Here is a 123,428-nt window from a genome sequence, read left to right as displayed (position 1 = left end):
ATACACTCAAAATATGACTTCACACTTCCAACGACTTTCAACCCCATTCTCGATCATCATTTTAAAGAACTTCACTGATCTGCTTAAATACAGCTGCAGGTGAAGGGACATCTAGGACCACACCTAGCACAGCAGCCAGTGAAACACAGAGCATGCAGCAGGTAAGTCTATTTAATAATCTTTATTTTACTTTACACTTAAAAGCTCACAAAACAATGATTTATTTACACAATTCAAATGTTTGAATAATTGTTTACTCTATTAAACACCACTGATCTTGTTAAAAGAAAAAAAAATGATTTAGTATGTATTTAATGTGTGTTGTATGTATTTGCCTTCAGGTGAAGGAGCAACAGACACAACCCACCCTGATTCTGCACTACAGCCTGCAGACACTTTCTCCCCTACAACAAGTTCTGATATCCATGAGTCGGTTAGTGGAGAACCGATTGATCCTGCTGACTGGCCAACCCTGTCTGACCGAGTCAGTAGAGGACCATATTATACCAATCCAGATTTCACCTTTCCCAAACAACAGGATGGACGAAGTTGCCATCACAACTCTTTTTACCTATTTTACCTGTTTATTTTTAGTTTGTTGATATTCATTACTTACTGCACTTTTGCACTCATAGCACACTTGTATGCCTACATTTTATAGTATTTCAAATTCTAGTTTGATAAAGGTCTGTTCTTTCTAATTTATTTTTTAAATCGTATTTGTATTTATATGGCAGCGACAGCGCAGAATGTATAAACGAGAGGCACATAAAGCCAGATAGCAAATCTTAGTATCGCCTAGGGCAGAATGGGGTAGAGCCGGCCCTGGTAGCGCAGCATATAGCCAGATGCTCCACCTCCTTCCTGTAGGCTGACTCATCAGTGTTGTTGATGAGGCCAACTAGTTGTGTTATCTGTATAATGGTTAAAACACTGTTGATAATGAAGTTGAAGGAGTGCGGTAAGGATTCACCTTACAGCACCATTGGATTAAAGTGTTAAGGGTAGGGTCACCTTCTGTGGGAAGGTCATCTTACAATCAGACATTTTAAGGCTCAATCCTGCCTCCTGCAGTCCATGGTACGTCCATTGGGCAGACACCCCATAAGCAATATTATGCCCTACGCATAGTATGCAACTGAAGAGAGTGAATAGTTAGTTAGTTCTGATGGCCACCTTGCAGAGTGGATGAACTCACACAATGATAAATGACCATGTTAAAGTGTTTTGAATGGTTCGGAAAAAAATAAAGATGTTATACAAGTACAATTTCAGTATCATTACATGTCATTTAGCTGACGCTTTTATCCAAAGCGACATACAATAAGTGCATTTCCACATAGAGATACAAACTCAGAAGAACAAGTACAAAGAAAGTACGGTGTGGTGTTTCGGATTTCGGAAGGTTGAAGACCAGTCGAGCTGCTGCATTCTGGATGAGCTGCAGTGGACGTATGGCGACACTGGGAGACCTGCCAGCAGAGAGTTACAGTGGTCAAGGCGGGAGATGACAAGCGCCTGAATCAGTACCTGTGCCGCCTTCTGAGTGAGAAGGGGTCGTATTCTCCTGATGTTGTAGAGCGTGTATCTACAGGATCATGTCGTCGCTGCGATGTTGGCAGTCAGGGAGAGTTGGGAGTCAAGTGTCACGCCGAGGTTCCTGCCACTCTGAGTGGGCGTTAACACGGAGTTGCCGAAGTTAACGGTCAGGTCCTGAGTGGGCAAGGTTTTTCCAGGGAAGAAAAGTAGTTCGGTCTTGTCGGGGTTGATCTTGAGGTGATGAGCGCACATCCACTGGGAGATGTCAGTCAGACATGCAGAGATCTGTGCCGCCAGGATCAGAAATCTAACCTAAAAAATGTGCTGCACTCCACAGAAATATGTCCTGTTCCCCATGCTATACACACTGTTGACCTTCCACTGTGCTGCTTAACAAAAGGAGAATACCTTCCTCAACATGGTTGCCAGCCCAACAGTCATCGGTATGACTGTTGGTCTGGCATTTGCATGAAATATTCTCGCCATACTTTCTAGTTGATTGGCCTTGTATGAGCCATACATCGGGTTTTGATTATTCTTTTGTACTATTCTTTCCTTCTACATTGTTTGTATGTGTGCGTGTGGTGTGACGTCATTTGTATCCACGACACCGTAAGGGGGTGTGGTGTGTATATTAGTGTGTGTCTGTTCAACAATGCACTGTACTATTTTCAGGTGGAAATACAAATTATAAAAGAGCGCTATGTCTTAACGTCATTAGCAGATATTTTTTGTGATTTATTGGATTTTTTGTAAATGGAAAATGGAGTTGAATGACACCAGCCAAGTCGAGAAAAGACAAATAACACTTACACCCAAAGCCTTTGAGCAAAATGGGAAACGCTCCAAGTAGAACGCCAAGTAAAAATAAGAAAGATTAAAGGTGCAATAAGAGAAATTAAAACCCTAATGCGAAGGGCGGATAATGCTGAAAAAATACGGTCATGCCTTGATAATGTATCAAGCTTGTTTAAAGTAGCAAGTCATCTTCATGGTGTTGTGGCTTCTATGCTCCCACCTGAAGAACAAGAAAAACAAAACGCTTGGTTTGTCAGTATTGAAGAACATACAATTGCTTTTGTAGAGGAGACCAATAAATGGCGGCTTGAGGTGCCAGACGCATCAGAAGAGTATGTTGTCGCACCATGTTTAGGATCTGTTCCCAACAATAAGGCAGGTATTGTGGAAAATGTAGTAGATCACATTAGACCGATTGATAGTGTTTCTAACGTATCAGTGAAGTCAAAGAGGCGCAGTTCAGTAGTAAGGAAATCTATGTCCACTACTTCATCAGCCAGATTTAGGGCTGAGGCTGAGATAGCTGCTCTTATGGCTCGTCAAAGAATGCTGAGTCAGAAACATGCCCTGGAAGAACAGCAGGAACTATTGAGAAAGAGAAAGGAGGAGCTGGACCTGGACACGGAGCTATCGGCATCTATGGCTAAAGTGAGTGTGTTCAAGGCTTCAGAAGGATCCTGTGTGTCTAATGTTTCCGTAAAATCAGATGGGATGAACTCTTATTTGGAAAGAGGAGAAGAAACACAGTTAAGACCTGATGCTGTCAAATTCGTGCCTGAGTTCAACACCCAACCATGGGATACAGAGGCTGGAGGTGAAGCTTTGCTTTCAGGTTATTCTGCTGTGAGGCCTAAGACACACAACAGAATGGAGCCGCCTGCTGCTGTTACCCGGCCCGGTCGGTCTGCTTTGCTTTCTCTGGCCACTGCTGCGACTGGTGTTGGTATGTCCACTCTTTCAGGAGGTGCTTCTTATCCACCAGTTACTCACATTCAATCTGGAGCTGCACCCGTGACAGTGAATAATTCTGATCAGCATTTTCTCACAGTTTTGGAAAGACAAAATCAAATTACATCTTTATTGGTTGAACAACAGTCACTTTTTCTCTTACCTAAGCGAGACCTACAGGTTTTTGATGGAGATCCTATGGAGTATCAAACCTTCATAAGAGGATTTGAACACAACATTGAAGCTAGAACACAATGTCAAAAGGACTGTTTGTGTCACCTCGAGCAGTATACGAGAGGTCAGCCCAGGGATTTGGTCCGTAGCTGTCAACATCTGCCTCTGTCTCGTGGATACACTAAGGCAAGGTCACTACTTCAAGAACATTTTGGCGATCCATTCAAAGTAGCCTCCGCTTATATGGATAAGGTGCTTTCATGGCCAATGGTAAAGCTGAATATATCGAGGCTTTGCAGGCGTATAGTCTAATGTTACAGGAATGTTGGACTTCCATCGGGACTGCCGCAAAAGATCTGGATGTACCTACGAATATGCAAAGCATTGTGGAAAAGCTGCCTTATAAGTTGCGGGATCATTGGAGAAGTGTGGCCGGTGATATTCAGGAGAAGTTTCACCGTAGAGCTACATTTTTCGGACATTGTGGAGTTTGTTGAGAGGCAAGTCAAGATAGCAAGTGACCCTCTTTTTGGAAATATACAAGATACACCTGTGACAGGAAGAAAGGAATTAAAAATAGTCAAGTTGCACTCTCAAACTGGTTCAAAGGCTAGAGGCAGTTTTGCCACTACCATAACACCTGCTGAGAAGAAAGAAGAGAAGAACTCGCTTGTGAAAGTTTGTTTGTTCTGTGGAGCTGGTCATTCGTTGGATGTTTGTCTTTCTTTAGATAAAAAGACACAAGATGAAAATTTGTCTTTTTTGAAGGAGAACCGTATGTGCTTTGGATGTCTGTGCGTTGGGCACATGAGTAAAGATTGCAGAAAACGTCTAATATGTAGAGTATGCAATTATAGACACCCCACGTTGTTGCATCCGGGGAGTACTGCCTCGTTTTGTACAGAGCGGATCATGAACCGGCTCAATCTTACAGGGAAGAAGCTCGGAATACTCCTTAGAACTATGGGGCAGGAGAAGGTGGTGGAAAGTTACAAGTTGTCAGACTTGGAAGAACTTCGTGGGCGGTGAACGTGAATTGAGGCATGCCTTTGAAAATCTGAATCATGACCTTATAAATGATGTACTGTTGCAAAAGGGTGTTAAATGGGTTTTCAATCCCCCAGCAGCATCACACCATGGAGGCGTTTGGGAAAAATTAATTCGGTCAGTTCGTAGAGTGCTGAACTCTGTCTTTAAAACTCAGACCCTTGATGAAGAAAGCTTGGCAACGGTATTTTGTGAGGCTGAAGCGATTGTTAACAGTCGTCCAATAACAAAAGCATCTACAGATCCCCAAGATTTGGAGGCATTGACTCCTAATCATCTGCTTCTGCTTAAATCACGGCCGTTATTGCCTCCAGGAGTGTTCAGGGAGGAGGATGTTTATTCCCGTCGTCGCTGGAGACAGGTTCAGTACCTGTCGGACTTGTTTTGGAAGCGCTGGGTAAAGGAGTACCTTCCTGGACTTCAGGAGCGCCAGAAGTGGAATTCCGTTTCAGGAGATCTGGTGGTGCTAGTGGATGATATGGCTCCTCGCAATACTTGGATTACAGGAGGAATTGTGGATACTATTCCGGACAAAAATGGATTGGTGCGACGTGTACAGATAAAAACTAAAACCAGTTATCTGAACCGACCAATAACTAAAGTCTGCCTTCTGCAAGAAGCAGAGGGGCAGTGAAGATCTTTTGGATACCTCGTACATGAACATCGACATCAAAGGACTTGAAGAGGACTGAATGTTCACTTTGCATTTTGATTGATGTCTGTCTCCCACTAGGTGAATTGGCTGGTCAATTATTACTATGAAATAATTTGGGGCCGGAATGTAGGAGCCATACATCGGGTTTTGATTATTCTTTTGTATTATTCTTTCCTTCTACATTGTTTGTATGTGTGCGTGTGGTGTGACGTCATTTGTATCCACGACACCGTAAGGGGGTGTGGTGTGTATTTTAGTGTGTGTCTGTTCACCTGTGGTGGCGGGTTGTTTGGAGCATGGCTGCAGGGTGAGAATGGGGAAAAACGTTCTTTTGACAGTCATCGTCATCGTCACTGTCATCTTCACCGGGTACCATCACTAGGAGTTATTATTTTTAATAACTCCATAGTTTTGCAGCATACTGTAGACATTAAACACATCCTCCCCGTCATGTAATGTTGTCTGTGAGTGGATACTCCTTTTGATGGACACTTCCCTTTCACCAATGAAAAGCAGCGTTTTTTCTGCTCTTTTGAGACCAGTACAACCTCGTCAAATGTAATGTTTAGGACACGTGTAAAAGATGTAGGCCTAAATAATACAAAAAAGTAAATGGATTGATCGGTAGATTCACCAGATGTTGGTAACAACCCAAGTAATACATACATTTCTTCATGTTTTCAATATGTGTCATTTCACATTATTACACATAACTTTATTTCTGAACTTCTTTGTTTTGGTTTCTGTTTGTATGTATTACTTGGGTTGTTACCAACATCGCCAACATCGGGTGAAAATTTCATGTCAAAAGCTCCTTTGGAAATATATTTACTGAGAAAAATTGTGACGTGTTCAATACTTATTTCACCCACTGTATGTGTGTGTGTAAAAGTGAATATATATAAAATATAATAAAGAGGGCTGTTTTACATGGTCATTCTTCCACTTAGTAGTGTTCCAACAGTAGTGTTGAGATTAAAATATATATATTTATTAGGGCTGTCAAATGATTAAAAATTATAATCAAATTAATCAGGATTTTCAGTGGATTAATCATTAATCATTATTTGCAATTACACCTTAATCCTAACCATTTTTTCTTTCTGAAATGCATACTAAAGATAAATAACAGGACACAGATACATAATTATCATTATTATTATCATCATTATTATTTTTTACATAAATACATGTTATTGATATTTGACTTGGTTTAATTCATTCCAGAAAATAATCAAATCACTGTTATTTGATAAGTTACAGACTGATTTCCCTGCATGGCTCTAGAAGACAGGTAGGGACTCTTGACCTGCCGGTACACGTTGATCGAACCATTTGAATCAGTTAGAACGCACACAAACACCCAGGAGTTATAGACTGATTTCCCTGCATGGCTCTAGAAGGGTCTTGAGCCTCTGCAGTTTATCCCACTCTGCTGCGGTCGGCAAAACAAGTTTGTGCTGCTGATGGTCAAGGGCTGCGATGACCAGACATGTCAACCCTCCCGATGTTTCCAGGAGACTCCCGAATTTCAAAGCCCCTCCCGAAAATCTCCCGGACCGACCTTACTCCCGAATTTCTCCCGATTTCCACCCGAACAACAATATTGCTGCACCACCCGTCACTGGGCGCGCCGTTTCAGACCGAACAATAATAAAAGTTACACCTTGAAGTCAAGTGCGGCATTTAGAACGGAGACTGGCGCTGCAAAGAAAACCGCTAGTTGCTCTCACTGGAGCGGTTTGCAGCCGAGTGTGAAGTGGTTGGGATGAGGATTAGCACCTCCAAATCTGAGGCCATGGTTCTCAGCAGGAAACCAATGGATTGCCTACTCCGGGTAGGGAATGTGTCCTTACACCAAGTGAAGGAGTTCAAGTACTTTGGGATCTTGTTCATGAGTGAGGGGAAGATGGAGTGTGAGTTTGACCGGAGAATCGGAGCAACAGGAGCGGTATTGCACTTGCTTTACCGCACCATTATAACGGAAAGAGAGCTGAGCCGGAAGGCAAAGCTCTCGACATAACGGTAAATCTTCACTACCCACAAACTACCCTCATCTATGGTCATGAAGGATGGGTCATGACCTTTCGAAACTCGATCACAGGTACAAGCGGCCGAAATGGGATTCCTCAGGACGAAGCTCAGCCATTTGTGAGGAACTCGGAGTAGAGCCACTGCTCCTTTGCGTTGAAAGGAGCCAGTTGAGGTGGTATGGGCATCTGGTAAGGATGCCCACGGACGCCTCCCTATGGAGGTGTTCCAGGCACGTCCAGCTGGGAAGAGGCCTCGTGGAAGACCCAGGACTAGGTGGAGAGATTATGTCTCTGCACTGGCCTGGGAACGCCTTGGGATCTCCCAGTTAGAGCTGGTAGATGTGGGCCAGGAAAGGGAAGTTTGGGGTCCCCTGCTGGAGCTGTTACCCCCGCGACCCGACCCCGGATAAGCGGTTGAAGGTGGATGGATATCAAGCACATTGTGACCGATTGTGCAATAAATTATATAATCTCACATTTTTGTAGATTGTGTTTATTTTATAGGGGCGACACATGGCGCACACCCATGTCGAAGTGTCCCTGAGCAAGAACCCTAACTGCAGAAAATAATTTCCCCACAGGGGTTAAGAGGATACTTCTTCATTAAATTATTGCAGATTCATACATTTAAAATCTGCAAACCTGTGTAGCCAAGGATATTCTGAGATTCTTCATACCATCTCGTCGTTTTCCATTTAAGGTAGTCAGCAGATTACCTATCCTGAATAACTGATACGATCAACAATCAGGCTGCTGACAACATTCAGGCAAATTATACGTAAAACGATAGTCAAGAAAACAAACACTAACTTTATGCTGTACTTTTTTGTATTATTTAGGCCTACATCTTTTACACGTGTCCTAAACATTACATTTGACGAGGTTGTACTGATCTCAAAAGAGCAGAAAAAACGCTGCTTTCCATTGGTGAAAGGGAAGTGTCCATCAAAAGGAGTATCCACTCACAGACAACATTACATGACGGGGAGGATGTGTTGAATGTCTACAGTATGCTGCAAAACTGTTGATATTTTCACGGCGAAAGCGTTTTGGGGAGATTTGGGCAGCGAGTCGCTCGTTTCCTCCGTTGCTGCAGACGGGTAAGGACTCTTGACCTGCCGGTACACGTTGATCGAACCATTTGAATCAGTTAGAACGCACACAAACACCCAGGAAACGAGTAGTTTCTAAACTGACATAGACTGTAAGCAGCATTTTGGAAATCCTTTTCGGGGGTGTTTGTCGAAGCCGGCAGTTTTTCGGGTACCTCTGTCAAAAAGAATGTGCTAGAAGGTGAAGTTAAGTCAGGGATGTTGTTAGCAAGTACAGGCCAGTGAGGCTAAGAGCACTTTGCGAACCGGGGGAGGGGAGGGGTATAGAGCCGAGATGAGGATTTTCTCCCACCTCGAGGAAAACGAAAGTGTTTTCGCGCACATTATATGACTGAACAAGTGTGTATTTCTGGGCGAATTAACGCTTCGATTTGATACTTTTGTGGGCTGAAGTCGATTAATGTGTCGCTTTCACCGACAGTAAAATGCATCATCTAGCGAAGTACTGCGTTTCTGTACCACTATCAAGCAGACAAAATAACTAAAGGTACTTCCGGTTTTACGTGATGAAAATAAAAGTAGGCCCATCTACTCGAATATATGGCGAGAATATTTCATGCAAATGCCAGTGTTTATATATCTTTCCCTACTATACATTTTACTGGCAGCGTGATAACATGCAGTCTACGAGCAGTTTACATAAATGACCACAAGACAAAGTAGGCATCAGTAGTCAAGAGACTACTTTGGACCCCAAGGAGCGTGATTCAAAGCATCTCATTTGGCTTTGGTTATTGCAAATTTGTCTTACATGTTATGTTGTACATCTGCTACCATGATTATCTTATTCTATTTTACCGCAATTTAATTTTGCATTTTACTCTACCCTCTTACAATAATATTTAAATGTATTATGTATATTGTTTTATGTTGTCTTAATGTATTTCAAGTATTGTGCACACTTTAAATGGTACAAGCGGCCGAAATGGGATTCCTCAGGACGAAGCTCAGCCATTTGTGAGGAACTCGGAGTAGAGCCACTGCTCCTTTGCGTTGAAAGGAGCCAGTTGAGGTGGTATGGGCATCTGGTAAGGATGCCCACGGACGCCTCCCTATGGAGGTGTTCCAGGCACGTCCAGCTGGGAAGAGGCCTCGTGGAAGACCCAGGACTAGGTGGAGAGATTATGTCTCTGCACTGGCCTGGGAACGCCTTGGGATCTCCCAGTTAGAGCTGGTAGATGTGGGCCAGGAAAGGGAAGTTTGGGGTCCCCTGCTGGAGCTGTTACCCCCGCGACCCGACCCCGGATAAGCGGTTGAAGGTGGATGGATATCAAGCACATTGTGACCGATTGTGCAATAAATTATATAATCTCACATTTTTGTAGATTGTGTTTATTTTATAGGGGCGACACATGGCGCACACCCATGTCGAAGTGTCCCTGAGCAAGAACCCTAACTGCAGAAAATAATTTCCCCACAGGGGTTAAGAGGATACTTCTTCATTAAATTATTGCAGATTCATACATTTAAAATCTGCAAACCTGTGTAGCCAAGGATATTCTGAGATTCTTCATACCATCTCGTTGTTTTCCATTTAAGGTAGTCAGCAGATTACCTATCCTGAATAACTGATACGATCAACAATCAGGCTGCTGACAACATTCAGGCAAATTATACGTAAAACGATAGTCAAGAAAACAAACACTAACTTTATGCTGTACTTTTTTGTATTATTTAGGCCTACATCTTTTACACGTGTCCTAAACATTACATTTGACGAGGTTGTACTGATCTCAAAAGAGCAGAAAAAACGCTGCTTTCCATTGGTGAAAGGGAAGTGTCCATCAAAAGGAGTATCCACTCACAGACAACATTACATGACGGGGAGGATGTGTTGAATGTCTACAGTATGCTGCAAAACTGTTGATATTTTCACGGCGAAAGCGTTTTGGGGAGATTTGGGCAGCGAGTCGCTCGTTTCCTCCGTTGCTGCAGACGGGTAAGGACTCTTGACCTGCCGGTACACGTTGATCGAACCATTTGAATCAGTTAGAACGCACACAAACACCCAGGAAACGAGTAGTTTCTAAACTGACATAGACTGTAAGCAGCATTTTGGAAATCCTTTTCGGGGGTGTTTGTCGAAGCCGGCAGTTTTTCGGGTACCTCTGTCAAAAAGAATGTGCTAGAAGGTGAAGTTAAGTCAGGGATGTTGTTAGCAAGTACAGGCCAGTGAGGCTAAGAGCACTTTGCGAACCGGGGGAGGGGAGGGGTATAGAGCCGAGATGAGGATTTTCTCCCACCTCGAGGAAAACGAAAGTGTTTTCGCGCACATTATATGACTGAACAAGTGTGTATTTCTGGGCGAATTAACGCTTCGATTTGATACTTTTGTGGGCTGAAGTCGATTAATGTGTCGCTTTCACCGACAGTAAAATGCATCATCTAGCGAAGTACTGCGTTTCTGTACCACTATCAAGCAGACAAAATAACTAAAGGTACTTCCGGTTTTACGTGATGAAAATAAAAGTAGGCCCATCTACTCGAATATATGGCGAGAATATTTCATGCAAATGCCAGTGTTTATATATCTTTCCCTACTATACATTTTACTGGCAGCGTGATAACATGCAGTCTACGAGCAGTTTACATAAATGACCACAAGACAAAGTAGGCATCAGTAGTCAAGAGACTACTTTGGACCCCAAGGAGCGTGATTCAAAGCATCTCATTTGGCTTTGGTTATTGCAAATTTGTCTTACATGTTATGTTGTACATCTGCTACCATGATTATCTTATTCTATTTTACCGCAATTTAATTTTGCATTTTACTCTACCCTCTTACAATAATATTTAAATGTATTATGTATATTGTTTTATGTTGTCTTAATGTATTTCAAGTATTGTGCACACTTTAAATGGCAATGGTGTCGAAAGCTACTTCTCAAATGAAGTTAGCGGACATAATTACAAGTTTTCATCTTAAATTCTATTTACAAATCGCCGTGCTTCCGGTTTGCGCGTGTCGTATTTTGACGGGCTTGATGCTCTGTGTTCAGTACAGCCAGTGCTGAACTGTTATGATGTGTCAATAAGTTAAAAGGTGGACGGACCAATGATGAGAGCCCCCCCCCCGGTACCTGAGCGGGATATTAGAGGTACGTTGAGCCATGTAGATCACGCTGATGACAGAGAACCTGAGGCTGGATAGATGCGCCGTTTAAAGCCGCTCGCTATCTTCTCCACCGCTCAGTCAGTCACTCTGAGAAATAGTTATTATCTCTGTCGTGGACATGATGTCCGCCCGCTGCCGTTCTCCCGATCAATGTGCCGCTTTCCCCTCGACCTTTCATTGATAGCCGACGCTAGAACTCCCTTCAAAATTTCGCCACTCGTGTCTGAAATCACCGTGTAAAAACAAATGACAAAACTGTTTCTCAGTGAGACGGTATGACCCCCTCACCCTCATATGCATCAAACACACAGCCGCCAACCTGCGGTGTATCTAAACAACCAGTTGCAACAGTACCGATGAGTATTGTGACATACTCCAGTCCACGGTTGAGTCAGCAGCTGTTTCTGAAGCTTACGATGCTTCGGAAACCATTGCACGTTAAAACCGTCAAACGTCCAGTTAGCAGGCTATAGAGCTAGCAAGCTAACTAGCTGCTTTTATTCCTAGTAACACTGCTAGCAAATGGAGCCACTGGCCGGCAAAATGCTGTCGACAGATGCATGTGCCCGGACAGAACATCCTTAGTTTAATTAATCACTGTGGATTTTTTCTCCCTGGAGCTGGAGACATTCCCTCGACATCGTCATCGCAGAGTTTGACAGGACTATAATATCCCCACTACTGTACTGTACTTAGGGGTTCTCCTCCAAAGCAAAGCAAGATGGACTCTCATTCGGCTCGTCCGTCTTGTCAGAGCCCAGATGGGCATCTTTGCACGATATGAAAATGTGTGGATGGAACGTGAGAGCACGTTAGGAAAGGCGAACGCGTTGTTTGATCGCATAGCTCGACCATTTGTAACGTTAGTGTGCGCGAGAAGCTCGCTACCCCCCGCTCGGGCATCAGCAGTACCTGAGAACAGTAGAGAGGCTAAACCTGTTCGCTGCTTCACTTAGGCGCTGTGCCGAGGGATCCACTGGTCCCATGGCTTCGGCCTACATGCTGTGGCTTTGGCCACAAGGGCGGATCGACTGCACGATGGAAGTGATCGGTAATCAGATCAGACAAAATGTCCCACCATACTTTGAGGCTGACGCGGTCTGGTGCTATGCGGCGTCAATCCCCATTGCTCTGTTAAAGTTGCTTTGCACACGTTTGTCCCGCAGCCGAGCTCATGTTGCTGGAGGATTGTCGCAGCAGAGATGACAGTGTAACGCATGACTTCTAGCGGTGTCTTGTATTTTATAGGTCATCGTCATTGCATGACAACGGCTGTGGCAGATTCATCTTCATCAATCATACAGCATTTCCATATCTTTTTCCTCTGTAAGTATCCTTGTTTTCACTTAACATTCATAAATACACACACATGCATCCTGCAGGAGGATGTCCAGATGAACACATGGAATCATTAATTCATTGAATGCTAATTTAATTAGTGGCATGGATGCAGAACAAGTGCAAACATGCCCAGGACAAACCAATAATGGAAATGACACATGGATGTTAATTAATATGTAATTCCACTAGTGATTTTCTGTACAAAACATTATAACGTGCAGTTTATGTGAAGAGTTACCATGCATGTTGTTATAGGCAGTCCTCTTGGTTTTGTTAGGCCAATAGACTTTTCTGGAATTAGTTACATTTCATTTAGCAGAATAACTTCTAATGACGACAAAAGCTTCAGGCTATTTATAAGACACTGAAGTGCAAGGATCAGCTACTCTGCCCTTAAAGCAAATGCAAATACTACACCGTAGTGTTATTGGTCATTTTTTTCACCATGATACCTAGGTTCTCAAAATTAACTATGTACCCATTTAATCTGAAATGTGGTAGAAAGACAGAATTAAGGGCATTAAGGTCTATAGGATAGCTGGTAACTTAGCTGTGGTCTGCAACTAGCCTACCACTTTCTGTTGTGACTTTGTACTCTTTATCTCAATGAAACTAGCCGATGAAAGCTCTAAGAGAGCACAGAGTCCGTTATAGATCCTGTGCTGAGCAGTAACACAGAGGACCATGTTGACCACTGGTTAAACGCAATGAGCATTGAAGCCATCTGTTTGTACCATTCCTGTTTCCATTTAGAGCCCGACACAATTTTTTAAACTGATACAGATATTAGCAACGAAATATGATCAAATATGTCGTGTATTTTTGTGTCTGTGTTTATCACCAGCCGGCGGTGTTTTTAGGTAGACCTTGCCAGTAAACAGTTGGACCCCATTTTGCCTTACTTATTAAAGGTGTTGGAAACATTTCTTAGAAACTTTGGTCCATTTTGACATGATTACATGTCATATGTCATGCAAATCTCCTGTTCCACCACATCCCAAAAGTACTATTGGATTGAGATCGGGTGCCTGTGGAGGCCATTGGAGTACAGTGAACTCAATATCATGTTCAAGAAGCCAGTTTGAGATGATTTGTGACATGGTGCATTATCCTGCTGGAAGTAGCTTTGAGAACATGTGTACACTATGATCATAAAGGGAGAGAGGTGGTCTGCCACACTGCTCCGGTAGGCCAAGTGTACAGAGAAAATATCCCCCACACTATTACACCACGACCAGCAGCCTGAACTGTCGATACAAGGCAGGTGGGAACCTTGTCTTCATTTCGTTTACGCCAAATACCCTATCATCTGAATGTTGCATCTGAAATCAGGACTCATCGCATCAGGCAACGTTTTTCCAATCTTCTATTGTCCAATTTTGGTTAGCCAGTGTGAATTGTACCACACCACACGCTTCTGGTTCTTAGCTGTAAGGAGTGGCAACTGTTCCTGTAGCCCATCTTCTTCCAGGTTTCACGTGGTGTACGTTTAGAAATGTTATTTATTAATCCTTGGGTGTAACCAGTGGTTATATGATTTGCTGTTACCTTTCTATCATCTCAAACCATTTGGGCCATTCTCCGATGACCTCTCACATCAACAAGACATTTTGGATATTTTCTCTTCTGACCATTGTTTGTCAATTTGAGAGATTCCAGTAGATCAGCAGTTACTGACATACTCAGACCAGCCCATCTGGCACCAAGAACCATGCCATGTTTTAAAGTCACTTAAATCCCCTTTCGTCCCCATTCGGATGCTTGGTTTGAACTTCAGCGAGTTGACTTGACCACGTTTACATGCCTAAATGCATTGAGTTGCGGCCATGTGTCTGATTAGCAATTTGTGTTAAAAGGCAATTTAACATGCTTACCTAATAAAGTGTCCATTAGCAACTGCATGTTGTTGTCATGTTAATATGGACTGATATCTCTGAGGAATGATATATATATATATATGTGTATGTATGTACTGTATCTATGTATTGTACTGTCAAAAGTTTCCAGGGACAGATTTTTCCGTTCATAATTTATTTGATTAAGTCTAGAAGCCAGAGCTCTACTCTCATTGCTAATTCTAATTCTCTCTTTGATAACAATGACCACACTTAAAAGGTAATTTATTAAATTGTTAAGTTTATCACAGATATGTTTCTAATAATCGTAAAAACATGCTTTAATATTCAGGGTATTTTTGAGGAAATTTAGCCTGCTGTGATTAGTTGTTTTTGTATATATTCCCTTTACAAAGCTATTTGAAGTTATTGAATTTTCTGGTCTGGTCATCTACATCACCACTAGTTACAGTTCGTAACAGTAATAATTTGTCAGTTGCTATATCTGCGTCCATTATATAATAAATAACTATTATGCATGTCTGTAGACATGGCCTGATGATGTACCTATCTGTTGTAGGTGCGGTAGTACCATGAAGGGTGGAGGTAGGGGAAAGGAGCCACCTGTTGCAGGGGAGATCACTGGCAAGCGGCCAAAACGCAAATGCCTGCAGTGGCACCCACTTCTCTCCAAAAAGGCTCTAGATTTCTCTGAGGAGGAGGAAGAGGAGGATGAAGAGGAGCTGGAGAAGGTAAGGGTAGTTTAATCAGCTTTGTCCACGCAATGAACCAAATATTTGTCCCTTTCACACATTGAAGGGACCAAAAACAATGAGATGGTTTGCGAACTTGTTCCCAGCAGCCAGTGGTGTGCAGCCAGGACCAGGAGTCCCAGGTGCAGTGTGGAAGCACAGCAGTGGAAGTGGAGGAGGACTCGAGTGAACAGCGGGCCCGGCGGCCCATGAATGCCTTTCTCCTCTTCTGCAAACGCCACCGCTCCCTGGTGCGGCAGGAACACCCGCGCTTGGATAACCGAGGGGCCACGAAGATCCTGGCTGACTGGTGGGCTCTGCTGGAGCCCAAAGAGAAGCAGAAATACACTGACATGGCCAAGGAGGTGACTATTTCAAACCCTCCTTCAAATTGCACCAAAGACACTCGTTAGTTTCGAGCTATTTTTGTGGTAATTTGTACAAAGTGAAACATTGCTTAGTGCAGAAGAGCTAATCCAGCTTTATATCACAGTGAGCTACACAGCTAACTGTAGCACTGCGCATAAGGAAGTGTATGTCTTTACTGCTAGTCCACCCTTGCAGCACCGAGCTAACTTGCATTAACGCCATTTATGTTTCTGAGCTTTTGATTCATAAGTAGATGCTTGCTTCCTGATAACGGTCTCGCCCAGCATCGTTGATCAACTTGAGTAACAGGATCTTGATTTTTTTCAGGGATTTACTCAGTTAGCACTGAAAGAACCAACTTTCTGAGTCTGTCACATTATTTTGGTACAGCATAATATTAAAGTGGGGTTGAATACAACTTGAGTACACATTTGAATGATATTTTATATTGCACTTCACTTCTGAAGCTGTTTTTTTGATACACATGTATTGTTATGCAGTCAATCAAATATTATATTAGCTCTACTGCAGCTACAAAATTAAAATTCATACATCAATAATAATTTAATTGCGTAATATGTAATAATGTTGCAACTAAAGAACCAAATTTAGCTAGTAAAATAACATTTTCCACCACTGGTATCAACCAGAAGATCTTGTTGTCCCATTTCCTTTTGAGGTAGGGTCAGAAGCACTTGTTTTTGCTCAAGATGCTACAATGCAAAGCATCCCATTCAGTGTTTCCCTTAGGTTTACTACTTCAGGGGGGGGCAGGTGTTGTAGTCGAGTGAACTACTGAGCAAATGGTCCGGCTGAGGCGGGGGTAGTACAGTGGGTTTGGCTGACCAGGAGGGGGGGAGAATTTAAAACACTACACCTGTTGGTTTAAACTAAACCAAGATCAGTGGTCCAGATTCTAATCTCCCATTTCAGACAGTAGTGGGTATGTTTCCCGTGTGCCTGTCAGTCAAAGCTGATCAAACCACACCCACATGGGCCCGGTGATGTTGATTTTCGGAGTTTCTTTATTATTGTCATGCATATTTCCTGTAATAGTGATATAACTTTTTATACTCAATGCGATGAATTCAGAGGTTTTAAGGTGTCACTTGTAACTAAATTGTCTTTTTCAGTACAAGGATGCTTTCATGAAGGCAAACCCGGGCTACAAGTGGTGTCCCACCACCAGCAAACCAGTTAAGGGCCCTTCCTGTCAGCCAGTCACCCCCCGCAAAAAAGTTTGGTCTTTCTCTTCCAACTCAACAAAGGATTCCTCCACTGCCAAAAAAGTGCCCAAAACAGTAGACAGTATGCCACAGTTAAACTTTGCCATGGCAGGTGTGTATACTAAAACATTGTGTGTTTGGTGACTATGACAAAATGCTGGGTTGTTTTTTTAACTATTGTCATTTTCAGATCCTACCAAGATGGGAGGCCTTAGCATGCTGCTGTTAGCTGGAGAACATGCCCTCACAAACAGAGAGGTGGGTCACTCAATGGGTGCATCCTTGTCATGAACTAGTTCTATTAGATTAATTACTGATGTTGGTTTCATTTGTGTTCTCAACAATATATATATGTTTTTCATTTGTATTAACTAATATTGTATTGTTAACCTCTCTAGATCCCTTCCAGCAATAAAGCTAGTTTACCTGACACAGCCAGCGAAGGGAACGCCCTTCCAGGGGATGAGGGAGAGGTGTGTTCTGTGACCTTACGTTTTACACTAGATAGTGGAGGTCGTGTTGTCTCTGGTCAGTACCCGGCTTTAGTGCAGGATAAAAAGCATCATACTGTACATTGCAGGTTGCAATAGCTTAGAGATTGAGTGCAGTCACTCAGGTACTGCACTAATGTGCAACTGTGGTATAGTTATATTATACTTGGGTGTTGCCATTTTATGTTTATTTTATGCTACTTACTGAAAAAATAAAATCAACCATTACATTCTAATAGAATAAGCCACTCAGCAGTATATATAGAAGTACATTCAAATGATGCTGACATGTATCCATAAGATAGTTAATCTAATTATATGTTATTCTCTGTCCTTTTACTTTTGTTACTTTCAAATCAAAGGATTTAAGCTGCAATTTTAGTGTAAAAAAGTTTGTGCTTTTCCCAGTTAGAGCTATGGTGGGAATGGGGATTAGCTAAACTTGGAGAACTGACTTGCTCTCCTTATCTCAACCTACAGATGCTGTCTGGAACTACACCAAACACAGTGCCTGAGCTCACTCAGAGCAGGGTAAAGTGTGCCTCATCCCCACTGGCAGAGGTTAGACTTAATGTCTATTCATGAATGATGCACTAGTTGTCATACCTTTTTTTGTTGTATAGCCTCTGTAGTTAATTTGGTTCATTGCAGTAACAACTTTTAAACAAACAGACAGACAAAGTCCTTTATTCCAACTTACAGAGATTTGTCAGATTTAGTGTGAGTTCCTCCAGTCACTGCAAACAAAAAGTTAAGGCCAACCCACTATGTTTCTTCACGGTGGAACCTAAATCTTGCAGATCGGCATAGCCATCTTCAGGCCAACACTAGTTTGTGTTTAAAAGATGAGAAAGTTAGTCATACAGCAGTTTACCAAAGATTAACTTCTGAGGATCAGACCCAAACCTGGCTACTGACCAGTCGGCTCACTGGGAAGGTGAAATGACCATTCATAAAGGATACTGATATGCAATGCAGTCAGAACCAATACTTAGCCATTGGTATTGGTAATATCTCAGCTTTATGTAAACAACTGAACAAATAGAGGGGATTTGTTTTTTTCAGTAGATGCTTTAAGTCTCTTACTGCACCCCTCAGACCACATAAACATGAAGAGATGAATACAAAATACACTCCTTTTATTAGAAAAAGAATGTACCGTCTCATCAGACTTAAACTTCTTCCCTGTCTCTGCTTTGTCATCATTCATCACCCGTAGAATGTGCATACATAGTCGTGATTTCCACTTAAATCTTTGATCTTATATCCTTACCTATGTAATAACAATTATTACTAGTATAATAATTATGATTTTGGTTTTATCATCTTATTTTGTTTCATTTATGGAATATATAATTTGTATATTATATATTTCACCTCGTTAAATGCTTTCTGCTGCAGCTTTATAACACTATTTTCCAGCTGGTGTCGCTGTTTCCTCTCATATATCACTCAGTATTGTTTAAAGCCAGAGTGCACAGAGCCCGTTGATGACTAGCTGAATGGAAGGGGTCAGCCAGGATCACCAATGTAAGGCTCAGTGAGGCCAGGTCACTTAAAGATACCATGCCCTGGGTCTAGTCTGTCCTACAACAGTAAATACTGCTGAATACTAATGTCTAAGCAGAGCAGTGTGAACTCATGCAAACCTTCTACTGACTTCACAGTCATCTCTCTCTGTGGCACCTGAAGGAAAACCATGCAGTCAGTCTGCTCTCTTCCAGCTTGCTGAGGTAAAGCATTCAACAGCTTGCACACAGTTCATCTAAATTTACAAAATATAGTTTTATTTAATAACTGGAGAGAGTGGTAAACCTTGAAAACCCCCATTTTACCCGATAACGCCAGGTCTCCTTCACGTTAGAGATTGAGAATATTGTAAAAATTGTTTTCTCGTATAAAAGTCTGTTAGCTAAAAGCAAACAATGGCGATTTGTTACTCTTCGTGATGAAGTCCTCACTGACGTGTGACTTGTGCCATGCTTATTTTCACACATTTGATCTTTTCATTCGCATTGTCAAAAGTAACTTTTTTGCTTCAAAAGTAGCTGTATGATAGGCATTCAAACAACTCTTTCCTGTTGTTGATTTTACGATGCAGACAGATTAATTGCCATTAATCTGATGCTGTGTCATGTGTCAGTCAATATCTGCTTCGAAAATATCAAAGTCTAGGGCACACTGCAAAGCAAGCGACTGATCGATACATTATTCAGTCATGGCTACATTGATAGAAATAATGTAGCAACATATTATTATGAGTAAGTCCAATTTACCTCTGTATTGCTTTGTTAACCATTGAGTTCTTTTGTTGTGTCTGTAAAGATGTGCTTAGCGTCTGAAGCTGGACAGATGGACACTACAGTGTCTCAGCAGCCTGAGGCCTGCCCCTCTGCAGCCTCTCTCCAGCAAACCACAGTCAAATCAGTGAACAAGGAGGAGACACAAGACAGAGACGACTGTCCCCCTTCCTCTTGCACATCGGACCCCTCACCTTCGCTCTCCTCCGTCACTTCTACCTCCACTAATGCCATTCCCCCACAACTCTGCAGCCAAAACGCCCGTGTCAAAATTAAAAGCAAGATAAAAGAGGTGGCCAAGTCAAACAACACCGACGAGATCCCCTGCTCAGCAAAGAAGATTTTCAAGAAGAGTACCCAGGCAGAGTCCAGTGTGGACAGTGTCTTCAGCACGATCGAGGCAGTGGCCAAAGGGGCCTGGAAGGACACAGAGGAGAAGCCCAAGAAGAAGATTCCAAGCAGTCCTAGTAGTGGCAACTCTGGTGTGCCCAAAAAGAAGAGTAAGCCCAAAGTCAAGGTCCTTGTCCAAGACAAAGAGGAGGAGATGGAGGAGGATAGAGGGCAGGGTGGGCAGCACAGTGCCTCCGAGGTGGAAATGACTGATGAGACGATCGATGGCCGTCTCAAGACGGAGACAAACGTGGCAGGCATGGGAAGCACAGACACGCAAGGCATTATGGCAGAGCCCCATCTCTCCCCCTGCAGCCCCTCCTCTTCTAAGCTCAAAGAGGAAGACAAGGGGAAAGAGAGGTCAAGTGAAGGGGCCCTCGACTCCAACACAGAGAGCCACGGCTCCAGGAAGTCAGAGCGCAGCTGTAAAGGCGCTCTGTATAAGACGCTTGTTTCAGAGGGAATGCTGACCTCACTGAGAGCCAACATCGACAGAGGTATCGACTTTAAAACTATGGCTAACTGAGATTTCATGAGTGCTCTTTTTCTTTTTGTCTGAAGCGTTGTATGTGTCATGTGTGCAGGTAAAAGAGGTGCTCTGCGTGCATCTGATCATGATGCCAACTGGAGCGATGACAGCTGGACAGTTTCTCAGATAGGAACTAATAATCCCAAGAAGCTGAAGAAGTCCAAGTCCAAAGAAGAATGTTCACAAGGGTGAGTTGTGTCTTATTACTATTGTGTATCTTTCCGTCGATGATTTAGTACAGTTATCTTCATTTCATACCTGGTTTTGAACACAATACACAATATTGGACATCCACATAACAGTTCTCAATTTTTGATTTATGGATGATGTTTACAAACCATACATATGTATTTTAGCATGTTCCCTTTTCTTTTGTACAGGACTTATTCCTTCATGATATTAAAGAGAAATTCTGGTATTTTTGAGCCTGGGTCTTATTCTCATAATTGTGCAATTTTAATTGCAGGTCAGAACTTTGCACTCAACAACTTTGTTCTATAGTCATTGTGTAGAAATATATAAGCAAAGCAACATACATTAGGGCAAACATCCCACAACTCCTAAAGCTTTTCAGACAACCATTGTCACAGTAATTAGTTGGACCCTCAATTGAGTGGAGGTGTTAACAAAAATTGCTTAATCATATTTTGTCTAACAATCTTCAATTTGGTATTGATTTATACTGTATAAAACAGGATTTGGGAACGGCAGCTTGTTTTTAGCCCCATAGTTGCCCAGTTACTACACGACCCAGGTTATAAAGCAGTTATATACTATAAGGTGATCCGTTTGTGAGCGATTAGTTCCATCTCGATTGACACTAACAGTATATTGTTGTTAACAGTGTCCGTCTTAATAGGGTTTCCGGAGGCTGCTATATCCGTTTTGGGGGAAAGTTTAGTTTAATCATCCTTTAATTCAAGTTGTGTGAAGAAAACATAATGTACATATGGAACTCAAAAATGCTAATGGGTGTGAACAAGCTAGGTCTGATGCTCCTGCTGTTTTAAGATTCTTCACTAATCTCAGTGCTGTTTGAAGGTTTGGTTATATGCTCAAAGATACAACATTTTGACTTGGAACTTCACATGTCAGCCTAGGGAAACTGGAAGAGGAGTTTGAAAGAAAGTTCAACAGCCTGCCACAGTACAGCCCCATGACATTTGATAAGAAGGGGACGGCTGTCACAAAGAAGAAGAAGCCTGACGGCTCCATCACCGAAGAGGAAGTCACTAAGGCCGGGAAAGGTATGAAGAAAAGCCAGATACCTGTCTTTAATATCCTCTCATCCCATCCATGTCCCCCTTTGCCCTGTTGGTAGAGTGTGGCTTTCTCTTTGTTTAAGACTCCATAACACAGTATTTCCATGCTCCTTTTTTCCTTTTTTTGTTTTTTTTTGCTATATCAGGGTCATCTCCATCTCAGAAAAAGACTTCATTCCACAAGATTGTTAGGAAGCAAAAACTCAAAAGGGAGAGACCATGTGCAGTCGACACAGGTGATGTTTGTGAAGCAGGGTATTAAAAGTTTCCTCAAACTGTTACCCACTACCATTGTATATGGAGAAGTGTTTAGTGTATTTCTTTTAAAGTTTCTTTTTCAAAAACACTACTACACAAAAATAACCTTATTAAAAGCATAACAAGCTGTTATCCGTTAATTATTAATTTCACCGATTTCACATTACACTGTGGTTTTTATTAAAAAATGAATAAATCTGTAAGAAATATTTATTGATATTATCTTTTGAGGCCTATGCCCGCCCACCAATAGACTTTGAAATGGTAAAATCCAGATAATACTAATACTTAAAGAAGAAGTTCAGAAGACTGAAACTCATTGGATTTCTATTTGTACCTCCTGTATATGTTCCCATAGTAGTGGTGCCGAGTGACTCCACGCTAGATTCAGCTTCAAAAGCCAAACCATGTGCCCCCGTAGCCATAATGTGCCCGGACGTCCAGGGCAGCACAAGTATGGAGACGCTAGTGGGTAGCCAGAAGAGGAAAGCCAGGAAGACCAAGATCACACATTTGGTGCGCACAGCTGATGGCAGTGTTTCTCCAGTGGAGGGTGAGTGATGAACCCTCGACTGGTCGAGAGCAGTGGGATGCCTCCATCTAATGTGTGAAGGCTTGTTTTTTAACCAGAACCAGAGCCGCTGTTTGTTACAGTGATATGTAACTTGGGGATTTACGTTAAACATTTTCCATGATAATCAAATCTATCATCAAATGTATGCAGCTATTGTTAGTAGCTTTATTCTTTTAGGAGCTGTACTTCCTGTTTTAGAGAAAGTGGAACAGTTACTGTCACTAGAGAGGACGTACTGAATACTTCTTCAAAATTTAGCTAAATGTCCAGTTGCTGCTTCCTGCTGCTGCCAGGCTGCACAACCAACTGTGCACCCAGTAAACCACAGGACATTAAATCACTGAAAACACCACCAAAGTTCACTAAAACACTGTGCAATAAAGATGACAATATGCAATAACCACTGTGGTATGTGTTTGTTTGTGCGTTGTCACAGAGGATAAAACTCGGGATCTGAACCAGGAAGAGGATAAGAAGCCATTACCCCAACAGAATTTATGCAATGAAAAAGGTAGCCCCAGTAATCCGAGAGTGAAGGAGGAGGAAGACGAGGAGGCTGAGAGGAGCACCGCACCACAAGAGCTACCTGCTTTCTTCAGCCTGGCTGCCCTTGCTGAGGTAGCAGCCATGGAAAACGTTCACAGGTACAGACACAGCTTGGCCAACTCACAACCACGTGGAGTAGATTATAAAATATACCAATATAGTGTCTCCCCTAAGGACTTTGTGGGGGTGAACCGGCCGTCAGGGGGGTAGTAGTTGGGCAAACGGACTGGCCGACAAGAGAGGAGGGGTAATATAAAATATAAATGTGACACTTTTAATCCCATTGTTAGGACATTCTCAGCTGTAATATAGCCAGCCAGTCATGTCTCACCGCTTTTCAGCAAGACGTTCTGTGTCATTTCATAACCAACACCCTGTCACAGTGCAGCCTTTTCATTGTCACTCCCTAAGCTGTTTCGTGCACAATGTTACTACTTCAATTGAGCATGGCTGACAACCTAAAGCCTTAAACCCTAAACAAATATCCTTAAATGGAAATTGGTAAGATTTGATCATAAGCATAATGGAGTGCCTCCAAACAGGTCAACAATAGATATTTGACTTGGAATAGCAGAACAATCTTCAAAGAAATTAAATTGTTTAACCTAGAAAAACTCAAGTGTTTCACAAGGTCATGTGTCAGTCCTCGTCATGCCATTCTCACATAGACTAAACGTGTTCTCGTCTTAAATGAAAAAAAGTGCCAACGGTAGCTTTGTTCAGATTTCCTACATGGTTTAGTAAAACAAAACAAACTAAACTCTTCATGTTTCAGAGGCCAGAGAGGCTTGGCTGAGAATCCGAAGAAGGAGCTGGGCCAGACTCCAGTGCTCATCTCCTGCGCTGATCAGTGAAACTTCTGCTGCTGTCATGAGAAGCAACAACCAGGACATTTGCAGTGAAGCTTTGCTACCTACACTGAAGGGAGACCCAATCAGGAAGCATTGGACCGACTCCACCTTACCTTTTGTGGTGAATTTGCTTGAGCTGGGGTTGATGATGGGGGAGGGGGCAATCTCAGTGTTTCCCCAGAGCGCCTTCCTTTGGTTTGAGTGAGGATGCCTTTCTTTTTTCCTCCCCCCCCCCTAGTTACCCTGTTTGGGCCTGTGGAAGAAACACGCTGTATCGCAGTGCATGGCTTCCTGTGTAGAGATGGTTGTCATGGAATTATTGTACACAGTTGTGTCAAATAGAGACCATTTTAGTCTTGCGATTTAAGAAATTATAGAGTTTTAGGTTTGCAAAAAACACTGCATTGGTTTTCTAGACAAACAGCTTTCAGTCACCTTTTTACCTCACGCACACGCCTACTGAAGATCTCCCTCCACCCCGGTTAGAAGACCTCTGTATTTGAATAGTGCTAATCCCTCGCATTCCTTCCAGCTTTGACCCAAAATGACTTCAACCAGGGTAAACGATCATGATGAATAGCCTTTTATCAACAACCCCTTGGTGAGTGTGTCTCTGTGGAGAACCAAGAATTCATGGCTGAGTATTTGATATATAAGTTATGATGCTACTCTAAGACAGTATGTGGTAGCTACAAATAATCATGTTAGACTGGATATGTCAGAGTAGACTTGTGCATACTTAGCACCTGAGCTTGAGTTGGCAAGAGCTGACCCTCTATTAGTAGGTTCAGTGTCCTGTCAGACTAAGGAGACAATAGGTCGGCTTCAAAACTTCTCTGTGATGAAAAGTGGTGTGAAAGTGATTCAAATATAGCCTTAACCCGCCCATCCCGACATAGAACCAGCTTCTTGCTCAACGTCATCACAGTCCTAAAGTCAGTGTAAACATTTTAAATGGTGAAATGCAGTTTTGTCAGTACTTGATCTTATTGCAATTTGCGTAGCAATTAGAAAGGTTAATTCCTTGTGTTATTTCATGGAATAGGTGTTTTTTAATGACATAAACACTGCACTAACTTGTAGCTGAAGTTTGAGTTGCTCTCTGAAAGGTAATAGAATGCCTTGTCTCCAACAGTGACTGTTCCTCCACCATAGTGTCTTGAACATCCTCAGGGCCTGGATAAAGCCAGTCTCTGGCAACAACATGAAAACATGTTTGTTCATCCTAGTGGAATATTTGTGTCATGAATTATGTCTCATCAAATGAGCAATTCAAAAAACAAAATGCAGAAGAAAAAAAATCTGATTTTGTGCACGGACAATATTAATTGAATGTGTTGAAATCAGTGGGCTAAGCTATGGTTGCTCACAGAGCTAATGGAGACAAGGCATTTGATAACAAATTCCCCTTTTTTGTCCCATTGGCCTTTTGAGATTGAATTCCAGAGTAATGGTCTACTCAGAGGTCATATGTAATCAATGTTTTTATTGTTTATATTTATTTTATTTAGTTGCAACTCTGTGTTCTTCATTTTTGGCTTTGTTTTGCTAATGTTTGGTCCAAGTCATTCCACATGTTTATTTACAGTGACCCATCTGTGGGAGTGAGCAAAATAAGGAAGGATGCAGTTGCCCTGCTTAGGTCTTCCTAATAAGTTGGAAGAGCTGCCACATGCACGGAGGATAAGTGAGTGCTGATAGCCCTCGCCTCCTTCTGTTCTTCTGTGTAGACCAATACTTAATTTAACATTTGAAATTCACATTTCTAACTTTTATAGCTTTCTTTTCTTTTTAACAGTCTTCTCTTAATGTGTCTGCATTTTTAATGCTCTTTTTACTAGGTCCTCTTTATGCTTTTCCTACAGTCAGGTTTACTGGATTAAGAATGTTGTCAAAAAAGATCAAGCTCACAGACGATGAATGCTTCTACACTTACATGCTAAGCAAACAGGCACTGAGAAGACATGCAGAGTCTATACAGTGAGCTTGTCTCCTCACCTCTGGAGGGGTGTATTCCACTGCGACTGCCTCACCGTTTCTTGGCTATATGTTAAGAAGTGTTCAGAGTCCTCCTAGACTCTTAACGGGACTGACGGATAACAAATTAATGGGTCTTGGAGAACTTGCGTTTTGAAGGGGGAAAATGTTTCCCTTATCAAGGCATTGTTACATGGTAATAATGTTTTGCTAATGTAGGCCCATGTGTGCAAATGGTACAGTACATGCAACACATCTATACTCTGCACATTTTTCCTTATCATCTCACAAACTGCAAAATGTTTCCCAGGTAAACGTCATGCTTTACAATAATCCTAATAATAAATGGTATATTTATTTTTTCAAATACAAGAAAAAGCAACATTAAGGATGATCCCAGCGGTGAAAGACAAAGAAATGGTCTTCCCCACAAGATAGAGATATATTTGCGTATAGTAAGTGAGTTTAATGACATTTGCCAAAGAAAAGGGGAAGTTATATTCAAATGAAAATCTTGTTCAAAAAAAAAAAAAGGAAGAAAGCTGGCAAACCAGTTCCACCTCATTTCCTTGGTGTGTAAATCTTCAGGTAACAATATCGGCACAATTCATCCTGTGTGTCCAGTGGGATTCCCTCCCCTGGATGTTTGAGCTCAGAGTTAGAATGATGTGCAACAAAAAGGCACCACTCAATGCCTCTTTTAATATTCAGTATTTGCACCTTATGTCCCAAACCAAAATGACCATGGTCTTTGAAGAAAATATATAATTTTTACTCACTCAATGAAAATTATGCATCTTAACTCTTTTATGAGAGAATCCAGTCAATAACAAATCCGTCAAACAGCCATAAGATACTGTCATCACCCATCCCTCCCTTTTTCTATCTAGAAAAGGCTTCTATAAAGTGAAATTCCTATATTAGTTACCTAAATGATTATAATACCCTTTGTGCTAGTACTGTCTTCTTGAATGTAATCATTTTGTACCTGTATTTTTCTAATTCAGTCTTGATTGTACTGTATGTATGCTATGATGGTATACTCTTCCTTAGGTGCATAGTTCCTTTCGGCCGTCAGTTCTCATGACAGGATAGCTGCTGTGCTGCGAACTCAATAGAAACGTGTGGAGGTTTTAAGTCCAAAGGACTACCTGTACTGTGTGAGCATCCATGACACTGATGACAAAGATATTCTTGCATTTAGAGTGGTGGGATAAACATTTCCCCTGGTTAGCTACTTCTGTTTTTTTCCCCTTCGCAGTAGAAGTGATAGTCTGATCACAACAGTTTTTAGAACGATGACGCTCTTGCACTCAGAACAATTGAATGCTTGAGTTTCAACTTATTTATTACTGTTCCTTTTTTATAGATTTAGGTGAATAAAAACATATTATAAAATTATACAACTGAATATGCATCCATTTATACATGAACATGTATAAGACAACCTACCCTTTACTAGAATGTAGATCACGGCTTCCTTTTTGTTTCTAATTTTTGTGACGAGGTTCCGCCTGATCTTTACAGTCTCTTTCCTCTGACAGTTTGTAAAACCTGTGCTTAATCTAATTCATGATACTGATGACCATCATGAAAGCTGTGTTGTTTTGATTGTTATCGCCCAGTGGTTAAATGCAGCCTTGCCTTATCGGAAACCCCTGCTTAGTGAGGGATCCCTCAGCCACCTTACCGCCACCCCACAACTCTTATGTCATAACACTGTTTGCGGATGCAACTATTATTCCTTTTACACTTTCTGCTGACGCAACTACTTCTTCTTGATCACCTATTAAAATAACATGTGTTGCATCTGTGTAAAAAGCTGTGTTCTTCATGCTGCTTTGTTGAGTGTTGGTTCTTCTCCCTTGTGGCCTCAATGGACGTAGGCTGTGGTGGAGTTTGAGCCATTGCATTCACACCAACTACAACGTTGGTTTAAAAAGAAATTTGAGTAAATATAGTTACATTGATATTGCAGAATGTCAAAAGTTGCATTGTTTCTTTTATTATATTTGCTGAAAATCTTGCAGAACCCAAACTTACATCTTACACTCCAACAACTCACTATATCCCATAGGTGGGATGACGAAACCACAGCCTGTTGGCTCTTTTTAAATGGCCATGGGAATTCAATTTTTTTTTATGAACTTGACTATGGCAATAACAAATTACATTGTACTAGTTTCAATACAGATGTCTACTAAATCTTTAACATATTTGAACAGAAACAAATATTTACAATTTGTGAGTGTTCGGTTTGTTACTTGATCATATTAGACAAATTCTTATCTTACATTTACATTGCAATCTTAAAGCTAGGTTTGGTAATCTTAAGAATTCAGAAATGTTAAATAAAAAGGAGTCTGCATGTTCTCCCTGTGTCTGTGTGGGTTCACTCCGGGTACTCTGGCTTCCTCCCACAATCCAAAGTCATGCTCTGGGGATTAGGTTGATTGGGAACTTGCCCGTAGGTGTATGGATGTGAGTGTGAATGGTTGTTGGTCTCCGTGTTGCCCTGCGATTGGCTGGCGACAATCCAGGGTGTACCCTGTCTCTTGCCCAAAGTTGGCTGGGATGGACTCCACCCCCCCCCCCCCCCCCGCAACCCTGAGTACAGGATAAGCAGCTTGAAGATGGATGGATTGGAATAGAGAGTCCATTAGCAGCCCGCATAGTCAGAAAGGAGGAGGCATCTCTTAAATGGATGCCTTGATCCCCATAGCAAAAAAGCTTTGAGCAATAGGCAGGGGACCATAATGCCTTTCATTTTTACTTGGACAATGGGACTGTCTCCAGATAACTGAGCCTGTTTAATGTGGGTGTGACCATTTCCAGCTGGGCGGCTCTCCACAGCTGGAATTTCTAGTTTAAAAGGTTTCTGTTGATTGCTGTCGCTCTGTCTTGCCCTGCATTGGTGTTGACTGTGCCCTATTTTGTTACAGAAATTGCACCTTGAGGGTGGGTTTCTTCTCCAATTTCCATGTTGTCTTGTGTTACTGTACTCACCCCTCGTAGGTTGTTGGTTATGGTAGTCATTTTCCAAGTCTTGCTGGGGATTGGAAGGAGGACTGTTATACTGACGACATGGTACCCACTGTCCTTGTGGACTGTTTCCGTAGTGTTCCTTTCTCCGGCCCCAGCTGGAAGGAGTTGTAGCGTGAGGTTCATATGAGGTTCTCGGTTGGTTGGCCTTTTCGGGACGAGTTTTTGTTCTCGGATGTCCTGGATCAGCTCCGGGGATAGCGACGTAAATTGTTCTCGGAACTCTGCTACCAACTCTTTCCACAGGTCACTTTTCATCTTTTCTAAAATCTGAGCAGAGATCTGGCCGTGAAGCGGTAAAAGGCTGAATCAGGCGGTTAGTTTAATGTACCGCATATGTCTGAACAGATAATTCTTCACCATACACTTCTACACGTATTAATACTTCATGTTTCACATCAGCAAATGTCAGGTCTTCCTGCAACAGCATTTTGTGCATAACTCACGTATGAGTGTAACATGATGGGTTGCAGGAATGTACTGAATGGAAAACATAATTTCTAGGGTGGCTTTCCACCCAGACAGACTGACTGACTGCAGAGAACTTACCCCTAAATTTGTTCCTACCTGGCACCCCAGTGAATGAGGAATACATAAAAACCAGTGTGATAGCTGGATTTACCGGGGCAGCTGCTGCAATGTTTTCATTTAAGTTTTGCATGATGAAGGCAACACACACACCCACCAAAGTAAATGGACAGGGCTCAATTGGGTAATTAAGACCCGAGGACAATTTGCTTACCAAGCGTATTAAAAGCCAAATGGATGAGGTTTCTAAAAGCATTAAAAAAAAATCCCACTGGTCGCAACTCTGTCGAGGTCCTCATGTGCACCTCTACTCCGTGCTGCTCCGACTGCCGTCGCAGTTTCGCACCAGGCTCCTTAAAAAAGTTGCCGAGTGGCACACCTGCCGTCAATTTCTGGCATGCAGCTGTTGACCCTAATCCGATGCCGTGACACGCACTTATTAAAAGGTAGATAAAAACTGAAAAAGCATAAGCAATACATTGTTCACTGCACACTGACAAACAAAAACATGCAAACAATACAACTGGAAGTCAAAGCATGCAGATACAACTAAAAATGACCATAATCAAACAACGTGGTGTCTAACGGTTACATTTACACAGAATCCACACCTCAAATAAATGCCCCCGGAGCAAAACTATTTGCGGTAGCCAACAAATAATGTGATTGAGAGTGCATTTCATCGCAAATGAGGCAGAGACACGATCTAGAGTACAAAATGTAATTTTCATTCAATTCAATTCACCGTTTAAAAAAGTAGTAAAAAACCTCACTCTGGGACGAGCAACGGGGGAACCAATCAGGGATGAGACTTACAATGATGGACTGTCCAAAGAAAAGGGGACTCAAGGAGCACCACACGTGAAACTAAAAGCAAAGCAAACTCAACAACCTGCAAAACCATAGGGGGGGAACACTACCTGGGACACCAATCCACCAGACTCAGCACCTGAATGGGGGGAGATGAGAGCAACAGGGTAAAAATAAAATAAAACTAAACCAAGACTAATACAGAAAGAAAACAATTAAATTTAAACAAAAACTACAAATAAAACAGACAAACGGCTTAACCAAAGCTTAACGAACTCACAAAAGAAAATAAATTTGACAAACAGACAAAATAACAAATAAGCACGGCCTGTCTCTTGTACAGTTAAAACATGTCTTGACCGAGTTAGGAGGCCCACAGCGAAGCAGGCAAAAATGAGCAATGTGGGGAGGCCAAAACAAAGCCAAAGACAAAGCCAACCCAGACAAGGAGAACTTAGCTAAAGGCAAAGCTGCAGTGGTCTTTGGCAGGTTAACTGGTGTAGTGCTGCTGCTGCTGCTGCTCAATGATCCTTTGCCTGGTCAGGCCGCTTGGGACAATCAGCGTGGGTCGGAGGGACCGACGCTACCACGAGAGTTACCAGCGGCGGACATTGAGTGCATGAGGTCGAGAGCAGCATGCAGCCACACCACACAGAGCAGCGTGAAAGCCGCCGGGATGTTTCGTAACCCCATTCTCTGGAAGAAGAACGGCAGACAGGTGCTCCGCCTTTATACAGCATTGTCATGCAGCGATTAGCTGTGATCCAGATCCAGCTGAAGTTATTAAGACCAATCACTGAATACTGCCACCCATGAGTCAGGACTCCCGAGTCTATTCTCGCGGGAACGCAAGTCTTAGGGACATTGAGAAAGGGCCACAGCTCGTATCTGAAGGAAAGAGTGTAATATGGAAAGAAACCATTAGAAATTGGCAACAGCAGTGGGATAGGGAAAATAAAGGAAGACATTTGTATACTATTCAAAATAAACTTGGGGTTGTGAAGAAAAGGGGAGGAAATAGAAGAGAAGAAATTGTTATGAGCAGATTAAGGATAGGTCACAGTAATTTGAACAGTACACTTCATATTATAAGGAAGCACCCAACAGGTTTTCGTGGTTTTTGTCCGGTTGCAGAAACAATAGAGCATGTGTTAATGAATTGTAAACAATATGAAGAACATAGGAAAAAGATGATGGAAGAATTAGGAAAAATTGGAATATAAGGGACAGGAGTGAAGGAAATACTAGAGAGTGAGGAGAATGAACAATGTAGAGAAACTATTTTCAAATTTTTATTATGAACAGGTCTGGTGAAAAGAATATGAAATAAGGATGTGATATAACAGAGAAATAAATCCGGAAGATGGCGGTAGTGCAACAAAAAAGGATGCAAGCTGCCGATAAACACTAAAGAAGAAGAAGAAGAAGAAGAAGCAGAAGCAGCAGCAGCAGCAGCCGCCGCCGCCGTCGTCAGAACAGTAACCGGGTACCCCACGTGACTTTACTGTCACATGACAACGCCCTCTTAAAGCTATTTTGGTGACGCTAAGAAAATGGCAGCGTTCTTGCAGTGGAGAAAATTCGTGTTCTTTGACAAAGACATGGTGAAGGACCCTCTGGATAATGGGAAAAACTTCGTGCTTCCTAATGGCATATCGGCATGTGACTCCGGCCGGGGTCACATTGTTCTCGGAGATATCTTTCTGACGAACCACTGCTTAGCTAGGTTAGCTCAGCTAATGCTAGTCCAGGTTAGCGCAGCTGATGCTAGTCACGAATCAGCTACTGAAAGCAAACGGCACATTGTTTTGTTTTTTAACTGAATAACTTAACAGTACCAAAGCAATCAATCTACACAGTACTGCTAGGCTTTGTTCCGTTTGCCGGTACTGGTAATGATGCCATTACCGTTCAGTGGACTTGCTGTCAGCCAAGCAAACGGGTACTCTGGCTCTCTTCCACAGGACATGTTCTTTCTTTCTTCACGTCTTACAATGTATGCACAGCGTTTGTATTTTTAGCTTCAAAATTACTATATATGTATATAAACTGTGTGCTGATTTAGAATTTTAAAAAGTATAACTGGGAAGGGTCATGAACTGCCCTACATGTCATCTCTTCCTACATCCATACATAAATGTCCTTAACTTCTACAATGTCACATATGGATGGCAAGATCTATCTGTTGACCCGCTCCCTGCAGTTGACATCTTTTCAGGCCTACAAGTTGCGGGTAACGCATCTCTACCAACTGAGGCAGCACAGCATCCTTGTGTCAGTGGGGCAGGATGAACAAGGAATAAACCCTCTAGTGAGCGCTTTTTCACAGAAACTTAAAACCCAAACAATTTGAACGGACCACCTCAAAACGGAATCTAATTGTTTTTCAGGTAAAGGTCTGGAACCTTGAAAAAAGAGACAGTGGGAATCCTCTGTGCACTAGGATTTTCCCCGCGATCCCTGGTAACAAACCGACAGAAGTATCTTGCCTAGGTGTACATGAAAACCTCAACTTTATGGCTATCGGTAAGACACAAAGACAGGGTCTACTCTCAGCCTTTTGACCCAGTAATTGCTGCTCAACCTCCCAATTAATAATGGTTTGTATAATGGTGTTGTTACTTAACAGGCTTCACAGATGGCAGCGTGGTTTTAACTAAAGGTGACATCACTAGAGATCGTCACAGTAAAACTCTGACTCTGCATGAGGGAACCAGTCCAGTCACGGGCCTCGCTTTCCGCCAGGTGGCAAAGGTCACCCATTTGTTTGTTGCCACTCTGGAAACGGTTCATGTAAGTGTGATCATCCTCAAAAAATGTGACATGTTCCATGACTCTGCTCTAGAGGCGCTCTAACCTCCTGTCCTCCCTATGCCAGTGCTATACCCTGTCTATCAAGGATTACCCAAAAGTCGAGCTGGATACACATGGCTGTGCGCTGCGCTGCTCCTCCCTAGCAGATCCCTCCCAAGACTCCCAGTTTATCGTGGCCGGTGAGGAATGCGTGTACCTGTACCAGCCTGATGAACGAGGGCCCTGCTTTGCCTTTGATGGACACAAGCTGTTGGCACACTGGCACCGTGGATATCTGTTTTTACTCAACAGGGATGCCAAGTCGTCCAACAAGTAAGGACAACACAAAACAAATTCCATGATGGAGTACTGGAAATCCGTCATCCTCACCAATTTGACAACACGTGTGCAGCATTTAAAATAAATCCATAAAACAAGCAGATTGTTTTATTTATTTATTTTAATATGAATACGCGCAGAGAGCAGTGGAGAAGTGTAAACATATGTTTTAGCCACCTTACACAATGAGAGCCAGGACCAAACTGAGCTTTAATAGCTTCAGACAGTAACAAGTGCAGTGACAACAGTAGAAATATTACATCTAATTAAAGATGCATTATAGTAACTTTACAGAAAGCTCAACAAAGGAAATCTGCAGCAGAAGTTGTGTTTCAAACATTTCCCTTGTTGAAATGTATTTTTGTAATGTGACTGTAGACTGCTCACCGCTTTAGTCGCGTGCCGAAGGGTTAGGACAGGGTTAGGACGGATTAGAACAGATAGTAATAGTTATGAAGTGAAGTTGGTTAACTAATATTATCACATTATTTTTCTCTTGCATGATGAATACATTGCAGTTTCTCTTCAATCATTATTCGAAGTTCAGCAATACAAACACTTATTTTGCGATTAACAGCATCATATTTTAGAAATAGTTGCACTTTGGAATAAAACAAACGGTGTCTGTCCTCATTTGATATATAGGAATACACTCATTGATTGCTCTTCTACTCAGGGCAGAATTTGGTAGCAGCTCTCCATCAGACAAACAGCTTCTCACCATCTATGACCTGGACAACAAGTTCATCGCGTACAGCGCCTCCTTTGATGACGTTGTGGACGTGGTGGCAGAGTGGGGGTCCTTTTACATCCTAACCAGAGATGGAAGAATGTCTGTTCTTCAAGAGAAAGATACACAAACCAAACTGGAGGTGGGTGCAGAGTGGAGGGCACCTCCTGCACGAGGCAGTTCCTGACATGCACAATCAGGACCTGATTGAGTCCTTTCGTATACTAAATCCAATCACTAGAGCTGTTATCAGGAATCTTCCTTGTTTCTCTCTTAAGATGCTCTTTAAGAAGAACTTGTTTGTGATGGCTATAAACCTTGCTAAGAGCCAACACCTGGACAGCGATGGGCTATCGGAGATCTTCAGACAGTACGGTGATCACCTTTACCTGAAGGGAGACCATGATGGTGCCATCCAGCAGTACATTCGGTAATGGTTGTCTTTTTCCAAACTGTTATGTACAATGAATGTTAAATTTATCTTGACAAGTGGGTCAGAAATCTACATGGCTAAAGTTTATTTTTACTTGCACACAAATCTTCGGATCGCTCACAAATTGTTTTAGCCAAAATTAACTTCCATGTCCTCTATTGAAATAAATTAACCTAACTACTGTTTCCAGGATAATTTAGCCTAATCCATATTGTCTTTCCTATCTCTTGAATGTGTAACTCTTCAGAGGTGAAGGAAGGCTTTCTCATTACTCACTCACAAAAAAACAAAGTGTTTTATTCCTCTTTACGACTTGCTATATGTTCTAGTCTAACGTGCCATTGAACTTGCCGTTGAGCTGTATTGTTGATCCCAGCATGTGCCGTATCAGACTCTTCTTTGAGCCTTAAGTCTACTATTGTACCATTTGGACACGTAAGAGACAGAAAATGAGTCACAGTGTCAATGTCACTTGGCACGTAATTTGTTGAAACATCCCTTTCTCACAGGACGATTGGGAAACTGGAGCCATCATATGTTATCAGGAAATTCTTGGATGCACAGAGGATTCACAACCTGACTGCATATCTGCAGGCCCTGCACAGACAGTCCCTAGCCAACGCAGACCACACTACACTGCTGCTCAACTGTTACACCAAGCTAAAGGACAGCTCCAAGCTGGAGGAGTTCATTAAGGTGACCAACGAGTATTAGTAAGAGAAAGAAACTGCTCAATAAAAGTTTTCACTTTTTTATTTTACACGTATATATGTTTGTGTATATATATATATATATATATATATATATATATATATAAGTGTGTGTGTGTATGTATGTATGTGTATATATACATAGATACATGTGTGTGTGTGTGTGTGTAATATATATATGTGTGTGTATATATCCCCTTTATATATCAGAGAATACATGGCCATTCAATATAACTTAGTTATATTGAGCCTATAATAATTTCTGCCGTATTATAACACCATTGTTTGTATTTGAACAGAGCAATGAAAGTGAGGTCCACTTTGATGTTGAGATTGCCATCAAGGTTCTTCGACAGGCCGGCTACCACAGCCACGCTGTGTTCTTGGCGGAGAAACACATGCACCATGAATGGTACATGAAGATTCAGCTGGAAGACCTAAAGGTAAATAGACATGCAAATAGCAGCCAATATAAGTGTCACAGCACTACTTTTGTTGTACCTTGGTCCAATGTGATTCCATACGATCATTGTTGTCTGTGTGAAACCTGCCAGGCAGCAGGCTGAAACACCAACAAGTGTTGAGCAACACAGCTGGACAGTACTGTCTATAGCAGTGGTTGCCAAACTGGGGGATGTGCATTGGAACTACAGGAGGGGGAGGTGTAACTTAATCACCAACACACACACAGGTGAAAAACAGAATTATAAAAAATAATATTTTAAAGAAACCGCACAGCTGACCTCATTGAAAGTAAAATGAAAGCGGAAGACATCACACACGCACACACACAGGGAGAAAAAGATTAGTGGTTAATAAAATCCTAACGACTTCAGACCTGCGAGGAGACCCAGGCTGAGCTCCTGACTTGTTTCCCCTTGCATTTTAAAGTAAAGGGTCAGCCCCAAAGTTAGCAACAGCTCAAGCATGTTTAAGGTTGACTGTCCTTTTTTAGGTGGATCTTAGCTTGGCAATAGCTTGTTCTTCTCAAGCTACGCATCTGAGTTTAGTGTAGCACCTTTTTCTAAGTTAATATTTATTTAGACTTTTAGCAATTATTGGTCACAATACTTATTGTCGGTTAACAGTTCAATATTGTCCCTTCGTTAAGGCGACTCTCAATACATCTGGACAAACTTCGTTCTTACAATGACACACTCAATGAAAGCTTTGTGACCAGCTCAATGAAATCTGCGGAAATGGCAGTAAAAAACAATCCACCGTGGTAAATGAAGCCATTTAAATAACCTTCTGTTCAAATGAAAAATGCCTTTAACCGCACATTCATAATGTTTGGGTAGCATGCGCAACTTTTTCAGAACAATTAATCCCAGTTGTGAGAGTTGATACATGGTTCCAGAAAACTGCCATCATTTGGATGAGCAGCTAATTAAATACAAAAAGGGCCATCAACAAAATAGTGTCTCTTCCTATTTTATTTTTATCATTAATTTCAACAACATTCAAATAAAATGCTTTACATAGTCCAAATTTCAACCCAGCGCACCGGGTGTACTGTGCAACTAAATTTGATTGAAATGGGTTTATTGTAACAAGTGGTTGCAGGCACCCCTCACTCATCATAGTCATTACCTAGGGCTTCAACGCCCACATTTTTATCCTTTCAGAACATTTGTATCTCTTTCTCTCATGTCTTAATGGGAACAATAATCACTTTAATAGATACATAAAGCCAGTAATATTATTCAACATATCAACATTTTACGCATCTTCAGAGTTTTGCTCTCATTCCCCCCTAAACCCAGAACTATCAGGAAGGACTGCGTTACATTGGACGTCTGACTTTTGAACAAGCTGAGAGCAACATGAAGCGTTACGGCAAAACACTGATGCACCATGTCCCTGAAGGTACTACGCTGCTCTTGAAGGGATTATGCACCAACTACCAACCCAGCACAGATGCTGCTGAAAGAGACAGCCTGGATAAGGGTCGGGCCAACAAGGTCAGTCTGCGGGACTTCTGTTTTCTTTGTGTTCATTGTGCTGTGTGGTTCCTCAAATGACCAGACTGATCCTACAAGGTCGCAAATGTTCTTATAACTGCCTTTCCATGTTTGATTGTTTTAAGGCCAACTCTGAGGAATTCATCCCAATTTTTGCCAACAACCCTCGAGAGCTGAAAGCCTTCCTGGAACACATGATGGACGTGGACTCCCGCTGTCCCCAGGGAGTGTACGACACATTGCTGGAGCTCCGCCTACAAGACTGGGCACACGAACAGGACCCTGTGGTCAGTGCCTACCATGCAAACTAGCAATTAATAAATGTATATAAATAAATAATCGGAAGATTTAGCTTATCAATGGAAACCACATATGAACTAGTCTTTCTTATGCATATGTTTGGAAGAGGAAAAAGGTCCTGCAGGGGGAAGCGCTGTCCCTATTGAGAAGTGACAGCACGGTGTTTGATAAGGCCCTGGTCCTCTGCCAGATGCACAACTTCAAAGAAGGCGTCCTCTACCTTTATGAGAAGGGTAAACTGTAAGTGACAGAGATAAATATGTATGAATGTACCTATATATAAATATCTATTGACATGCTCTGCATACACTGTGCAGGTACCAGCAGATTATGCACTACCACATGCAGAATGAGGAGTATGGGAAAGTGGTTGAGGCCTGTCAGCACTATGGGGATCAAGAGGGTTGCCTATGGGAGCAGGCATTGGGATACTTTGCCAGGAAAGAAGAGGACTGCAAGGCCTATATCAGCGAGGTCCTACATCACATTGACCAAAACAACCTGATGCCTCCTTTACTCGGTGAGCTTCTTGGTGCTTTACGTAATGCTGCATGGGTTTCGAGATTTTGACTTTTGAGTATCAGGAGCATGTTGTTTTAAAAGAAGCCCATGATTACAGCCATGCTCTTTCTGCTGCCACAGTGGTGCAAACACTGGCACACAACTCCTCAGCCACTCTCTCAGTCATCAAGGACTACCTCATCAACAAGCTGCAGAGGGAGAGCCAGCAGATTGAGGACGATGAGCGCAAAATCTGCCAGTACCGCGAAGAAACGGCCCACCTTCGCTCTGAGATCGAGGAGCTCAAAACCAGGTGGGCCATGTGAAAGATGGGAATTTTCATAGACTTACCTTTTTAGACCAGTATATATTTAGTGGGGTGTAGGGGTAAATGCAGAATATTTTATTTCAAGAACTTTATTGAGAACTTCACATATTACAGTGCAAAGTATTAGCTTTTTATGTAAAAGTAAGTAGAAAATTATCAATAAATATTGTGTTTATTTAAAAAGTGATTGCAATGTTCTTCATTCTATTTGATAAAGGATAGTTAGAAGCAACAGTGTTATTTTTTTGTTAGAATTTTGTGGGGCGTGACAGAAAAAGTTGAGAACCACTGCTTTAGATGGCTGGTGAATATTATCATTCCCAAATATTTCATTTCTACCTGTTTCTGCTGTCATGCTCATTCCTTCTGTAGCTACTTGTGCTGACCTGCAGAGGTCCTAGATTTCCCAATATGACTGTAAATCTTTGGATTTTTGCACAGTGCCAAGATATTCCAGAAGACCAAGTGTAACATATGCAACAGCCCTCTGGAGCTGCCGTCTGTTCATTTCCTGTGCAGCCATTCCTTCCACCAACACTGCTTCGAAAACTATGCAGAGAGTGAGGCTGAGTGCCCAACTTGTACTCCCGGGAACCGCAAAGTCATGGACATGCTGCGTGCCCAGGACCAGAAACGTGACCTGCACGACCACTTCAACAGACAGGTGACCATACTTTAGCTTTGCCTGGAAGGAACTCAACCAAAAACAATAGAAGATGGAGTTAATGCAAGTTCTTGTGTCTGATTTCAGTTACGCAGCTCCAATGATGGTTTCTCAGTCGTGGCTGACTATTTTGGTCGAGGAGTTTTCAATAAACTGACTCTAATCACCGACCCACCTGGCAGCAAAACTGGGAGCCTGGAAGTGAATCTGCAGAGAGAAATTCTCATCCACACCAAGAGTAACTGCTGAAAAGCATTCTTCCTACATGAGCAGACACACAAGGAAGGCCTCTCCGCCTTCACGCTGACATGCCACTTTGTTTAGCAGCCAATGCAGCTGTCATGGAACGGTCATGCGCTGTGTTACTTGTCATGAATCACTGGGAATGTATAAATGTCCTTAAGCTAAAACTAGTAATACAGTGTCTTATGCATTGCTGAATTACACCATCTTTGAGTGTGTCTGCTCATACTAATTATTCACATATATTTCCATGTAAAACTCAACCAGTTTAACTGTCTCACATTGAATAAATGACTGGATGTCTGCGACATCAAAGTTGAAGAATTCTGGGTCAGAATGAACAAAATCATGTTGGGATATGGGTTATATGCTGAACTATCTTTGAAGTCATAATTCTGCACCTGTTTCAGAGTACTCGTTTAAAAACATATTCTATTGTGAAAAACTAAGCTTTTTAGAAATCTGCAATTAGTTACTCAAATCAAGGGAGTAAATAAACTTAATAGTAACTAAATTCAAGTTGATTTGAAGGAGGCATGCTTTCACTTTACTTGTCATTAAATGTACGCCCACTCTCTGCACGTGGCCCAATCGGCATTAGCCAATGAACGTGAACCAATCCCGGTGCAGTGCGTGGAGAGAGATGGGCGGGTCAGGATTGGCGGTGGTGCGCCATTGCCGGTTCTTGCCTCAGACATCAAGAAAGAGGAAGTGCATTACCGGTGACAATGTATTTTCAGTTTCAAAATAAGAGCACATCAATTGTCTGCCACTGCCAGTACAGTGAAAACTTAATTACCTTTAGGATCAATTATATTTTGAATGCATTACATGCGTTAAAACCATATTTTATCTTATTTTGAATTAGGGACCGATACAAAATATTTAGGATTATGCTTCGTTGCGTTTTGCATTTTAATGCTAACCGGAAACAGTATGTTTGGTTGTTATTAGAGTGAAAAGATTTCGTCCCAGCAGCGGCATTAGTTGATCCAATGAGGTGACGCCGCGTTCCGTGCCCGGAAGCTGAGAGCGAGCCGGTGATAAGGGGAACAGAAAACATAAAACGTGTGAGTCAAAGAGCCTCTGAACCAAAGACAGATAAGGAAAGCTGACCTAAGAATCCCCACGGAATAGCATAGTCGACACCTGCATTTGTGTTCGGGATAAGGTGAGTTGAGTTGCTTCCTCAGCACGGTGCGTCAATCATGCGTTCGTTGAATGGTTTTTCGACAGTGAGCTAACGTTAGCTAACAGTAGCTGTCAATTTCCCCTGCTGATTCTAGTTCCGCTGGCTTTGATCCGAAAGGTCCAAACCTGGTCCACGTTGTCCAGATGGCTTTAAGTTGAACCGTTTATGATACTACTCTATGCAATACATATTGTATTCAACTTTTCTGTAAGGGAATAAGTTAGCTAACTTAATTGATATCAACCGCTCCCCTTACATGTATCCATTTCACCCAAATAACGCTGATTTTGAGTTAGTTTTATTAAAGCGAGGTTCGCATTAATTTCGCATTCATGCGTCACTGCCTCACTTGTGTAACACACACGTTTCCTGATGTGTCGCGCTGAAACACACACACACACTTGTCTGGTATTCGTGGCATTGTGAATTTCTTGCCTGAGTTTTTATTTCCACCATTGGAAATTAAATCCATACTTTACTGTATTAAACACCTAACCGGAAAAAAAGGCTAAATAGTACATTCCGGACAATGATAAGTGTATATGTACAGGAAATCTCTGACTACTCGTGTACTACTAATTTGATGAATGTGAAATATTTTTACTGTACATATTTGGAGATTTCATCAAAGTAAAAGCCCTATAATTGCAAGTTCAAAAATAAAATGTCTCCATATTTGAGCTACAATTAAAAACAGATTTCCCAACAGTTCCAGACAAAGACCAATGTACCTGTGTCAAGGACCTCTCTGACTACTAGCAGGCTGAATATGAAGCTTTTACTGTACATATTTGCAGATTTCATCAAAGTTAAAGTTTTTTTGCATGTTCAAAAATACTATTTCTCCACATTTGGACTGCAATAAAAATAGATTCCTCAATAGTTCCAGACAAGGACCAATGAATTTGTGTTGAGGACCTCTGACTACTCAATCAAATATGGAGAAATTATCTTTTTGAACTTGCAATTATTTGGCTTTTACTTTGCAAAAATCTCTAAAAATGTACAGTAAAAAAGATTGCATTTATTGCACAAGAGTAGTCGGACTGGTCCCGAACACACATACTACAGGCATTGTATGGAATCTTTGATTTAAATAGCTTTTATTCCGGTTACCCGCTCAATACCGTAAGTATCAGCCTACACGTGCACTAAAATTGTAAAAGTGTCGGCTGAGTTGACCGCAGTGTGCGGAGTCACTGTGTAAATATTACAGCTTTAGACAATTGTGTTGAGGCCACATGTTTGGACCAGTCCACACTTATTTTAGGGGGGTCAGGTGCATTTACTTCTTTGAATTTTCATAGGCAAATAGCACTATCTGTTCGTGCCACTGCTTCAGGTTACAGTAATCATATTAGCACTGAAGGACCACGAGGAAACGTAAGCAATGCTTAGACAATTGTCTAAGGGTTGATGAATGATTTGAATTTCCAGGTGTCTGTGGTCTAACCGTGTGAAGCTAGCTTTTCAACCACGACATCCTCATTCTCTCACTTATGAGGCAAAGGGAGAACAACTGGACTAAAAGCTTCTAGATGGCAGGTGGAAGGATGAAGAGGAGTGGGGGATTAAAAGGTTGTAGCGATGGTGGTGTGCGATCAGGTTGTTGCGCAAGTAAGGTCCTGTGAATCCAGTTTACTCTCACGATCAATCTATTCATCATACAGCTCATCATGGAGGGGAGTATGCTGGTGCCGCTTGGTCTCTTCAGCCTTGTTCTGGCCATGTTTCCCTCTAACACAGGTAATGTGATCTATGAACATATTTGCCTAGCATGAAGCCCTGGTCGTAGTGCTGATAAGTGCTTTCAACCGACAGATTACACTGTTAACAATTAGCACCGGTCACTGATGAGTCAGATCTATAATGCAGTTCTTCGGTTTGGTGTTCCGTGTCTTTATGTAACCCATCTTGGTGTCTGTAGTGGCAGTTGCCGTCATGTCTGTTGACCTGGGCAGTGAGTGGATGAAAGTTGCAATAGTGAAACCTGGTGTGCCAATGGAGATCGTTCTCAACAAGTGAGTGTTTGCCCTGATCAAAGTACTGTGAACGTACAGGCCGCACATCCACGTTTCATAAGAAAACCTGAGCGAAAGTACGTATAAGATCAACAGACTATCTGCTTTTTTCTTCTTCAGGGAGTCAAGGAGGAAAACTCCCACGGCTGTATGTCTGAAGGAAAATGAAAGATTTTTGGGCGACAGTGCCCTAGGAATGGTATGTCTTCCTCAGGAATGTTTGAGTTTGATGTAACCTCTATGAATTCTCATTATTATATCCCTTTAGACTAACTATTCCTCATTCCACAGTTAAAAAACTATCAAACTATGTTGTGCTTGTTATTAACGGTCCCATATTGGATATGTTTCAGTCTGTGAAGAACCCCACTACTGTTTATAGACACCTGCAAGGCCTCCTGGGCAAAAAATACAATAACCTCCAGGTGGCGCTGTATCAGAAGCGTTTCCCTGAACACCAGCTGCTCGAGGACCCATTGAGAGGCACGGTCTACTTTAAAAACTCAGAGTGAGTCTCTTTACTCTGTTTCTCAACATACACAACAATATGTTCCTGTAAAATATTTTGACTGTCAATTAGTTTCTACATTCAATTAATTATATTTTGTATAGCCCATAATCGCAAATTACAAATTTGCCTCAGAGGGCTTTACAGTCTGTACACATGCAACATCCTCTGTCCCCAAACCCTCACATCGGCACAGGAAAAACTCCCCCAAAAATTAAAAAACCATGGTGTATACAGTAAAACAAATGCTTTTACCCTCACTGATGTGTGGACTGGGATCTCCAATATCTTCTGTGCTTTGCTCTGCCAGAGAAGTGCAGTTCACACCAGAGGAGCTCCTCGGGATGCTGCTCAATTATTCTCGTGGACTCGCTCAGGACTTTGCAGGTCTGTTGGACTTCAGAAGAAGATGCATCAGTGTATATTAAATAACATGTAAAGCATGTATTCATTTCTTCCTGCTCACAGAACAACCAATAAAAGATGCAGTGATCACGGTCCCAGCCTTTTTCAACCAGGCAGAGCGCAGGGCAGTCCTGCAGGCTGCACAGATGGCTGGTGTAAAGGTCCTTCAACTCATCAACGATAACACCGCCGTGGCCTTGAACTACGGGGTGTTCAGGAGGAAAGACATTGACAACACAGTCAAGGTGCTCTTTCAGCATTATTCCCAAGTACATGTTAAGAGTCATCCTGATGGCTTTCTATATATTTTTCTTGTCAACTAATCCATGTACATAAGTGAAGAGTAAAGCTATTCACTGTAGGCTGAGACGCGTTCTCTGATTTTAGTGGAGCTTGAGTATGTGGTATGCCATGATGGCGTGACACAGTAGATGGGGCTAGAGCTAAAGGAATGCTCTCCACGCGACTGGATGGCAGCCCATATACAAGACAGCCTTGTCAAATGAGTGCATTTGTATCTGAACTTTTATTAAAAATGTCTACAGTAATTGCAGGCGTAAGTCTCACCCATAAAGCATGCTGCTATCTCACCGTTCTTCAGTGCAATGAAATGATCATCCCCATGTTTTACAATCGTGAATACTTGTGAGCCTCTCTCCAAGTGCAGAGCAGATTTCTAACTTCTCTATTTTATAAGTAAGGAAGGACTATTGAGAGACAGATTAACACAATCACTCTAGTTTCGTTGACCATCCACAGCTTTAGCCTTAAATTGATCTCAACGTGAGGCAATGCATAAAAAGATTCCAGGCTGTATCTGTCACTGTAAGAAGACCGCCTCCTCTGAGTGAATACACATTGCTTAAGTCTGATATTGTTCCTTCTTCAGAATGTGATGTTTTACGACATGGGCTCAGGCAGCACCACGGCCACCATCGTCACCTACCAGACTGTCAAAACCAAGGAGGCTGGCACACAGCCTCAATTACAGATCCGAGGGGTCGGGTGAGTCAAGGATTTTATTTTATTTCTTTACTTCACATGAAACTGTTGACAGATTCTCTGTCAATGACAACTACAGCAAAACTTGTTAATACAGAGCAACGACACAAATCATAAATGGAGAAGCAAAGCATTTTTACATTTTTACATTTTTACTTCTTTGTTATTCAAATGGATAGTTTTGACATTCCTGAAAATAAATTGGTTAGTATGTGCATCTGTCTTTGGGGCAGTAGAGAAAGTGTTCTCCTAAAGCCTAGTTTTTGCTTCTGCATTTTACGAGAAACACAAGGCCATGCAAGAGCACCTTGCGTGCCCCTTGCATGCTTTTGTACCCCTTCTTGACCAATTCTTTTAGTCTAGCGTCAAAAGCTACCCAAGCCTCATGCAGCCCGTAAGGGTGTGATTGGTCTGCTAACTACATCCTTTCCGGCGTTTCTCGTTTCCGCTTTCATAGCACAATACTGCCATTATTAAAACAAAGATATTTTTTTATGAGAGACTGGATCGGATTGAAGAGCTTTTGTCAGAAGAAATCCATAATTATGACCACTTCTACAACCAGTCATTAGCAGACTCTAAGGACGCGCAGATGGCCTCCAAATCATGGCGGGAGATCTCCGCAAATGTCAGTTTGGCGATCGAGGGGTGTACAAAGTTGTGGAGGAAAATATGGGGCAAATATGAGCAGCAGTGGCAATGCAGGGGGCAAAAAAGTCTGATATATAAATAAACTAACGACTTTCACAGACAAAGATGTCATTCCGTAGGTAGTCTCCAACCAAAAAAACATCTAGTGTTCTAGCAGTGAATTGCTTTGAAACGTGCCACAGCCTTTTAGAACCATGAATTAAAACGAGCCCGTCGACACAACAGTGTGTGAAGATGCAGAACCAGAACCATGCACCAGCCTCAACCCAGTGAGTGTTCCCCCTAGTGGGGTTGCCGTGGAACTACGGGGGGTACAACAGAGTACAGAGAAACACACACTCGCAGAGAGATGAAGCGAGACGTGAAGCGAAAGATGTGGATAAATCAGCTTGCAATGTTTTGATACGAAAAGATGGCACTTTTTTATTGAACCCCCCCCCCCCCCCCCACCAAAGCAAATGTCTAAGGTGTGGTGTCTTGTTCTGGCTATAAGGTTTGACCGTGGGTTGGGGGGCTTGGAGATGGACCTGCGTCTCCGGGACCATCTGGCCAAACTGTTCAACGAGCAGAAGAAGAGCAAGAAGGATGTGAGGCAGAACCAACGGGCCATGGCCAAGCTCCTGAAAGAGGCTCAGAGGCTCAAGACAGTGCTCAGTGCAAACATGGATTTCATGGCCCAGGTGAGTCCAGGCATTTGAACCTGCAAGACTCCAACCAGCTGGAAACACACAGGTTCTCCACAATTTAAGAAGGACATTTTCAAAATCTTTATTTCAAGCAGTTTGAATTGTCTTGGCAATGTCACAAGGAGTCGGGACGGTGACTGATGCTGCAGTAACCATAAAACTTAATTTTTTTACAGGTGGAGGGTTTGATGGATGACATTGACTTCAAAGCTAAAGTGACACGGACTGAGTTTGAAGAGCTGTGTGCCGACCTGTTTGAGAGGGTTCCGCGTCCAGTTGAGGATGCTCTGACCACAGCAGAGATGAAGCTGGTTAGTGTCCTCAGTTCATGTATCAAGACGCCTCGTCTTGTCCCAAAGGGACGATGCTGATGATTTGTCGGTTCCCCTTTGCTTTGTCAATTTTTAACAATGTTAGACATGACAAAATTCTACTATGGGTTGGAACAGGAAGTGCTCTGAAGAAAAAAAAAACATTTAGGGCAGTTACATTTCAAGCCGTGTGGATGGATGAAATATGAATTGGTTCTGAAACAATGAGCGCGGAGTCAAAATTTGTGAATGTCTTTATTTCTGCCCACAGGAGGAAATAGAACATGTGATTTTAGTCGGTGGCTCCACCCGTGTCCCCAAGGTTCAGGAGGTGCTGCTCAAAGCTGTGGAGAAGTAAGTGTCAATCACTGGGTTATGAAATACCTTTCACTTACCAATAAACCTAAGCAATATGTGAAGACCCTACTTTAGAGTGAGACAGAGACTGAAATAGACATGCTATATGCAGCAGATATTCAGTAAACCTTCCCCATCAGAAGGAGTAATGGAGCAAAGGCCGCTGAGGCTCTGCAGCTTGCCATTCAATGTTCTTTATCTCTTCTCCAACCCCGGCCTCCCTCCTTCCCCTGTTGCCCTTCCCCTGGAAGAAGTTGATTGGCATCTAGGTTTGTGCCAGAGAATCTGTGTGGGTGTAACGTTGCATCTGTGTGTGCAGGGAGGAGCTAGGGAAGAACATCAATGCAGACGAAGCCGCAGCCATGGGCGCAGTGTACCAGGCGGCGGCCCTCAGCAAGGCCTTCAAGGTCAAGCCTTTCCTGGTGCGAGACGCAGCAGTTTACCCCATCCAGGTCAGTGCACGTCCATCAGTGCCTCCGTCTGCATGACATCCCTTTGGATGGATATGCAGTCATTTTAACTTGACTAAAATCCATATGGGATGCATTGTTCAGCTACAACATCAGATGGTCAAATAAATCCTGACTGTCATTTAACTCCCAACAGGTGGAGTTCACACGAGAGACGGAGGAAGAGGGGTTGAAAAGCCACAAACACAACAAGCGCGTCCTCTTCCAGAGGATGGCACCCTACCCCCAGCGCAAGGTCATCACGTTCAACCGCTACAGCGCTGACTTTGCTTTCTACATCAACTACGGTGACCTCAGCTTCCTCAGTCAGGATGACCTCAGGTTAGTTAGCTACTTGTTATGTAAGCGGTGTTAAGGACATCCCTGGACAGCTGGTAGTAATCAACTACTACGCTCTCTGATCCACGTTGTTGCTTCTGACTCTTGCTGTGCTGTCATGATGTCAATGTAAGCCTCCTCTCCTCTCTGCCCGCGTTCCACAGTGTGTTTGGCTCGCAGAACCTGACCACAGTCAAACTGTCTGGAGTAAGCAACAGCTTCCAGAAGCACACAGATGCAGAGTCGAAAGGCATCAAAGCCCATTTCAACATGGATGAAAGTGGCGTGCTGCTGCTGGACCGGGTAAGAAACTAGTCCGCTAGCTCATTTTTTTATTATTATTATTTTTTTACCTTCTGATATTTCAGACTTCCAAACAGTACATGTATGTGTGATCACATTAACACACACGGAGCATGAAAAACTGTCTGCAAAGAAAGCATCTGGCTCTGGCTCCGGTATAAAGGAGGCCGGATGTCAAATCAAACTATTTTGTGTGCTTGAATGATTACTCAATCTGAATATTTTGAGTTGAGGTTTTTTTTTTTTTAATCTACAGGTGGAGTCTGTGTTTGAAACTATTGTGGAAGACAAAGAGGAGGAATCAACATTAACTAGTAGGATTTGGTTAACTCCTACGTGCACTTTATGAAGATTATTTTCTCATATGTCAACCATTCATATGCTCATTGGTACAGCTGGATGTCATTGCCAAAAGGTTGTAAACTGTGTTTTTACTTAGATATATTGTATCCTTTGGTTTTCAGGGTTAGAGAAGTTCATCCTTAATCAATAGTACTGTGAATTACATCAGCATTGCAAACACAAGGCCCTCGTCTGTTTTGACTTTAATTTCAAATAAACACATACACCTCTGAACACATTAGCACAGATCATCTAATAGCACACTATTAGATGATCCTTTAACTCTGTGAAGTGCTACATCTTTAGTGTGCAATGTGATTACTGACTCGTGTAGTTCTCCAGGATGTGTTGTCAAGGACTCATTGCACTGTGTTCCGTTTCAGAGCTGGGTAACACCATTTCCACCTTGTTTGGAGGAGGATCATCAGAACCCGCCTTGAATGTAACTGAACCTGTCCAGGTAATTATAACTCATGGCACAGTGACCATCACTTAGAAAGGGATTGTAGCTAACATTGTTTTGTGTCCAGGATGAGGAGGAAGTGCCTCCAGAGTCTGAAAAGGACGGCAAGGAAGAGGAAGTTAAGGATGAGGTCAAGAAGGAAGAGGTTGCCAAAGAGAAGAAGGAAGAGGGAGAGAAGAGTGCAGATGAAGAGACAAGTCAGGAAAAGACGGAGGAGACAGGAAGCAAGACTGATGCCAAGGTAAAATCAGTTTCTCATACTCTTGAGAAAGTCACCATAGTGTGAATTGAACATTACGTTAGACTGTGGAGGTCTACATTCTGCACATCACTTGGTGAAAGTCAATATTGAAAAAAGAATAAGCAACCCTGTGTAGAGAGTAACCGCATTTGTGCTGGTAAAGGAGGAGGATGGAGAAAAATCTGTCAACCCTGAGGCCGAGAAGGAGGCCGAGAAGGAGGCCGAGAAGGAGGCCGAGAAGGAGGCCGAGAAGGAGACCAAACCTCAAAAAAAGAGCAAGATTGCTGAAGAGATCACAGTGGAACTCGTCATTAACGACATCCTGGACCCCACAGTTGATGATGTCACTTCGTCTAAGAAGAAGTAAAGCAACAAATTCAATTTCTTTCAGTTTGTTTTGGTTTGCAGTATTTCATGCTGAGGGGAGTCCTTGTACTATTTTCAGACTGCAGGATTTGACAGACAGAGACCTGGCGAAACAGGAAAGGGAAAAGTCCTTGAACAGTCTGGAATCATTTATATTTGAGACACAGGTGAGCAAAATCTTTCAGCGCTATCCTTTTTTTATTCACTGTTGTTAAAAAAAACAGTGTAAGGGAAGGAAAAAAAGGAGCCTTTGTATGGCACCACATCTCAATCCCACTTAATACTTTTGTTCTTCCTCCAGGACAAGCTGTACCAGGAGGAATACCAGCTGGTGGTGTCAGATGAGGAGAAGGAGCAGATCTCCTCCAAGCTGAGTGAGGCATCGGAGTGGATGGACGAGGACAGCTACGCAGCCACCACAAAGCAGCTGAGAGAAAAGCTGTCTCAGCTCAAGAGCCTTTGCAAGGATATGTTTTTCAGGGTGGAGGAGCGACGCAAGCGGCCAGACCGCCTGGCCGCCCTGGACAGCATGCTTAACACTTCCAGCTTCTTCTTGAGGTGAGTGGAAGGGAAGAAGGACATGTGGGCCTGCTGTTGTGCCTCAACACTCAATTTTCTTTTTCTTTATTTTAAAGGAGTGCCAAACTTATCCCAGAGGATGACCAAATCTTTACTCAAGTTGAACTGAATACGTTAGAGAAAGTGATAAACGAAACGGCGGTAAGTGGTCAACGTGTAATTTTATTACACTGCAGATGGGTATTTTGATCTAATATAATGGAAATTAAAGCAGCACATGAAGACTTGACCTTTAGGTTCCAGGTGGCCAACTCAAACGCCAGAGCCCCAGCTCATAATGTTACTGATTTATTGTCAAAGTCTGAACATTTTGGCATCTTTAGTTTATTTTAACTAATTTTACATCCAGATGGCATTCAATTAATCAAATGAGCTGACAGAAAAAGAACCGGTAAATCTTTTCATTCTGCCTGTTTTTCACTAGATTCAGGTTCTTTTTGCTAAGCGCTTTCATTGAAAGGAGTTGGCAACACTGGCCCGGGTCGTGAAGTTTCTTAAAGAAATCTTGTGCAGTCTTCAACCATAGCTTTAAGATTTGTCCTTTTTAGGCCCATTTAGAAGTGTTTCTTTATGCCAAATAATTCTACTTGTATCAAATGAACTGAGCTTTGGTTGTCAATTTGTCTGTCTCCTCCAGAAGTGGAAGAATGAGACGGTCGCAGCGCAGGAGAAAAGCTCTTTAACTGAGCGGCCCGTCCTGTTGTCCAAAGACATAGAGTCCAAGCTGACTCTTTTAGATCGAGAGGTGAACTACTTGCTCAACAAGGCCAAGTTTGCTAAACCCAAAGCTAAACCCAAAGCCAAGAATGGCACCAGCTCTGGTAAAAGCAGCAAAGCCAACAACACAGAGGAGAAAGTCATCTCCCCCACAGATGAGAGCACCGACACAAAGACTGGTGGGTCCACAACAGAACTCCATGTATGAGCTGTAATTAGGCCAAAAATAACTTCCTGTATGCTTTCATCAAATACAGAAAACTCAGAGGAGGTGCAGCCAGGCCAAGCGACGCCCACTGAAGACAGAGCTGTACACACAGACTCAGAGAGCCAATCACAGCCCATAGAAGAAACCAAAACTACAGGTTGGTCTGCCATACATGTTGCAGATGATGTCGGGGAACTTGACAAAATGATTTGAAATGCATTTAACATGCTCCAATAACTGTGAATCTCCTCTGAACAGAATTAACTCGTTGCTGATTCTTCATTGTCCATTCAATGGTCCAGCAGTACAAATGTTCCATTTGAGCTCATTGCTGGACTTTACATTGTGTTGTGACAATGTAAAGTCCAGCAATGAGCTCATCCCTCCTCCAGGAGGTCTACTCTGTGCACATCTTATGCGACAAATAAGCACATGTTGTCAATCTGCTCCTGAGAGGACCTTGAGGAGACACACAGCGCTCTTTCTCATTCTTTTATGAATAAGTAGATCTTTACTGCAGCTCTGTCAATCTCCCCTGGGGAAAAAAAAAGTCGATTTTTTTATTTTCTTCTCAAACAACGATGATACAATTCAAGTACTTGTTAGCTTACAGTGACGTGTTCCCTTTCTTGACATTGAACCGTAATAACAAGTTATAGTTTCTATTGCAATAATAAATCTTGCAACAATGTGATGCATTCTATTACATTCTTTCACTGACATAAAATGTAATGTAATTACCCAAGTGGGTAACCGTGACCGGTTGATGGAACATATTCTCTACAGAGCTGCTGCTGCTGCTCCTCTGCACTCATAACGTAAACATTGATCCACATACACACTATTAAGTTCCTTCTCTGTCCTCTTTCCAGCACCAGAAGAAACCCACATTGATGATGAATTATAACAGCTGGAACTGGAAGAAAGATGATCATTATTTATTGACACTGTTAAAATATTTGGGTTGCTCCGCACTCTGTCTTTTTTTTTCTTCTTCTTTTTTTTATCTTTATGTCCTTGTTTATTGAACTGCTGGAAGCTGATTGGATAAGGATTCAGACCACTCACTCTTGAGTCCCCACCCCTCTTGTTGGCGTTGTTAACCTCTTCTCTCTTCAATAGACTCTAAGAAACTGAAACACCAAGAAGCAGTTAGACAGAAATAAAGGCCACCACTGTACATGAAATCCTTTCTGACATGCTGATGGTGAGAGGGCAGTGTGTAGTGCTTGGCCATGTTTCAACTGTTTGGACTGTTAACACGACTAAGCACTGCTGTGATCTGGTTTTTCCTTCATGAACCTGAACTTTGTCTTCTGCCCTCATCGACTACACCTTGCTTCCCAATCCACCATTGTGTTAGAAACTTGGATGACAGTTACATTTCTAAACCACAACAGCAAGTGGAAGCCCATTCCTTAAAAACTATTAGAATTATTATAATGCAAAGCCTCTTTCAATCTTTTGATTCATAACCCTAATTACAAGCCCTAACTGTTGCTAGCCCCCCCCCCCCCCCGTGTGAATTTCCTTACTATTATTGACCAAGCAAACGAGCAGTGTTAGGGATGGACCCCTCAGCTGTGCACACTGAGCTAGTGCTTTACCTCGACATGCCCTGGGGTGCACAGTCTTGCTTAGATATTGCTTCCATTTTTCTGTTAAAGCAGGCAGGGGGGGGGTTCCGGACTCGGTTCAGGACTTTCAGATAACTGTGTGCTTTGTTTGTTTGCAGCAAAATACAAAGTCAGAAAATGGGAGATGCAACGATGTTCTGTTTTCAAACTGTTAATTAAAAATGTTTTTAATTGTATTATTTTTGTCTTGACAGTTTCTTTTGAGTTGAAGCACGCAAACCAGGATAAACTGGTCCATTCTGTCAAAGTGGATAGAGCGAGACCCTGTGCCTGCCTTCAGCAGGGACACCTAACTGGCTTTCAGCAGCTCTACCAGTCATAACTAGCGTTGAGCCACTTTCTTTTCTTTCCAACGTTGCAGGAGTTTATGAAAAAGTTAATTTACAAAAATCCTGTTTCTACTTGTGCTGATCACTAGCTGGAGGTTGGATCTACAAAATGACATCTAATTTTCAGGCTTACTTGGTGCTACAGTTATGTTCATAATAGCAGTGGGTTTAAAAAGGTGAGTAAACCTCAAAATTCTTCAACACAAATGCATTGGGGACACTGCACATTCTATTTCCAAGCAAGAAAATTGGAAAAAGTAATTGAATTTGATATCTTACAGAAAGTCAAGAAATATAATGTTAAGGGTTAGTGTTGACATCTTTACAAACTCAAACATGTACTGTATAAACTAAATTTCTTGAAGATTCAACTTTCCTGAGAATCAAACTAATATTAAGTTGCATAACCATGGTTTCTGATAACTGCTCCACATCTGTGGCACTGTCTGTGTCGACCAACTTCTGGCACTGGTCAACAGGTATTGCAGCCCAGGACAATTGTACTATGTTTCACAATTCCGATGCATTTCTTGGTTTTGCTTCATGAACAGCTTTTTTTTTGTCAGACCAATTAAGATCCGGGTTTGTGCTGACTCCATTACTTGAATTCTGTTTGTCTGGACCCATGATTTTGTTGTGTGTTTTCAGTCATTGTCTTGTTGCAACAACAAGGGCAAGGGCATTTCCTCTTCAGCATGTGGCAACATGACTTCTTCCAGTATTCTAATGTATCTAAACTGATCATGAGCCCTAGTATGCAATAAATAGGACCATAGTATGAGAAACCTCCCCATATCATGATGCTTCCACCACCATGCTTTACTTTTTCACTGTGTACTGTGGCTTGAATTTAGTGTTTGCAGGACGTCTGACAAACTGGCCCAAAAAGAACAATCTTTACCCTACCTGTATTTTTTATTTTTTTAACAATGGGACTTTGCAGGGGCTTCTTGCTGGTAGCTTGGCTTCACATAGACGTCGTCTGTGTTACAGTACTCACAGGCAATCTTAGCTCTTCTTTGATCCACCTGGAGCTGATCATTGGCTGAGCCATTGCCATTTGGGTCCATTTGGATCCATTCAAATAGTCGTTTTTCTTTTTCTTCTTTGCCTTTCTGGTTTTGGCTGCCATTTTGAAGCATTTGATATCATTTTAGCTGAACAGCCTATCATTTTCTGCACGTTTTCCCCTTATTAATTTCTTAATCAAAGAACACGTATGAACAGTGTCTTGAACAACCCATTTTACTGTTTTTCAAGGACAAATGCACAGCCAGCATTTGTCCTTAAATAAGGGTTACCTGCTGAACACCTATGTTCACATAATCAATGACCTCACTAATTGAACTCGGCACTGCAACTTTTTTGAAGACTCCCCTTTCAGTAAATGATTCTAAACCTTCTAGAAACGTACTTGCAGTGTAGAAGTTAAAATTCTAACAAAAACATTTATTTATCTTGCTAGTAATGTGGGACTGCTGATTGTGACTCCCTTAACATAAAGAATCATCGAGTGACGATGAGGGAGATGGAGCTGATATCAAGTATCCTATTCCCTGATTCATGTGACTCAGACAGAATCTTGTTACAGAATCTAAAAATTAAGTTCCAATGATTCAGAAAAAACACCGAAAATAATATAACCCGGTGTAAAATCATTAACATTTATTAAATAATACTGTAGCAGGAGCAGATTTGAATCACAAACATGTCATGCGTCAAGTTGTTGCAGAAAGCTGAAATCTTTCTGATTTTGAAAAATTAATGAAAATACAGACATGGTTTAGTAGTATCCGCTGTAGTATTACTAGTAGAATAAATGTAAGTACTGCTAGTAGTATCAGACGGATAGAGTTCGACTAGAGCATTGCTGAGACATAGCTGGAGTCACCGCTAGGAGTCAGCCCCTTATTTATAACGGATTAGCAAATTAGTGTTTCATTCCTCCTGTGCTATTGGTGTATCCCTTACCACGGGATCGGCGGTACCGCTCCGCCATTGGTTCGCGTGTTTCAGATTCACTCCGCCAATCTGAGAAGCCTCTGTTTATGTGCTTTTTCTCCCTAAATCATTACGTAAATCCAATCGCTTCCACTCAATGTCACACGCCATTTCCGCAAAGTCAATAACTGACTGAAACATGTCTGGCAGAGGGAAAACCGGAGGCAAAGAGCGAGCGAAGGCCAAGTCCCGCTCCTCCCGGGCTGGACTCCAGTTCCCGGTGGGCCGAGTTCACAGGCTACTGCGCAAGGGCAACTATGCGGAGCGCGTCGGTGCCGGGGCTCCGGTGTACCTGGCGGCCGTGCTGGAGTATCTGACAGCTGAGATCCTGGAGCTCGCAGGTAACGCGGCCAGGGACAACAAGAAGACAAGGATCATCCCCAGGCACCTCCAATTGGCCGTGCGCAACGACGAGGAGCTTAACAAGCTGCTGGGTGGTGTGACCATCGCTCAGGGGGGAGTGCTGCCCAATATCCAGTCTGTCCTCCTCCCCAAGAAGACGGAAAAACCGGCCCCAAGACCATGCTCGTTCTTTAGATTGGCAAGCATTCAAATGGTTGTCCGTGTTTGGTGTTGCTGTTTCTACGATGAAGACAGTCTCTTTCCATCAGACTGATTTTGTCTCGTGTTGTCGGCTCCCCAAATGGAGGTGCTGTCATAATACCGGGGACAAGATCTGATGTTAACATGGACTTGTTCTGAGGGGACGGCTTCTTATAGGTTCGCTCTGCTGCTACCAAACGTTACAGATCGCTGTGTCGTTCTGTCATGTCTCAATAAAGGCCCGCAGCCATGTGGCGTAGGGCAAATACATCCGGTATGCATGGGGCCTGCATGGAGAGAAAACCAACGAGATGCAGCTTGTGCAAGGTTTAAAGGGGCACAGTACAGCTAGGAGTACCGTTATTTGGTTCCATATTATGAGGGTTTTCTCCATCATGTGCCTTCTCATGCTGACATTATGAACGACAGTTCAAAGAAACCATGGCGATGAATACTTGAGGACATGGCAGGTTGTGATGTTTCTATTCATTGCTACCGAATATCCTGTCCTGAGAGAACAATAGAATAGGTGGTTGATAATTTTACAGTTGAGTGAGCATCCTTATGTAATGACATCAAGGGTGTTTCTTTTTGGCTTGGAAGTTAAGTAAGCCTACACAATTCTAAACATTTTATATTGCAAGGGAATCTGCACTGCAATCAAATCATCCTTCTGGTAGTCAGGAAGCAAGCTTTTCCTCCTCCACAGAGGACTTCAGACTGATGCGCTTTAAACACCATGTCATGTTGAATGTTGTCCTCAGCCTTATTACATTACATTTCATTACATGTCATTTAGCTGACGCTTCTTGATTAATGGACACATCAAATGAAAATGAAATGAAGATGTACGAAGCCAGCTGCTGTTTTCTTAAACATGACAGATCGTCATTGGTGAGAGAACAGTTAGAAGTTTTTGTTATAACAGATGGCAATAACACTGAATTATTATGGTGGCAAAGTGTCTGTATATTAGTATGTTAAAGAAGGAGATTTATGATTTGTAATATCTTAGGAAGAAAAAACTATTTTGAACTGAAACAGTGTAGATAGTAGATAATTGGTGGTCTGGGCCACCAATTCAAGGTCTTCAGATGCACATATCATTTTCATCATCATCTGCATTCTCATAAGAAAAGTGCAGGGCTGCAGCAGTCTGACCCTCTCCCCCACTATTAGCTTGAGATTCCAGCATATTCTGAATCAATTTACGGATCTTTTTAATCAGAATTTTGATCATAAATTGTTGAGTGTCGTGATATTATTCTGTGAATCATGGCTTTGTATTTAACTAATAATGGCCAGAACAGATACTGTCAGTTCTAGTTTCCTGTGCCCTTAAAAGTCTCCTGTGGTCACATGATTCCACTGTTACTAGGCTAACATTCTTGTTTTGTTAGTTACAGTCCATATATCATTACATCTATCCCAGCCAACTTCAGGCAAGAGACAGGGTACACCCTGGATCGGTCACCAGCCAATCGCAGGGCAACACAGAGACAAACAACCATTCACACTCACATCCATACACCTATGGGCAATTTGGAGTTCCCAATCAACCTCATCCCCAGAGCATGACTTTGGACGGTGGGAGGAAGCCAGAGTACCCGGAGAGAACCCACACAGACACAGGGAGAACATGCACAGAAAGGCCACTGGGTGGAGTTGAACCCAGGACCTTCTTGCTGTGAAGCGACAGTGCTGACCACCACACCACAGTGCCGCCCGCCTCAACAATTCATGACGTGAAATGTGATCATATTAATAAGAACTATGAAATGGGATCATGTAACTCCTGTATTACAGTTGTTCTCAATTGTTTACACACAAATACTGGTACTTGACACACAATGACCACAACATGTAACTCATGCACCAACCCCCTGAACCAATTCTGCTAAACTACAAGCACAATTCCTGCTTTACACTCAAATTGCAGTTCTAAAACACACTTTTTTCAAAACACTACACACAATTCTCTGCATTCTCTGCACAATTTTCATGAAGAAAATCTTGTTTTCACAAGAAACACACTTCAAAATTCTAAAGTCAATTGCCCTACTATGCACACTGACTCATCACATGGGCAAACACCTGTCACACAGTGTTACAATTAGGAGTCAGAGCTTCAGCATGAACGGGCAACAGGTGAGCTCGTCTGTTTTGGAGCAATGGATCCCAACAACAGAGCCAGAGGAGTGAGAGTAAGAGGAGGACGGGGGGAGGACAAGAACGAGGAAGGCCAAAGACCGTAAACTCTGATGAGATCTGAGCCACTTTGGTTGACCAAAGCTATGGAGGAATTATTGGATGGAAAGTGTATGACCGAAATCCACAAACGCATATCCCCCTTCTCTAAGCTATGGAAGACGCATGTGGAGATAAAGCAGTTGATGCTTTTCATGGCTGGATTCGACATGCTACGCGATATTTCCCCCGCTGCTTGGCCAGGGAAAACATTGCTTGTGATGTGGATGAGGTGCTGTGGAACAGACCGGAACAGAAGACAGGATGCAGCATAGTTTTTTTTTTTTTTACTGTAACTCTGTGCAGTAAATTCTTCTGTTGTTTTGTATGTAGACCACTGTGCAACTTTGTGTTGGTTGTGATGTACACTGTGTACAAAATATATTTGTTACTGTGTATTTGTGTGTTCTGAGTATAAAAACAATATTCTAAAATATTTTACAACACGCGTATGTATGTACTGTCTGTAGTGTGTAACACTGAACAGAAAAAAGGTCTAAGTCATTATGATGAATGGAAAAGAAGTGTTTTCCATTCATTGTAGTGTTTTACATTGAGCACATCAGTGTTCAACTGGTTCTTATAAATTTCTATTCATATGATGGTTTGTGTGTGTCATTTGAAAACAAAATGCCATTTTGAGAAGAAATAACATTGTTTTAAATGTTGAACGTTTCATTTTGCAGGAGTATTGAGGGGTTTTGCCCATTGTGTGTGTGTTTTTTGATTTGTGTGTAGAGTTCTGAGAGTACGAGGCATGTTTTAAGAAAATGTGTCTAAAAAGACTAATTCATTTCATTTTATTTAGTATACCCTAATATCGCTTAGAAGAACGTAGAACGACAAGCTAACACTCACGACCTTCTTCCTTTCTTCACCTGTCTCATTAACAATGCTCTTATCTGGCTGTTTTCCCAACTCTCTGAAGGAGGCAAGAGTTAACCCACTCCTGAAGAAACCCACCCTCAATCCCTCTGAAGAAAACCACTACAGACCGGTACCTCTTCTTCCTTTTCTGGCCAAAACTATTCTCTACTAACCAACTCTCCTCTCTATCTCCATCCTAACAACCTCCTTGACCTCCACCAGTCAGGCTTCAAGGCGGGCCATTCCACAGAAACTGCTCTTCTTGCTGTCTCGGAGCAACTCCACGCGCCTCTCTCTCCTCTGTCATCATCCTTCTGGACCTTCTTGCTGCGTTTGACACAGTTAACCACCAGATCCTTATCTCCTCCCTTCAGGAACTTGGTGTTACAGGCTCTGCTCTCTCCCTTCTCTGGACTTACCTTGATGGCCGCACCTACCAGGTAACTTGGAGAGGATCTGTGTCGGAACCCTCTTACTTCCTCAGGGCTCCGTCCTGGGTCTCCTCCTCTTCTCTATCTACACCAACTCTCTCGGCTCTGTCATTCGCTCGCATGGTTTCTCCTACCACAGCTATGCCGAGGACACCCAACTAATTCTCTCCTTCCCTCACTCTGAGACTCAGGTGGCAGCACCGATGTCTGCCTGTGGATGTCCGCTCACCACCTGAAAATCAACTCCGACAAGAGTGAACTACTTCTCTTTCCCAGAAAAGATTCTCCGATCCAGGACCTGACTGTTGACTTTAGCAACTCCATGTTAACGCCCACTCTGACTGCTAGGAACCTTGGTGTGACACTTGACAGCCAACTCTCCCTGACTCCCGACGTTACAGCGACAACACGATCCTGTAGATACACGCTCTACAACATCAGAAGAATACGACCCCTTCTCACTCAGAAGGTGGCGCAGGTACTGATTCAGGCTCTTGTCATCTCCCGCCTTGACTACTGTAACTCATCCAGAATGCAGCAGCTCTGCTGGTCATTAACCTCCCTAAATTCTTCCACCCTACTCAGCTCTCCACTGGTTACCAGTGGCTGCCTGCATACAGTTCCAAACATTGGTTCTCACATACCATGCTGTGAATGGATGGGGTCCAGTCTACATCCAGGACATGGTCAAACCCTACATCCCAACCTGCACACTCTGCTCGGCATCTGCCAAGCTGCTTGTTTATTATTGTTAAATCAACCCATTATTATCAAGCTTTATGTTTTTTCTTAGTTATGGGTTAACTCATATAACAAATTAACAAATATACCTGAACAGTACCTGTGGTGTCTGACAAGGGGTCACAGATGAAAATGAGCTTCAAGCTAAATCTGGTAGCATAATATTATGGGACATTGTGACTGCTAAATCTAAAATTTAGATAATAATTTAGATAATAAATAATGTGTCTGAATTCTAAAGTTTTAACTTGTACTTTTATCAGGCATCACATGATGGAAACCACATAGCAGTGATGTCATGGAAGGTCCCTCAGTAGAGTACAAATAGAGCTCGAGATGAGGAAACACACCAGAGTGGAAGTGTGATAATTAGTGAGATGGAACTGAAGCTGCAGCTCAGCGTCTTCGTGTTACTCATACAGGGTGAGTCCTTCACTTTCAATACTTGTAGATCAGACACACTTTGTTACAAAAAGTAATGTTAAAAGGAGACAGTGAGCTCAATCTGACGTTAAAAACGGCAGTTGAACCTACTGGTAGTTATGCTCTGCCTCGAGGCTTCGTGACATGTAAGTCGTCTTTCAGTGTGCGATGTTTCAAATATGAGCGTTTCTCTGGGAATATTTGGGCCAAGTTATAAACGATAAAGCTTCTGCCAATATCACAGGCTTGCACCTTCTGTAACAAAGGAAATGTTGCCAGAATTTGGGCTTTAGATTTTTATATTTTAGAATATTTTCAAATCAGTCAAGCCTTCTTACTGTACATATCTATTTATTCACTTATTACACTTTACATATGCACATACTCTGCACTTTTTGCAATTTTGTACTTCTGGTTGGATGTTAAACTGCATTTCGTTGCCTCAGTACTTGTACCCTGTGCAATGACAATAAAGTTGAATCTAATCTAATCTAATCTAAAGATGAATTGCCTCCCCATTTGGATTTTTAGTTAATATCCCTTCTTTTAACTTTCTTTTTATTGCAAAATTACTTTTTTTGATCGCATTGAAATACTTTTTTCTTTAAAATATTTTGCCATACAGTACATTACTAAAAAGGTATTTCTTTGCATTCAATGCTCAGTTAATCTAATGTCATATACAGTATACAAGACGACCCACGATGACCTTGGGCGGTTGAAGCCCACCGCCCTCACTGCTGGTATCAATATGCCCCCACAAGTGTATTTTCCAAACAGCTCATAATTCTGCCCCCATAGGAAAGGAAAAGCACCTAAAGCCCTGCGAACCACCCGCTGCAATTCTCCAACACCCACCTTTACTTTCTCTTTCACCATGAAGCAACTGACCACATTACTTCCTGTCACATCAGAATATGCTTTATGTTTGTGACAGGGGGGAGGGGGGTTCTTATTTTGTAGTTGTAGTACAGGGAAATTGATGTCATTTTTTTAAATGTTCCATGTAATGGTAAGCAGACATTGTGCTCGCTGTGTGAATTTATGAGGAAATGGAAGTTTCTGTTTATTTGATTGTAGTTTCCCTTGCTGTGTGGCGGCGTGTGACTGTGAAAAAAGGTCACACACTCAGCTTAAGCTGCCCTATCACTGATGCTCACATGACCCACATTGAATGGAAGAACCCTGAAGGATATATTATGTTCTTTAATCGCAAAAAAGGTGATTTCCACATATATTTGGCTTTAATCAAGTATTATCAGCAACATAAATTGTCGGGCGCTTTTTAGTTATGGATGCTAAACATATTTGTATTTTCTCTCCCTCGCCCAGCCTTACTAGACAAGCGCTACAGCATCAACAAACTATCTCAAACGGAGTTCACCATCAGTATTTCCAAAATCACCTTCAAAGATGGTGGCAACTATACATGCTCTCAGTATGGCACGAACACAACAGAGAAGAAAGTGGAGGTGACGATTTTAGGTAAGGGTAATGATTTTATCACAGATTGCATTATTCTTTAAACCAACTATGTGACGTTGACATCATTTTTAATCAACTTTAGCATGACTCATCCTCAGCATTGATGATATAACGATAATTTTATGAACCAAATAATAATATATGATAATATTTGCTCCTATGTTGGTTGTTTTAAAGGCCGTCCCAAAATGGAAGTAGCTCAGCATGAGGGAAGGTTTGTCATAAAATGCTCTGCTGAGGGGAACCACTATCCTCCTCAAATCTCTTGGAAATTGGATAATTTACCTGAAATCCTTGGTAAGTTTGTAATAACTGAAATCTCAAAAGCACCGCTATAATGAAGAAGTAAAGCAGAGAAAGACATATAAAGTATATTAATAACATGAATCATAAAGGCTCATCATGTGCCACCTTTAGCGCCACGTGGGTGGTGTTGCATCTTTGCTCACTGCGATTCTGAATCTCCACTTTACTTAAAGAAGAGGCTCCGCATGAGTGGGCTCGTCTCTCTGTGACATTTTCCATACCACCTTATGGTTGGGTTAGTGGGCTGGCGGATATAATTCAAGACATGCGGATGACTATAACTGTACAAATGATCGTTTAATGACAAAAGTAGAATATTGGGATTCTAGATTCTAGATCAGCAGTTAAAACTCTCCTTAGCCATGTCTTATTCTGATTGTTCTTTTATTACTGCATCTGCTTACAAGTAGTACTTACGATGTCCCATTCCATAGCTCATGTCGAAGAAGAAGTTAGAAGTGACAAAGGCAGGACATATGTCTCAATGGCTTTGCTACACGTTGACTCAGTGAAACGTAGGACCACAGTCAAATGCCTTGTTCGCCATCCAGCTCTTCACTCAAAACCTCTAATGAACTTTGTCAAGATTGGACCACACTGTGAGTACAATTTATTTATTTCCTTCTTTCACTGAGAAATTGATTAAAAAAATTGTGCTTACATTAACCAAAAATTACTTACCGTACTTACTTGAAGCAATTCTGCGTAATGGCAGACCATGAAGGTGTAGTTGTGTCATCGCAAAGCAGGGAAAGCACAGGTCTCACAAGTTTCCCCAGTACATCAAATCCCCAGTACCATCCCTGTTTGATTTCCTCTTTTTGTGTACTGCAGAAGGTCGGGTTTCCTGTATTCAGATAATACAAAATGAAATGCTAATGTGTTCTCTGCAAATTGTTAAAATTTCAACAAGAGTTTTTATTTTATTCTTCGCAGTACTAATGTAAACCCCCTTTCTGTCACAGCAACAAAGTACCGGCACACAACCACAGGGGTGCCAGGAACAACCACCAGCTGGGTCAGACAAGGGAGAACTACAGGGCACCTTGCAACCAGAGGCATCCCCAGTGGACCTCCTCTGATCCCTGCGACACTCACAGACTCACCTCTCACAACCAGTGGTGTGTTAGTCGGTTTTCATTTATGTATCATTATGTTACCCAAACTTTAAGCAAAAAAATATTTCACATCCAATGACATGAAGAAATTAGATGGGATAAACAAAAGGAACACCCAAAAGAATCTTACAATAACAAAAAAAGTAATTTTAATGTTACATGGCAGAATCAATGTCATATCAGATTCTAATAGTGGCATTGCTCAAAGACTGAAAATGTATAAAACATAATATGAATGCCTGCATGATGTTTTAAAAATCATACATATATATACAGAAATACTTACAGCATACATATGGGGGATGATCGGGCGCATAACTACCACTATAGTTGTGATACTAAATCTGTTTCCTGTGATGGAAGTCTCCAAGTATAGTGTGACATTTTTCTAAATATTTGAATCAAAATCCTTTAAATTAAAGGTAATCCAGAACCAAAAAGTTTCCAACTTTTTAAATAATATCCAGTTGATCTGCTGGTCTTTATGCATTCCATAAATAATTTTATGAAAATGTGCAATTCTAAGATCTGGCCTCCTGTTACAAACAAAGTATTTGAAAAAAAACAAAAAACGTACTAATAGTATTTTAGCATAATAGTAGTATGTAAAATACAACCAAACTGCTGAAACTCGGAAAAACAATTGCTATCTTAAACGTTATCCCTGATTTGGATTTGGCCAGTAAAATACCCAAAGTTTCTTCATGAGGCTTATAAGTGTCTTTATTCTTGTAGATGAGTCAACAATCTCTATGACATCAGGCTTGACCAGGAGGTGGAATGACACTTTCGGTGAACCCACTACAGGTATAATATGACTGCATTGTAAGATTAAAACTATTGCTGACAGATGATTCCATCTAGTGGTCTGTCTGAACAACACAGCTGATGGGAAAAATGTACTTTCTTGTTACTTGTTCTTCTGAGTTTGTATCTTTATGTGGAAATACACTTATTGTAAGTCACTTTGGATAAAAGCGTAAGCTAAATGACATTTAATGTAATGTCTTCCAAAGAGAAAACAGGATGACTGAAGCATCTTTTTAAAGTAGCTGTTATCTATTGTACGTTTCTTCTCCTTAATGCCTTAAAGACTGGACGTCTGTCTCCGGGACAACAGACACACCGATCACATCCGATAACAGTACAGATGGAAACAGAACAAGTAGGTAGAGTTCCTGCTTTGAAAACGTTAATGAGATAACAGTCTTTACAAGTGATTAAGGTTTTGTTGAACTAAATAGTATTGTGTCAACTTCCAGTAAGCATAAATGATCCAAAGATGCGGACAGGACCTGAAGGAAGTTCCTCATTATTGGTCTTCCTGGTAACATGCCTGCTCTTCGGTCTCCTTGTGGTTGTCATTTTCTTTGCAATCAAGCTAAGGAGAGCACACACCGCCTGGAAAAGAGGTAAGCAGAACATATTCTCTTTTTCTGCTCAGCATCTAATTACACCAAAAAAAGCAGGACTTTTCTTTTTGAAGTTATTTATAAAAACATACATGACCGTTTTTATTATTACAGAGAATGAGGATACTGATCCATCAGAGGAGAGCAGTAAATCCAAATCAAGCCAAGAAGAGAGGAATGTGCAGGGACAGAGGCAACGAGGTCAGCAGATAAATCGGCACTCTTTTAATTGAATTGAATATTAAATAACTTTTAGCTTTAGGAAATGAATGAAGCTCAGTAAAGCATGGTTAGGTGGATAAACATGCACACACTCATTCTGCCTGTGAAAATAATGTGTTTGCACATATGTTAGTATATTATAGTAATAAAGATTAATTTTGTTACTGAATTTCAAAGAATTGCCCTTTTTAATTTCACAGTCCCAGGTGGTACATCAAATTTGCAGTAGTTCCATAGAAATCTGGAAAGTAACCTCCTTGAATTCCTGATTGTAAAAGTATCTCTTTGTTTCACAGGTCTTTTCACCACAGCATTCACACAGTACGTCATTGAAAAACCAACATTGATAAGCTCTGTGATGAAGAGAAATTCAATGGCAGCAACAGAGAGTGTAAATCCAGAACAGCATCAACCTCAAACACCAGGACAAACTCTAGCTAAGAGTGACATAAAGGAAACAGAGCTATGACAATCTGAAAAATGCAGTACATATTAATAATAACATGAGCACCATCAGAATGCTCACATATTAGACTGAGTAGTTCTTTTACAATAAGTGTTTACATCTTAGAAAACAATGTGACAACTTGTGCTTTTTTTAGGTGCTTTTTACCGTTTGTATATTGCATGTATTTCATCTTTACATCAACCAATAAATCGTGCTTTGCTCAAACACTGGAAAGCTTTGTTTGAACACTGATAGGGTTAACTGAATGTAACCTTAGTGAATGCAATCATGGTCTCCGATTAGCACCTGAATATTGGAAAAAGATCTGTTCCATTTCCTAGGATAGTCTGATCTCCTCTCCTTATTTCATCTCCTTGGGAATACGCTAATCCAGTACTTGGATAATTCAGAGGGAACAGTTCAAATCATTAAAATTAATAAAATCATTGCCAGAATCAGAAGCCAAGAATGAACAAATAGGATTGCATACTGCACACAACATTGCTTTCCGATCTGGTGACGTTTAGGTCTACAGTTGATTCAGGACAAACCTGAAGAGCGGCAACGAGGGGAACGAGCAAAGCCACAAGCAAATGATTGAAAGCAAAGATTGGATTTGGAGTTGGAGGGAATGTCAGCTCAGGTGAATGAGATGGTTTGAGGGAAGAGAAGATCTGCAGAGTATGGTGGGGCAGGGCAGTTGATGGAGGACCTTGTTGGTAAAGACCGGAATTTTGGAGTTGATTTGGTGGTACACAAGAAGCACACAGAGCTTTTTTAGGAGTGAAGTGATATAAACCAGCAGATCCTTACCTCCTCGCTTCAGGAACTTGGTGTCTCAGGCTCTGCTCTCTCCCTTCTCTCATCCTACCTTGATGGCCGCACCTACCGGGTAACTTGGAGAGGATGTGCGGAACCTTGTTCTCTTACTACTGAAGTTCCTCAGGGCTCCGTCCTGGGTCGCCTCCTCTTCTATATCTACACCAACTCTCTTGGCTCCGTCATTCGCTCGCATGGTTTTTCCTACCACAGCTATGCCGATGACACCCAACTAATTCTTTCCTTCCCTCACTCGGACACTCGGGTGGCAGCATGGATCTCTGCCTGTCTGACTGAGATCACTCAGTGGATGTCCGCTCACCACCTGAAGATCAACCCGACAAGACTGAAAACTTGGGGCTCGGCTGCAGGAGAGAGAGAGAGAGAGAGAGAGGGGGAGTGGCTCAGGTAACGGCGCCAGGTGGAGGCGTAATGGGCCTCAACTGCATCCAATCATGATTTGCTTGTCTATTTAAAACAGTAGCGGCGATCCAGCGAGGAGACGAGAGACGCCTGACGAGCGACCTGGAGACTGAGAGCGATCAAAACCGCAATAAAAACATTCAGTCGCACCCTTACCGTGTCCTCATCCTTCCGGGAACCCCTCCCCTGAACCCAACACACGTTACAGTCCCAACATCACAGCAACAACACGATCCTGTAGGTACAACATCAGGAGAATACGACCCCTTCTTACTCAGAAGGCAGCGCAGGTATTGATTCGGGCTCTTGTCATCTCCCGCCTTGACTAGTGTAACTCTTTCCTGGCAGGTCTCCCTGCTACCGCCATTCAACCACTGCAGCTCATCCAGAATGCAGCAGCTTGACTGGTCTTCAACCTTCCGAAATTTTACCACACTACTCCACTTCTCCGTTCTCTTCACTGGTTACCAGTGGCTTCCCGCATCCAGTTCAAAACATTGGTTCTCACAATGGATCGGGTCCACTCTACATCCAGGACATTGTCAAATCCTCCTACTCAACCCGCACACTCCGCTCTGCATCTGCCAAGAAAAGAGAAAAGCACTCGGCGAGATTGCGACTCTTTGCTGTCCTGGCTCCCAGATGGTGGAATGAGCTCTCTGACGACATAAGGACTGTAGAGAGCCTTTACATCTTTGATAATTGTAGCACTTAAATTGTACCTATAATGGCACTTATCTATAACATGTTTTGAAACTGCTTATTTGATGAAAATTGTATTTTCTTGGTACTTGTTCTCCTGAGTTTGTATCTCTACGCTCGAAATGCACTTATTGTATGTCCCTTTGGATAAAAGCGTCAGCTAAATGACATGTAATATAATATTGTGCCAGGATTTTTTGTTGGTGGTTCGAAGTAGTCACACTGTGAATACTGTTCCTACCACATTAACATAATCACAACAACCTATTCTGTTTATTACCCCTAATACATGTGTACATTGCTTTTCACTTTTGGAAACTCATGGGCCCCTGCTGGCCTTTTTCTCAATCATTCCTCAATCGAAAAATAAAAATCATTATTTTTTCTACCTACCTATACTTATAAACATAAGTAGTTCATATGGATATAACATATCAGCAAACGTTAGCCTAACTACGCCCATCCCCAGATAAAGCTGTCCGGTAGATGAGGACTTTCATTTGGATCATGAAATACTAATCATAAAACCGGAAGTTTACTGGATCTTTGCTAACGTCATCAACTATATTACGCGTCATTGGTGGACCGTTCGGCAAAGATTCAAGGACTCGACGTCTCATTGGCTGCTTCGCCGTTGATATATAAAGCTCCCAACAACGGCATCTTGTTCCTTTCCCTACTCATACCGGCAAGGACCAGCAAGCCTCGCTGCTGTCCATTTCAACACAGCTCATTAAAACATATTCGGGTCCACAATTCGGTAAGCCATTCTGTAAATATTCAAAGAATTAATCGCATGTTTTAGAAAATTATGTCCACATCTTTCGTCGATCCCTTCGGTGAGGTGAATGAAGTTGGCCTTCGCCTTTTGTTCACTCGTTCTCTTTCGGTAACGTTATTCACCGACAAATATGTGACGTTGACGTTTCATGTTTTGTATTCTTGATGCCGACTTTTAATAAAGACTAATGTAGGAGACCGTACTCCTATGCTCGGAAACCCTGAAATGTTACTAACGAGCATTAGCTAACGTTCGCTGCGTGGGAAGTGTGGGGGTTGGGATTTTGAGACCTTCGAGAATGTTCCTCAACAAAGTGTCACGCTAAACCGTATGAAAAGACCTCCGGTTAATTTTTTTTAGAACAATGTGTAATGCCAGCCGCTTCAGCTGTCAAGGCTCTTGCATGAGTATTGCCGTTATATGATCAAACGGTTTCACAGTAATAAATCAAGTCAATGAAAAATAAATTAAAGGGTTGCTATCTAGTTGTCTGTGAGCTGACCAGAGCTGACCAAGCATCGGCTGCTTGCTTCGTGTAGTTTATTTACCGTTGATACTGCCGCAGTGGAGCCGGCACGAGGCGCGCGCTCGTCAGGAAATGACGTAGTGACTCTTGGTGATTTTAATGTTACATGTTTGGAGATTTTGAAATGTCAGTTACTTTTTATAGCTATTGTAGACTGTCTTTCAAAAAACTAAATATACACTAATATTCAACCATCATTAAATGCATGTCCACACATTCATTTTATTCAAGGCCATTGGCAATTGGTCTCTATTTATCCAACTATTATTTGTACAATGTGTTGCACTAGCAAAGTCTGCCTGAATCTATGTTATTGACAAATAAGTCTTCCTTGTTGTTTTTGTAGGAAACATGTCTAAGGGACCAGCAGTTGGTATTGACCTTGGGACCACCTACTCCTGTGTTGGTGTGTTCCAGCATGGCAAAGTTGAAATCATTGCCAATGACCAGGGCAACAGAACCACACCCAGCTACGTGGCCTTCACAGATTCAGAGAGGCTGATTGGCGATGCTGCCAAGAATCAGGTTGCCATGAACCCCACCAACACAGTTTTTGGTACGAAATGCTCATTTTCTATTCAGGTATATTGTAATGAATGGTCATACTGGTCTGCTTTAAATTACACTTAAAAATGACTGCTAGTTGATTGTTGTTGATACAGTTATGAGTCAGTCTTTAATAGTGTATTTAACTTGTCTGCTAAAGCACTGCCTTGCTATTTGTAAATTCTTTTTTTAAGTTTCAAAATCAATTTTGTTGTAAAATGTGTATGTTTAATTCTTTTGTTACAGATGCTAAACGATTGATTGGTCGCAGGTTTGACGATGCCGTTGTGCAGTCAGATATGAAGCACTGGCCATTTAATGTCATCAATGACAACACTCGCCCCAAGGTCCAAGTAGAGTACAAGGGCGAGTCAAAGTCCTTCTACCCAGAGGAAGTCTCGTCTATGGTGCTGACAAAGATGAAGGAGATTGCTGAAGCCTACCTCGGAAAAGTATATGAATTTGCATAGCCCAGGAAATTGTCTCTGATGGCCGTTGTACTAAGGTTCTTGTTTCCTTTTTTAAAGACTGTCAACAATGCTGTGGTTACTGTACCCGCCTACTTCAACGACTCCCAGCGGCAGGCCACAAAGGATGCCGGGACAATCTCTGGCCTGAATGTCCTGCGTATAATCAATGAACCAACTGCTGCTGCCATTGCCTATGGCCTGGACAAGAAGGTAGCACAATTGTACTTCAATTATCAATATTGTAATGTAAAATTTTATCTTGGATGAATCTCAAATGTATCTCCAAATTCAGGTAGTTTTTAATGATTTAGTAGCATTGGAAATTTAATAACTAATGTTTTTAGGTTGGTGCTGAAAGGAACGTCCTAATCTTTGACCTTGGTGGTGGCACCTTTGATGTGTCCATCTTGACCATTGAAGATGGCATCTTTGAGGTCAAGTCCACTGCCGGAGATACACATCTTGGTGGGGAAGATTTTGACAACCGCATGGTCAACCACTTCATTGCTGAGTTCAAGCGCAAATACAAGAAGGACATCAGCGACAACAAGAGAGCAGTCCGTCGGCTACGCACCGCATGCGAGAGGGCAAAGCGCACATTGTCTTCCAGCACTCAGGCTAGCATTGAAATCGACTCTTTGTATGAGGGAGTCGATTTCTACACCTCTATCACCAGGGCTCGTTTTGAGGAGCTCAACGCCGACCTCTTCCGTGGCACCTTGGACCCTGTGGAAAAGTCACTGAGGGATGCCAAGATGGATAAGGGGCAGATTCATGACATAGTGTTAGTCGGTGGCTCAACTCGTATCCCCAAGATCCAGAAGCTGCTCCAGGATTTCTTCAACGGGAAGGAGCTCAACAAAAGCATTAATCCAGATGAAGCTGTGGCTTACGGGGCTGGTAAGTCAGGGCGATGCCTGAGCACACAAATTAATATTTCCTTCCTGCTTAGTTGTTTGAATTGTGAGCAATGCGGCAAAAGGAGATTGAGGTCATGAGCCATGGTCACCTATACTATAAATAAACTTTACTTAAAATGTCTAACCATTGCTTTTTTTCATAGCTGTCCAAGCTGCCATCCTCTCTGGCGACAAGTCTGAGAATGTCCAAGACCTGCTGCTTCTAGATGTCACCCCTCTGTCCCTTGGCATAGAGACTGCTGGCGGTGTCATGACTGTGCTGATCAAACGTAACACCACCATTCCCACAAAACAGACTCAGACCTTCACCACCTACTCTGACAACCAGCCTGGTGTGCTAATCCAAGTAAGCAATCAAGACTCAACATACCAGTCTCAATTTTGCAGTGATGTTTATTCCATCCGTTCGTAGTTTCCACCAGAGGTTGCAAGACCAAAGACTACCCTGACATTCCTTGGATGTTTGAGCGAAATAATTGTAGATGCCTCGTGCCTAACTGCATAATCTTCACAGGTCTACGAGGGTGAGCGTGCTATGACGAGGGACAACAATCTGCTGGGCAAATTTGAGCTGACGGGCATCCCTCCAGCTCCCCGTGGTGTTCCCCAAATTGAGGTGACTTTTGACATTGATGCTAATGGCATCATGAATGTCTCTGCGGTAGACAAGAGCACTGGCAAGGAGAACAAGATCACGATCACCAATGACAAGGGTGAGCTTTTATTTGAACTCTAAACATAATATCAAATGGGCGGTTACAAAATAACCCATTGGCTATCTGCCCGCAGGTCGCCTCAGCAAGGAGGACATTGAACGAATGGTCCAAGAAGCAGAGAAGTACAAGGCTGAAGATGATGTTCAACGTGACAAGGTGTCTTCTAAGAATGCACTGGAGTCTTATGCCTTCAACATGAAGTCCACTGTGGAAGATGAAAAGCTTGCTGGCAAGATCAGTGATGATGAAAAAACAAAGATTTTAGAAAAGTGCAAGGAGGTCATCAGTTGGTTGGACAAAAACCAGGTAAATCTTCAATCTTTTAGTAGTTTTTTTGGGGCTGTGATAAACAAGCCAACATGCCCAAATGTTTTTCTTTTATAGACTGCTGAGAGGGATGAGTATGAGCATCAACAGAAGGAGCTGGAGAAGGTCTGCAACCCCATCATAACAAAGTTGTACCAGAGTGCAGGTGGTATGCCAGAAGGCATGGCTGGTGGCTTCCCTGGTGCTGGTGGTGCTGCACCAGGCGGCGGTGGATCCTCCGGACCAACCATCGAGGAGGTCGACTAAGAGTTGGTCCCTCTAACCGCTACCCCAGGATGTTTTAAAGAAAGAAACCCTCTTATAGCAGAAGTTCCAACAGCTATAGAGTGTAAAATTAATAAAAGCTGGGTTAAGGATCCCAATTATTGCATGGTTTGTGACAAATTTTAGTTGGCAGAATTGCACTGTTGGTTCACATGTGTGATCAATTGTTTTGTACACAGATGTCACTGCCTTGACAATAAAATCTTCTAAACCCTCTTCTAATCAAATTTTATTATATCTTGTTTGAACTTCATCTGAGATGGCTAACAATGGCAGTATGTTTTGTACAGTATGCTCTATTAAGTCTTTCTGGCTGGGAGAAACCAGCATGAGAGGCTACAGCAGTGCTGTAATTTAAATGCTTGACTGCAGAACTCTTGCCTCGATCACGGACCGGCATTTGGGAAAGAATGTTTGTATTTTGAAATATATTCAGAAAAAGTGACTTACGTGCCCTGGTATCAAGAGGCCTGCGAACCTGTGGTTGAGGACCACTGGTTTAAATTACCCCTTGTGGGATCATAGTTGGATACATAGCGACAGTTACTGGTCGAACTGGTCCACTACATGCCTGTAAAAACCACGAGGGGTGGAGTACATACAGCAGGGGGCATGATTAGCGTGGCTAAGGTAAACGGTAAAGTGGGCTTCTTATGCAATGGACTTTCCAGCGAGGACTATCGTTTTTAAATCAATCTTTAGTCTGGCAGGAAAGATGTCTTCCACCTCTTCCAAAATGCACCTATGGATAATTTGACTTGTCAATAAACGGCGCTTTTCTAAGGAGCACTTGAAGACTGCATGTGTGCGTCGGCGTTTCCATGGTGGCGTTGCTATGGAGTACTGACAGGACAACAGGTTAGTATCTGAAGTATTAGTGTGCTTGGCGTTAACTCTGCCTTTGTCTTTGTTGGACTGGTCTCCGTGTTAACGGTAAGCAGGGGATATTGTCATGTCGTTAGGACTGAAGTTTTTTTTTCGTTTGGTATAACCTGCTACGCTAGCAGACAACGTGATCCTTGTTAAGTTATATAACGTTAACTTAACCAGCCGACGATAATTTGAATAGTTGAATAGTTTATAGTTAAGCAATGGGAAAATGTATTAATTTAATTGGCAGTCAGTGGGACGAATGCCCTACTAAACGATTGGTGCTTTCATTTCGCTTGAATGTATAAGTATAAATTCCCTATCAGTCTCTTGTATTCAAACATGCAACACAGTCAGTCCTAGATTACTATTCCTACAACTGCATGGAACAAGACATAGATGCTGTAATGTGTATTTCACGGAAACAATAACGTTAGCTTATTTGTAAGGGAGGTGCTGTTATAATCTAGTTCTTCAAACATTTGTAAACTGTTGTACCTATTAAGACTTTTGGTTATCAACGTCATTGATGTCTTACCCATTTAAGGTTTTCACATGGCTTCACTGGAACACATTGATGGGCTGGAGCTAGGATTAAAGTCATATGACGGCTGTGTTCCATACTGGTTAAGGGTCAAGAATATAAAGAACACCCAGGTTAGCATCAATAATATCAGACCTGCACTTTACCCAGACAGAGATGTGCAGTTCACAGCCACCAAATCAATACACGAATGCTCAACATACTACTGTTGCTTCTACAGCCTGCTGCTTTTCCTGTACAATACATAGTATATCTTCTTGTTGCAGTGTTTGTAAGTTGCCCAGCTGTAAGCGTCTTTGGTTGAATTCAATACAGATGATGAGATCTCACGAAGCAGACACAGACATGGATACTGGACTGAAACATAAGAAGTTGTCTCACGTGTTGAAGGATGAGCAAGGGAAGCAAAATGACCGCCTACAGCAGAGAGATGAAGATGGATTCAGTGATGAAGAAACAGAGGATTGCCAGCTTTATGATAGCCTTGATGCAGCATCACACAACCATGCCAAACGTACCCCCACCCTGTTACAGACTGAATATGCGGACACAAGGTAAGTTACTCCATTTTCGCAGTGTTGCAATTAAATGATGGTACCCAAAGTAGCACGCACAGACCGAGCCTCAGTGTGGTAAGAGGTGTGTTCTGTTGTGCATTTAAAGGCATCAAACAATGGTATCAGGCTGCAATGACCACATTCGGAGTATATATCGTTTTGGCAAAGTCAGAACAATAATTATGTTTCTTACTTTGTGCCAATAAATAGTCAACACTCTGGGGCTGCAAACACAGAAAAGCGGTAGAGACATCTGGTGGTTTGTCAGACTATCAGCAGCCCTATGGACCAAAACCCTCATTTGAGAGGCTTTAGTTCCTCATATGTGTAATATTAGTTTGTACTTTTCTGGTTTAGAAGCATTTCACGCCATGAAGATGAAAGTTAGAACTCTAGAACTTTAGGAATACAATACAAGAGAAGATGTAAGACAAAAAAGGGAGATAAAGCAACGACAAAACCCACAAATAGACGAGTAAAAAAGTAAACAGTAAAGAACTGAAACTGAAAATGCGTTGGAATGCTATAAGCTGAATTAATTTTAGAAAGTTGCTTAAAGTACAGAAATTAATTCTAAACATTGCTGAAAGAATAGAAATAGGAGAAGCTGAAATAAATTAAAAAATTGCGGAAAATACAGAAATGAGAAAAGCTGAAATTGAGTAGAAGTAGAAGCAGTAGTAGCAGTAGAAGAAGTAAGTACTAGTTGTACTAGTATTTGAAAGAGCAGTTCGTATTTTAACAAAACAGCTTCATTCTGTGCTTCATGGTTGAGGTACAGATAATGATTGGGGCTTTTATTTTGAAATAATGGAATTGGGTGAGGGGGTTGGGAGACGGAATGTTTGTCATTCACACTAAATGGACTTGGTAAAATAAATTTCTACAGCGGTCTTCTAGTCTTCTGACCACTCAAAGCGCTTTAACACTACATGACATCATTCACCCATACATACACTAATGACAGGACCTACCATACACAGTGGCAACTGCCCATCAGTAACTAACATTCACCCACTGTAGTCACAGCTAGAGGAGAATTGCCTTTCCCAAGGACACATTGACATGCAGGTTAGCCAGGCCTGGGATCAAACCACCAACCTTCTGATTGGCAGATGGCCACGCTCCCGACTCACCCACAGTCGCCCTAAGCAAAGGAAACTAAGAAGTTATTAATTGATGGCCCTCATCAAACATTACAATAAGAATTTTCTCCATGGGGGATTGAAATACTAGTAGTAATACTAGAAGTACTAGTAATATTAGTAGTAGTAAAAGTCATTTTAGTATTAATACCAGTACTATTTGAAAGAGCAATAAGTATTCAATGAAACAGCTTTATCCTAAGCTTCATGGTTAAATTACAGATAATCATTGTAGATTTTAGGGAGGGAGGAAGAGAGGAAGAGGGTAAGGAAAGGAGAGATGTCTGTTGACAGAAAGCATAGCTGCGTCATGTGACTGTACTAATCAGCTGTTATGGTTTAGCTGTGTGAGACAGTGCAGCGCGCTTGTGTAAGTATCCACGGCAACAGGGCAGCTGGGGAAGGGGGTGGAGAGAAGGAGATCATGTCAGGCTGCACTATTCAGCTAATATGGATCATCTGTGAGTCACAGACAGAGCCAAAGCAAGTAGCCGTGACAACGGAGCAGCTGCGGTCACACAAGCTCACAGGGGCAGAGACACACATTGGCCCTTTCTCAATACGTAAGACGGCGAGAACGGACTCGCGTTCCCGCGAGAATAGACTCGGGAGACAGACTCCGGAATCCTGACTCGCAGGTTTCGGGAGAACGGAGAACGGACATTTCCGCAATTGGAACAGCAGCTGACTTGATGACGTCAATGCGTCAGCCGGTCTTGCTAAGACGTTTTAATTTAGTTTTTGACTTAAATATTTTACTATTAACAAGCTTTTGTCTAATTTTCATTTAAAATTAGAAATGGTATATATAATATTGAGCACCATATATATAATCAGTCATATAATCAGTGTAGTGGTCCTCGTACAGCAAGCTGCTGACCACACATGAAAGATCTTACAGAGAACTATACAATAAATCATATGTGGAATTTTTTTATTCATTATTATTATAATTGAGAGCTTCAGAGTTTCTTTCAAGTGGAAGTTCTGCTGCCGGTTTAGAGTCTCGATGACGGTCTACTCCTACTCATGTTCTTTAATCAAAACATTGTTAGTTTTAATGCACAATGATGGACTATAAACAAGCTGCACTCTGCGGTTACAGAAAATGCGTTAAAGCTACATTTAAACATGAAGTTATGAAGCTAAACTCTGTCCTCAAACAGACGTAACCGGTGAACAACATCAGTCTCTGACACCACATTAAAACTTATGAAGACTCGTTATAGTACAGTTAAATCTCATGTATAGTCGCTACGGAGACGTGAAAACCGGCGGAGCATTTCAGAGAAGACTCGCCGAAAACAGGCTGCTCTGTGCGGGCTGAGATGAGCTGACCGCCCGGTACTGGAGGGTCTGACGGTCCGTTAACTACACCTCACATCTCCATCCACGGAGAAGATTGTTATGAAGGCTGAATGTAACATTTGCTTTAACAACAAAAGTTGCTTTAACAACTAACTTCAGGTCATAAAATCACATTACGTTACTTAAATAAAGTAGTATTTAAAAACTTCGACATAAAGTTGTGTTTATTTTCCTCTGTCGTTGTTGCCTGTTGCTGAGGTGAAATGCATTCTGGGATATTTGGCTCTCACAAGAACACGAGCCTGCACTGATGCATGCCCGGTAAAATGGGCGGGGCGAGTCACATCCAGGTTTTATGACCGTTCTCGGCCAGATGCGGACTTTAGAATTGGAACAGTACTCGGGCTGCGACTGATGACGTTTCACGAGTCCACGAGAACAAACGTCCACACAAGAACGCATATTGAGAAAGGGCCAATGATTTACTCAGAATCTACACCTTAAAAAAATGCCCCCTGGAGCAAAACTAGCCAGGTGATCCAAAAAATAATGTGATTGTAAGACACACAAGACTCTACCGAACGCATGAGTGTAGTTTTCCTGTCTCTATGTGTATTAAAACTGCTGCAGTTTACAAAACATGTACCTTCTGTTTTAAAAAAAATATATGTCGGTAGATAAATAACTGTGGGATTCCATACTCAAATGAGTCCGAGCAGCACAAGCACGGCATCGTCTTAATCCAAAATGAAGCCTGAAAAGTAAATATTGTGCCCGTGAGTGCAAAAGTGCCATTTTTGTTTTTACTGAACTCTGACACGGCTTCCACTCTGCTCCACTGTAAGAAACACAATACACACTAATGTAAAACTCAGAATCGCACCCCAAAACGAATAAAACAAAAATAGTCATCATGAAAAAGTTATAATAGATATCAACAAGCTGTTTTTTTTATAAAATTGTCAAGACTTGTGTCAATATTTTTAAGTTCAAATGGTGTCTCTAGCTGAAAGATGGGAAAAGCTGAAAAAGTTGAAAATTGAAGGAGTTTTGAGAGGATTTCCATTCCAACAATAAGTTGATTAAAGATTAAAAGAACAATACTTGGAATACATGAATGCATTCCACCAATATCCACGCACCCATCGACCATCCAAAAATGGAAGATGGATTAGGTTTGGGAGGAGGAAGACCACAAGAGAACCCCCCGCAGTGTTTGCAAGGAACCTGAACTTGCCGACAACGAACTGCCAACGTCGTTGTCAACCAGCACCGCAAACTATTCTGCTGACTTTATCAAGGGGAGACATCAAGAAATGCATGGTCTTTTTGTCACCAGGCGACCGTGAAACATACCATCGCCAGCGGTAAGTGTTAATTATCTTGATATGATTTAACTGTCTGGGTCAGGAGCCCTTTACAATTAGTTAACGTTAACTAGCTCTGATTAGCTATTTATCTAATGTTAGCTACGAAGGCTTGCCAGCTAGTTAACGTTGATGTTTCCTCTCCTTGTAAGTTACTGACATTTTGTGGTTAACAGCCAATCCTCTATTCCGGTAAAATACAATTAGTTAAAACTGTAGTTGACGGTTCAAGATTCAAATGTGTTGTTCTTTGTTTTTACAGAAGAATGGAATAATCAGTTAAATAACAGAGAGCCAACTGTGGAAGCTGTGAATCAGATGCAAAGACAGCGTTATGAAGAATGGTCAAGCTGTTTGAAATTGCTGAACATATTGCTTAACACGAGCAACTACAAAGAAAGAGTTTTATTTATGTTTTCTGTTCATTTTGGTTAAAAAAAAGGATAAATGTTATTTCACAAGTTTCAAAAAATGCCCCCAATTTCTTATGAAATGCCCGTGGCTTTTAGTCAGTAGGGGGCAAAAATGTTCTATCCTCAGGTTGAGACAGTATGTGAGTGTTTTTTATCTGGCAAGGTAGTTCAGCCGATAAGGGTTCACCCTTTCCAAAGGAAGACTTTCCAATGTCCCCTTATACCAATCGTCCGTGGATATGGAGGACTAAAAGTGCCACAATTAACTAAATAAATACACAATTAAATAATTACTTAAATGTGTCATTAATTAATTAAAATTAGAAAAAAATACATAAATGTGTACTTAAATGTGTCATTAATTAATTAAAATTAGAATTAAATACATAAATGTGTAATTAAATGTGTCATTAATTAATTAAAATACAGATTCATTTTATAAAAAATACATATTTCACTATTTACATTAACATTTCATGATCCTGCGTTGCAGTGCTTCATGAATTACTTAAAACTGTCAAACTGACCCATCAAAGTCAGTGGGCGGGGCTAACGCGAATCCAGTCTGATCCATTGCTTTGGTAGAGTACCTGGCCACGGCAGTATTTTGTTCCTGGCCCAAACTCTTTGTGGCATATAGATGGCCACCATAAGCTCATCAGGTCAGTGATATTAGCAGATAAACAATGCATCTTTCTAGATGTTTCATTACAATTCATGTGTTTGCAACAGGTGGAGATTTGTTGTCCACGGTGGGGTGGATGGATTCAGTCGTTTAGTAGCTCTGCATCAATCCAGTATCCGGAATTGATTTGTCTTGACTTGATACACAGGGTAACCAATCAGGCGTTAGGTTCCGCCTACCAACTTTTGATGGGTCAGTTTGACAGTTTTAAGTAATTCATGAAGCACTGCAACGCAGGATCATGAAATGTAAATGTAAATAGTGAAATAAGTATATATGTATTTTACATAACATGAATCTGTATTTGAATTAATTAATGACACATTTATTAACACATTTATGTATTGATTCTATTTTTAATTAATTAATGACACATTTAAGCAATTATTTAATGATGTGTTTATTTATTGAATTGTGGCACTTTTAGTCCTCCATACGTGGAAGGGGTATCTGTAGAAATCCAGAACCCGAGAATACTCTTTTGTGCCATATACAATAGTATTCAAAACAGTTTAGCGTTGTTGCTACTCCTTGCACTGCTCACTTTGGCTCCCAGAATACATTGGGAAGTGAAAGCTTCAAGTCATATCTTTTCCTTCTCTATCCAAAATATTTGTATATTTATAAAAACATTTGTATATAAATACCAGCTTCAGAATAACATTTACTCAATGTAGGGCGCATATGTGAAGCCCGTCCTGTGCGGCCCGCCACCCGAGTGCGTATTGCCGGGTGACAGCCGCGTGATCCATTTCATTTCAGTCAAAGTCGCTCTTCTATCAGCTTGAATCAGTCGCCCACAGGACTCCTGCATACTGGATGTTTTTCCCTTTTCACACCATTCTTTGTAAACCCTAGAAATGGTTGTGCGTTAAAATCCCAGTAACTGAGCAGATTGTGAAATAACCATGCCACGCTCAAAATTGCTTAAATCACCTTTCGTTCCCATTCTGACATTCAGTTTGGAGTTCAGGAGATTGTCTTGACCAGGACCACACCCCTAAATGCATTGAAGCAACTGCCATGTGATTGGTTGATTAGATAATTGCATTAATGAGAAATTGAACAGGTGTTTCTAATAATCCTTTAGGTGAGTGTATTTTGTTTGTAAATGTAACACAACACCAGCTTTGCCTTTTTGTTATTTACGAAAGAACAGTTCTTTACGATGGTGGCACATGGAGTAGAGAGGGTGTGCTGGGAGGACGATGGTGGTGCATGGAGTAGTGCAGTGCGGTGGGGGTCGCAAGGTTGGTGGTTCAAATCCCAGCTGCCCCATGTGCCATGTCGAAGTGTCCCTGATCAAGACACCTAACCCCTAATTGCTCCCCAGGCAAAAATGTAATGCACGGGTTATATGTCCCCTTATACCAATCGTCCGTGGAAGGGGTATCTGTAGAAATCCAGAACCCGAGAATAGTCTTTTGTGCCATATACAATAGTATTCAAAACAGTTTAGCGTTGTTGCTACTCCTTGCACTGCTCACTTTGGCTCCCAGAATACATTGGGAAGTGAAAGCTTCAAGTCATATCTTTTCCTTCTCTATGTAAGTCGCTTTGGATAAAAGCGTCAGCTAAATAACATGTAATGTAATGTAACCACAAATTCGGCAGTTCGATCCCTGGCTGCTCCATGTCTCATGTCGAAGTGTCCCTGAGCAAAACACCCAACCCCTAACTGCTTCCCGGGCAAAATTTAAAAATCTTGGGTTAAGAAATGCAATATACAGTATGTCGCTTTGGATAAAAGCGTCAGCTAAATGACATATAATGTGAATAAACCACAATTGGTCAACTCCATGTCAATCCATACGTTTGTACCCTCAGGATTCACACATTTATATATGTACCTCGTTTGTTCTGCCCAGTAGTCAAACTTTATGTTAGGACCTCCCAGTCCTCCTTGTTGCTTGCCTTTCTATAGTTTACCTAATTTCATTTAAACTATTTTGCCCTTTTTTGTGTGACATTGCATACAATTGGCTGAAAAGTTTTTTCGCCAACAGGAGACAGTTTGTTTATGTTAATAATAATAATTTATATTAATAACCTGACTATCAAAATATCAAAAATCAAATTTAATAATTTTCAGTGGAAAAAAATCTTACTCAAGGGATTTAAATGAAACTTAAAGAAAATTAAATTAAAATTGAATGCCTCAAGTGTCATCTACAACATTTTTAGGTATTATTATTGATGAAAGCTGAAGTTGGAGTAAACATATTGGCATTGGCATATTGTTAGTCCAAATTAATCGGAATCATAAGGAGGGTTGGACATATTATCTCGGCAAACTGTCTCCTTGTTCTTTACTACAGTTTGATTTTATATTGTAATATATTACAATATAAAATTAAACAAAACATTTCTGAAGGACATTTTTTGCAGAGAAGTAGGAAAAGTTCTGGCCCAAACTTTTCCTACTTCATCGGAAAAAAATGTCCTTCAGAAATGTTTTGTTGGGATGGCAACACAATCTCAGCTGCTACTTTATTTCAGAAACTGCATATTCTTACCATTTATGAGAGTCAATGTATTAGTGTTCATTTCTTTCTTTTATTTTTCGGTACAATTGCAAACCATGCATTCTTTTACATGCACGCACATACAAACATAACACAATTACTTTATTATCATATGCATATTTCGTTTGAAGTTTTTAAGTTTGTAAATATTTTAATAATATATAGGTGGAAGCTTCAATCAATTAAGCCAAGTTGGCTTTCTTCCTGCACAGTCATATGTATTATCTATATTGTTTGTTTATTGTTTATGTTGTATTGCTTGAATTGTGCAAATAAAAATTAAAAGTTCCTCACCTATACACTTAGAAAGTGATCTTTCAGTTCATAACTTGTCTCGCTGAGCTCACTTGGATTCATTTCTGTTCTTAATATGAAGTATCTATAAAACTGTCACAGCCTCAGTAGGATGTTAGTCAGTGTGAAAGTTAGTTAAAGTGACTTTTCACTAACAACTGAAGACCAGCTGCTGTTAACAGCTCCCGGTAACATGAGGTGCTCATTGTGTATTGGTTATGAACATGTTTTGGTACATTGATGTTCATAAGAAGCAATACATGGATCCAGGGTGGGTGGAGGTGAGAAGGACAGTCTGGGCCAGGGTCTCTATGGGTGAGTGACATGGGAGGGCAGCACGGCGGAGTTAAAGTTACCAGTAAGAGCAGTTTGTTCTCACGTCTTATGCGTATTTAAAAACACGGTTATCAATGTCACATAACTTTCTTCATTCAAGTTAGTCATTTTATAAACTAACTTGTGATGTTATATATTATACAACATTTCTATTGGTAGATATTTGAGTGAATTCTATTTCTTAACTTAAGACATTAATAAAAGACGTATGAAAAAGATTCTGAATGTTGTATAGACCTGTAACGTGTAGAAGCACTAAAAAGTGGAATTTGTCGCCTCTAATAATTTTAGTGATAGGATTTAGTTTTTAGAAGAAAAAAAACTTGTATTCATGATTAAGCTAGATTAATGAATATCAAAATTTTAAGATTAATTCGTTTAAAAAAAAAATCTATTGACAGCCCTATTGAAAAGGAAAGACATAGGTTTCATTTTCCTGGTGATATAGTAGATGTTATGTATGTTATCCGATTATTTTGAGTGTAGCCTTGTGTATCACAATAATGATATAAACGTGGCATTATATACTACTCACCATGATGAGATCGAGATGGACCTGTCCTTGTTCAATTTGCCTATTGAACTTGATCACCAATTTAAATGTCTGTGACAAATTCATTGAAATTAAGCAGATAATAGTGCTGCTTAGATTGTATATAGCAAGGAGAATAGCAGCAGCAAATAAACCTTTTACGTTTAAACATTACATTGATGATGAAAGATAAATAGCGCTCATTCATCACTTAACAATGAAGTGGTGTCAGTTATTTAATGAGATGCAGGCACCTTGTAGAGAAAATGGCCTAATTCAGAAGGTTTCACAATAACAGCTTTCATTTGAGGTAAATTAGATTTTTGTCTTGTTTGGGTGGATCACAATAAGTGGTCACTCGTAGTCCATTAACAAGGATCATTGTTGATGAAAAGGAGATCTCTCTTTCTGTCTTTTGAAGGAGCAGAGGTAGGCCGTGTATATATGGTGAGAAAAATACTACATCTTTTTTGGAGCTTCATTCTTTCTTTTTCCAGCAGACATGGGCACAGTAATTTACCCCCAAAAGAGAGGGGGGCATTCTCCATTTTCCCGTCATTAACCCGTACAGATTGATATCCACCAAGTGTGGGTTCGCTTCCAAAGTACATTGTTTCAGAGGAAAATGACCATGACATGTTTTCACAAAAGGCTTCATTTCATTGAGCCGAGGCAGTGGACAGTCCATTCCCATCATCATGTTCTCATAGTCCTCCTCAAAGCGAGTAAGCCCTTTCACACACATTGCCACTGCATAGTTTACAAACGCAATGGGCATTTCCTATTCAAGTAAAAGATTCCTATTCAAGCAACTTCATTCATTCCTCTTGACTATGTTTTACACCTCGCTCAAAATATTGCAAAAGGATTTTTGAGTATAGTCATTTTCATATATTTTCCCATTCAGTGTTTGTAACAATATTTCTCTGGCTTTTGTATGTCCCAGTATATATATGTCTGAAATATTAGGCTGTGGTGTCTGCCAGTATTGCAAGCATCACTTCCAGCTGCATGTTGTCTATAATGCATTCTCCAACTTGTATGAGTCTGAGTCATTAGAGAGACATCCCTTACCCTTTTGGCCTCATCCAAGTGAAGGGCCCTACACCTAGGCAACCCTCCCCCTGACGCACAACATAACGGCAGGAGAATTAGGCTCCCCTCGTCCTCTCCGTAAGCACAACAAAGAGGCTCTTCGCTATTTATTTTAATGAGATCTTTTCATCACCATCAGAAAGAGGATTTTAGTCTGCAATTTTCAAGCCATTTCATAAGCTGAAAATTGCCGTTTGTGAACTATTCCCCCCCTAGCAGCTCTCAAATACACTCTCATTAATGAGCCTGGAGGTGAAAATACGAAAATTGTCTATAAATACAGGCACATAATCTCCCTCATCTGTTTCAATTTCAGAAGTCTCTGATAAGGCCCAGCTCTTTTTGTTTAGGGACAACATTATTCCACATTGTATAATGTCTCTTGTTCCTTTGACCTTAAAGGCCAAGGGGACATTCACATGTCTGTAAAACTTGGATATGTTAGTAATAAAGCTGCTTACCAACAATTAAATCAGTTACCAATAATATATTTTTTTGCCTGTACTGTACATATGTGGACATGTTTATTTCAAATTCTTACCTCCTTCATTGATTTCAAATAGCAATATAGTTTTAACTTACTGATGTAACTAATATTCCCAGGCTAGATCTATTGAGCATACGATAAATATTGTTGTTTTTTTAACCTCACAGCCAGCTGCTCTCTGACGATGCCTACTATGACCTACGCTATGACCCCAACTGGCGGACCAACCTGAGGGGAGTTGGCTGCTTCAACCAGAGTCCACACATTTCTGTTGAGGAATATTATCAGTTCCCGAAAGACAAACTTACTCATCCACCTGTTGAGAGCCGAGGACCTGTTACAAAAGGAGGGTACAGATATATTGTCGCCACAAGTCCAGCTGTTCTGGTAACCCCTGAAATGGCCGGCAATGAGCCTGACCCAACATCTCACCACTGTCACCACCATGCGTTACAATTCCGATCATCAGAGGTTGACTTTTCAAAGCCACCCTGCAATATTCATGAAGAGGCAAAGGACAAAAGTTTGCTGACAGGTGATAAATGTAAGACCTTCCTGCAAGAACTGAGATGTACACAAGGCGGACTCACTGAAAGAGAGCAGATCACCGCATTCCCCAAGGTTTTGTTTAACAAAATGCCGGAACGATTGTCAGAGGACATTGTGGAACGCAACAAAACAACGCTGGGACACAACACATCCAAATGTGGTTCGTACGTGAGTGTGCATGTACTTAAGCGGGATGTCAATAAGGTGTGTATATCATTTGGAGTCTAATCAACCAACAACATATGCTAATGGTTAGGATTCCTGGAGTGTCATGTGATGAATTCTCATACAGCTCTTTAATAACCTCCTTTAGGCAGGCCCTCTGTTGAAACAGGCTGCAATTACAGAAGCAGACAGCAGGAGCTGCACTAACATTGATAATGATTCTTTGGATGTCGACAACAGCAAATATTGGAATATAATATGCAACATGAATTTGTTACATTTCTGAATGATAGATTAATCTATTGGATATAATGGTCTTCATGAATTACCTTTTTTTTCTTCTAGATTTTGGGCTGGTTGTTTTGGAAAGGAAGATGATTATGGCATGGCGTGATAGTGATGATAGCGCTGTGGTATATTTTGCGATATCTTTACCATGTTGCGGTGTTTTAAACACAGAAGTCAGTTCTGTAGCTTGTCACTGCTCATATACACAGCACGAGGTGTTGGGTCTTTAGGTCTTTCAAAGATCTGAATTCAATGTCGACCCAAGTGAAAAGCAGTGCGAGTGTCAGCATATTTACTCTTACTTCTACTTTTTACGGGGTGGTTCCTTAAATGTAGCTGTTCCCCTGAGCACAATATAAGCCTTGATTGTTTTTTTTATTCTTCTTGACTCAAGTTAATGATCATTTAGGAATATTGTTGCTATCTATATCCCCTTTATTGTCATCTCAGAGAACTAAGAGAATATCCTATGATGTGTGTCCTGATAGTCTGGAAAATTAATTTGGCAGAGGAGCATAGCTGTTTTCATCCGCCTTTCTCCAATATATGAAAAGAGCCAGGTCTGGCAATGTAGTGCTTATTATCGGTTGATGTGTACAACAAGAACATCAGAGACGCATGGTTACCAATAGGCTCTCAGAGATCCCTGCACCTGGCACAGTGGCATAATTGGTCAGGATGGCCCGCATTCCCCATTTGTAGGGCCACAAGACTGTTTGCTGGCTATAATACCCCGAACCATCTGAGCCCCAGCCCTTGACAATGTCTCATATCACCACCATTTACATAGTCGAGAGCCGTTAGCTTTGTCCAATGGTAAACAGAGCCTTTCCCTTGTGTTTATCCATTTCCCTCTAAATTTGCTTATTAGTTTTCCATTGCCCTGTCTCCCCATAGACGTGTCTTACTTAATGGGGGACATAGAGCTCAAAGGAAGATTAAGCTATGAATTGGCTATGTTCTGCCAAATACACAGTGTATCAACAGAAATGCTCAGAAATAGGCTTAAAGCAAGGTAATTTTTTGTATCATATTTTTTAAGCAGTATCAATGTAAAAACTGCAGTTCTTTGCAGAATTGGGATTAAAATGCCAACAAGGGCAGTCTATCCAAAGAGGAATAAACATATACAATTTGTAGGAACTTAAACAGTTCCTTCTTCAGATTCATACGTGAGCATCAGCAGGTTAATCAAAATCAAACCATCCCAACACTCCTTGGTGCCATCACCATGAGACTTCTATTTTAACTACAATATTGACTAATTATGAAATAAGCGCTGAATTAAGCATGCCAGTGGCAAATGCGCAAGGCATGGTTTGTTTTACTGTTAAATCAAAGCCCATTATCCCTGACACAAACACTGATTCAACTGATTCACAGTTTGTGGTTTTTGAGTTGTGTTTCACAATGAGCTTTGGAATAGGTAATTTGATTTTCACAAGTGTTGAATAAAATAATATATTATTTTAAGATCAAAGAAGAGACATTTGAGACTATTGCTATTTTCAGCCTTCGGTATTTGATTTTTGGAAATGTATTTTTTAAATGTCATATAGAAAAACACTATATTATTTTGCAACGCTTGTTGTGCTTCCTCCCACCCTTACTTATCTGTGGCTCCTTGCAAAAGAAAGCAACACTCCACGTACAAGTCACATCACTTTGACAAACTAATGTGTCCAGACAAGCCAGTTGTTACTAGGCCTTTATTAATACAGCCCATTTAGTCTTTTGAAGAGCGCGGCCATCTGAAGACAACTTGTGATAATTAGACGTGTTATTAAATGTACACAATTTCCTAATGCAGCAAATGCCTTGCTCAGCCAAGTGGCAGTAGCCACGATTGGCTTCATCGGGGTTTGGGCCTCCTTTGATAAACACAGAAGTAGCAGATCAATCTTCTGCTATTGCACTCACCCCTTAGAGTCCCTACTCCTCCGGTAGGCCCTTACTTCAAAGCGAGGGCAACATAATGTACAATCTTTTAATAGCTTTAGACCAAAGCTCTGGGGAGCTCTCTGCCACTGTATACCCTGCCTCAGTCTAAACACCTAATCAGGATTACCTGAGCTGCCCACAATAGCAGCTAAATGCAATTCAAGATCCACAGCCCCTTTGAAGTCTTCATTGCGAAAAGCAGATGTTTCCCGGGTACAGGAGGTAATACAGCTTGCTGCAATTGCCGGACTTTGTTGTGACACCATCTCACAGCGAAGCAATTATGAGCCATCCAATTTAGTAAAAAAGATATTACACAGCTTAGCATGTTCAAAATGCAATACAGGCCATTTGCTGCAACTGACTGGGATGTTTATTATGGCTGACAGAAGGCAATGTCAGGGAAAATGGGCTTTGTGATTGTGTACGATGGACATGAAGTAGTCACTGACACCTGCTCCCGATCATTATAAGAATGTTCTATCCTTATTGATCATCTGAAACACTACCCACATTTCTAAACGGCTCTCTGTCATTTCAAAAATATTCATTGGGCCGGTTAATTACCAAAAGCATGAAAATGTCCTCAAAAGCCACAGAGAGAGGACAATATAGCTTACATATTGAAACAGCATGATAACTAGATGGTTTGTCCAGACTTCTAATACTGTATTCCAGTATGATAGTAGCATTTCAGCCTATTACATGTAATCACAAACACAGATATTGATGGATATGTTACAACTGGATCCACTCATACTTTGCGGTCCTCGCCTATTCAAGCTCACAGAAATGGTGGCATTCAGTAAAAAAGTCTTCAGCATGTCAATACCATCGATCCACTAAGATGGTCCTCTACCACGGAGGGGAGTCCTGAAGTTTACTAAATGATTTTCATTACAGTATTACCTGAGCATATTTCCATGACTCAATGGGTATATTAGGAACAAGTAAAACAACAAACGGGTGTACTATGAGGAGGTCCATTCAATTAGACAGGTATTGATAGTTATGGATGCAATATTGATGCCACTCAGTAACTTTAGTTTTGTTGGGTTTGATGGGCTTTAGTAAAGGCTAGTACAGACGCACAATATATAACAATCAGCATATTAGTTTCTCTTTATTTTGGTCTAAATCTGGCAGTAACTAGTAGCTTTTCTTCAAAAGCATTTCGAGATTTAGAGGTAAAATAATGTGCCGATTGTTGTATATTGTGCGTATTGTGTATGCACACTTAGATATCAAGGGTCATCCAGCTGCTGCAAAGTTGCGATGCTATTGCCTTCTTGCCTTGTCTTCTAATTTATTCAATTTAACGAACAATTTAAACAGCCACCATGGCGCTGCCAAGCAGATGAGGATGCATATTTTCCACTGGAATGGGAAAACCTGAAGATTGCTAAATCAGTGGCATTAGATGCATGATTTTTTGTTTCTTCATTTGAACAGGGACAATTTCTCCCCACTCATAGACCTCCTACTAAATAATTGGGCAAGATCATGCAAAGAAGATCTCCAGCCCTTCTTACACTCAGGAATGAATTGTACTTTGTATTATGAAGCGCTTGTGTTTCCCTGGCGTTTTTTTTCTCAGGTGAATGTGTAGATTCAGAATTGATGTTTTTTGCTCCAACCAATTTCAGATATAGGCCAAGCTAGATGTTATTATAGCTCAGACAGGATATAGAAAATCAACATTTACAGTAGCATTCTTTGCCTATGAAGATGGCAAAATTTGACTCACAATTAGTGTTTGTTTTCAGGTAATACAAGACAGTATTCCAAATGGGTATGATGCTGACTGTCATATGCCATATATTTACACCCCTGCATACCATCGTCACCATCAGTACTTTTGGTACTGACTTTTTACATCAATGAATAAACTGTCAATCCTTCTTTAGCCCCAAGGCCCCCAGATCAGGGAAAGGAAGAAAGCCCAGCAGAAAGAACACCCCAACCTTACTCTACCACAGAAGGAGCCACCAGCTGAGTGGGGAGACCGTCGGAGCTCCGCATTTGCCGGAGCATCCACTGTAACTCAGCCGAACCCCCAGAAGGCGACTTCATTGCAACCCTTGCTCCCCACCATCCACCTCAACGTCAGCCTTAACACTGCTTCCTATTTCCTTCCGTCAATCGGAGCCCAGGATGACCTCATGGATTTAGCATCTCTTCACAGTTCTCCACATTGGAGCCCTGCATCTGAAGATGAAATTTCTTTGTCCCCTGGATGTCAACAAACAAATCCAGGAATATCCTCCCGGATGTCTTGGAGACGGGAAAACGCACATCTGCCCCACCGAAATGAGGAGAGTTGCTCGAAACAACGGCAAAGGTGAACCATTTATATACTTTGTTTCCTGGCCAAACATGAGAAACAGCTCACAAAAAATAGAGAATGTAGGTAAAAATAATAACTAGAGCTATTACAACCCAATGGTTCAATGAACTCAGAAATTACAGAATTTTTCTGGTTTGCGTAAATTGACTAGCAATGAGCACCATATGAAAAATGAAAGACAATATAAGCATATACAAAATATAATAATAGGAAAAATACATTTTTGTGTTGTAGTCTATATATTCATCCATCAAGAGCTTTGTGTTTCAGGGGAGCTGCATTGCAGTGGCCATTAACCTGTGATGGGGAGGACCAGAAGCAAATTGCACAAAACCTCACTTTGTCCCTGGGCTCCAGCTCCTACCCACTTCTGCCAGCTATAGGAAAGTCAATGACAGGAACAGAGCAGATTCCTGATATGAACTCAGTCTATCCCGTCCATAGAAGCAGCTCTAACAGCTACCTGATTCAGATGGAGAAACAGAAACAACTAAGGACGAGAGTCACATACAAGGTTGGTATGTTGGTGAGCTTCATTGCCGTCAAAAAATGAGGGATGAATGCTAACAGGTGTTATATTACAGTGTTAGTGTATCATTGTATATCTGTATGGCTGTCATCTAATCTGGGATGTCACACAGATAACAGAAAGCTCCATGTGATTGTTGTGTTTGTTTTAAAAGCATGTCGTTTAAAAACGACACAAAACTCACTACAAAACACATATTCAGTGTATGTAAAACATATACTGAATAATTGCATTCCAGTTAGGAAAATAAGAAGTAATTATCGAGTTTCACCCAACAAAAGTGACAGATGAATTTTTCAATTGAGTGGCATTCCCTGTTAATCCCCATGTACACAAGAGTTTACACAAGTAAATACCCCTTTGAAGTTCCAGATAATCCCCTCAGCTGTCTCCATGCAGGGACGGCTTAATCCAGCAGGAGTGTTCTGGTGACTAAGGACACAAAACATCAGGTTAATTATCCAGCTCCACTAAGCTATACTTAATTGCCATAAGATGATGACTATATAAACCACAGAGCTGCATACTCTGAAAATCCATTTAAAGATGTGTTAGTGCCACTAAAGATGCCAATTTGCATTTAAAGATTTGCCTGCAGTTGCTCACCTCCCCATTTCCCTTGGTTTCCCGGGCTGAGATCTGTGCTGATGTTGGGTATATTTCAGTTCAGTAATGCTTCTTGCTGTTCAAGTCGGTACAAGTCTCACTGTTAAAACTGATCCCAGAATTGGTGCAAACTGGAAAGCAAAATAAATACTGAATAATAACAAGATAATGTTAAATTGTGGGATCTCAGGATCACAACAATATCACTCTTGTCAGACGTTAAGTAATGCATGTGTGTCGAAACAACTTCTGGCCAGACCAATCAGATCAATCAGTGTCAGCTTTGACTGTGGTGTCTGTGTAACAAACCGTCTGAATCATCAGGTTGGCCTTAAGTACCATAATATAAACAAATAATCTCTCTTTGTGCACACATTAGCACATGACTGGCCATGCTCTTAGATACCCTTTTCTCCCTCAAATGCAGGCAACACAGACAGATTAATTATATTCATAGACCATCGGTGTCAACTATTTGATAATTCGATCAAAGAAGGAGCCAGATTAAATTATCGTACAATCAGGAAAAATATGATTATGATAGAAAGCACCACTGCAAGGGGTATGGTGTATCATGTCTTCCTCAACCAACTGTGGTAATGGTGGTGCATGGAGTAGTGAGATGCACTGGGAGCTGCAAGGTTAATGGTTCGAATCCCGGCTGCTCCATGTGCTGTGTGGAAGTGTCCCTGAGCAAGACACTCCTAATTTCTCCCCAGGCAAAATGTAACGCATGGGTTATAATGCAATGTAAGTGTTAGCTAAATGACATGTAAAGTAATTATGGAGTAAGCTAGACCCAAGAAAGGCAAGAAAGAACCCTTAACATATTGCTGCTAGTGAGTGCTGGGCACCTTGTGGTGCCCAGCACTCACTATCTGACCTCCTGTCTCTCCCATCATGTTAGCCATCATGTCTTACGAGATTACAGGCTCAACTTGAAAAGCGGTCTTATTGCAGTACCCGGGCATGAAAGCAGATGAGCGTGACTTAGGGGTGGAGTGAGAGGGGACAGGGCTTGGAAAGAAAGGTATCCTGTTGTGTGCATGGCCAATTGCTAAAGCAAACTGAAATCCTTCTTTCGAAAAAGCACCCAGTAAAATCTGGAATGATGAGCCTCCTTTTGTCTGGGGTGGCTTGTGGATTGCATGCCGCTATTCACATATGGTCACACATGCACGCATGCACGCACGCATAAACCATCATCAGTGGCTGCTTGGGAGTGCGTATACAGTACATCTCTTTGTTTCTTTGCCACTATTAATTGTATCATTTCATCCTCACCTACTCCTCAAGTTCCTTTAAAAAAAAATGTTTAAAAGCTCACTCTACTCTGTTTGTGTCAAGTAATTTAACAACCACTGATGCACACAAACTTATATATAGGACTAATAGGTTTCCCATTTAATTAAATTACATACATTTTATTTTGTAAATCCCAAATTACAGATTTGTCTCAGAGGTCTTTAAAGTATGTACTGCAGTATTCCCTGTCCCAAAACCCTGCAGGAAAAACTCTTCAAAAAAAGAAAAACCCTTCTATGGGAGTAAAAAGAAGGAACCTTATGGAGAACGGCAGAGAAATCCCACTCCCGGGATGGACAGTGAATGGACAGCAATGAATGTCATGTGCACAGAATGAACAACGCACATTCAATGCAACATGATAGTATACTGTAAAGTCTATCTGATTGTTGTTGAGGGGACTTTCAGATGGGTTACCACTAACGAGGAACAGTTATTATGATCAATTACCTAGGAACCATGAATGTCTGCACACAACTGGTTGCGAGTTCATCACAAAGTCTGAGATACTTGAGAACTTTAAATCTTGCAGGACAATATCTTTAATCAGATATTCATCACGACTCTGCCATTCCTAGAGTCACGCTACCATTGTGGCTGAAAGCATAAAGACAGTCCTTGTTTATAAGGCATGTGTTCGGCTCGACATAAAACAGAGTTTCATACACAGTATATACCGTATGCTGTTTAATTCGAGATACTGTAGTGCAGTGATTCTCAACTGTCTCACCGTTTTTAGTGGGCCTTTGCATGGGAAAATAAAAATTTATAAAAAAGAAAAAGAAATCATCCTGTGATTTTATTTTGAAGGGACTTTTTTAATGCAGCGGAGTGTCGGTTTTTTTGCCGACCCGTCCGTCCATGTTGTCGACAACGACAACGCTAGCACCCCTCCCCCCCCCCCCGTTCTCAAGGTTGGCATGTATGATAATTTCAGATGTTGAGAATGTTCCCCAATTTGGGTCGCGGCTTGTCATTGAGGGGTGATGGTGGGTCCCGGAGCCAGACCAGTTTAGAACCACTGCTGTAGTGTAACCCATAGTGGTACTGTATATCAGCAATAGGGAAAACATTCCTCAAATCACTCACCACCTTCTGATACTCCTATAGCTCCTCTGCTTTGTAGTGTTTGATTTATCAGTGCTTTTTTTGTTTCTGCAAGCTTGTGAGACAGACAAACATGAAGGAAGCAGTGTTTCAAAATCTTTGGTGAATAATGCAGCCAACGTCAATCACGTTGGCTTCATTATTAGATGTATTTGTAACATTCCTCTGCTACACGTGGGTTCTTTAATATACTGATGCCAGTACACTAAATTTTTGAGTTCTTTATTTCAATATGAACAATCCTTGATATCAATGTGTGGTCTCGGCCATGCCCGAGAGCGCACCCGCTGTTTTCCCCTCTCTGCTGTTGAGCCCGACAGACTCGGCTTCTTTCATTCCTCTTGCTCCTCCGTCTATTGCTCATTTTGAAGGGGAAGACATCATTAGCCGATTGGATTCAGCAAGGCTGTAAGTCCCTCCCGGCACCGTTACCTGAACCAATCCGCCCTCTGCAGCACCTGAGAAAATGATAGTAGTGCTGTGGCAGTGAGGCCTTCCAACAACTACCTGCCACCACAGTATAACTATTATTTTCTGCATCATCATTGAAACAAATATTAGACACATCACAGTATGTACAAAATGTAGTAAATAATATATTGTTTCAACCATGGTGCTATTTTGACTGCCATCAAGTTCAACAAAGATCAGCTTTAGAAAATCAAGTGTCACTTGCTGTTTAATCGCACAAATGGTATCTCTCTCTCTCTCTCCCTCCCCCCCTCTCTCTCTCTCTCAGGCATACAGTCTGAAAGACTACAAGCAGTTGAAATCAGATATAGTTCTGCAAGGCCTCGGTCCTGACTACACAGCCATAGAAGAGACAGTAAGTAATGACTTACAAAATCAGTCAGTGTCAACTCAGCAAAAATGGTCAAAGACCATACCCTTTGTGTTAGGCAGGTTAAGTCATCCAGAAACTGCACAAAACTATTATTAAATTACATTTTTCAAATTACATTTGGTTCTTAGCCTTATTGGAGCAACTGAACCCTGCAAGCTTCAACGGTGCATTCATTGAACTCTTCGTTGTTGAATAGATAAAATATGATTTCTGATGATTCATTCAAAAGATAGGTATAAATTGTATTAGTGCACACAACGAAATGCATCAGTTGCACACAAAATCTGTTGACAACAAAACCAACAAAACATGAATTTCACTCAAAAACACTCAATGAACAGTTACACCAAATCAATGGTGTGTGTGTGTGTTGTTGGGTTAGACACAAAATGCAGGGAAGATGCGCCGTTGTAGTGCAATAATAAATGAGCACAAAACATTAAGTAGTTCTAATAAAAACTGTTGAACACATCTCTACCTTTAGATAACGTAAAACGTGAATGGCTGTTGTTAGAGCCAGTGTCCGTACAAATGGAGTAGAAACATAAGCAAACATTCCATATTTGCCTATAAACCCTTTGAACTGTTAGTGGAAGGATGGAGAAATGTAAAACATAACTCTTTCTACTGACCCTTTTAATAATCAACATGGTTAATAAGAACCTTTCAGCAATAGAAGACAGGAATAAATCTCTAGACTAGTGTAGACATTTTCTGCTTTCCATTTCACAGCTTTTCTGGTTTTAGAAGAATAATGGAGAAAAACAAAGTACTAAGGCTGCCCTAAATACCAGGATATAGTGATACAATAATAACAAACAAATCACAGAACCAAGTGTGACTAGAATTGGTTTGGACAGACATTCCTTATGACTGGTGTCACTGTGTGTCAACTGTTCTTCATTTAAAGGCTTCCATGCTGTTCCATGGATAAAGCAAAGCAAATAAGGGTACCTCTAAGAAGTTAAGTGCTTTATGCTAGGATGCATTTTTAAATCCCCAGCAGTGAAAAGTGAGCATGTATGGCCAATTTACACCAGATTGTGGTCTGGGGATCTCTAGGTCTAAATTGTGAATGATATGTGTAAATGTTTCCCCCCTGAATGGCTGGCTGTGTTTGGTTTTGTTGGGCTGTGTGGAGAGGCTCTGCTGGGGGAGCACAAAGAGAAAGGCCTTAAGAGAGAAATGGCTCAGTTAATTAAAACCCCTTTTATAATCTGCTTCTATTTCTCTCTCACCCCCTCTCTCGCTCTTTCACTGTCATCATGCTGAGAAACTGAAGCGACAGAAGCTGTATTCAAATGTGATCCGCGAGCAGAACAAAAAGATAAGTAGGATTCCCTTTCTACTGGCCAAGGACCCGGAAGGCAATGACAACAAAGTTCCCAGGATGAAGGTGCGTGGGTGCTCCTTTGAATGTGTGAAACCGCACATGTGTTTTTCACAACAGGCATGTATGCTTAAGGTTGTTAAAGAGAGATGTTGTGTAAGCGAAAAGACAAGGAGTGTATTTGATCAGGAAGAAGGTCTTTACATGGCTCCAACCCGTAATCTGGATTCTCTAAACCGGACACTGCTGATCCTGGATTGCCAGTCTGACACAGTTGGTTAGCAAAACATTAATATACATTAGAAGGAAAATACAGATTTTTTTTAAATTATGAACATTTTAACGGTTATTACTGTATGTGTATTTAATGGCATACTCGTAAAAATATAATATTTTCACACACACACAAAGGAAGTTGTCGTCCTACAGAAAGCACTGACCAAAATCCACATAATAAGGGAAAGCACCATGTAAATAAACAGAACATATTCCAACTAATCCATCGACTCTATCGCCTTAGACTTTAAGATACTTTTTACCTTTTATGGTTAAATTCAGACTGACAGAAGATTTACTAAATGAGGGAATTATCTGATTAATCAGATAATCTTTTTCTCCTGCTCCAAACTATTAATCCACTATTGGTTGACCTCTAGTGACGTTTATTATAAGCAATACTACAAATTATTGCGACTGAAACCTGTGTCCTGTCTCACAAAGTTTAGAAGTTAAATCCACCAACAGTTACATTTAGCAATGGAGAATTATACATCACACGTACTGTGTTGTGTTTTAACTGTGTTGTACTGGTAAAGTTATATAACCATGACAAGCACCTTGTAGTGTACATCAGAGAAATAATAGGACACAGTGGACAGAGGTTTTAGATAGTTATTTGAATACAGCTCATATACAGTAACTATTTAGTACAGTGACATGCATGGATCTTTGTCTATTTCTGTTTTAGGCCTTGGAATATGCTAAAACCATAGCCAAACCTCCTGTACAGTTTCAACCCCAGCAGAGACAGAAATACCAATCCAAAGGCTTCCGTGAGCATGTTTTTGACCCGGATGTCCCCCAGATGGCTGAACTGGAAGCCCTTAGAAAACGGCATGAAGAAGAAAAGAAGGTTGTGGCACTCTTCAGAAAACAACATGCTGTCTAAGGCAAGATGAACGGATCCCACACTCTACTATAAATTTATATTCCAAAAGGACGGATACAACATACTGCCGCATTCTATTTGTGAGGCCGAGTATCATGTCAACATTCATTACCACATACCTTTTGTGGCAGCTATGTCACTTTTAACATTTAGTTTTATCGGGAGAAATTTGACATTAAATGAATCACTCTAGTTTTGTTTTAACAATGCCAGGGAATAGGTTTACTGTGGTCTTTGATTTGGTACTGCATATACTTAAGAGGTGTTGACTAAGGAAATTCTACTAGTTTAAAACAGAAATCATCAATTTTTATGGATTTTTTGGAACTGGTGTCCATTACTATGTCAATTAACTGCAGCATTTCTGCCTTGGCTTTACTACTCAGCCAAAACTACAGGTTCCTTCTTACATCTGAATTACTGCATTCACTTCAAATCAACGTGTTTCAGCAAAAATTTCCTTCAGTTCATTTGAATGAATAGTGTGTTTGGGATTATAAAAAAAAAACTCAGTTGTGAAAATATGAAACAGCATCGTCTCTGGAAAAAATGCAAGCCTGTAAATATAACATTTGGGTAGCAAATCAAGACAGTGATCAATGGGCCAGTAAAGTGAAACAGGTTAATGTAAGTGTCACTAACATGGGCCAACTGTGTGCAAAGAACTCTTTGGATGAATTTGGTTGTCATGCCTTGTCTATTACATCCAACTTGTTCCTTGTGATTTCTTCCCGTGTACGAAACTAAATAATGAAGCAGGTGTTGTTCATATTCCGTCCTTCCTGTTTCTTTAGTATCTATTTACACACACACAGGGTCCATCCGATCACAAGCAGCAAAGATTTGTTTTCCATGCACTATTGGTTTAAGGGGTGTATTCTTATACATAGAGAGATGTTTGCCTTTCTCTTAGTGTCACTGGAAACATTTTCTTACTCAAATGATGTGCTAGTTGGATGTCACTGACCGCCCTAAGGCTTTTTTTTATTTTTATGAATGAGTCAACCTAATTAACTATTCCACAGCACTGTCTAATCCACACACTCTATTTTTCCCCAAATAATTGTTTTACCCTATCATTCTTAGCCCATTACACAGAGTTTAACCTAGAATATTCAACAAGTCTTTTGTTGTGGGTCTTGGTCTTCTTTTTACGGGAGAAAAACTGCTCAAATGATGACACTTTGAAGCTCCCTGATTTGCTCACAGTCCTGTGTTTTGAAGCCTCATTGTGAGTAGTAACTCCTCCCCAACACAAAGCACTCTCAAGCAGCTCATTTTACTAATTGAACCCTCAGATCATTATCAAAGCACCATTTACCTCTGTGCCATATTTTAATGAGATTATAGTCTCTATTTAACCCATCATTGAAGCCCTGTGTTTTTAGTGTTAAGTTCTCCGCTGCATGGTTGGAAACAAAGGGCCGAGGCCTTATTAATTTAATGAGAAACGGCGCCTATCTAGACTTAGTCTCATTGCTTCTTTTTTAGGTCCCACCTACTTTTTTGCCATTGAAATTCAGTTAATTGAACGAGTCTGTCTCCGTTATACAAGAAGGAGCCAAATTAGCATCCCTTTCTGCCCATTGGGAAGCTAAGGCAGACGAGGAGGCTTTGATGTGAGAAGCACAATTTCAGTAGGCGGCAGGCTTCCTGAAAATGAGCTGATGGCCCTGCTATTAGGACCAAATGCAGATGCGTCCATGTGTTGCAAAACACTTAATCTTTTAATTGATCACCTTCTGCATGGCCTGTTCTCCACGTAGTCCTTTCCCCCCACCGCCTGTTAATCCCAATCACACATTTTCTTTGACACAAATATCTTTTTAAAAGAAAAGGATGGCAATTCCGGCATGAAGGACCAGAAAGGAACACTTGCTATCGTGCAATGTGGTCAGAGACGGATAATGTTAGAACTAATGAATACATGCAATAAGGTCAAATGTGGCAAAGTCGATTTTGCCTCGACATTTGTTTAAGAAGTGAATTATTAAAATAACCCTGAAATTGTGCAAAAGTGTCCACCATATAGCTTACACACACTACTAAAGGAAATCCGAACTCAAAATCATAAAATCTGTTACAACATTGCAGCATCAAAAATCTTTGGAATATGTGCTGTAAATTGACACAATGTAAAGCTAATTTTATGGAATATGTAAATTTTGTATGCCCTTTTTCTATGAATAATAAAACGAAATAAATCTTTTCCCACCGCAAAACGAAGTTTGGACTGCAGATGATTTAAAAATAATAATGAAGTTCAAATATAAGGTGTTTCCATGGGCACATTCTGCATTGAACAAACAGATTAATGGCGGCACAAGAAATACATTAACTGTCTATAGGCTTGAACTATACCGCATTTTATTAATTTTCCTTAGAAAATTAATTCATGCGAAATGAATAGTCTTAGGTCAAACAGATTGCATTATTAACTGTAGTGTTCATAATAACTGCATTTCTGCACCTGCCCTCACAGGGAGTCATAGGAATTCTCAAGAGACCAGCAGAAGAACATTGGTGACATAATCAGACGTGTTCAAGATTGTCGTACACCATAATTATTTTCATTTTCAGTAATGAACCATTACTTTAGGTGCATCATGTAGCTACCGAAGATATTTCCATCTGTTGACTGACATGAATGATTTTCCTGATTCAAGTCCCGATCTAGCTTTTACCTGTGTGTTGTTGCATGCACGACTCATGTGTTATTTTAGACATTATGGGATGCCTGTGTTTTGCGCCGCTGTTAGCGGGTTTAGAGCGCAGCGGGTTCCAGACCAGCGCGCATGAAGAGCGGCGCTCATGCCTGGATAAGGAGCCGAGCCGACCGCAGCACCACATGCCCGCGCGCATCTAATATTTGTTGCATAAATAATCCATTCAGTAGCATTATGTGGTTATTATTTTCTTCCCCAAATAATGTTGAAATATGTATAATAATATCAAATGTAAGCGACGAACATAAATCTAAAAAATAAAGGATGACAGAATAACCGATTCATTTATATACTATATATATATATTGACAGACACATATAAACGCCATTCACTCAAGTGTCATTGACCAATTAAAATTTTTAAATAAAAAAAACTTTCAAAAATATGTAAAAAATGGGAAAAAATATATATAACAGTACACTAAATAAACGAAAAGAGATAACCATAAAAGATAAAAGCATGCAAATTTCGTTTGCGATAAAAGTGCAAAGGAATGGGGTATGAAGCGCATTTGTCACAAAGCAAATATCGGTTCCTTTGGCTTATTCATCTGTACACATTTACTGTCCAAAAATAAAGACAGAGCTAAAATACATGTCAAAATCAAAGTCTAGATTTTAGTAATAATATTCATCTAATAATAATCGCCATAATAAAATCGTTTAAGTAACAACACCAAAACTCTCATCTCTCAGGAGAAAATCAATGGCCCCACTTCATATGTTTGAAATAAATATTAACATTGTATTATAAAACAGTAATATATTTGTAATGGAAAGGGGAATAGGCCAACGTTATGTACAGTGCATTTACATTGCGAAAGGAGCTTCTGATGAAACAACTCTGCAGCCTACTATAGTAGATGTTCCGGGGAGCAAATGTCGTCCTCAATGTCCACATCGTCGTCGTTCTCCTCTAGCAGGTACGAGTCGGGCTCCAGTCCATGCCGCAGCTCCTCCGCGCTCTTCTCGTTCAGTTCACTCTCGCTAGAGTTGTCTGCGGATCGGTCCAGCTCTCCGGGCGTCTTCCGCTCGTCTTGTGCTTTCCTCAGCTGTTTCTTGTGCTTCATCCGCCGGTTCTGGAACCACGTTTTTACCTGCACAGCAGAATATGAGAGACTTTTAAAAACGATCCTAATATACGCAATTTATTTCTTAAGGGTCTATGATCTAAAGAAATCGCTAAACGTATCAGTCTATAGTTATTTTTAAACTTGTATTATACACCTAAAGGCACAATAAGGGATGGAATTATGCTTGCTACTAAATGTAATAAATATTCAGAACCCCAAATCTTAAATCAAAATCAAAATATAATGTAATCCCTGGAATGTATAATCCGTGTATTATATAAACGTTATACATAACTACACAGCAAGTCTTCATGAGAGTCAAATATGCAGCCAGAATTCATTGTGTTACAACGTGCTCGGCTCCCTACTGTCTTTCCCCGTGTACTATTGTTGTTTAAAATTGTGAGCATTTTATAATCGGTTTGGTTTGTTGGAGTGTAATGAAGAGTACGTACCGCTTCAGAACACATTCCCCTAGCAGCTTCCCTGCGCTCCTGCTGCTTTCAGGTGTGCGCACGTGTGTGTTGGGTGCGTACGTGCGCGTACCTGTGTCTCGGATAGGCTGAGCGCCGTAGCCAGCTCCACTCTTTCCGGCGTTGAAAGGTACCGCTGGATTTCGAACCTCTTCTCCAGACCAGACAGCTGCGAGTCGGAGAAAACCGTCCGGGCCTTCCGGCGTCGGCAGTGCTTCCCTGGTAACTCGGCGTGGTGCTGGAACAGTGCCGGCATCTGCATGCCTACAGGTGGTAGGAACCAGTCATGAGAAATTCTCACTGTTCAACAACATAACACACACGAACTCTTCATAAATCGGACAAACATTTGAGGAATTAATGCTGATTAACACATCATTTAGTTAATTTAGAGCAGCAATGCGCGCCGTTTGTGCGTAAATATAAATTAATGATGATAAATGAAGCATTTAATACAGTGTATTCGGAGTTATTTATTACATGAAAAGAAGGTTTGTTAAATGTCTCCTTCAAAAAAGCCAAACTGAATAAGCTACTTGTTATTCTAATGTCAATTTAACTCAAGCCTTCACCTGCAATACCTGTGATTCTTTTTAACTAGTCTATCAAATTGCGAATAATGTTATTCCCTTCTCGTTAATCCCCTTAAGTGACGCGAATCCATAGATTAATAAGGGTTTTCAATGACTTTCTATTGTGGCTAATCAAATACAGCGTTTATATCTAGACTCCAGCAGCATGGCCACTTTGCCTGTGTTTTATCTGGCACAGGTTTCCTTTAACTCTCAGGCCTCTCTACACCTGCCCCTCAGAGGCTCTCTCGTGCTTACCAGAAGTGAAGAAGTACTGGTGGTGCTCTGGCTTGTGAAGAGGATGGTGCGGATGTGGCGCCAGTATCGGTGTGGGCATCAGCGGGTACCCATACTCCAGGATCGGCATCCGGGAGGCAAGGGAGCTGCAGAACGGCGAGGGTATGACCTCTCTCAGAGGTTTGGGTTTGTGCAATAGGATGTCTTCAATGAAAAACGACGTTGACCGCTGCGTCGGCACCGCAGACGCGTAGTTCATACTCATGATTCTAGTTTGGGTTTGTTATGTCCCTGCCTTCAAACCTCCTTCAGCATCTGCCTCTTCTCCACAAGTCTCCAGGCTTAAATGCAGTTTCTGTGTGATCAGTGGACGGCACAACGCTGAGCATCGCAGAGAGATCAGTGGGAGGGCACACTTCCAACAAGCATTTATTCAGACAGATAGCGGATTGGGGAAATTGATTTACGCATCAGCCAATTGGAGTTGTGAATGGGCGGAGGGGCCCATTTGTCGTTCTGATTGGCTGAGAGCTTTCCGGAGCTGGAAAAAAAAGGAGTCCAGAAATGCAGCGCACCTGTGACCTCAGCATCACAGTTCATTTGAATAGAAACTAAAAAACCCACCCGAGAATCAATCGTAGCGGTGCTTATGCGGTTGCCTGGCAACTGTGCTGTTTTTTCGCAAGGTTTGCGAGCTCACATGGCCAGACGGAAGAATTAGTCTTTATTGAGCATACGAACAACATGTGTACTTAATCTTGACCATGGATAAAAAGCAGTTGCCGCTACTTATTATCCGTTTTCGAGCTTGTGTATGGCGTTCTACGGAATATTTTAATGATGTATTATTGGTTTAGACCTTAACAGCTATTCGTTTGATGGGAATTAGGAAAATTTATATCCGCATTTTCTAAAAACTTGTACACATAGATGTTTTTCACCTTACGGGCTGCAGTCGGACGGAATAAACAAAGGAAACCGGTTCAGAAACACACGATTTCTTGCAGCAGCATTTTTACATCTCCTGAAAAAATAGGAATACAAAAGAGATGAGCTACTCTCACGGAATCCACAGTATGTTGCTCAGGATGAAAGAGACTAGTTGTTGGCGCTCGGCATGGTGCTGATAACCCGCAAGTTAATTTATCAGACTTTATTATTGCATTACTACACATGGCTAATAGAACATATTGATTTAAATCTACATGTATTCTTAATCTAAATGAAATCTCTCGTGGCATTACTGTGGCGTTTAAATACTATTTTACTTATATTTACGTATGGATTATTCCCCGTAGTTGTACAATGACTCTGGTCGTGCATGCGTTTGGCACGCGTGTCTTTGGATTTTTTTTATCTTGAAACTTGAACATGAGACCACAAGGGTTTTAATTGGCTCTGGTAACTTCTGCTCTCTCCGTTCACGTTGGCGGTTATTGAATGAAGCCGTGTAGTCTGTGTCGCAGGAGGATTCTACTGCTGCAGGTCTGTCTAGTAATTCCGCCCAAATTGGCTGTAATTGTCGGTATTAAAATCTGGGAGAGTACAAGTGCTGCTCCTGTGCCCATTTGCGAAAGAAAGCACTGCGCTATAATTAGCTGATATGGTGTTGTCATCACATTTCCAATCAGTCCGGTTAATGTGAAAGTGTCTTAATGTAGGCAGAATTCACGCTGCAATGCTATTAGGTAATTAAGGGAGATGTTAAAGCGGAAGTTATAATCCTGGTGTTCGAGGACATGATTTCCATCTGATCAGATGGAGGGAGAACAAATTAATTGCTCTCCGTCTATTGTGCAGGAAAAGTGCAGCTCCACTCCATTAGTTTGCATAGGTTTCTATTAAATGGACACGTGCGCTCACAATTGACATAGGATTGGGGAGTAAACATTTGCTCTGCTTTAAGAAGACTCTACTAAGACCTGTCCAGGAAGCTGCCATGCCAAAAAAACTGTCATCGCTTCCTTCCTCTATAAGAGACACACACTCATTGATGCTTCCATTGAAAAAAGGTCGGCGGAAGTAACTGAGAAAACCGAATTGAACCTTTCGTTAAATAGTCAAAACATAAGAAACCTCATTTCCTTTTTCTAATGAACAGCAGAAAAGAAAAAGCGCATTTAAAGACATGGCCAAAGCAGATGGAGGCATCCTGCACCTGGCTGTGCCAATCCCTTTACTTAAGCGCATCGGGCTAACAAGTTGCTTTGAAGGGGAAATTAGAAAGTAAATGAAACAAATTGTGAGGAAATCGTCTTAAGAATCTTAAGGCGCGGTTAAGCGGCTTCATGTGGCCATTTCATTAAGGGAAATGTTGAGCCGGTCTGGCAGTGCGTCACTCTGTTAAGTGGCACGTTTGGATAAGAGGTTTGCAGCAGTTTGAGAACTAGTAATTCTGGTCATGCAGGAAATAGAGAAAGCCCCACGGAATGTAGGGAAATCCACCTTCGTCTAAATCGAAGTTTATGTTGTATATTTTCAATATCAGATATTTTACAATCGTTTTTCTCTCGAATGCATCTGATTTTCCTTTAAAAAAAGAAGTAAAACGAATTTATATCATTCATAATAATAATAATTCTGTTTGTATATGTGACTGATATATAAATAGCATAACAATATTAACAAAAAATTACAGTATATTAAGTACAAAGATGATCATGATGAATTAATTCACAAAACATTGTGTATTGTTCTTGCACTTTCTGTTTATTAGAATTACCCACAATTATGAAGTATTATAATTATTATCTACAATGCTTCATAAATTATTTGTATAATACAAATATTATAAAGTATGCCTGGTGCTTTAAAATACAGTCTGATTAAAAGTATGTTTACATTTCATAATATCATAAAGCAGGGGGCCAGGGAGTGACTTGGAGATAGCCGGCCAGCCTCTGTTTATCGTAAAAACGATACAATGTTAAAAAATATCAACTGAACAAGCACAGTAACAGAAAAATATGAACCAAGAGTCAAATTATTCCCAATCCTTTTATTGGAATCATTTAAACTTTTCATGTTCCACAGGTCTGGTCTGGTTCCATGCTGATGGTAGAAATGCATATCTCATCAACATAATCAAAGGTTTACTTCTGGATGATGGTTTCAATGTTCTAATGAGAGTTATTGCTCCGGGGGCATTCATGCATCCGATAGGCACACAAATAGAATATACCTGGAGAGAAAGAGGTGCAACAGCAAATTACATGGCAGCTTATTGTTTTCTTTTTACGATTCCAACTATCTCTGGTTTTTGTCATTTAGTTTATGTCAAATTATTATTTATGATTCGACCTGGTGAAAAAAAATGAAAAAAATGATTTACGTTCTTTATTGTCTTTGAATATGAATTGATTTTTTGCAACTTTGTGTTCATATTGTCATCAACCTTACAAAACATATTTAAGTTCCTGTGTTATGTCTAAAAACATTTGTAGAGCTTAACAAATCTATACAGTAGTCACTTTAAATCACATTGTTTATTTGGCATCCAATTAATTAATGCAAATCATGCAAATAACTATAAATACTATAAATGTGTAGACAGAGATCAGAGTGAAATTAAAAACAACTGCTTACCTGAAAAAAAGGTGAGCACCACTGACACCCAGCCAATGATGTAGGACCAGGAGAACCTCCAGTTCCCATGGCGTTTGCCAGAGTAGTTAATAGTCACACCAGTGTACACCGCCATTGCTAGAAACACTAAAAAGCCTGGGCGGCGCAAAAAGAAACTTAAGGATAATGTTTGTGACTGTGGATTGATCAATAAAAGTCAAATGCAAATTACATGTCAAACCAAACCAACAAATTAGAAAAACAATTATGTGGAGTAGCACTTACATGAGATGAAAAACAATGTGCCTGCAGCAAAGGTTTTGTCAAACCTGTCGAAGGAGGAGTAATGGATGAAGGCCATTATGCCGATGATGATGCCGATGAAGCAGGCCAAAAGAGAAAGGATCATAAGGGCACGGGTGGCATCTAAGTAAGCTGTGGACAAGGTCAAATATCAATGAAAGTCAGTAGTGGGGTCAGTGCAAGCCAATGCAGGTGAATGATGTGACATGTGACCCAGCTGCCAATATGATGAAGAATGGTACATGTCAGACCAAAATCCAAAATTTATTCCGGTCATTAACAGAGCTAGAGGCACCAGTAAGTAGGTAATTAATTAATTAATACATTTTTGCCGTCGATAAAGTCACCAGGACCAAATCATTTTTATAATCATGACTTTTATTTAGTATCGCAGCATTTAGTTTGTTATCAAACAATCATGCACGTTCTATGTGTTATTCTGTAATGAGAAAATCTTGTAATTAATATGAATATATAATATAAATATTTAAATATATGAATATATATAATTAATATATATATATTATATATATTCATACATTTAAATATTTATATTTATATATTAGTGCTGTCAAACGATTAAAATATCTATGTCAGAGTTAACGCTAAATTAATCACAGTTAATCTTTTTATTTTTTATTTTTATCTATTCTTAATGTCCCTTCTTTTATTTTTTTCCATATTTTTTTCATTTTAATGCTATTATCAACATGAAAAAGGGGATTGGCTTGCTAATCTTTTCAGGTAAACAAGGACTCAGCCTATAGTGCAGTTAAACCATGGCTTAATATTTTCTCTTTTTCAAGTTTGCTGTGAACAAAGCAGTCAGGCCTCTTATTTACAATGAACCGTAACAGTTAGGTTACCAATAAAAGGTAAGCCTACTACTTCTTTGCTTTCAGCCAGCTACTCAAACAGACAAGCCTGTTGACATTTTCAGAAAACAGTCATCCACCCCCCTCCAAAAAAATGGGCTTGCATTAACGTAAGAAATAAACCTTTTTCTCTAGCAGTATACAAAATGTTTGACATACTACTAGATAGATAATCATTTTGATTCAGGCTAATCAACACATTTTTTTTTGTGAACACATTTTGCCTCTGTTTGACATTTCTGTAACATGATAGTGAGCTAAATGCTCTGACACACACAGAAAATGTTTCTGATTATTCCAATAATACCTTGATCAACTGTTGTTTCACCACAATATGCAAAAACATCGTGCCATTCCTTACTACCACCATTGTCCATTAGAGATGAACTCTACCTCAGGTAATGACAAGATTTTTGCATTGTTGGATGGAAATGGATGAAACTCTCCCACTCATCTCCAAGAACCATGCGTGCCCTCACTTACCAATGTTGTCGTTGTGTGGGAAGCATTTGCCTTGCGCGCAGTTGCGCCACAGGCCCTGGTGCATGTAGTTGCTGGACTGCCGATACTGTATCCAGTAATCGGTTGCTGTGGAAACAATCAGGAGGATATTTCCCACTCCTGCACAGAACAAACCTCCACCCATAAAGCTGTACATCTTTTACCTGCGGACACAGACATAGATGGAGCAACATAAGGTCACTAAGCATCAATGGTCAGTGGCAGGGCCCCCTCCTCGCTCCATCACACACACACACACACACACACACTTCACAGGGAGAGGCTCTAAGTGTCAGTAATTGCTTTGTAATGAAGATATTATTTCCAATGGATTGAGCTGTGGGGTCGCCCGTGTGTGTGTGCTCCATGTGCTCCACTTTGTTCTCCAGGAGATCTGTCAGTGCATACTCCGGCCCAAGTGCACACGCACACAGACACAAACACACACACACACACACACACACACACACACACACACACACACACACACACACACACACACACACACACACACACACACACACACACACACACACACACACACACTCTTTCACACATACATACACATGCACACACAAACAACAATCCAGCAATGCTTTGATACTTGATACATCTATTGCTCATTGTTCCACCTGAATGCAATATCCTGCAGCCATCCTCTCCTGCTCATAGAGGACTGCCATGAATTTATTTTTTATTTTTTTCTGTGTATGTGTGTGGGGTGGTTGGGGTGCTTGATAGATAGATATGTTTGAAACCTGAACATGATGTTTGTTGAAGAGCTCTGTGTATTCATTGAAGAGGTCTGTATATCCGCAGGATCACATTTTACTCTGATCAGCCTCAGTTCAGGAGTCCAAACCAGAGCACTTTATAATCCATTTGACCACATAAAAAACAATTGTAGATGGTCTCACAATTTCAATGTTATGTGCAGTATATCAAATTCTCAGACAGCCAGTTGGATTGAACAATAATTTTAGGAAGTAATTTCTTTGCAGAAGGGCTAAGGCCCCTTGAAAAAGGTGAAGTGAATCTCAATCTCATCACTCAATCTTTACCCTCACTCACTACATATGTATTGTATTCCTATAAAACATCTGAGACACTGCACACGCCAAAGATAGAGAAAGTAAAACTAAGAATATGGCTGTCAATTATCCATCTCCATTATTATATTGTTATTTTTTGTTGGCCTCCAGAAGAGACTGCGTTTTCATTCACCACATGAAAACAGAAGCTTCTCAGATCTGTACGTTTGTACCTAAATGGCTACGGAATGAAAACCTTCCTCTCCATGGAATTATGCAAGAAGACATTTTAAAAGGCAATAACGTGTTACAAAATCAAGTGCACAATTTCTAATACAGTAAAGACTAATATTTACAATGTTCCCTGTGGAGCTCATAAAGCTGCAGCTGTGTCCTCATGGGGGGAAATAGCAGAAAGTAATACAAAGAAAAACACAAACAACCAAATGAACAGTTGTGGGACCGAATTCAGTATTATCTTACCTTAATCGTTTCTGAAGATGTTTATTAGGACAGCGCTACCTGTTAACAAAATACAACACGATCCTATGATGCCCAGACTACCATACATACCAATAGTACTAGCGTTTGACGGGTGAATAGGGAAAACCTGGGGTTCCAACAAACCCAGCGCTTAGACAATAGGCGAGGCCGGACACTGGCCAATCAGCTCGCTCCAGTTTTGTGGTCGGGGAATCTGCTGAAAAAACAGAAACGGTTAAAGCTTGGCAAGCTGAAGTAATACTGATGACTTCATGGTTTTTATTGAAAGTAGAGGGCTGAACTGGCTTTAGTGGAGGAGCAAGCCAGGCAGTAAATCAGTTGTTGGCTGCTCTGCCCCATGCCCTGTTTAATTTTCAAAGAAACGACAATCACCCAGTTTAAAAAGTGCTATTTAGTCTCAATACGCCTTTTAACTCGATGGAAACACTTAATAAATAAAGGGCTTTTGTTAATTTTCTACAGCGAACTTTAGTTCCAATTTCAGTAAAAATCACATTCATAAATTTGTCTTACAAATTACAAGAGAGGACTTACATGAGAAGCGAGAATGAGACAATCAAAGACGGCAGATAATGTATGCCAAAATGATGTCACTAATATGATCTGTCAATGTGGTGCAGTGAGCCCAGTTAACCGGGGAAGTACCCCACAAGATGATTTAAATGACCAACAACCAAGAATCCCATGAAAAACCTCTTTGCAAACAGCTCATTGCAAACAGCTACCCATTTCAACCAAAACATTTTAATTAGGATGTGGTAGTAATTTGCATTTGGTTTAATTGCACCATTTTATTACTATCCCTCCTGATTTTTATTTTCTCAGTAACTTTGAATGACCATCCAAATACTTGCAAGCAAAGTATGGAATTAGTCAAAAGATTTTGGTATACGTACAGACAAATGTGAGGTGAACTTTACCAATAAAAGTGAAATGCTGCACAGGTCTAAATAGGGATCCACATTGTTTCTGTAACTTGAACACTCTAACAGAATTAATTTACATGAAATGTATGTTTTAATATATAAGCTGTAGCCAGCTTCAGGACTTTTTTTACATAAGAGCAGAGCAGTAGTAAGTAGCTCCTCAGGTGAATATCAGAAATTTGACTGTCTCAACCTACATTCATTAGGTTCCTTGAAGAACATCAATGCTTGTAGGTGCTTCCCCATAGTATCAAAAAGATGTATGAATGCTTTGAAAAGAGATAATCAACTTGTTTACGGTGAGTGTTTATGAAGGTTTTCTGTATGCTGGTGTGAGCATTAGATGTAGCAGATGGATTTTTGACCATCACTGTTATGAAGGTAGTATTGGGAATGGTCTCACTCAGGACACCATTTGGTTGGGCCCAGCATAAGGAAAATGTGTTGTTTAATAGCTAGTGTGAAATTAAATCATTGACATCAATAAAATTATTAATAATCGCTAATATAAAATAACGGGGCACCATCCTAAACAGGGACTAATAACCAAACTATAAATCAAGTCTTATAATTGATATATATACATATGTCCAAAAAAATCCCAGAAAACTTCATTAAAGTATAACAGGGTTTATTAACTTCCAACAATGCTAATCTGATCAATAAGGAAATTGACAAAAGCTATTATATCCTAATATCTTAACAACAAATAAAAACATTAATTCATGTAGGTGGAGGGGAAGGTGTGTATCTGTGAGATAAGGAGGGAAGAGCTAAGGAAGGGAGCTAGCTGGAAGCTAAACTACTGACCTCATGGCAGAGGTGTTGGTGCAGGCTGTGTTTGTACACCACTTGTGTTCCTCACATAGTTAACCTGTCTGTAGGTAACTATATGTGTTGGAGGGATAGGTGTATTTGTTAGTATTTTATAAATCAAAGAAAGAAAGAAACTCAAAGAAAAGCATATCTTAGCCTAGAAGAGTGAGGCATGATAGCAATTTATAAAACATACAAAATCTCTAATTAAACAATTCAGTAACATCAAAACAAAAAGAACGACACAAGCTAATCTAACCCAGACTTAGCCTTACAGTGCCTTGATAGGGTTTGCTCCTCCAGTCTCGTTAAACTCAGTGTCTGCTCGGTCCTTTGTTGGGGGGATCGATTGGGGATCATGAGGACTGTTGGGTTTCTTGGTGGCACAAAAGCGGTTTGTGCTCTTGTAACACCCAAGTTGAATTGAAGGGGGTAGTAGAAGTTTTCCTTGGTGAGTTGCTTGGGCCGGAAGTGAAGACTGGGACAGCCAGACTTTTCTGGAGCAGCTAGGAAATGGTTTGGGTTGGAGAGGCCTGTTTCATTCAAATATATATGTTGCAGTACTTGTAGGCAAACCTAACCCTAACATTGAGAGCAGCTAACACTGGTTCGGATCCCATCACTATGCTGTGACTCAATGTTTACTTCGCTCAAACCATCTTCTGGCTGCATTTCTTCTTGTTGTGTCTCTTTCCCATATCTGGCCTGGCCTCCCTATAACACACACACACACACACACACACACACACACACACACACACACACACACACACACACACACACACACACACAAACCCCAAAGATGAAAGGAGAAGAGTAGCTCCATTACCAGCATTACAGCAAGTTGCTCAGACCAATTGACAACAACAAAATGCCCCTGAAAAAGCATTTTTTCTCCCCCAAATTTGAGTGCCGTACTTACATCTAACTTCATTTTTATAGACCACAGGCTATTTTCTTCCATCTGGAGTGTGGCAGCCAGAAGGGCATTTGATATCCTCCCATGCACCATCAAAGTGGACAATATGCCTCTGTGACTGGAGAGCAAATCCATGTTTTCTTGAATGCATACAGCTTTTGACAGATTCATTTTGTTATGGAAAGTCTATATTTATGTGCTATCATCAGTGGGTAAGGAGCTCATGCAGTACTTGGGAAGGTAATGTGATGGGAGTAATTACAAAGAGTGTGTGGCCTCAGTAAGCCGAAGCATGTCTGGAATCCTGCGGCTCGTTGGCTCGCAAGAAGAGCTCCAATCTCTCATCCAGTGTCTTGTCTTTGTAATGTCTGCTGTGGTAAAGTACTGTCTCATTGAGAAACTCAGCACCTTCTTAGAGGTACTGGATCACAGGCTCCACTGGTGCTTGGTGGCTGGACAAGTGACATTTCAATGATTTCTGTGCCATAATGGCAAGTAACAACTAGTAATTCGGAGGTACTTTAATAATAATAATGGTAGATATCATAATGTCAATGATGATATTTTGAAAAACATGTTTTGCATTGTTCCATTGTCTCTAAGTCAATACTTTTTTTTGGAATGTGTGTTGGTGAAATAAGGTCTGTGATTAACACAAACTGCATAGTTTTGACTATTTTGTTCTACCATTTAAAATAAATTAGATTATAGATAGATTATAGATTAAAAAACACTCTGGCTTTAGACGCTTTTAAATAAAAAGAGTCTAATTGAGACATTGCTTAAGAGTTAAGTTAAGTGTTAGGTTGGACTTATGTTTGATCACCAAAAACAATCATGATATTAGGGGCAGTAAATAGAAAAAGTTAAAATACTTTTTAGGATGGACCATTATTGTTGGAATGCATTGATAATTCCAAGTATTGTTCTTCATTCTAGCTCTTATAATATAATTTCTATGAATCATAAACTTTTAAACTTTTTTTTCAGGTTCGCCAATCTTTCAGCTAGAGACAGCTTGATATCTATTCTACTTTTTTCATAATCACTAATTATGTTTCATCAGTTTTCAGTCCTTTTCCGAGTTTTACATGGGTTTCTATGTAGGGAGCTTCGGAATGTTCTGGAAATCTCGAGTGACAGCAGTGTCAGAATCTGGTAAAAAATGTCACTTGTGCCTTTACGGCCACAATATTTACTTTTCAGGCTTCACTTTTGGATCAAAACAATGCAGTGCTTGTGCTGGACGGACTCATATGGATATGGAATCCCAAAGTAATTTACTTTTGTTGTGAGGAACCTGAGAGTGAGACAGTCTGTCTCAAGCCCCATAGGCTCCAATACAAACCTGGCGACATACAGTATTTCTAATAAAAACAAAAGGTACACGTAAAACTGCTTGTAGAGCCGCTGTAAGACACAGAGAGACATGTAAACCACACTGATGCGTTCGGTAGTCTTGTGTCTCTCAAAATGAAATCATATTTTGGCTACCCTGTATAGTTTTTATCCAGGGGACATTTGTTTGAAGTGTGGATCCCGTGTAAATCACTATCTCTCTCTGCCCTGTGAGCTTGTTAGTCACCGCAGATGCTCCGTTGTCACAGTTACTCACAGACACGCGCTGCTCTGTCTTGACTCACAGTTCATCCGTATTAGCTGATTAGTGCAGCCTGACATGACTTCCTTATCTCCACCTTCTCTCATCATTTCAAAACAACACCCATGGAGGGAATTCTTACTGTAATGTTTGATGAGGCCCATCAATTAATAGCTTCTTTGTTTGAATAACAAATATTCTGTCTCTCAACCCCCCCACTCATTCACCCAATACCATCATTTCAAAATAAAAGCTGCAATGATTATCTGTAATTTAACGATGAAGCTTAGGATAAAGCTGTTTTGTTGAATACTTATTGCTCTTTCAAATAGTACTACAACCACTACTAATTGTTGGAAGGCATTGATGCATTCCAAGTATTGTTCTTCGAATCTTTATTCAACTTATTATTATTATTCTATTTCTTCCGCCGCACCCTTCAACTCCTTCACACTTTCAGCTATTAAGACCATTCAAATATTAAAATCCTTCAGGAGAGGGCAGCTATGAGCTTTTTAGCTCTTATAATTTAATTATTATAAATTAAAATCATCAACTTTTTAACATGGTTTCCAATGGAGCTCATTTTCAAATCCTCTCAAAACTTCAACAACTTTCTACTTTTTCAGCTTTTCCAATCTTTCAGCTAGAGACACCATTTGCCTCTAGCTCTAACCTGTTCAGCTGGTTTGTAGCCTCGTGCACACTCCTTCTGGCTGTTTGTATATTCACACAAGCTTCTAAAGTTCAGCTTCATTTGTCATTCAAAACGACCTCTTGGGACCTCTCCATGTCACACATCTCATGTGCGGTGTCCATGCGGTGCAGTGAGTCTGTTGCGTCACTTCCTGTCGACAGCGTGTTTGATGTCATTGAACTTTTACAGAGCTCTAGCCATACCAAGTTGATTCTGTCAGCATATTGTCAGTACAAGCGGCGAATTATCTACGTGAGACGTTTAAACGAATAGTTTCCTATATGTTGTTTAGCGTCAACGCTACCTCTTTTAGCATTAGCTTAGCAGCTAACCTTGTGATGTCTTCCCTCCCTACCACCCTGCTCTTTTTTGCTCGGTGTGTCACATGTTTAGCTATTCCTCTGCCTCCCTTACGGATAATGGTACATGTAAGAAGTGTAGTATATTTGATCGGTTGGAGGCGAGGCTTAGTGAGTTAGAAGCACGGCTCCGCACCATGGAGGCTCAGTCAGTAGCCGCTGTTAACCAGCCACTATAGTGCGGGCCACATAGACATATCGTTTGCTCCTGCTAACCCCCGAGCGGCCGGGTGACTGTCCGGAGTAAGCATAAGTCTAAGTCGAAGCACAGGGTTAATCACCAACCACTTCACGTTTCAAACCGTTTCTCCCCACTCAGCGACACACCCGCTAAGAAGCCAACTCTGGTGATAGGTAGCTCCATTCTGAGGAACGTGAAGTTAGCGAAACCAGGAGCCATAGTCACTTGTATACCCGGGGCCAGAGCGGGCGACACGGAGCGGACCGCGACACGGAGCTCTTCGGCAAGACGAAGGGTGGAGGTATCTGTTTCTACTTCAACAACAACTGGTGCAACGACGTAACAGTGATCCAACAACACTGTTCTCCTGCTCTGGAATCTTTTATCATCAACTGCAAACCCTTCTACTCCCGCTGTGAGTTTGCTTCATTCATCCTGGTCGGTGTTTACATGCCGCCGGCGGGCAACGTGCACGAGGCACAGCGGACACTCGCCGACCAGATACGGCGTGCGGAGCGGACCAACCCGGACTCTTTGGTTATTGTCCTCGGTGACTTTAACAAAGGAAACCTCAGCCATGAACTTCCGAAGTTCAAACAATTTATTAAATGCGCGACCAGAGAGGAGAACACGCTGGACCTCTGCTACACTACAGCAAGCAGGGCTTATCACGCCGTCCCTCGTGCTGCGCTGGGACACTCCGACCACGTCATGGTCCACCTGATTCCTGCATACAGGCAGAAACTAAAGCTCTGTAAACCTGTGGTGAGGGAATCCAAGAAGTGGACCAGCGAGGCTCTAGAGGATCTTCGGGCGTGTTTTGACTGCACAGACTGGGATGTTTTCAGGACTGCTTCTGACAATCTGGATGAGTTCACAGAGGCTGTAACTTCCTACATCGGCTTCTGTGAGGACATCTGTGTACCATCATGCACCAGGGTGAGTTATAACAACGACAAACCCTGGTTCACAGCGGAACTCAGGAAACTACGTCTGCAGAAGGATCAGGCATTTAGGAGTGGGGACAAAGACCTGTACACAGAGTCTAAATACAGGTTCAGCAAGGCGGTGAGAGACGCTAAACGACTGTACTCTGAGAGACTCCAACATCAGTTCTCAGCTAACGACTCTGCTTCGGTTTGGAGAGGCTTTAAACACCTCATGAACTACAAGCCGAAAACCCCCCACTCCATGAATGACCTCCGCCTGGCATCTGCCAGGCGGAGGTCTGCAGCTGAACGAGTTCTACTGCAGATTTGAAAGACAATGTCCTGTCTCCATCCCCCACAACTCCACCACCTCCCCCGACCCATCAGGTGCTCACACCTCTGGACTACTCTCCCCTCCCCCACTGCCCCTCTCTGTCTTGGAGAGTGACGTCAATCGGCTCTTCAAAAGACAAAACCCCCGGAAAGCAGCCGGTCCGGACTCAGTCTCGCCCCACACCCTGAAGCATTGACCAGCTGTCTCCTGTGTTCACCGCCATCTTCAACACCTCCTTGGTGACATGCCACGTCCCAGCCTGCTTCAAGGCCTCCACCATCATCCCTGTTCCCAAGAAGCCCAGGATCACAGGACTGAATGACTACAGGCCCGTCGCACTGACCTCCGTAGTCATGAAGTCCTTTGAACGGCTAGTCCTGTCCCACCTAAAGTCCCTCACCGACCCCCTCCTGGACCCCCTGCAGTTCGCCTACAGAGCCAACAGGTCTGTAGACGATGCTGTCAACATGGCCCTCCACTTCATCCTCCAGCATCTGGACTCCCCAGGAACCTACGCCAGGATCCTGTTTGTGGACTTCAGCTCTGCCTTCAATACCATCATCCCGTCTCTACTGCAGGACAAACTCTCCCAGCTGCACGTGCCCGACTCCACCTGCAAGTGGATCACTGACTTCCTGTCCGACAGGAAGCAGCACGTGAAGCTGGGGAAACACGTCTCTGCCTCTCGGTCCATCAGCACCGGTTCCCCCCAAGGCTGCGTTCTTTCCCCTCTGCTCTTCTCCCTGTACACCAACAACTGCACCTCCAGTCACCAGACCGTCAAGCTCCTGAAGTTTGCTGATGACACCACCCTCATTGGACTAATCTCTGGTGGGGACGAGTCCGCCTACAGGTGGGAGTCTGACCACCTGGTGACGTGGTGCAGTGAGAACAACCTGGAGCTTAACGCCCTGAAGACAGTGGAGATGGTCGTGGACTTCAGGAAGAACGCAGCCCCACCTTCCCCCCTCACCTTGGGTGACTCCCCCGTCACCACTGTGGACTCCTTCCGTTTCCTGGGCGCCATCATCACCCAGGACCTCAAGTGGGAGCTGAACATCAGCTCCATCACCAAAAAGGATGTTCTTCCTGAGGCAGCTGAAGAAATTCAACCTGCCAAAGATGATGATGGTGCACTTCTACACAGCCATCATCGAGTCCATCCTCTGCTCCTCCATCACTGTGTGGTACGCTGCAGCCACAGCCAAAGACAAGGGCAGGCTGCAGCGTGTCATCCACTCTGCGGAGAGGGTGAATGCTGCAATCTTCCGTCTCTTCAGGACTTGTTCGCTGCCAGGACTCTGAAGCGGGCCAGAAAGATTGCAGCCGACCCCTCCCACCCTGGACATGAACTGTTTGTGCCCCTTCCATCCTGCAGGAGGCTGAGGTCCATCAGGACTAAGACGTCCCGCCACACGAACAGTTTCTTCCCTTCGGCAGTCGGGCTCATCAACAGAGCCCGGGCCCCCCCTGACTGACTCTGACTCCCATGCTCATTCATCACTGTGTCACTTTCACTTGTCACCCGTCACTTTGTTTAGCTGGTGCACTTTATCCTTATTTTTATTTCTAATTTTATCTTATCTCCTCTAACTTACTAACCCATAGCTTATATTTTGTATTTTATTACACTTATTCTATTTTTATCTCATTTGCACTATGTTGTCTTTATTGTACTGTCTTCATGCACCTTCCGCCAAGACAATTTCCATGTATGCACAACATACTATGGCAATAAACGTTTCCTGATTTCCTGATTCCTGATTGAGTCTCATCTTAAACTGCTGGCTAAGGATAAACGTAAATACAGTAAGATTGTAATTCATGTCGGCGGTAATGACTCCCGGTTACGCCACTCCGAAGTCACAAAAGTTAACGTGGAATCGGTGTATACATACGCTAAAACAATGTCGGACACCATAGTTTTCTCTGGCCCCCTCCCAAACTTGATCAGTGACGACATGTATAGCCGCATGTCGTCATTCCGCCGCTGGTTGTCGAGGTGGTGCCCAGTAAATAATGTGGGCTTCGTTGATCACTGGAAGACGTTTTGGGGAGTGCCTGGTCAGATTAGGAGGGACGGCATCCATCCAATTCTAGATGGATTCTAGACCTTTGAATTTCTACTGCCAGAATCTCCTCCTCCTGCCAAGGGTTTCTACAGTCGATGTTTATCAGATGCCGCTGTAGCCTCATTTAAAGAAGCCATTCCCTCTGCTCTAAGTTCAGTGTCATGTCTCAAGATATCAGAAGACTCCAGTGAAAACTTCAGTCCGTCACAAATCGACCATCTTGTCGATACTGCCACAGGCTCTTTGAGAATGGCACTGGACGGTATTTCTCCCCTCAAAAGAAGAATGGCAACAAGAAGGAAGTTCGCCCCTTGGTATAACTCTCAAACTCGGAACTTAAAGCAAACTGTGCGGAAACTTGAGCGGTTATGGCGTTCCACCAAATCAAAAGGATCTAGGCTAACTTGGCAAGACAGCGTTAAAACATATAAGAAGGCTCTCCGTAACACAAGAGCATCTTATTACTCATCATTAATCGAGAAAAATAAAAACAACTCCAGGTTTCTCTTCAGCACTGTGGCCAGACTGACAGAGATGCAGCGCTGTCGAGTCGTGTATTCCTGTGGACCTCAGTAGTAACGACTTTATGAACTTCTTCAACAATAAAATTCTGACTATCAAAGAGAAAATTAATGGTCTACTACCGCCAAACGGAGCCGACCCGTCCTTGGATGTAGGAACCTTGGACGCAGCCGTTGGCCCTGATACCTACTTGAATGGTTTTTCTTCCATCAACCTTGTGTGGTGGAAGATTTTGCACAGACAATCGTGAAGTAAGAAACAAAGGCTCCGAGTCAAATATGTCTTTCTCCGTTTATTTCCTTGCAAGGGAAGAAAAGGTCACAGCAGCTACATGCTCTGCAGACTGTCATCAACCAACTTCTTGCCCCCTAACAGAACGAGGCAGTTCTTATACACAAGTTCAGTTATCGGTGGCGTCAACAGAAACCTTGACCACCTTGTTGAGTCTCTACAGCCAGGATACTCAGGACAGCTAGTTCATGTAAGACACATCAGTTCTTTGACCATGGACTCGCCCTCCTAACACTTGAAAACAAATCTGGTTACACACATACAACCTACTTTGTTTAGTCTATAGAGCTAGGACGCTGAGGACATTTATCAGTGCAGAACACTTCAGCTCTCATACCATGGCCTTTCCATCTCAGCACTTGCAATTAATAAACGGGTTATACAAATGAATCATTTTAGAAGAGTTACATATATTTTTGCCATTACATTCCACTCTTTTGATTATATAATAATCACACACTATGCATCAATTTAGGATGCCTACTTTAAAACATTTACGATCTGATATTTACCACATCAAATATCATAAACATGCACATCCGGACATCGCTCACAAAAATTGGCCTGTCACAGAACAAAAACTCCCTACAAAAACCCTCCAAAATGGGGGAAAATAGGAAGAAATCTGTTAAGAGAAGAAAAGATTGAAAACCTTCTCCCAGGATTGAGCATTACACCCCAGATGTCATGTGTACAGTATAACCATTTACTCATAGGAAAATAAAAAGTTTAAATCACAATACCAGAACTTGATTTACTATCACACAATATAGATATAAAATAGGTCATTACATCAATCATACTTTCGTGACACACTAATAAATGCGGGGATAAAAGCTGTTTTTGTGAGAATTTCACTTCTCCTGGTTTAGCAAGCTAATATGGAACAAAAGATTTAGAACACCAGGAATGAACATCCTCATGATAAAAAACATAAATGTCACGATGCTTATGTGTCGAGGTCGTAACAGTTAAGGTCGTCAAGGGAGTCAGAGTCACTGTTGGGGTTATTGTCAGAGTCATGTCCAGGGAACAAGTTTGGTGGTGAGTCATTAGGTGACACCAGGCTGTACATAGCTATTTGTTTCGCAAATAGTTGGGCAATCGTATGACGGATCAATGGGATACCGCAAATTACAAAAGCGAGGAGAGCACAAAGGATAGTAGCTACTTGTATCATTGTTCCTTTCCATGAATACCACAAACGTGTGAGCCAATCTGGGGAGGGAGTTTTGTCTTTTGCCATAGATTCCCGAAGTCTCGTATCGCCTGATGGATAATTCCTTCGTCTTTGTCATTTTCAGGGATAAACGTACAGCAATATTCTCCTACGATAGCACAAACACCTCCTTGGGCAGCGGTCAATTGGTCTAGTACCATGCGGTTCTGCATAATCATTAAACGCATGGCAGTCATTTCCTCGCGAATACCCTTAAGGCCCGCTAGAGTCATGTTTACAAAACTTTTGAAACGGTATTCAACTGTTTCTAATCGTAACGTGTTTTTTGCCACTCCTGTCCATGGAAACAGTCCCCACAAAACTTTAACTGATGTACTGGCGTGTTTGAACTCATCAGGCACATTGCTGCCCCAGACAGAGTCGTGTGGTTCAAAATTGACTTCCGGCTTAAGGCCAGTGTCCAATGCGGCTCCTCGTTTCGTTCGTTTGTTTGTCACTGTCGTAGCTGCGAGAATAAAAGTATGATCAGTAACGCGAACGGGGGTGCATATTCCACTCCACTGCGGAGGTAGAGACACGCGGAGGGTGGTGCCACACAGCCACCATCCCTTGGTCACTGGATAAGTCCCGTTCTCACCAGGGAGAAATGCGAAATGATAAACGGAACAATTAACACCTAGTGGACAATCTTGCGGACGTAATACAGTAAAACCCCAGCCGGAACATGACCATTTTTGGAGATGAATGGGCACATTTGCGGCCCTTTCTGCAATGCCCTTGGCTTGGCAAAAGCTTACGTTATGGTTTTTGGCGCAGTCATTTCGGAAAGGTGGGAATTTGTCATAATTGCAATTTAAATCTCCAGTGGAGAATCCCCCAATGAGGATCGTGTCACACTTAGCAGGGTCTGTTTGTCCCACCGAATGAGTCCCATTCCGAGCATAGCAAAGGGGAAACCGTGTTTGGATTTCCTGAGCCTGGAGGACAAATGTAGATGTTTGGTTAGCTGAGTACTGTTTGATATCGTGATGTTGAGAACAGACTGAACTATTTACCTCCTCCCATGGAGATAGGCTGTCGAAATACCAAGACGTTCCGTTGCTATCGAATACAAACACGTCCTTGTCGGGCTTATACCAGCCACTACTTGAGAGACCGCAGAAACAACCTTCAGACTTCCCCAGGGGTGCTACCGTTAACTGTGGTTGATTAGAGCTAATGGGTAGCAAAGAACATACATAACAGTTGGAAGCATTTTCTCTTGTCGCTACGTGTTTAGCATAGCGCCACCACATATTTGCAGAATATTTGTTCAATGGGTTTATCCCATTTTCAAACCAGTTGTCTAGGCGGGTCAGTCCTCGCTTGGTGCGGTTGTGAATGGTCGAGTTAGAGTCAGTCTTGTTGTCGCGTTGGTCACGTAAGTTGTCTAAATGTTTCTGGTGGAGGACAAAATATGGAATTAGCACAAATAAAATGACACCTGCAAATAAACAGATGGTTACCCGAGGTCCCCCCAGTCGTCTGAGGGGACTCCATGGGCGTTGTCGCTCCATGATAAGGAAAGAACCACTCTTTAGGTAGCGGACTACGGAATCACGAAAAGATGCTGAGATACAATGAAACTGAAGCAAGCAATAATATGAATAAAACTGTGGTGACACTAACGACTACTGTGTCTATGTGGAGGGGTCCTGGTCGTGTTCTTCTTCTTCTGTTGGTCCGCAGGTATACGTTGGGATGTGGAGTCTGCCAACCTTCCTTCTTGTGAGGCATCCGCGTTGTAGACAGTCAACACAGATCACAATGCACTGTGTGTCTGTCGGTCAACTGCCCGTTGTGAACCCGTCCGTGGTCACTGCAACGGTGGTGTCGGTTGATTGACACTTGTTGTTGGGGTAGGGTCGCCTGAGCCCTCTACAGGTACTGGATCCGGAACCTTCTTGCAATGGGATGCGTGGATCCAGGTTGCCCTTTCCGCTACCTTGACAGCTGTTTGGGTGACCAGGAGAATCTGGAATGGACCCTACCACCGCTTAGCTTTCCAACTCTTTCTCCTGAAATCCTTCACCACCACGAAGTCACCTGGTTGCAGTCGGTGTAACGGACCCGTTGCTTCTCTCGGAAGTGCAGCTACAACCTGTTTTCTTACATCAGACAAAGTGGAAGACAGTCGAATGCAATAGGTTAACATGTCATTCTCGCACAGTGTGGTGGAAGGAAGTGGTGTCCCTGGAGCTTCCACACCAATATGGGGAGGAACTGCAAAAAGGATTTCAAATGGGCTTAGGTTGCTGCGTGTTCGTTTCCTCATTCGCATGTACATCAGAACCAATGGCAGCGCTTTTGTCCAAGGTAGACCTGTGTCTGCGCAACATTTGGCCAGCTTTGTTTTCAATGTTCCATTCTCTCTCTCTACCGCTCCTCCACTGGCCGGATGGTATGCGCAGTGTGTTTTTAAGTCAATACCCAGGTATGCACTTAATTCTGTGATTGCTTGGTTGACGAAATGTGAACCATTGTCGCTAGAAATTTTACTTGGGATTCCCCAGCGAGGAATGATCTCTGAAATCAAAGCTTTAGCCACTGTGGAGGCTGTCTGCTTACTGGAAGGAATCACCTCAACCAATTTAGACCACATGTCTACCATTACCAGACAGTGTTTCTTACCTTCCGATGGGGAGAGTTGCACAAAATCCATCATTACATGTTCAAACGGTCTTGCAGGCGGTGGATGTGCTGCATGATGTGACACCTGCACTGAACGACCTATATTGTGAGTTGCACATGTTATGCATGCTTGGCAGAACCTTTGTGCGTAAGCTGCAAAGCCTTTTGTGAACCATGTTGCATCAATGATACTTAACATTCCTCCTCTTGACACATGGTCTAACCCATGAGTCAATTTCGCATAGTGAGGGAAGAAATGTTTAGGTAAGCATGGATTACCATTTGGACCATACCAGATGCCGAATTTGGAGTTGGAGGAGGACCATAGACGTCTCTCATCTGAAGTAGAGAGGGACTGCACGGCTGCAAGAGAGGAGGGAAGAGAACACATGGCAGGAACTGGGCGTGATGTTATTGGAAGAGGACATCTAGCAGCTGCTTTTGCAGCTAAGTCTGCTCGCTCATTCCCTTTTGCAATGTCGCCCGTGTCGGATGTGTGCGCTGCACATTTACAAACGGCAATAGCTGTGGGCAACAAAATGGCGTCCAATAGTTCTGCTATAAGGGTGTGGTGTAACACTGGTTTGCCATCTGATTTGAGAAAGTTCCTGTGTTTCCACAACGCGCCAAAATCATGAACCACGCCAAAAGCGTATCTGGAATCAGTGTGAATGGTTGTCGTTTTATCCTTAGCAAGTTTACAAGCTTCTGTTAGCGCGATTAATTCTGCTGCTTGGGCTGAGAGGTGACATGGAAGAGGGCCGGAACACAGAACAGCTGAGTCTGAAACAACAGAGAAACCCACGAGATTAGTACCAGTCATGGGATCCCGTGAAGCAGATCCGTCAACATACATTACCAGGTCACTGTTGTGCAGAGGTGTATCTGCGAGGTCTGGTCGAGGTGTGCACTGAGCTTCCAGCTCAGCCAAACAATTATGCTCCTCTCCATCCTCCGGAATGGGGAGGAGGACATTACAGCGTTTTACTGTAACATTTGGCATGTCTAGGAGACATGTGTGATATCGAAGGTAGCGCGCTGCAGATAAATGAGATGATTTCTGTTCGAGAAGAATCAGTGACACCGAATGTGGAACTAATAATGTTAGCGGAGCATAGCCAAAAGCGCTTTGAGTGGTCAGAAGACTAGAAAAGCGCTGTACAAGTCCATTTACCAAGTTCATTAGTTTGAATGAAAAACATTCTCTCTCCCAACCCCCCCTCACCTAATTCCACTATTTAAAAAAAAAGCCTTAATCATTATCTGTACTTCAACCATAGGTACACCACAATTGCTTTCAAATACTAATGAAACTAGTACTCACTTCTTCTACTGCTAGTTCCACAATTACAACTATAACTAGTACTAAACCTTATATTACTACAAAAATGTATTTTTTTAATTCTCAGCTTTTCCTATTTCTAGTCTTTCAGCAATGTTAAAACTAATTTCAGCTTTAATTATTTCGGTATTTTCAGCAATTTTTCCAATGTATTTCAGCTTTTTTTTAGAATAATTTCAGCTTGTTTCATTTCTGTACTTTAAGCAACTTTTTGAAATTCCTTCCGTACAAAAGTTTGGCACGCATCTCCTCCCACAGCGTTGCTCGGAATTGTCTTTAAAATGTCAGTGATTGTTGGGCCCCATCGGGAATTATGTGCTATTATCAAAATAAAAGGACTTGTGGTTTTCCCAAAAATCGCCAAAAATTCACGTGAAGAACTCCATTGAAATAATTGGAAATTTAACAAAAAAAAAGGATAGAACCCTAACTCTAATCTGCACGGGGTTGCAGACGAATATTATGTGGGGGCGGGCGGACAATTCGGCGGGGAAGGACGTTAATGCGGGGGGCGGGGCATGATGACTGGCGTAAAAAATCTCCTTAGGAAGGCATTAACTCTCCAAAAAAAAGAGGAAAAAAACCCAAAGACTGTCACAGATTTGCTGGTAGATAACAGCTCTATACACTCACCTAAAGGATTGTTAGGAACACGATACTAATACTGTGTTTGACCCCCTTTCACCTTCAGAACTGCCTTAATTCTACGTGGCATTGATTCAACAAGGTGCTGAAAGCATTCTTTAGAAATGTTGGCACATATTGATAGGATAGCATCTTGCAGTTGATGGAGATTTGTGGGATGCACATCCAGGGCACGAAGCTCCTGTTCCACCACATCCCAAAGATGCTCTATTGGGTTGAGATCTGGTGACTGTGGGGGCCATTTTAGTTAAGCAAACTCATTGTCATGTTCAAGAAACCAATTGGAAATGATTCGAGCTTTGTAACATGGTGCATTATCCTGCTGGAAGTAGCCATCAGAGGATGGGTACATGGTGGCCATAAAGGGATGGACATAGTCAGAAACAATGCTCAGGTAG

At 41.6% G+C, this 123,428-nt stretch overlaps 10 protein-coding genes and 1 long non-coding RNA gene across 21 annotated transcripts; 7 read left to right on the top strand and 4 right to left on the bottom strand.

Moving 5' to 3' along the window:
- Positions 1–10,103: 10,103 nt before the first annotated feature.
- LOC119215393 (HMG box transcription factor BBX) lies at positions 10,104–28,494 on the top strand. 9 transcript variants are annotated; one of them, XM_037467525.2, is made up of 16 exons: positions 10,104–10,245; positions 12,670–12,747; positions 15,178–15,349; positions 15,460–15,714; positions 16,852–17,056; positions 17,135–17,202; positions 17,343–17,417; positions 17,916–17,996; positions 19,103–19,168; positions 19,761–20,622; positions 20,710–20,842; positions 21,750–21,901; positions 22,063–22,152; positions 22,533–22,727; positions 23,185–23,392; positions 24,070–28,494. In XM_037467525.2, the coding sequence occupies exons 1-16, from the start codon at positions 10,145–10,147 to the stop codon at positions 24,146–24,148; spliced, it is 2,820 nt and encodes a 939-aa protein (XP_037323422.2). In that variant the 5' UTR covers positions 10,104–10,144; the 3' UTR covers positions 24,149–28,494. The 9 variants fall into 9 exon arrangements, with proteins under 9 accessions (XP_037323422.2, XP_037323421.2, XP_037323420.2 ...); XM_037467524.2 differs by having other exon boundaries at positions 15,457–15,714; positions 22,536–22,727; XM_037467523.2 differs by having other exon boundaries at positions 15,457–15,714.
- LOC119215409 (uncharacterized) lies at positions 27,913–30,110 on the bottom strand. The gene is made up of 3 exons (XR_005120040.2): positions 29,907–30,110; positions 29,129–29,446; positions 27,913–28,044 (listed from the first exon to the last, which is right to left on the bottom strand). It is a non-coding gene; the product is annotated as an uncharacterized LOC119215409 (long non-coding RNA).
- Positions 30,111–31,933: 1,823 nt separating this feature from the next.
- Positions 31,934–39,831, top strand: vps11 (VPS11 core subunit of CORVET and HOPS complexes). Its single transcript, XM_062558243.1, has 16 exons — positions 31,934–32,201; positions 32,669–32,813; positions 32,893–33,028; positions 33,132–33,295; positions 33,381–33,628; positions 34,311–34,506; positions 34,643–34,794; positions 35,307–35,493; positions 35,807–35,950; positions 37,274–37,471; positions 37,597–37,758; positions 37,878–38,011; positions 38,089–38,291; positions 38,414–38,585; positions 39,042–39,264; positions 39,352–39,831. The coding sequence occupies exons 1-16, from the start codon at positions 32,056–32,058 to the stop codon at positions 39,511–39,513; spliced, it is 2,772 nt and encodes a 923-aa protein (XP_062414227.1). The 5' UTR covers positions 31,934–32,055; the 3' UTR covers positions 39,514–39,831.
- Positions 39,832–40,504: 673 nt separating this feature from the next.
- Positions 40,505–51,754, top strand: hyou1 (hypoxia up-regulated 1). The gene is made up of 24 exons (XM_037467521.2): positions 40,505–40,678; positions 42,370–42,445; positions 42,627–42,720; positions 42,841–42,919; positions 43,074–43,228; positions 43,539–43,615; positions 43,697–43,878; positions 44,523–44,638; positions 45,780–45,966; positions 46,149–46,283; positions 46,555–46,637; positions 46,960–47,092; positions 47,247–47,431; positions 47,593–47,731; positions 47,988–48,045; positions 48,457–48,533; positions 48,604–48,777; positions 48,941–49,140; positions 49,223–49,310; positions 49,445–49,701; positions 49,779–49,863; positions 50,360–50,618; positions 50,697–50,804; positions 51,520–51,754. The coding sequence occupies exons 2-24, from the start codon at positions 42,376–42,378 to the stop codon at positions 51,552–51,554; spliced, it is 2,976 nt and encodes a 991-aa protein (XP_037323418.2). The 5' UTR covers positions 40,505–40,678; positions 42,370–42,375; the 3' UTR covers positions 51,555–51,754.
- Positions 51,755–54,536: 2,782 nt separating this feature from the next.
- LOC119215408 (histone H2A) lies at positions 54,537–55,945 on the top strand. The gene has a single exon (XM_037467564.2). It carries the CDS (start codon positions 54,754–54,756, stop codon positions 55,228–55,230), a length of 477 nt encoding a protein of 158 aa, XP_037323461.2. The 5' UTR covers positions 54,537–54,753; the 3' UTR covers positions 55,231–55,945.
- Positions 55,946–57,980: 2,035 nt separating this feature from the next.
- LOC119215402 (cytotoxic and regulatory T-cell molecule) lies at positions 57,981–65,073 on the top strand. Of its 2 annotated transcripts, none has more exons than XM_037467551.2 (12): positions 57,981–58,711; positions 59,707–59,866; positions 60,947–61,087; positions 61,199–61,351; positions 61,529–61,648; positions 62,092–62,256; positions 62,623–62,778; positions 63,511–63,582; positions 63,869–63,940; positions 64,038–64,187; positions 64,302–64,388; positions 64,706–65,073. In XM_037467551.2, the coding sequence occupies exons 2-12, from the start codon at positions 59,821–59,823 to the stop codon at positions 64,876–64,878; spliced, it is 1,335 nt and encodes a 444-aa protein (XP_037323448.1). In that variant the 5' UTR covers positions 57,981–58,711; positions 59,707–59,820; the 3' UTR covers positions 64,879–65,073. The 2 variants fall into 2 exon arrangements, with proteins under 2 accessions (XP_037323448.1, XP_062414115.1); XM_062558131.1 differs by having other exon boundaries at positions 57,981–59,180; positions 59,288–59,866.
- A 2,342-nt stretch (positions 65,074–67,415) lies between these two features.
- Positions 67,416–71,567, top strand: hspa8 (heat shock protein 8). The gene is made up of 9 exons (XM_037467532.2): positions 67,416–67,561; positions 68,455–68,664; positions 68,901–69,106; positions 69,182–69,334; positions 69,469–70,024; positions 70,188–70,390; positions 70,559–70,757; positions 70,834–71,066; positions 71,145–71,567. The coding sequence occupies exons 2-9, from the start codon at positions 68,460–68,462 to the stop codon at positions 71,331–71,333; spliced, it is 1,944 nt and encodes a 647-aa protein (XP_037323429.2). The 5' UTR covers positions 67,416–67,561; positions 68,455–68,459; the 3' UTR covers positions 71,334–71,567.
- A 109-nt stretch (positions 71,568–71,676) lies between these two features.
- On the top strand, positions 71,677–98,062 carry jhy (junctional cadherin complex regulator). Of its 2 annotated transcripts, none has more exons than XR_009942529.1 (8): positions 71,677–72,209; positions 73,081–73,319; positions 83,677–84,262; positions 88,360–88,793; positions 89,070–89,313; positions 93,086–93,172; positions 94,101–94,586; positions 95,488–95,627. XR_009942529.1 is itself a non-coding variant. In XM_062558130.1 (8 exons), the coding sequence occupies exons 2-8, from the start codon at positions 73,081–73,083 to the stop codon at positions 95,686–95,688; spliced, it is 1,920 nt and encodes a 639-aa protein (XP_062414114.1). In that variant the 5' UTR covers positions 72,782–72,878; the 3' UTR covers positions 95,689–98,062. The 2 variants fall into 2 exon arrangements, 1 of the variants encoding a protein (XP_062414114.1); XM_062558130.1 differs by lacking the exon at positions 71,677–72,209 and adding an exon at positions 72,782–72,878 and having other exon boundaries at positions 93,086–93,173; positions 94,459–94,586; positions 95,488–98,062.
- Positions 98,063–98,694: 632 nt separating this feature from the next.
- Positions 98,695–101,150, bottom strand: bsx (brain-specific homeobox). Its single transcript, XM_037467562.2, has 3 exons — positions 100,791–101,150; positions 100,034–100,224; positions 98,695–99,511 (listed from the first exon to the last, which is right to left on the bottom strand). The coding sequence occupies exons 1-3, from the start codon at positions 101,032–101,034 to the stop codon at positions 99,269–99,271; spliced, it is 678 nt and encodes a 225-aa protein (XP_037323459.1). The 5' UTR covers positions 101,035–101,150; the 3' UTR covers positions 98,695–99,268.
- A 2,701-nt stretch (positions 101,151–103,851) lies between these two features.
- On the bottom strand, positions 103,852–107,602 carry lim2.1 (lens intrinsic membrane protein 2.1). The gene is made up of 5 exons (XM_037467563.2): positions 107,527–107,602; positions 105,995–106,176; positions 104,619–104,768; positions 104,355–104,489; positions 103,852–103,950 (listed from the first exon to the last, which is right to left on the bottom strand). The coding sequence occupies exons 2-5, from the start codon at positions 106,167–106,169 to the stop codon at positions 103,889–103,891; spliced, it is 522 nt and encodes a 173-aa protein (XP_037323460.1). The 5' UTR covers positions 106,170–106,176; positions 107,527–107,602; the 3' UTR covers positions 103,852–103,888.
- Positions 107,603–117,906: 10,304 nt separating this feature from the next.
- Positions 117,907–120,273, bottom strand: LOC119206690 (uncharacterized). The gene is made up of 2 exons (XM_062558244.1): positions 119,429–120,273; positions 117,907–119,350 (listed from the first exon to the last, which is right to left on the bottom strand). Exons 1-2 carry the CDS (start codon positions 119,927–119,929, stop codon positions 118,370–118,372), a joined length of 1,482 nt encoding a protein of 493 aa, XP_062414228.1. The 5' UTR covers positions 119,930–120,273; the 3' UTR covers positions 117,907–118,369.
- Between the last annotated feature and the right edge of the window lie 3,155 nt (positions 120,274–123,428).

Source organism: Pungitius pungitius, chromosome 16 (assembly GCF_949316345.1).
Source record: "Pungitius pungitius chromosome 16, fPunPun2.1, whole genome shotgun sequence".
In the NCBI taxonomy this organism is placed as follows: Eukaryota; Metazoa; Chordata; class Actinopteri; order Perciformes; family Gasterosteidae; genus Pungitius; species Pungitius pungitius.
The sequence above is the reverse complement of the archived record's forward strand: the minus strand, read 5'-3'. Positions and strand labels throughout refer to the sequence as shown.

Bases quoted from the DNA above. Each gene is read 5' to 3' on its own strand.
- hspa8 (XM_037467532.2), top strand. From the start codon at position 68,460: ATGTCTAAGGGACCAGCAGTTGGTATTGACCTTGGGACCACCTACTCC. The intron at 68,665-68,900 runs GTACGAAATGCT...CTTTTGTTACAG, and splicing joins CCCCACCAACACAGTTTTTG to ATGCTAAACGATTGATTGGT. The intron at 70,025-70,187 runs GTAAGTCAGGGC...TTTTTTTCATAG, and splicing joins AGCTGTGGCTTACGGGGCTG to CTGTCCAAGCTGCCATCCTC.
- hyou1 (XM_037467521.2), top strand. From the start codon at position 42,376: ATGGAGGGGAGTATGCTGGTGCCGCTTGGTCTCTTCAGCCTTGTTCTG. The intron at 46,284-46,554 runs GTTAGTGTCCTC...TTCTGCCCACAG, and splicing joins CCACAGCAGAGATGAAGCTG to GAGGAAATAGAACATGTGAT. The intron at 49,864-50,359 runs GTAAGTGGTCAA...TGTCTCCTCCAG, and splicing joins AAGTGATAAACGAAACGGCG to AAGTGGAAGAATGAGACGGT.
- vps11 (XM_062558243.1), top strand. From the start codon at position 32,056: ATGGCAGCGTTCTTGCAGTGGAGAAAATTCGTGTTCTTTGACAAAGAC. The intron at 33,029-33,131 runs GTAAGACACAAA...GTTACTTAACAG, and splicing joins CCTCAACTTTATGGCTATCG to GCTTCACAGATGGCAGCGTG. The intron at 38,586-39,041 runs GTGGGCCATGTG...ATTTTTGCACAG, and splicing joins ATCGAGGAGCTCAAAACCAG to TGCCAAGATATTCCAGAAGA.
- LOC119206690 (XM_062558244.1), bottom strand. From the start codon at position 119,929: ATGGAGCGACAACGCCCATGGAGTCCCCTCAGACGACTGGGGGGACCT. The intron at 119,351-119,428 runs GTAAATAGTTCA...TTTGTCCTCCAG, and splicing joins GCCTATCTCCATGGGAGGAG to GCTCAGGAAATCCAAACACG.
- LOC119215402 (XM_037467551.2), top strand. From the start codon at position 59,821: ATGGAACTGAAGCTGCAGCTCAGCGTCTTCGTGTTACTCATACAGG. The intron at 59,867-60,946 runs GTGAGTCCTTCA...ATTTGATTGTAG, and splicing joins CTTCGTGTTACTCATACAGG to TTTCCCTTGCTGTGTGGCGG. The intron at 62,779-63,510 runs GTGTGTTAGTCG...TTATTCTTGTAG, and splicing joins CTCACCTCTCACAACCAGTG to ATGAGTCAACAATCTCTATG.
- lim2.1 (XM_037467563.2), bottom strand. From the start codon at position 106,169: ATGTACAGCTTTATGGGTGGAGGTTTGTTCTGTGCAGGAGTGGGAAAT. The intron at 104,769-105,994 runs GTAAGTGAGGGC...CCTTGTCCACAG, and splicing joins CCCACACAACGACAACATTG to CTTACTTAGATGCCACCCGT. The intron at 104,490-104,618 runs GTAAGTGCTACT...TGCGCCGCCCAG, and splicing joins CACATTGTTTTTCATCTCAT to GCTTTTTAGTGTTTCTAGCA.
- jhy (XM_062558130.1), top strand. From the start codon at position 73,081: ATGATGAGATCTCACGAAGCAGACACAGACATGGATACTGGACTGAAA. The intron at 73,320-83,676 runs GTAAGTTACTCC...TTAACCTCACAG, and splicing joins ACTGAATATGCGGACACAAG to CCAGCTGCTCTCTGACGATG. The intron at 93,174-94,458 runs TAAGTAATGACT...ACTGTCATCATG, and splicing joins CACAGCCATAGAAGAGACAG to CTGAGAAACTGAAGCGACAG.
- LOC119215393 (XM_037467523.2), top strand. From the start codon at position 10,145: ATGTCTACAGTATGCTGCAAAACTGTTGATATTTTCACGGCGAAAGCG. The intron at 17,997-19,102 runs GTTAGACTTAAT...CTGACTTCACAG, and splicing joins CCTCATCCCCACTGGCAGAG to TCATCTCTCTCTGTGGCACC. The intron at 21,902-22,062 runs GTATGAAGAAAA...TTGCTATATCAG, and splicing joins AGTCACTAAGGCCGGGAAAG to GGTCATCTCCATCTCAGAAA.
- bsx (XM_037467562.2), bottom strand. From the start codon at position 101,034: ATGAGTATGAACTACGCGTCTGCGGTGCCGACGCAGCGGTCAACGTCG. The intron at 100,225-100,790 runs GTAAGCACGAGA...TACCACCTGTAG, and splicing joins CCAGTACTTCTTCACTTCTG to GCATGCAGATGCCGGCACTG. The intron at 99,512-100,033 runs GTACGCGCACGT...TCTGCTGTGCAG, and splicing joins TCAGCCTATCCGAGACACAG to GTAAAAACGTGGTTCCAGAA.
- LOC119215408 (XM_037467564.2), top strand. From the start codon at position 54,754: ATGTCTGGCAGAGGGAAAACCGGAGGCAAAGAGCGAGCGAAGGCCAAG.